At 48.9% G+C, this 141,634-nt stretch overlaps 9 protein-coding genes across 10 annotated transcripts; 6 read left to right on the plus strand and 3 right to left on the minus strand.

Moving 5' to 3' along the window:
* The first annotated feature begins 32,183 nt into the window (after positions 1 to 32,183).
* Positions 32,184 to 39,432, plus strand: LOC131212220 (uncharacterized). Its single transcript, XM_058206001.1, has 8 exons — positions 32,184 to 32,296; positions 32,419 to 32,897; positions 32,973 to 33,129; positions 33,203 to 36,127; positions 36,418 to 36,612; positions 36,699 to 36,716; positions 36,962 to 36,995; positions 37,065 to 39,432. Exons 1-8 carry the CDS (start codon positions 32,184 to 32,186, stop codon positions 37,071 to 37,073), a joined length of 3,930 nt encoding a protein of 1,309 aa, XP_058061984.1. The 3' UTR covers positions 37,074 to 39,432.
* A 322-nt stretch (positions 39,433 to 39,754) lies between these two features.
* On the plus strand, positions 39,755 to 41,756 carry LOC131209572 (transcription factor grauzone-like). Its single transcript, XM_058202668.1, has 2 exons — positions 39,755 to 39,875; positions 39,950 to 41,756. The coding sequence occupies exons 1-2, from the start codon at positions 39,777 to 39,779 to the stop codon at positions 41,369 to 41,371; spliced, it is 1,521 nt and encodes a 506-aa protein (XP_058058651.1). The 5' UTR covers positions 39,755 to 39,776; the 3' UTR covers positions 41,372 to 41,756.
* A 1,295-nt stretch (positions 41,757 to 43,051) lies between these two features.
* Positions 43,052 to 68,336, plus strand: LOC131211782 (E3 ubiquitin-protein ligase RNF19B-like). Of its 2 annotated transcripts, none has more exons than XM_058205396.1 (9): positions 43,052 to 43,917; positions 55,612 to 56,514; positions 57,167 to 57,860; positions 58,092 to 58,373; positions 58,474 to 58,571; positions 65,813 to 65,978; positions 66,057 to 66,216; positions 66,315 to 66,585; positions 66,658 to 68,336. In XM_058205396.1, exons 2-9 carry the CDS (start codon positions 56,314 to 56,316, stop codon positions 67,501 to 67,503), a joined length of 2,718 nt encoding a protein of 905 aa, XP_058061379.1. In that variant the 5' UTR covers positions 43,052 to 43,917; positions 55,612 to 56,313; the 3' UTR covers positions 67,504 to 68,336. The 2 variants fall into 2 exon arrangements, with proteins under 2 accessions (XP_058061379.1, XP_058061380.1); XM_058205397.1 differs by having other exon boundaries at positions 57,167 to 57,833.
* Positions 59,003 to 62,610, minus strand: LOC131211783 (uncharacterized). Its single transcript, XM_058205399.1, has 4 exons — positions 62,495 to 62,610; positions 60,469 to 60,919; positions 60,080 to 60,400; positions 59,003 to 60,008 (listed from the first exon to the last, which is right to left on the minus strand). The coding sequence occupies exons 2-4, from the start codon at positions 60,796 to 60,798 to the stop codon at positions 59,394 to 59,396; spliced, it is 1,266 nt and encodes a 421-aa protein (XP_058061382.1). The 5' UTR covers positions 60,799 to 60,919; positions 62,495 to 62,610; the 3' UTR covers positions 59,003 to 59,393.
* Positions 68,337 to 68,938: 602 nt separating the features above from the next.
* On the plus strand, positions 68,939 to 69,954 carry LOC131210597 (putative glutathione-specific gamma-glutamylcyclotransferase 2). Its single transcript, XM_058203868.1, has 2 exons — positions 68,939 to 69,261; positions 69,332 to 69,954. Exons 1-2 carry the CDS (start codon positions 69,100 to 69,102, stop codon positions 69,812 to 69,814), a joined length of 645 nt encoding a protein of 214 aa, XP_058059851.1. The 5' UTR covers positions 68,939 to 69,099; the 3' UTR covers positions 69,815 to 69,954.
* A 516-nt stretch (positions 69,955 to 70,470) lies between these two features.
* Positions 70,471 to 71,144, plus strand: LOC131207489 (putative glutathione-specific gamma-glutamylcyclotransferase 2). The gene is made up of 2 exons (XM_058200104.1): positions 70,471 to 70,644; positions 70,704 to 71,144. The coding sequence occupies exons 1-2, from the start codon at positions 70,471 to 70,473 to the stop codon at positions 71,142 to 71,144; spliced, it is 615 nt and encodes a 204-aa protein (XP_058056087.1).
* Positions 71,145 to 76,342: 5,198 nt separating this feature from the next.
* Positions 76,343 to 84,625, plus strand: LOC131208605 (HEAT repeat-containing protein 5B). The gene is given in 11 exon segments (XM_058201403.1): positions 76,343 to 78,303; positions 78,534 to 78,807; positions 79,099 to 79,131; positions 79,904 to 81,233; positions 81,300 to 82,040; positions 82,087 to 82,125; positions 82,128 to 82,434; positions 82,507 to 82,874; positions 82,953 to 83,830; positions 83,924 to 83,933; positions 84,043 to 84,625. Coding segments are annotated over 11 exon segments (6,309 nt in total). The 3' UTR covers positions 84,411 to 84,625.
* Positions 84,626 to 84,725: 100 nt separating this feature from the next.
* On the minus strand, positions 84,726 to 87,184 carry LOC131209450 (enolase-phosphatase E1). The gene is made up of 4 exons (XM_058202524.1): positions 86,798 to 87,184; positions 86,664 to 86,735; positions 86,509 to 86,556; positions 84,726 to 86,438 (listed from the first exon to the last, which is right to left on the minus strand). The coding sequence occupies exons 1-4, from the start codon at positions 87,135 to 87,137 to the stop codon at positions 84,847 to 84,849; spliced, it is 2,052 nt and encodes a 683-aa protein (XP_058058507.1). The 5' UTR covers positions 87,138 to 87,184; the 3' UTR covers positions 84,726 to 84,846.
* Positions 87,185 to 102,824: 15,640 nt separating this feature from the next.
* On the minus strand, positions 102,825 to 136,637 carry LOC131211213 (la-related protein Larp4B). The gene is made up of 2 exons (XM_058204610.1): positions 135,379 to 136,637; positions 102,825 to 103,047 (listed from the first exon to the last, which is right to left on the minus strand). Exons 1-2 carry the CDS (start codon positions 136,635 to 136,637, stop codon positions 102,825 to 102,827), a joined length of 1,482 nt encoding a protein of 493 aa, XP_058060593.1.
* Between the last annotated feature and the right edge of the window lie 4,997 nt (positions 136,638 to 141,634).

Below are 141,634 nucleotides of genomic sequence, written 5' to 3' on the forward strand. Positions count from 1 at the left end.
GTAATCCCATCAAATTGGATTTGTGCTGCTGCTGCCGGTCGATGTACGAAGGATAATCGCAACGAAAAACGAAACACAAATTATGCGAAACAGCAGCCCGATAGGTATCATTTAATTGCTGCAGCAACATATAATTCCCACCTTTGAACGCCGGTCGCATTAAAATGAAGAACGGACTTAATTTTTTGGCCCCGAAGAGACCAGTCAAACGCCAGCCCGGCCCCGGCCGAAGCTTTATGCTGGGCCGAGCGCAAAACAAAGTGACAGCACGAAAGCAACAGGAAGTCAGCGGAGTGATAGAAAGGGACAAAGAGAAAGAGAGAGAGAGAGACAGCGTCTGCGCCCCTTGGCGACCATGCGATACTCCAACGGCGGTGTATTTAGGTATCTTTCGTCCGCCACGGGACCGTCCCGGTAGTCGCGTGAGTAATCCCCTTAAGCACATTATACAATAAATTTAAATCTTTCACTCCAGCTGACAAACTGAGAAGACGTGCGATTTTATTCCCACTCCGCCTTTACGCGATACCATTCGTGACGCGCGGCAGCCGAGGGGACACAAACCTTCCACTTTCCGGGGCCCAGCGGAGCGAGACGTTTAAAATGTGATTATCGTCTTCATTTTATTTCCGTCACTCTTCGGTACGGTTGGAGGTGATGGCACCCGATAGCGCCACGCTGTCATTCGTGGTGCTGTTTGGTGCGGTCGAAGCAAAGCATTTCTTTCCCTAGTCTAGTTTCGATCCGCCCGAGCAGTCGCTTCCGGCCAGCCGTGTGCACAATGGCAGCCGTTTGACTGCCCGCTCCGGTGCTTCCTAGTTTCCCACTTTCCGGTGGCTGGGTCGGTGAAATGTCACGTCGCTCGGCACGTCAACTTTAATGATGTTTTCCGGCACATCCGCTGCGCAGCTCAATCGCAGTGCCGGCGATGGTCAGATTTTAACCACCGGTCCGCTATATTCGTGCATTTACTAGAGCCAATGTTTTGGGGCCACATTTTGCACTCTTTGAATTGGGTTTTTTTTCGGCCAACATTAACGTAGCGGGTAATTTGCGAGCGGTCACAGCGATGCGATGAATATTTCATGCCAAACCATGGCGGAATAAAAATCTAAAATTCGTAGCTGTTGAATTTAAATGTTTTTCTCCGGTGAAAAACGTGTGATGTTTACTGCATCGTTTGATGCAACAATGCTTTTTATCTGCTTTCTATGAAAATTGTATTCAAAGGGGTTTTCAATAAACCACAACCCATGATTTCAATCAGCCTGCGTTAAAATTGTGTTGGCGTTTCTGTTGGTATGGATTGGCTGAATGGTGCTTACTGATGAGGTTGTCACCTGAATGTTGAATGGTTTAAAATACTTTCTGGCTCATTATGATTACAAAGTGCCGAAAAAATTTCAAATATCAAACAGAATTTTTAGGTATATTGGTATCATTCACACCAGTGGACGTAAACTATGCAACCATTTGAATTGGTTCAGTAACCCTTCTTCTGGTATTCAGTCAACTGTATAAACTTATGACTACCTTTATCGAAGCAATGTTTGTTCCAGGAAAGTTCTCGGGAGACCCATTTGATATTAAAATGTTAAGCAAATGTTTGATAATGTAAAAGCAAAACTCAGAGGTCCAAATCGACAGGCAGAGCAATCTTTTTTAAAAGTCCGACTCTCAACGCATAGACCGGTAAATGCGGATGATGGAGGCGCATGGTGCTTTACAATAATTTCGATGGAAAGAAACGAAACTATTTTCAGCACCCTTATTATAAAGAAATGCAAAAACAAGAAATAATCATCAAAGACGACAGCCACTAGCAACCAATTCTCCCCGGGGCGGCGTAAGCTGATATTCATTAGTTTAAGTGGCGGCCAGTTTTACGCCGCACTTCATCACACTTTTTCTATCCTGGCCATAAACTGCTTACCAGCAAGGGATTCACGGATTCGAGCAATGAATAAGCAACCAAACACACAAACACTAAGCCCGTGGCGTGAAAAAAAGTTGCTCCTTCCGGCACGGCTCCGGAATTGAAGAGCACCAAAACTAGCGAAACAATTAGCTGGCACGCCGTTGATTAACATTACCCGCCATAGTCGTAAAAGCGAAAGCCGAGTGCCCTTCCGGTGCGGCCGAGTGCCAACAACTCAGCGGCGCCACGATGGAACTTCATTGCCGGCCACCCCGAGTATGCTTGAACTTTACCGCCCTTCACGCGCGCGGTGGAGCAGTGTAGAGTAATTCAGATGTGACCGAAAAACCGCCACTCGACACGCCACGGCACAATCTGTTCCGCGACACATGTTGTCGCGGACCGGTTCCGACCCGCCTGCGCACCGCACTCCCCGGGCCATTTTACACTTCCGGGCGCCCGTTTTCGCGGCCGATCGAAAATCCCCGCGACCTCTAAGCCATCACGGCGGTGACTCATCAGGAGCCGTTGCCAACCGACCGACGGTGATCATAAATATTTTATGCCACCCAACATAAATTTCTTCCTGCACTCGCTGCTGCACCGGGCGCTGATCGGCGACGCTGACAGCTAGACACAGGCCGGGCCGGGCTGGGCCGTGTCGGGCCGAACCTGTTTTACGGCTTCCCGACACACGGACACGGTTTCTGGGGTGCTCTTTGATTTCTTCGGTGGTGCCAATAAGACATTTAGTGTATATGCTTTTATGGTCCAAGTCGCAGTGCGCCGCCGCAAGTGGCGCTATTGTGGTTTGGCCGCGCGCGAACCGAAATTGAAATACCGGCGAATAGTAAAATCTGGTTTATGAAGACGTAAAATCACCGCACATCACACTTTGGTACTTTGGTAGCTGATTGCTGGTGGGGCTGGCATTGGCCATATGTTGGCCGTCGCCGAAATCAATCAAATCAGCCGTCGTAAAGCTAATAAATGTTCAATCGCGGTTGCCGTTGTTTTAACTGGGACCCAGCGCGCATTGATAATCCGGCACTGATTTTGTTAGTCCACTTAGATAGTGGACCGTACCGGTGGCAATGGTTCATTTGTGAGCCTTTTCTGGTGTGGAACGCTTTATGAGTTGTGTTTTGCTTCATTGTTGCAGGTTGGCTTGGAACCCACGGCTCTTCATCCCACGCACGACAATCTGCACTGGGCGTCCCGGGACCTCACGATTCAGGTACGTTAAGTTAATGTAATGCACGAGCAGGAACCATTACGCGAAGGGCTTATGTCTCTGATCCGATTTTGTAGCTTCTTCCGTCTCACTACGCCACCGGGCAGCTGATACTGCGGTGCTTGGCCGAGGTCGGTACCATCTATTCGGAGGTATCGCAGGCTCCGCTCGAGTCCAGCCGCAAGGAGCCCATCCCGGAGCGAGGTAAGTTGATGAACGACCAGACCCCCAGCCTGCCTCTAGCATCCCGGCTCAACAAACAGTAAGCCGGGTCCCCGCAATGTTGGTGTTGATAATTAAATTATTTGATTAATCATCGGTGGCTATCGATGTCCCACCGAACCGTGTGTGGAGCCAGTGGTCCCCAGCCACAACCCACGCATGAACGAGCTCATTTGCGCGAACATCAGGAAACACAAACACACCATTAGCGGCGGGCGTCAAAATGTCAACAATCGAATTGATAATCAACTGCGTAATAAATTATGCACCACACCAGTGCCCCGGGGCCGGGCCTGCCGAGTGCCGCCGTGCATCCTTTTCCGGCTCCGACCCAGACGATGAACCAATCAAGCAATTGGAATCGGATGAAGCCCTCGCTACGCCAGCGATTTCATTTTCAATTTCAAACGCGTTTTGGGTGCCGCGCGCGTTTGTGTGCATGGCAAAGAGTAGCAGCGCTCGTAGTGTAGCTAATCATCCATTAAGGTCCGTGTGGCAAGCGTACGAATTTGTTTTATTATGCGACAAGCGTTCTAGAAGCCGCCGGCAGAGTGCCACTTGAGTGGGCTCCTGAGCCCCGGTTCCGAACAGGGCACTTGAAACATTATTCGAACATGATCCCGCTAATTTTGTGTCAGTCCGAAAGCTGAAGCGAGCACGAAGTGTGCACGACACTGTACAAAATCTCCGCCAGTTTGTACGGGTACGAGTTTGGGTGTATAATTTCCAGAAATAAGTTACATGAGTTACTAAATTGCGGTTATGTTGTAATTGAAAAATTGATCAACTAATAAGCGATATTTGCTAATTTATTATTTAAATTTGCTGACCCAGATACAGTGAAAGTCGACGCACTTTGTGTCACGTTGATCACGTTGGGAATTGCGTTGATCGCAAAAATTCTACGAATATTGCTTCCATTTTACCGATTCTTAATTTTCTAAAAGGATCAATTTGGTTACACGATTTCCTGCACGAAGGGGAATAACTGAACAAACGCATCAAGCATTTTGATATTTTGATTTCTCATTTTTTTTTTATATGAAAAAATAAAGCACTGCTTAGGTGTTTCATTTTAGTTATGTTTTTGGTTTTAAAGCTATCCGGTCATCATATCGACCAAACCAAATCATTCTAACACACCTATAGTATTGCAGGGAACTTCTTGTCTCTGCAGGAATTGGAAAGGATCCTCAATAGTTGCGTGGCCTTTAACCGAAGAAGCACAGTTAGCGGACTGTTTTCCTATCATCCGCTTTCTTTCAAGTGTCCCTTTGGCCACCTCATTTCGGGTCGTGTACTTTTCCTTTATCTTTCTCAACCCATCCAGGTTTCAATCAATTTTCGATTGTCGGATAGCTGGATGGTTTTAGAACGGTTTTATGTCCCTACCGATCCTTTTTATTGGCGCGCGAATCGCAACGAGCATTGCCTTGCGTACTTTCCCTCGCTCCTTTGTTGATTATTCCCTTTTTTCATGTCCCTTTTGGTGATAGAAACATTTGTTAACTAATGCTAGCTTCTGTTTAATGGAACTAATGGTCTCAGCAGGTCTCTGCATTATGACTGACCGCGGGTTCTGGATTGATTCCATGGTTCGTGTTCTAACAATTTCGTTGCCAACATTCTACCGACCAACTAAACTTAAAAATAACTTATGAAGCTACCGAAATTATTCAAAGAAATGATAATCGTAATTACCAGAAGTGTTGGTGCAAATGAAAAAACTACTTTCAAAGTTATCAGTTAAACAACTTTTGAAACAATCGATTGGTTAAATAGTAATTGTTAAATAGGAAAGTGGGAAGGAAAGGAAGGAAAGGAAAGTTGCAGATACCCAGTTTTCGAAGCGTGAGCCTGACTAAAAATATATTTTTTTCTATTTTCAATGACTTTTTGAAGAAGGGATTTTGAAGGGATTACGACTATGGTTGATTATAAGCTATGAAACTATTTTAATGGGACTGAACAGTACAACTGAATAATATTATAGTACTGTATTATTACATTTTTTAGCTAGTTGATACTTTCGATTTCCAGAAATATTTTCTTTCAAACATTCTTTCATATTCATATTCTTTCAAACAGTTTGTTAACACTTCGAAACAATGTTACTGTGTTGCATGATTTGTTGACGACGAAGTTCTTCAAATAACTAATTGAAATCAAATTAATAAAATCTAACATCCAAAATCTAAGCTGAAACTACTTCCGGGATTGCTGTATCATGTATAGAGAATGTCACCACGTTATCCTTAAAGTGCCGGTAGATAAAGCGGATTAAAAATGTGCTATCCTTTACCGCATGAAGCAGTTTACGATAAGCCCCTTTATTCCGTCGGCTTAACCAGCGCTAAGCGGTTAAGCTTAAATCGATCCAATTTATTCATCAATTCTCGCCCTCGGCCGGCACAATGATGAATTATCTCATTACACACTCATCCTAAGCTTCGCTTAAGCTGGACGTGTAAACTGCAAACCATCGCCCAGCTCGCCGGGTTGAGTGAATCATTCTAACCGAGCCAACCGATCTCTCGCCCGAGATCCGGGGCTCGAGAAATGGAAATCATAAGAACTCCAACCACCAGCCACGGCGACGATGATGACGATGATGATCGGTCCTGTCACACTTTGTGGCCAAGCTGGACCCCTCCTGTTTGGGTGCCTCACGTGGGTTGCGGAAGCATTGCTCCAGCACCTCCATGCGCCCACTTCCGGTCTCAGAAGGTCCCTGCGCCACAACATTATAACCACACGCCGAAGCATTGGCACCAGCTCGGCTGAGGGCCGAGGGTTGGCGAAAAAGTTTATTTATTGCAAAACTTCCACTGGACCGTGTCGTTCGCTTGAAAATATGCTCACCGTTCGGTTAGGTTCTCTGACTCCCATTTAGGCCGTTGGCACCATGGGTCCCCGGTACTGCTCCGCATCGTAACACTCCATCGAAAGAGTACACTTCCGGGAGGCATCTTCGAAAACGGCGCCATGTCCGGTGGTGTCCTTTTCCCGGCAGCCTTTTTTAGATTTTTTCTCAATTTTTCCATTCAGTTGCCCGCTCTCAGTCGTTAGCTGGCTCTCTCTCTCTCTCTCGCTCTATCTCCCATTCTTCCTCTCTCGCTCGCCCGGAGGAAATGGTGGCCTGTGTTTTCACAGTTTGTCATGCTTTACAGCTTTCTACTGCTGATAAACTATCTGTATTTGCGAGTGGAGAGCTTTCCGGCACTCCGGAGTCGGGACTTTGCAGCAGTGCACGCTAACATGCCTTTCGGTGCCGGGGATGTAAAAGTTCACCTGCGCTAAGCCGTCTGTAATAACAACTTCACCGGTCAGGGCCCGGGTGTGCTGGACGTCCCGTCTCTCGCAGCGTGGACTTTTCTGTTCGCCCGCCAGAGGGCCAGACACTGAGTGTGGGATGCTTTTACACTACTTTTGCCTCCGGCACAGTCTCTCAGACCGGGTGAACCTTGCTCGACTGGCACACCCAAGCACTCCCCGGAGGCAGAGACATGAAATTTCCATCACCACACTGTCGAAACCCATCTCACCCGGACGGGATGGTCAAACAGAAATAATCATAAAAAACCGTTCCCTAGCAGCGGGGCCAAAGAAAGGATATAATGATGACATTAAATGGTGGCCCACCGAGGATCCCTAGTACGAAGGAAGATACCCTAAAATAAATAGACAAAACAACCGACCGTTCCGAACCGAAAGCGAGCCGCTTCCAGCAAATCGCGACCCAAAAGTCCAACCTACGCCGTCACCAAAACCCCTCTGCCTAAAATTGTAGAAACCCACAACAAGTTGAAGAATAAACCCGAAAAAAATCATGAGATCAAGCATTAGGACACTTTAAGCGGAAATAAAACATAGCGCAGGGACCAAACCGAAGAACGAGAAGGAAGAAAATCATTCTCCATACCGGTGTCTTTAGCATTTCGGTCCTCGTCTTTGGTCCTTCGGTTCCGCCGAAACTCGCCTGTGTCCGCGTCCGGTCGGTGGCTCATTTGAACGACGCCCTCCGGCCAAGGGTTCACCTCTCATTACGTCTATATCATCCCGGGCCGGGGTGTACTTTGGGGGTCGACTCTGTTGCCCTCAATCCCTCGAGACCACCGGCGCTGAGGCCTGTCCGAGGTGGGTTGGCTTTTAACAACTCGAACGCAACTGTACGCGCGACCGTTCCCAGGACTTATGCGTCTTTGGATTCCCCCGGGTTATTCCAACGATGCACAGACTATAAACCGTAGTCCCCGTAGGTTGCGGTAGCTGAAGCGATAAATTTCAACTGTTTAGAACAAATATAAATAAAGTGTACCAGTGATCTGCGATTATGCGCGGTTCATGATTCCGAAAAATTGAATTTAAATCTATAAAATCATACCATGTTCCTTTTTCTTGAAATTTATCATCATTGTCATTAAACACTGCTGCTTCACTGATCCAATTGTTTAAAAGTGTTTCTATACCGCGTTTAATTTGAACACTTTTTATGTTTTAAATTATACCTCAATTTATATGGTTTTTGGTTCCCACCCGGCCGGCCTCCGTCTCCGGCCCAACAACACTGCCAGTGTTCGCCCAGTCACTAATAGGTTTTTGCTTCTGTAACAATTAATTTTTTTTACATTCGTGTTTTTACGTTGAATGTCGTTGATAGATTCAAAGGTTCTTGGGAAGAATATTTACAAAATGCGGCACAGCCTTAAATTTCTTCTATAAAAAAAGGTTAAAAATACGGCCTAGTCTGTTCCTGTAATATTTGAAAAAAAAAATTAGAATGTTTTAAAATATTTGTTCAATTCAAACGCTACTATTGAAATTAGTTTACTTAAAAACCCTTACTGAAACGTCAAACTACGAATGCGTATGAATCTACCGAATTTATATGGAAGTTGTACATATTTGGGAGGAAACGGAGAGTTTAAATATAGATTGGTGGAAGGTCCCATTATCCTATACTGAAAACAAACAGTAAGCAAAACAATATCGCTATTCAGCAGAATAAACACAAATATTCGTTCATTTTGAGGTTTATACCACTTTCTCTAGGAAAATTAAATCCCTACATCGGCCAGATATGTTGGTGTTTTGCTATCTCAACCATCGATACGGTAGCTAAACTTGAGCTGAGAGAGACCGAAGTTGAACGACTGATAGGCTCTCTGTCCGGGGCGTAGTACGAAAGAGTGAAAATAACACATACAGCCAACCAGGTGCGCTACCGACGGGACAGGACCACGCCACGATAAACGGTTGTCAAAAGTTGGCAAGATCTGAATTAAGAATGAAGATTAGATGCAAATAAATGGTCCAAAGAGTGGCGCATTATTACCATGCTTACCCATTTGGCCGGCCGGATGCCCTCTTGTTGGACACGCTCGTAAACACGGTGTTGCTACCAGATTTGACTTCTGGAAACGGATCCCACAAATGAGAATGACTCTTAAACCGGGCTTCAAGCGACAGCAGGTTAAAAGGGGTCAGCATCGTGGATGTTGATCTCATAATGCGCTCTGCTTAAAGTGCCGTGGCAGCCGTCTTTCAAACGTCAAGACATTTGCATCCGAAGGAGCAACCAGAAGGAGCTGGTTGTTTATCGAGATAAGTTTCTTTTCTTCTGTCACATTAGCCCATTAAACAGCACGGCGTGGGGTTTGCCGCTGTGGATTTGAGCGTCCGGACGATTCGGGGTTCTTCCATCGCTGCTCTACCATCTGGCCCCATGACTTCTCAGCAGGTAGACGCCATACCGGGTGCTGTTCCATGCTAAGCCACGCGGTTCCATGGCATCCCACGGACGCCGGCCAGTCGGAAGCCTTTAATTAAAACCGGAAACGAAGCAAAATAAGGAACCACTCGAAACAAATTAAACTGGCCACCGGCCCATCAGACAGGCTCGGGACATTTGGGGTCACCGTCGGTTGACAGCTAATTTTAGCCTTCGGAACCGAGGAAAACCGAGCTCGGTTACAGGGAGCGACGCTGGGAGTGTTCAGTGCAGGCCGCGTTACGGTCACCGTTGGTTTCAACGAAGCACGCCCTGAAGGGTGGCGGTCAGTCGGTCAGATCGACGAAGGCGGACAGAAGCAAACAATGGATTCCGATCCAAACCGGAAACGGGCCCATTAGTGCGGGAACCACTTTTTGTTTATTTCTCTCCGATTTCCATCCGCCCCGAAGCACGGTCTTCACGGTTCTCTTAGCAGGTGGCAACCTCTAAGTGATGTCGAAAAGACCTTTCCACCGAACTTGCCACGCTGCCAGCAACAGTCCACCCCGGGTACAGAACGAATCACTGCGTGGCGTTGAACCGGAAACCAATCGAACGGATGGTGCGCCGCGGCCAGGAGTTCGGGTGTGCGAAAGACCCGTTTCAAAGGACTCGCTCCGGTCAAATCGAGCATGACACACTGGCGGCGATGGCGGCGGCGCCACTGGCGGTACTCAACCGAATGGACGGTCGGCGGGAGATTTGTTGCTGATTTGTTACACCCCAGGGGTTCAAAGAGCGTCAACCGAGGATAGAATGAAAAAAAGCATGTGGGCAGGGCCCATCCCAAGAACTGGCAGCACGGTGGGTGATTCGGTGTCAAGAAAAATTGATTGTATCGTGCTGGTTGGACAGAGAAGAGGAATAAAAAGTGTACAAATTGTGCTAGCGCAAACCGGACTCATCCAGGATGCAAAGGTCCACGTCAGAGTGTGTAGGAAGTCAATTGAGCTGAAAGCCATGGATACGGGGAACGTATTTGATGACTGATGGAAATGTCAGGAGCATAATGCACAACCCGCCGCGGGACAGGGTTAGTAGGTTAATGGGTTTCCACTCACGCATAACGGGCTTGAGCGTACAAACCAACTCCTAGGCCATTTTATCGTGATCGTCGACCACTCTTGTTACGATTCCAATTATTTCGAGAAGTTGTCAATAACATCAATATTTATATGGTTTAGTGTACATCGAGCACCCAACTCGCCACTCTTTAAATAATTTAAACTTTAAACGCACAGTACTCAGAAGTTGAAATTGAATTGTTTGGTGAAGACAAAATCAAACATCAGACAATAGGGCGACATTATCCATATTACAACTCCAGATTTGGTGACTTTGAAAACAAAACAAAATTGGTTTTTCACCATTGCAGTCAGAGCTTTACATTCACGTTGATTTAAATCTAAGGAAACTTTGCGGATTGGTCCATCGTATAACATTCTCCGGGCATTGAGGGCAGTGTTGACATTGAAGACTAAGAGGGCATCGACTTAATAATTTTAAAAAATAAATAGAAATGATATTGTTCAAGAAGAAGTTACTGCAAAAATAGATCTGGACATCTATTTTGGTTTCTAGTTTCATTGGTTAGTTGAATCCGACAAACTATCGCTAGATGCGAACGTTAGATCCTACTAGATGAAATTTCAGAACCATTAGTCCACAAATAAATTACTGTCCTTTTTGCAAACTCGACATTTTATTCATTCGAAGTTTGACATGATTTACGAACGTTTAATTATTAATTTTTGAGTTCTACAAAGCTGTTCTTCCACGCAGCTCTTTAAATGTGCAATTGACCAAACAGCACATCGTCTTTTTACATTTTATACACATACTGCAAATTTTATCGCACCAAATGCCCGACAAATATTTGGTAACCAGATAATACGAGGCGACACAATTCTGCTTGTGATTTATTGTAATTAATTGACTGGATAATTTCGTTTCGACCGAAACCACCACAACGCTTCCATTTGGTCAAGACACAAAGTGAACTCACCTTTACGCTGCGTGCCCTGCTGCACTTCATGATCTGCAAAGTTCGGCCATCAACACCGATCCGCTCGGTCACTTTCAGCCAGTGCCCCGGATCGAACCGATACCGGCGACACCGAATGCTCACCCAACGCCACACCCAAGTTCTTCATTAAAATCAACTACGGGCCACTTTGGGACACTTTATGCTGCTGTTCCGCTTTATGCGGTTACACTGCGCGCGAACAAGAAAAAGTTGTACCCTGCCGCACAAAGGGACGATCGCGTCGCAGAGTGTGGTCAAAAAAGTTTTTCTATTGTATTGTTTGTTTAGAGGGCGATCGCCACACTGTTGTACCTTTCATGGGCGGCGGCTATCGTGATGTTTGACTTCTTCGTGTGCTCCCGTTGGGTGTCCTAATGAAAACGAAGGGAAAAGTTAACTGTCCATTGGCCCAGGATCAACCCAACAAAAAAATCCCTGCATCCCTGTGTCACCACCTTTGCTTTGTCACTTCTTCGTGGCGCAATAGAGAGAGGGAAAAGAAAGCCGAAAAAAATGACACAAAGCCAACCCTAGCAACTCGAGAGAAAGCGACGCCGGGCCGGAAGTCCAAGAAGCAAAGTTCGCTAAAATTAATTTAAAGTTCAAATAGCTTACGTGCCGAAAGTTTGGATGCGCGATATAAATTTGATTAGGTCGCCCGGCGCTCGCCGTGCAACAGAGCCGAGAGTGCCGACTCAGCCACCCGGTCACACAGTCAGCCAGATAAGTGCCGAAGCCAGCGGCCGTGGCCTTGTGTTTGTTTGCTTTGTTTTGTTTTTTATTTGGCAGGGAGTGTATTTTTGGTGTGTGGTAGTTTTTCCACAATATTATTTTCGCTCGCCGGCCCACCTTCCGCCCAGCCGCGTGTGAAACTGAGACCTCGATTTGCGGGTGCGGGTAGATTGTTTTTTAGTCACTCAGCCCCCGAGTGGGACTCGAGTTTTCCTCCTTTTTTTTGCTAAAGAAGAAGCCACCGGCAGCGAACAAAAACAACCATCCGAACAAACATAAAAACATAAAAACCTGCTGTCGATTCCGGTAAAGAATTCCTGGCAAAGCACGACCTCGTTATGTGGGCTCTCGTCATACGAAAGTGCCTTCCGGCGGTGGTATGTGCTGTTGGCCCCGCACCTATCGCAGCACGTATGAGTGTCTGCCTTGCCTACGAAGGGACAAATTTTAGCCAAAAGTTTCAAAATGTGACCCATCCGCCGCCGATCGGGAAGTTTTCAAATGGCGTATTTGTTTTTCCGCCGGGGTGGGCCAAAAAGTTTGGTCGCTTCCAAACTGGGGACCACCGTCGGCCGAAAGTCAAACGGTTTGTTGACTTTTAATATTCCGAAAATGCGTCGAAAATGACCGTTTGTTCGTGTGGCCGATGTGGCCCGCTCCGCGTAGCGTGTAATCCGAAGCGAACGTGCCGCACTCGGTCGAATTGGACATTAATGGTGCCGGAATGATCTCGGTTCTTTGAGGAACGGAACTTTACGGCTGACGGTGCGACCGGGGATAAGTCGTGATTTTCACACCACGATTGGAAACTTGGTTGTTTGTGTTGCTGCTGGGTTTCACCGCTTAAATTAATATTCACACTTCCAGCTCTGCCGTGGTGCACCATGGGAAAGTTGTTTTCGACTTGTTGATTCTTCTTTCCAATTTGTAATTACCAATTTGTTAAATTTGATTCACCATTTGATTCGAAAACCAATGGAAAAATGGTACCAGCTGATGTCTCTTCAAGTATTGAACCATTCCATATTCGGTAACATTCGGCAACTGTTGCATTGATGTGATTGGTAATTTGTAGAACATTCAAAGCGCGGCTGCGTGCTAATCATGACGTGTGACATCACCAATAGCAATAACAGGACAGAGAGAAAACTCCTCCGGCGGTACAAATTAACCAAGAGGTAGCTGCAACTCGATGCCTCACGATACGACTCGCGTTTCCTCGGTTGCAGCGGATACAATCTGGCATGCTCAGCTAATTCTGCTTCGTAGATAGCATCCGCTTCCGCACCTTCCACCACCGTGTCTGCCATTTCCCATTTAACGCTCGATCGACTAACGAACTAACGTCGCATCGAACGGCCCGGTATCTTATGTCTCGCCGCTCTGTTCGCAAATGGATAAAATCGCCCGAAAGAATGGGTGAATGGGGAAGCAAAAAATCCTGGTCTGCACGCTGAGAATGGCCGGGGCAAACATAACAAACAAGCGGGACAAGCTGCTAAGAATACCACCACACGCTACACGCCTGGTCTTGGGAGTCCGTGCCGCAAGAGGCACAAACCGCGAGTAAGCCAAGAGCCTGGCAGGGCAAGAGCAAAACAACAACAGCAACCGTAGACCGGCTGCCACCAAGGCCAGACCTGCATTCCGTTCAAACAATCTCGACAAACCCACACCGAGCCGTGCCAGGCGCTCCACGACAGCCACGAGGTCCTTGTATGTTCAACCAATAATCGCCCTCTGCCTCCAGTCCTTCGACTCAGACTTCTTTCCTGCGGTTTGTCCTAGAAAACTTTTCTTCGGAGCTGAACTCTCACTCCCGGTCTTCTCGGTGTCTTCCGAGAGTTGCCCGCCGGTCGGCCAACCATTCCCTGCACCATTTGTTTGCACTCCTCCATGTGTATGTGGACACGTCCGTGTGCGTGTCGGGGGATCGCAAAAACTTAGATTGGATACGATTGCACCCCACACACACGCAAACACACCCCGATGCTCCAGGAGCCCGGGAACCGATCCGCAGGCCCGGTGGGTGTAAAACAATAGGGTAGGATTCATTTCGTCCTCGCGATTGTCGTGATCTGAATCACATACGACTTGCGAAGTGGAATAATGCGAGCACGTGATTGTCGGCGAGCAACAAAAAAAAGGCCACAACCACTCCAAAGGTCTCCAAAGAGGATAAAGGATCTGGCGCACGTCTCGCTCACTGGTATCTAAACAAAAACGAGCACAAATACACGCGTACGAACGTGTCTGTACATGGCCGGGGTAGGTCTTCGCCACCAACAATGATTCGCCCCTGAGCCAATGCGGGTGACCGAGCGAGATCCATTTGGGCCGGCCGTCTTGCCGAGCAGTTTTGTGGCATTGTTTTTAGTCCCTTCTTCTTCGATCAATTTTTCTATATTTTTTGAACCCCTTTTCCGAGACTACTTCATATGCATGAGCAGCACACGACGTACACACATAACCATGTTATGGATATTATTTGTAAAACTTATCCGATGGCTTGGAGAAAAAATCGACGTCCGACGACCGACTTTTGGACGGTGTGTGCGACCAGAGTGAGCAAAGAACAATCGTTTGCACACCAACGGGGGGGACCAAGTGTGTGACAACTGATTGGCTAAGGATGCGACAGAAACGACAAATTTATATACAAACATTCGGGTATACTTTATTTGCTATTACATTTGGCTTGGGTTGAGCTCTTGAAACGAAGTCGTGAACGAGGCTTGTATAAATGGAAGACAAAACAGTTCAAACATAAATCGCTAATGGGGAAGTTCTTAGGCACTAGAAAATGACTAAACTAACGGAACTCTATTCAAATATTCATTCAAATAGGTTGCGATAATAATTTCTTCAAATTAATGGTCAAACATAATTTCGGCCATATCCCGGACAAGCCTGGAATAAAAGAACGAACAACAGGAAATAGTTCATAGAAAAGAAATGTATTTAATATTTATCCAATAATATCTAATATCAAATATACTCATGGAAAAAGATGATTCATTGCACGCTAAAACAGTTTTCAGTGACACGAAGTCTGAGTGAGACTGAAGCACCATGCGTCTCCATCGAGTGTAATATTGATTTTCTTTTGCTCAAAAATCAATAACGTTCAATAGGCCCAGGGTTTTTTCACCTACAATGTCCCATGATTATTCTCTTTCTCACACATTGCTGCAATGCTCCGAGCTGCCATTTCATAACGCATTACCACAGAGACTTCCTTTCGATTGCATCACCCCGTGAATCTCCGCTCCTAATAACATAATGTGAGGCATACCTTAAAAATGAACACTCTGTAGAGGTTAAAGTGGTGAAATGATTCAAGCAGAAGGGCTACGAGCGCTGGCAAACTGTGATAATGATTGCTGGTAGAGAATCTCCCCAACAGAGCTATTCCGAAGATGGCGTCAGTGTTATTACGGCTTGCGGCGTGAGATGAACCCGAACATCGACGGTATTTCCATTATTCATAGTTTGCACATCACAAGTGTGTGGCCACTTTGCGAGCAATCAAAAAACCACAGTGCTTTCCCTACTCTTCTTTCGGGGCTTGGAGCTACTTGCCCTTGCCCCGTATCTTGGCGCTTTGGCCACAAATGCCTAGGTCAAAGGAAATCGTTATGTGTTGCTTCGTACGAAAGCTTCGTATATATTTCGAAGCTATTCACTAGTTTCTAGAAGTGAACAGTAAACTCAATTTCCGATTTTTTCCTATGGAAGATTTACGTGACATCGAGGTCGATGCTTCGATACATTTCCTACACCGAGAAAAGTGGTAAACTTTATAAAACAACCCCTCAAACGCCAGCGCTCAGGATAATAGTATCGATCTCGGAGCATTTAATTAATGCACCGGTAATGCTTCGATGTTGCTTCCGCTTTCCATGCTCGAGCTTTAACGCGAGTGCCCTTCACTCAGTTGCCGGAACGCTTGTTCACACCCAAAATCGTTCGGCTTCCTCAAAATCCTTCGCCGGATGCCAAGGTGTACCGGCCAAGGTGCACCAATGGTGGCACCTGCAGAGCAGGGCTGATCCGGCCGGACACGAAGGCTACTGAAGCGTGCCGAATTGGGCCGGTTGGGCTGGGCGGGTGGTCGTTGGCCGGAAATTGCAACGCCTCCAATAAATAACCCTGTTACATGCCGGCACATGCCGTTGCGGTGTACAATTGCACCGGGCACCGGGCGGTTCGAGCCATAATCACACACTTACAACCCGCTGCCCCAACACGCTGTGCCCGGAATCTCCTCTCTAATGAATCCACTGACCCCACCCCATCACCCAGTCCTCATCCTTGACAACCGGAAGTGCCGCCAGGCGATGGGCGAAATCGTGGGGCTAGATAGTTTTCATTCCAAACGACCTTCGATGGTTGCAATCCAGTGGATAGCCCTCATCACGGATCGCTGCGTCGCGGCATGTGCATGTATTAGACTCTCTCTTTTGCGCATTTCTATCTCGCTCGGATCCACATCCATGCAAAAGCCGATTTAGACATAATTAGAACCATTCCGATGATGAGCAATAAATTGTACTTGTAAACTTTAATTAAATGAAGCTATTATCCACCACGCCGTCACGCTGTCGGCCACGTGAGCTCTACGACCATGGCACGCGCTCGTTGGTGCATGTGCCGCCCGTCACGGCAACAACCAGCAGCAATGTACTGCGGCCAGACTGGCGGGGGTTGATAATTCTCCAACATCTGCCGCCCCGTGAATTATTGGACTTTGCGCTCTGGTTTCTGCACTACAGGGATTCCGCTTTCTAAGAGACCCAAAACGTAACCAACGTACGTTACTCCGTTACTAGCCACAGGATACAGACTACAGTACTTTAACGAGCCGGTGGAAAGCAAGATAGTTAAGATCTCCATCAGCTTTACCATATTTATCACTTTGCAGTTCAGATAAACATTGATTACTGTGAATAGTATTTTTCATATTGAGCCTTGTCCCAACAAATAGTTTAAATTCAACATCGTTAAAATCGCCTTTTCTTAATGTTATGTAGAGAAAGGACAGAAGTAATTAAAAGGAAAATTTGATTTAAAGGAAAATTTGATTAAAAGGAAAATTTCCTATTCTTTTAGGAAAATAAGAAAAAATTGATCCACGCTAAGTGCTAAATTACAAGTGCAATGAGCTCATGAAGAAATTTTTAAACGCGGAATCAACCATAAAACGTGATGAAAACTGGGAAACACTGTTCAATATTTTGTTTTGAATTTATAAACACTAAACAAGGGTAACTAACGTGTTGCTACAAGTCCTTAATTTTGAACCTCAGAAAGTCCCGCCACGGAGTTTGCTAACATCTATCTTTGAGGTAGCAAAACAGCTGCAAGAGCAAATGAGCCACACGTCGGAACTCCGTCGACAAGTTCCGAAGGTAGCTTCTACACCGTCGCTCGCCATCAGCAACTCTCCCGAGGCTCTCCGTAACATGGTGCGATATTATTTTGAATTAGCATATAAAATGTCACCGGAAGGAAACGTATAATGGCAACTTCACTTTCCCATTTGCGCAGATTATCTCACTTCCTCGCCAGTCGCATTTCATTAGTGCCCTTGCGCTCTGCTGAGATTGGCGAAGAAGTCGCAGTGCGCGCAGGTGAGTCCATCGACACCGGCGCACCGACATCGACCTCAGCGACGAATCGCGAGCGTGGTGTGAGTAATAGATTTAATTATCGTTAACACTTCTTCGCGCTCGGGCTCAGCGATCGGGGCCACTTCCGGCGAAGGTGACCATAGCACTCACTTATCGCTGCCCGGTCCTTTGGGGGACCCCCCGCGAGATTCCGATGGGAACCGTTACTTACACACCGGCACTCGAGTCTCGAACTTGAGAAACGCTCGCCGGTGTAGTTGGTGCACTTGTTGCACTCCATGCTGTATGTGCGTTCGTTGTTTGTCTTCCCAGACGCGAACCTCCGCCAGCACTAAGGACCGGCGATGCTCTTGTTAGTTATTGAAAATGAATTGGATTAACGCTCGGCTGAGCAGGATTATAAATCACTTCCGGTTTGTTGAACAGCGGAAAACACTCTACTTCACGCTCGAGTCCCACGACTGGCCCGTACCGGCCCACCCCGGCAGCCGGCCAATGAGGACGGAATGAGGTTGCTTTAGCCGAACCTGCCGGGAGCCAGAAATGCAAGCTGCAACAATCCGCTTGAAGGGGCTGGAATCAAGAAGCGCAGGATTTACAAGTTTTGTCTTACGGAGAGCATCAACTCACAGCAGCAACAACAACAACAGCGGTCGAAAACGGACTGCAGGCCACGGCACCAAACAACAACACTGGTACCAGCGCTAGTTGTAGTTTTAATTAAATTTCAGTAATCGTTCTGCGGGCACGGATAAAGGTACCATTTATAGAGCCCAATCCTTTGGACCCGCCTTCGTAGTACGCCGTTGGGGTGAGCGTTTTCCATTCTCTTAGCCACGCTGGCAAGATTCAACTGCACTCAGAAGCGTAGCGTAAATCAAGTACTGCCTCAAGAGTCCGCAATTGCATCGAGGAGCGTGCCGATCGAAAAAAGGGAGAATCTGCCAGCCGTTGCTCAAAGTATGCATCCAGGAAAAGGAACAAAAACCCCTGCCTGTAAAAAAACAAGAGAGGATCACAATTTGCACACAGTCCTAGTGCCTTTCAACTCTTGAATCGTAGTTGCTGAGTAGAGTGGATAAAAGTAAGGAAAATGTACCTTCAACACTGTTTTTTGCACTACAGTCCTTAGGTTAACTTGTTCAACACTGTAGGCTCAACACTTCATGTTTCAAAATGAATGAAATATTAAATATCTTTAGTTGCAGTTGGTGACATATGAACCTGTGTTCATGTACCAACACCGGCTACGAAGTTGCTGCCATTGATTTTCTTCACAGACCTAAAAATAAGGAAAGCACCCAGAAACAGATAATCAGTTCATCAATTTATTCATCTATTAAGGGTTAGCCTATCATCGAGACAGTTTTGTTGGCAGCACCATTCAGTGACCAAAAGATAACATTACAATAAAAAGACACAATTTTATTCGAATGCTTATTGGTCTTATCTTGCGCTTTCATTAAGCAAAGTCAATAAAGTGGTTCAATGACAATTCTCTTTTATACGGCAACTTAAAGACGCAAAGCAGTTTAAAAACAAACTAGAGGGTCAGATAGTTTATAAATTGAATAATGGCAAGTTTTTGTCACTCACTACAATTTCTATTGTGCACCGCTTAAAAGCATGGCCAATATCTGAGTCTACATTAATAGCAGGGTTGCATTTCATTGCAGATGATGTCTCATTTATGTTGAAGTAAGCTGTAGCTGATGCTCTCTATTATTGTCACATTGAAAGTATTTCTAAAAAATACCTGAAAATTTCCACATCTGCAAAGTTGTCCACTACTCCAACTACTTTTATTGTCTATCGTACCCGATCGACGGTGTCAATTTACGTGTCATGCTTGTGTTTAATGTTGGCATTAATTACTACCACCGAAAAATCGAAAAAACTTGTCGTTGAACCGAAGCTTTCACAATATTCTACTTTCAAATACCTATTGCTATTTTAATTACCAATTTCGCACAGTAGACACGTGAAACACAAGAGCGGACCGGCCCAGCATCAGCCGCCCAATCTTGCCCGCCCGGAACCACTCGAACCTTTTTGCCGAACAAGTATTCGTGTTGCTGATGGTGAAAAATGCTAACAAAACGAACAAAACAGATTTGTTTGTTGCATTGTATTGGAGCGCTGCATGGACGCAGCGCACGGATTTGGACGGAAAACAACCGAACCCAATAGCGATCGTCCTGTTAGAGGACGATGGAGGCGCCCGGTCGCTCGTAAGTGAATCGTGTGGCGCCAAAACCGGAACAAGACCTTTTCCTCTCCAAGAAGCCGAAACGTGACAGTTGGCAACGGTGAACCGTTTCGCCTGCGGCACTGGACGGGTCTCGCACAGCTGCCGTCTGTGTGCCGCTGTTGGCGTGAATATCTTCGATGGGTGGCAACATCGGCCGTTGATTGATAGTGATCATTATGCTTTTTAATAGCGGATAGACGGGAAGATTTCCGGACCCGATGCGGTGGCCCCTTTTTTGGGCTGGTTTGTTCGTTTATTTTGCACGCTTCGTAGCGTTCGAAAGTTTCCTATTTTTTCTCCCGTTCGAGCCACCATTGTTTCTCCGTCATTGCCCCACCCGTGTGGAAGACCTGAGCGGCCGTGTTTTCTTCTTTTTCGAGGCAGAATTTTCTTTTCCACAGTCTTCTTCGTGTGTTCGCCAAACGACCGCATAGGTTGGCTATCGTTCTTCCTTTCGTTTTATGCAACCGTGCAAACTTTTGCCCATTTTCAGTCCACTTTCGTGTGATGACGTTACCGCCACACGATGACGACAGTTGCCTCGCGAAAGTCGCACCATCGGCACCATCGGCGAAACCATGCTCTCCAGCGTCTTGGTGTGGCAGCATAAAATCGCAGGCGACAACCGCCCAGCTTTCCGAGGAATCGTGTGCCACCCCGGCGTAAAAAATAACGGTCAATTAAATTTAATTAAAGATGCTTTCGCCCCGGAAGATTAACTTGATTTTATGGGTTTAATATTAACTTAGGCACGGTGCGGGCAGGTTTTTCGGCAAGGATTTGCGCCATCGCATCGCATTTCGTCCGGGCGGCACTCTGGGAAGCATTTTCGCACACCATCGTAAGGCATTCCGTTCCGCGGTCAAGTATCCCTTCGCATTAATAAGGCTAAATATCGCGTAACCCTCGGCACGGCAATGGCGAACTCGAATCTTCCAAGCTGTAAATTCCCAATCGACGTCTCGCAGTATTTTCGCAGCCAAAGATGGAGAATTTATCGATCGTTGGTCGAGTGGCTTGCCTTTGAAGGCGAACGGTGTTGGGTCGGCAGTATCGAATGGCAACCCGTTACATGGTGCTATTGGTCTGTCATTAGGCGTAGTTTAATTATATCGTTTTCCTTGCGAGCCGGACGCCTCTTCGATGGAGAAAATGTTTTTGATATACCATGAATTGTTTGCCAAGCTCGAACGTATTTGAGCGCAGGTAGTTCACATTTCAATGCTTAGCAGAACTTGAGTGTAGAAGAAGAAACAATATCCATTACAGTTGTAGGAAAAATACAGTGCTCTTAACAACAAATTACAATTCATTCATTTAAAATTATACGTTGTTAATTCATTCTTTTAAAACTATACTACATTTGATTCTAGCCTACAGCACGGCGGTACATACGATATAATAATCAATATTGACGGTTGCAGAATTTAAAACAAAATCATCTTCAAAAGTATAATATTTTCATTCAATAATCAACTAGCGCTTACGCAAAATATGCCAATGATGACGAAAAGACAGATTCGAACCATTTGAGGAGACTTTTTTTAACCCTAGAAGAACGGACCGTATTTTGAGGACATGTTGCACTTTAAAATATATTGCAAACCCATTTATTGACAAATATTGTCAAAATTGCTGTTGGGTGGTTGGTGGTTGGAACTGTTGGGTGGTTGCCCTCGAGCTCAACTCGTAAGACAAATTAAACCAATAGCAGTCAAGTAGCAAACAGACACAAACTGACGAGAATCTTTTAAATGTATAATTCCGACTACTTTCTTAGTGAATACCGGATTAATGAGTATTTTCTTGCCGGCACTTAGTTGTACACCCTCAATTCAATGACAACGAAAAGCTTGTGAAACATAAACATTTTCATATTCCATTTATGTAGCAAATAACAATGTTTAATTTCCACTCTTACTTTATTTCAACCTAACGAATTAACGAACTTCCCAATTTCTAAACCCACAATTCCCAACATTGTGCAATGTTGCCGATGTGTTGATGCCTTCCCTATGTCTGTCGCATCCCTCAGGGATGTCAGCTGTCCACACGTGTCCAAAGAGCCTGAAAGAACTTACTCTGTGTATCCGTTCTATTTATGGGCCGTCTGATGGGTCGGGAACAAGCAACTAGCACGGATTACCAAGTTACCCCGGGTTACGCCATTACAGTGTGACGTCCCCGGGAAGATGTGTCAACTTTGGCAATAAAACCGCTGGAGCGCTGCCATGAAGTGTCAATTACGTGCATGTAAGCGGCATCTCAGCGTGAAGAATCGTCTCTGCGGCCAGACCGGAACCTCTCCTCCTGAGGTTGATTGTTACGATGATTGTGCCGTACACTCATTTAGTGGCCTGGTTTTGCCTGGCTCGAAGCGCAACGAATCAAACCTCCGTCCAAAAGTACACGATCGAATGGCGGAGTTACAGCACAGCCTCTTTAAGCTTCCTGCTGAGCGCACCTTTTCCCGGGCCGGAGTAGCCCGGGGCAAGGATTTGTGAAATCAGAAATCGTACCAGCTGCACGGCCCAGCACGGTTCAGCTCTAGATTCTCCCCGAGTTCCCCGAAGCGGGCGGATCATTAGACCCGGCGAGGGCCATTTCTGAGCAAATTGAACGATGATGATGGCTCGCACATATTATTCGACGCTCGTACGACCCGAACCGGCGGGAAAGCAACATACTCGGCGTTCCGAGCCCCGCCAGGCTGCCACCTTACCACAGATATCTATTCACAGCGGCTCTGCGGTACAATAATTTCCAAGAACTGTGCCAGACAACTGTAGCGCACACCGAGCTTTCGGTGCCGCTGGGGTGTGTTGTCGGAGTGGTGTAAATGGGCACCGAGAGCAAGTGCCCAAAGTTGGCATCGTTTAACAAGATTTGCCAAGTTTAGCATAAAATTATTGTACTAATCTGCCGGGATTTATGGCGATTTGTTGAGTAGCCACATCCGGGATGGCTCCGCTGGGAAGTGCCGGTTAGCCCGATGCGGTTCTTTGCGAGGCCACGCCGCAGCCGTCCCCTGGGCGAGCCTCCCAGCGGCTTCCGGTGGGGAAATTGTATCATTCGTTTGGTGGGTGGGGGGGGGGGCTGCGTGGTCGGGGCGGGTTCCTTTTTCTCGTTTCGTCCAGGAGCGGATAAAACTATTTGTAGGCGGCGGTGAACGCAAAATTTATTACCATCGGAATACGGTAAATGTGACCGAATGGGGGTCGGAATGGTAGCAAATTAGAGAGGCTGCCGAATTTAGGCCCTAGTCAGAGGGACTGAACCCTACCGTCGCACAAACCGCACTGAAACCTCTCGCCGCCGTCACGCAGGATCTTGATGGCGAAGTAATTGAGATAACAAAGAGGCTTTGTGGGAGTCCTGATTTCGTGATATTTATCGCAGGACTCCGCAGGTGGAGGGAACTGGAGCCAAGCCTTAATGCCTCCAAGCCGAAGGTCTGGTGGGGCATCATATTAAAACGGGGTTTCTCTTGAGTAAATATTGCTTGAAATGCGAAAAATAACCATTAATCGGTTGCTCTAGTAATGTTTATTAAGTTATTCGTTGAGTTTTCTAGAAATTCACTGTACCCACAAGCGATCACTTATCCAATTAGTAGCGTAACCTCGCATAATTCAAAGGTCCTTAAAATCCTCGCGATGTATTAAATACTACGATGGCAGTAGTAGTAGTGAAGCAAACTGTGTCTGCCTCTCCAGCACAGCTAGACTTAACCTGGTGAGGTGTGAACTGGCTTCTGAGAGGCCACCTTTTATTTCTGTTTTGTTATCTGTTGTATTATCTGGGGTATTATTTCTGTTGTTTTGTTAATCGAAATATTACAACAACATACATTTAAAAGAAATGAGAAACAAGAATATTTGGGCTTAATTAATAATTTTACTCAATGTAGTGTTCAATTATTTGCAAAACTTTTCCTTTTATTTGGATTTCTAATCATTTTGTTTCTACTCGTAACTATTAATCGATGGTACTTACTTCGACACAGATAGCACCAAATGTCACCTTGAAGCTTTGATTCAAGGGACCACGAACACATGAATGTATGTTTAATAAAATCGGGTCTTTCCTATTGAGAGTTCCACTGAATCGTACGGAGACTGGTTGTACCACAGGTGACCAGTGCATTCCTTACCGCGGTATTAATGTGAACCACTTGTCCCATTTCAGTTACATCGCCGAATGGAGCCACACGGACCGGACGCAGTGAGCACCACCACCGACTGTTGCTGCTTGCCCTGGCACTGCTGACAACACTGGCCGTAATAAACCCATTCCGAGTTGGTGCATTGCTGCGATAGCTCTCGCCGGTAGCCGCATCGCACCAGTAACTCACCCCGTAGAGCATTGCTCTGTGGGGCACGTCCACGTTCGGGCTGGTCCGGGCTCCGACTCGTTCATCCCTTAGCAATGCATGGTAAAACGGGTGGCAAATCTGACTGATCGTTCCTACACGGAGCCGCTACAATAAAGTGGTTAAGGAACATCGTGAGAGCGAGAAACGAGAATAACCACGGCAGGGACCGGCCCAATGTTTGAAAAGTAGCAAAAACCAACATGTAGGAGGAAATGGTTTAGAAAGTAAACAGATGAATAAAGTATGAAGCATAAAAAACATAAGTGTGGCATGTTCGGACCCTAGTGGCAGCAAAGGTTGGCAGGAAATTAAAGGAAATCATGAAAAACCGTGCCGTAGACCCACGGATGCGTTGCAGCCCGGGTCATTCATTCCACTACATCGGTTACGAATAGTAAGTAATTAAAAAAGATTGAGAGAATGTAACTGTAACAAAATCAGCCAACCTGTATGTGTGTCTGTGTGGGTGCGTGTATGTGCGCAAGTAAGCACAAGTAGTAATAGGCCAACGTAGCAGCAAAGAGTTGCCGAGGGTGCATGAACGGTGCTATGAATGAGTGCAAATAAATTATAAACCCAAACCCATAGTCGATAACGAAGCAGAATAGAAAGAAAACAGGAACAAACGCTAATGGTAAAAAGTAGAGGAAAATAATTAGAAAATTTATGATAACCGTTCATAACAGACAGGCAGCAGCATAGGCGAGCAATGGATTAAAAAGATTGTACCATACACAATGCAATGCTGCAGTTCCGGTGGCGAAACAGTTTTATAGGCGAAAGACAAAAGGGCCAACACGAGATCGGATAAAAACACAAAAGAAGCAGCGTGCTTGAAACGTGTGGCAAATAATTTGGGAAGTAATTTTTGGCAAACAATTCGTGTGAGTTATTGTGCCGTTGCGGCATACACAGTAATTAATTAAGATGAGTGAGATAGGCAAAAACCTTTAAAAAAGATGCAAAGTTGTACACGAAACCGTAGCTTACTACCAAAAACACAACCGAAACAGGAAGAACAGGATTCGCGCTGATCGTATGGAGGTAAACCCAGCACGGACGAAATCGCGAAAAAATAATCCAGCATAATTGTACAACATAATGACTTAATGGCTGCGGTTTTGTTACTGTTTTGTGTGAAGAATAGGGTGAATCCCCCGGAAAAACCTTGCTGTTTCCTACACACCGAAGGTTCTAATTAGTTTGCCTAGCACTGATCACGGTTGTTGAGCTAGGGTTCGGCAGAAAGCTGCATTTAAAGGCTTCATTAAGTCAACCCTTCAGCCATCGGTGTAAGCGTAAGTGTTGCCCTGAATTAAGACGTTATTCACTTCCCTCAGCCCGGCAGGATATTTCACGCTCTGGCACGCACACACTCACACGTCGGCAGAACACAAACACGCCCTGATGAACATTGATAAACAGTCTCACATTCGACACCGGGTGAGAAATAAAGTTATCTGGGGTGTTACCGGGAAGTGGTTTTACGGCGAAGATCGTACGGAAGATATCAGACGAGGGTCGAGCCAAGGCGGCAGCTTTCCCTCATTCGATATTCTGTGGTGGAAAAGATGTATACTTCTCTGCGGTTAAATTCAGTGTTTGAGCTGTTTTTCGATACTATCTGAACTTTCCATTCGAGCACTTTAAATGTGTATGCGCTTCAACTTCACAATTTGTGTTCTGGTGTCTGGCTTCAGGTCTTGGTATTTTATTTCCTTGAAGCCATTTTTTTTGAGTCAAACTCTGTGTAAGGAGCAAATAAAGCATTTTCGTATATTTACAATGCGCGAGAGAAGTAAATAAAGAAGATTTAGAAATAAATATCTCAAACCAGCTAGAGTAATTTTATGTTCTTCGCAAACCCTATAAATATCGTGCGCGTTTTTAAGCTTTGCTACAAATTTAATTAAACTGTCTTTGCTGTTTTCTGTGGTCAAAATGTTTCACACGAGTACAAACGAAAGTTCTTGAGGTCGGACTTTGCTAACTTATTTGGCAGCGCACAGTGCGTTTAGAATGTTAGTTCCCGTAAGTGTAATGGAGGAAACTGGAAAAAGGGTAACCGATGATCAACCACAATTCGTACGACGATCCGAATGCCGGCAAAATCAAACTGTCTACGATGTCGAATTCGGGGCAATGGAAGTGAACACTACAGCCGTGGCACACTCGGTTTGTTTTGGCTTGCGCTCCTCACCCGAAATGCAATCGCGATCCAGTAAACGTCGCATCAAACGTCGAAAATAAAACTAGCCAGAGAAGGGCGCACGCCACGGACCCCGTGGGGCCAGCAAGAAGGATGAAGAAACATTTTGTACGTTGGCTAGCAGGCAAGAAGGATAGGCGAAAAAAATCCGGAAGCACATGTACCCATTCCGAAATAAAAAGCTCGAAACCCCATACGAAGAATGGCGCGCAAACTTTGCACACATAAGCAAACAACAAGAAACAAGATGGCGGCTGCAAAATAAAAGTGTTTATGATTTTGACATGAACTGATTGCGTGAATAAAATGGGTGTGTATGGGTGTGGGAAAAGGGAAAAGCCCGGACGGCAGGTGAATGGCGGCACCACCGGAGCACCGCCCAGTCCAAACAATCCCCGAAGAAGAATTATGTTTTGCCCGCCTTTTTCGGTGAAAAATAGTATCCACACTCTGCGGAGTGCCACCGCACCAAGTTTTTGGAACGGTTTTATTTTATGTTTGTTCTGTTTGTTTAAGTTCGCTTTGTCTTCGCGGCGAAGCGATTGGAACACGCGGAAAGTTTTGCACAAAACCCCAGGCGACGAAAGGATTCACACGGGCGTAGCGGCGGGTACTTGGCGTACGCCGAGGGCCGGTTACATTGCCCTGCCCAAAACACACCGTAAATCATTCTCCGAAAACCCCGGTGGACACACCGTATCGAAAGGCGTCTCAAAAGCGGCTCAAAAGTTTCGGAAAAGTTTACGCTTTTGTTTTCTTTTGGTTTCTGGTTCTTCGTGTAGGCCGGGAAACACTGCGGGCCTACAACACTACGTTCCGAATTGGTCGGCCAGCTTAGGTCGAATGTCGATATCTTTTCCCCGCAACAGTCGCCCGAAGTCTCTGCACCGTGAAAACCATCAGGACAATCGGTTGTGACAGTCCCCGGAGAAGTTGGTCCGCCATCTGTTAGTTTGGTCTTAACGTTGCCACGGGTGCGATATCTTATTTCTAGCTTTTCTTAAACTGTGTGACCCCTGCCTTGAGTTCCATACGTTCAAAAGCTACAGCTGCAAATGATACACGGTCCCGGGAAAAAGAGCACTGAGCAACAAGTAAGTAACTTATTTTTAGGATTTTTCTGTAATTTATATTGCAATTGCACAGCAATCAGCTAATGTGTCATCCAGCCATTGGTTATCGTAATGTATCGGAAATCGGCATAAAAAACAGAGAAGGTTTTTCTTCTGTTGAGTTTGTAGAAACATACTGTGCCATACAGTTTTGTATTCAGTTTTAAAAAACGACAAATTAAAATTTGACATAATTAGTTCTTAAAGTGATTTCACCTAGGTTACTTTGTCGAAATAGGGGTCTGGCAAATTTTAAAGGAAACTACTTAATTGGGGTTGATTGGGTGATTTTTATTAGTGGTATAAATATGTTTTGTAAATCATCCATCTGCTCAACGTGCATCAATTTGAATGCCAAACTTTAATCGTACCTATACGCCTGTGTGCAAGTTAATCTTTCTCCAAGTTCCTGTTAATCCTATCGACGTACCAGTAAATGGAGAATTCAAAGAATACCTTTCAAATAATTGTCGGCTTTTGTGTAATGCTTCCTCCAGCGGCAATCGAACATCGAGCACAATAGAACTTGCACAGACGCCCGTAAACAGACGTTTTATCATTAGCTACGACCTAAACCGGATAAAGGCCAAAATTAGCACACTAATGTTTGCTCACCCGTAAAAGCCATCGGTACGTGCTCCCGGAGCTGGCGGGCGGAGGATGGAGTTGGACCGGAACCTAGACAGCCCTCAGCGGCATCTTCAAGGAAACTTTTCCGAAGAAACGCTCCTCCGGGCCAAAGTCGTTATGCTTAAGTTGGTGGATTTGTTTAGGATTTCCGTTTCCGCCAAAGCCTTCCAGGGCCTGCCGAGAGAGAGAGAAAGAGGAAGTGTACGTGATTACGGGCGGGTTCGACGGTTCGTATATTTCATCGGTTTACATTCGGCAAGGCGCAATAAATTTCTGAAACACCCCCAGAAAGGCTACCAGTCCGTGGTCCGGGAAAAGGTGAGTTTGGTGTTTTGATGCCTCTGAAATGCCCAGCGCCCAAAGCCTTTCGAAATGTTGACGCGAACAATCCCATGCCAACGGTTCAGGTTCGAGGGGACGATTTTTCAAATGGTAAACATCGGAATTTAATTGCAACAACAGCGTCTAATCGACTCGAAACCGAAGGTGGGAGGTGTCTGCTCGGAGTCACCCCTGTTCCTGGGCTGCTTCCTCCACTGAATCACGCTTTGGCCGACCAAACGATACATTGTAAAGGATTATAAATGTGTATAAGCTGCTTAGCGCGTACTTGTAGACACATGCCGTTTGTTTGCGCCGTACTTTCGGTAAGCGATGCCATGCCATGCCGGTATGATGGTCCTCGGTCCTCGAGGTGAACTTGTGGCCGGATGAGACCGCGTGTAGAATGACATCATGTGCAACTGTGTTCAAAAATGAGCCCACAGCTCGTCGCTTTCCTTGTTGGTCACGGCAACTACTGACTGTACCGTTAGAGCGTCCTACCATTTGCACAACGTTGGTCGCCATATGTAAACTGACCAACCTATTCTGGATGGCGGCACGCTGAAAGCAGGTCAAGTGCTCTGTTCAAGTGCTCATTCTAATTGCCATTGGATCCGCTAGTCTCAAATTTGGGTGCTCAACGAGAAGCGGCCCTGTGCCGGAAAACATGCTACAGCCGAGGTACACTTTACAATAAGCGTTCGTGACAGTAAGTGAACGAGAATTCGTTCGTTAAGAACGAATTTTGAAATTAAGAAATGATTCAACCAGAAACAATTCAACGTTTTCTGGCTGATTTGAAATTCGTGTTTGCAGCTAGCGACACCTATCCGTCAGCTAGAGGAACCTACGGCTGAACTGTCAACTTCTGTTAGAGCGAAAGAAAAATTACTTGCTCAGGAAAAGGAGCAAGTGTCAAAACTGTAGTGCTGCTTTCGCGATAAACAACAAATCGTTCGTTTGCAATCGCAGTGAGTCAGAGATTTGCTGCGGACTTTGCACTGCGCTGCAAACCGCAAAGTAAAAACAGATTCGATGTCGGTTGGTGGCAACGTGTGCATAGGAAATTTTACCCCTACGTCGGGGCTCCGTGCCGTACCTTAAGACGAAGATAACGAGAGATGAGCTGTTCGCTTGCATCGTGTACCCGAGCTGCATTAGTTACATAAGAAGTGCGTGGAATGTAAAGAAAGTGAAAAAACTGTACCCCTGGACGTGCGGGGTCATGTGAAAGTGTGCTGTAATGCAGCAGCAGAAAGCCTGCCAGTGCTCGAGATGGTGCACTTATGCTTTGCGTAGCTCAACCCTGTGCTCCGTTGGTCGCCATATTGATTTCTGGCCCGAAGGGAAAATGTTTCTCATTGTGCAGTGCAAATTAGTGGCCAAACGTCTCGTTTCGGTAGCCTAGGGAAACGGAAGTGCTCCGCTGCTGATGGACAGCAGGTAAATACCGCAAAACTCCGCAGCGGAACCAAATCTTGACGTGTCAAACGGAGTTTTGGTGATTTGCCTAACTATTTTTTTTTTGCACTACTTACTGTTGGGCGGAAGAGGAGCGAACGTGAAAGAGAGAAAGCGCGAGTGGGAAGCGATAGCAAGTGCGCGAGAGAGTGTGTGAAACAGGAGAGGCAAAAAATTGCTTCAGTCAATCCACTTTGCACCCCCCCCGAGAGCAATCGCGGTGGCCGCGGTGTATGCGCACGCACTGGGCGCATTCGGTGTGCGCGTGTGTGGGTGTGCTGTGGGGCTATCAAAATAGCGTATGCCCCGAGCATAGAGTGAAAAGAGACCGTTTTTACCCGCGGGAGTGCTGTGCACGAAAAGCGATGAAAATACCATCCTGAAACTCGCGATCGCGGCTTGGTGTGACAACTGAAGAACGTAGCGATTTACGCCGTGTTTGTTTATCTGTGCGGCACCGGGGCGGGTGTGGGGTTACCTCGCCCGTTTATCACGGCCATAGAACCGTGAGCCGTGAGTAGTGAAACGGGGACAAAGGGAAGCATTAAAACACGGAGAGAATGGAATGAGCAGCATCAAATTACGACACCAATCCGTTGTGTCGGGCAAACGAAGAACGGAAAGCGCCTTTCTGATTGCAGGTAAGACGCGATGAGAATGACCTCCAAGGCAATCAGCATGCCAAGGCATGGCACCCTTTTCCGATCTAAAAGTAGGTTTTTGGGGTGGCATTATGGTGCGACAGTTCGAAAGAGGAGCAAATTAATGGTGAACGCGCCGCGCGCACACGGATTGGTCGATTGCAACATCAATCGCATCGAGTAGAATTAGAAGTAGCACGGAAAGAACGTGGAGAAGGAACAATTGAGTCATCGTTGTCAGCAAATACACACCACCGATCAATGCGCATCAGCGTTGGTATGGGTGTATTGTGCCGTGCACACGCACACTCTCGGCCCACCGAACGCACTGGAGAAAGATTGCATTCGAACTTTGACAGATGATAAAACTCCGGTGGGAAGTTGTTTGTCGTTGTCGGGCGTTGTTTCGCCTCGTTCACGGACACTGATCACAAACCGCGAGTTATTCACCGTTCAATTCAGAGTTATTGTTTTGATAATCGTTGCTGTTTGTTGTGTCATGATACTGACACCGATTCGCAAAAGAGTGATAACTTGAGAGCAGCCAATGAGTCCTTGGTGCACCTCAGCATGAAATAGATACATTTTTGCGTCATATGAAAAGGATCGTTTTTTGTATGCACTGCATTGCTGTGCCGCGAGCAACGGATTGATTGAGGAATCAACGCGAATAAAGACTTGCAAGACTTCCAATTATGGTGACGCTGGCGCGACAGCAAGACCGTCACTTCCGCCGCTCACATCTGTTCTTGCATCGTGTGTCGCGGTTCGCTACAACTTGGCGTTGGTTGGCCCTCGAAAAGGAGTTCGCCAGTGGGACGATCGAACGAAAGACACACGTCCTCAAAGCTAACTGCGGATTTTAAGACATTGAATTTATAATGGGACGACCGTAAAAGAACGTCGTTGAGCTCGTGTTGTTGTGCAGTCGGCCCTGTCCGATTTGTTTGCTTCGTGGGGCTGCTTCGAGCGATAATTTATTTACTGTTATAATGTTGACTCTTATTAGTTGAACGTTTAACTGTGTTTCCAATTTATCTCCGTTTCGATAAATTGTATGTTGAATAATCATTTTTGGTAATCTATTCAACTATAAAGCATTATATAGAACTTTTCCAATAGAAACGAACAAAAACGTAGTTTATCAGTTTTATTAGTTGTTACATTTCCGATTCAATGTACTCCAGATACGTTTTGTGTTTTGCTTTCATACATTTCATTCAATTGATCAATTTCACTTCACTTGACAAAACCTTTCATTGGTGTTTTCGCATATTTTGCGTTTTATTCTAGCATGCATTCATACCCAAAGCTATGAAGCTATCGTTTTTAGCAATTGAAAGCTGTCGTTTTTGAATATTCTAAGCACAAAACGCGCAAAGTAAATTACTGCCAACACTGCAACCGTCATACCGTCAATCTGTATCAACAGCATTTTTATTATTCTGGCACGCGTCCCGCAATAATATCATGTCGCTTTCTTTTTATCACATTTCACAGATATTTTCTATCGTGTATGGCATCGATAGGTCTCAACGTCTTTGTGCAAAAACGCAGTATCGTGTTCTAGAAAGGGGCTCTGCGCGACGGGAATTTTGGATTGCCGATTGTAAAAGTACCTCAGTCACCCCTCACAGTCACAATGGCTGCCAGTCCCGGTTCAGACAACAACTGCAACATATACATGCCACCGTTGGGTTGCTCGGTGGCATCCTCGCATGACTTCAGTGATTACCAATGGTTTACGGACTTTGGGTAAGTTTCTACCGACCGGGTGGAAGTGAAGAGAGAGGGTTTTTTGCACCCGGGAAATATTCCCTCTGCAGTGGCGATTCTGCAATCCAAACATAACCCGAACTTTATTCGTTTTCCTGCAGAAGTTATCGCGACGGAGTGGCCACTCATCAAAGCATCCTTTCGGCCCTCTCCGCCTCGTACAATGGCATAGGTGAGCTGTCGTACTACGAGAAGATGGCAAAAGACATCGACGCCAACCTGGCGGAGATCGATATGGAGAGCTTCCGCACCGAGGACATTCATTCGCTGCTGACTGGTTTACCAGGTCATCTGCACGCGAATGACACGGAGCGGAAGTCGCGTAACAATAATCGCATTTTCTCGACGATCAGCGCATGTACGGGAGCAGGACTGATAACGGCAGATCTAATGGACAATTCGATTTGCAAGTCAGAGTTGCTCTTCTCTCCAGTCAAGGAATCACACATCAGTGTCGATTCGCTCGACATGGACGGATATCCGGACGAAGAAGACATAATACTCACGTGTCAGGCGAATAAGAACAACTACACGATCGCGTTCGAGCAAAGCGTACTCTACTCTGACGAAAGCTTTTACGGTAACGTGTTTTCCTACCCAAACTGGCCAAATTGCCATTTGTTAGTTGTTTGAAACATAATTTTTATTGCAGCAGATGGGCCGGAGAACTACGGCAAGTACAAACGAATGAATTTGCTGAACAACCTACAGAACCGCACCAAATTAGTGAAAGCACGAGAATCATCCATGTCTCACTCGGAAGTGGGTTACACCACTTGGAGCAAAGTAAAGCGAAATGGGCTACCGCAGAGGTAATTGAACATCTTCGTCACCTAATTCATAAACTGTGACAAATGACAAAAGGGAACTATTTTTCTTCCGTAGAGTGGCGATTCCGATCAATCCTCTGATAAGTCACATTTCGCGACACGCTCGGACATGCTTCGTGCGCAAGAGCCTCAGCATGCCAAATCTGCAAGCGAACAATACTCCCTCAAACCAAAGCCCGCAACATGCCCCTCCGAATGGCCAGCAACCATTGAACGTTTCCCAAGCCGCAGTTAGCAACCAGTCAGCGGAATCTTTCGATCGGCCATTGCGTACATTGCTTCCGATGTACACGCTGCCCACGGATTCGGAGAACGAGAGCAACAACGGCAATGGTGGTACGGATGCTTCCATGCAGCACGAAAGCGAGCAGAGCGTTACTTTAGACGACCAGCAGCATGATCAGCAGCAACAACAGTCGCACCAACAACAGCAACACCAGCCATCGTTTAATTTGGTCAAATTGTTCATTAAACAGAAAAGCAGTTCCACCGACACCTGCATGGATGTGTCATCTGGGTGCTGGCCTAGCGATAGTACGAACAGTGGCGGTTCGGCAGGTGAACATCAGCCGCAGGTGCTGCGTGGACGTAAAAAGAGTATGCACGACTCGGGCAAATGCTCTTCCACCATGGGTGCAGCCGCTCCTATTGCCAGAGGGGCACTCGACGACGACGATGACTTTCAGCTCGACAGTTTGGATGCACAAATTAACACTCTAAACAATAATGCGTGCCCCCATCGGGTGGTCGAAGAAGGTGGAGAGAATTTACACGCTGATGAAGGCGCGGATGGCGGTGGCCCGGTAGTTTCCCGCGGAGTGCATGGACAGTTGGGGCATGTCAAGTTGAACGATTTCAACCGCCAGGTTCCCTGTTCACCACGAAAGCAGTATAAAGGTTACAACATGAACATCGGTGGGGCAGGCGCAGGAAGGGCCGTTGTGAAGAATCCAGCCACCGTGCACGGTCGTCTACTTCAAAATGGCTCTAGTATCAGTAGCAGCGGTGGTGGTTGTATCGGCGGAAGCATCGCGGCCAGCCCACTGACCAGTATTAGCAACAATAATCATCACAACAATGTGAACAATAATAATAGTTACAAGGACACCAACAGCGACGCCAGCCGCACGTCGGAAAATCTGACGCAGATCTTTAACCACAGTGGCAACAACAACACCACGACGCCTCCACGGACGACGAAAACGATTCCGCTCGAAATGATAACGAAATCGATGCAAACATCGCTGACGGGCGCATCAGGAGCACGCGAAAAAGTTCGTGTAATTCCACCCTCGTTTCTTGATCGTTTGAACGAGCTGGGTGATCGGCAAAAGGCACCCGTCTTCGTCGTCTACCCGAATTACGTGCTTCCGGATTTGGGTTTCCTCAAACCGCAAAACGAGATAGTGCTATCGCCACTGTCCTTCCGTGAAACGATGGCCGGTGGAGGTCAGGCCGGACGGCCAATGAAAAAGGCTCGACCGCTTTCGCTGAACGACATCGAAACGATGAAGCAGCGAGAGTATCGGCACGTGGCCGACTGGAAGTCGTTAGTGTTTTTGCTTCCCAACCACTACCGTAAGCTGTTGCGCCACATTCCGGAGGTGAGCGAACTCGCACTGTCGACCGAAAGTCGTCCAATGTTCTGCCAAACGCCTCCTCTGCGTCGTGGCGGAGTCGGTACTGGAGAACGGGGTGTAACATGCGATTGCATGGCATTGCTACACCAGAACACCCAAACATACGCGAGTTCAAGCTCCGGCGGTAGTTCCAGTGCGGCACCTAGCTCGGGCTATCGTGGGTCGTCCACTATGCTCACGACGGGGGATTCAGAGATGGACATCCACGGCACGGTGGCACCGAATGCATTGTACGTCTACCAATACGACAGTCCTGCGGAGGTGTTGGCCTCGTGCGAGAGGCCACCATCTGGGCGGGTTGTGGGTGGTCCACCGAAAAGTATTCTTCGCCGGCCCGCCGGTCGTGGCAATACGGGTCCTGTAAAACCAAAACGGAGCAGCATGTTTGAGGAAGAGCCTCCGATAGCTGAACTGCATCAGCATCCCGCGTTAGGTGCGAGAGAGAAGAGGCGTTCACTGCAGGAGCATCATTCGTACAATTTTTACGAAGAAGAGTCCGAACAAGGTGAACACAAGCTGCACAACTCGCCCAACATGACACCCCATCCACGGTTGGCCAACACTCCGAAGCTTCCGTCAGCCGATCACTACCACAAGCTGAATAAATTGGTCGAGCTAAGCGAAAGGGAGCTACTGGCCGCAGGTGCTGGTGCTGGAGTTGGTTTCCACCCGACGGAAGAGGAATTGGAGGCACGGGCCCGCGCTGAGCACTTCCTTTCGCACGTCCCACGGGCGGAACTGAAGCATTACGCTGAAATTGCACACATTCTCGAGTCGACCGGCGAAGCGATCGAGGATGTGAACGATGAGACGTACGACCGAACGAGGCTACGAAACGAGGTGAGCCGGGCGTTGTCGCAGCGCCGGAATGTTACCTTTACCAAACCGGCGAAAGCAGCGGCGACAACTCCCACGGCCTGTACGACTCCAGTGCGGCAACCGTCTTCCTCTACTGCTGCGGCCGCCAATACCGTGTTGCTGCGACCGACTGAGATCAAGTTTTCCACGCCACCCAACTCACCCAACATGTCCGTCGTGGCAAACCATGGTGTTACGATTGCTGACCGGAAGCCTCCTCCGGCGCAGCGTACCACAGCCACTCCCGCAACGGTGGGTTCTCCATCTTGCACCGAAAAGGAAAAGCAGGACAAAATCCAAACCAATCGTTTCAAACGACTACAAATACAGTGGGAGCTGCTGAGTAAGGAAGCAAACGGTCGGGCGGCGGTGGCCGAAAGTCAGCGGAAAATGGAATTCCGGAGCGGAGGAAACACACCGACCAGTGGTAACAGTGCTACAAAATCTCGCATTCCGCGTCCCGTCAGTTATCCAACAACAAGGTAAATTGAAAACCACAATAGAAACTTTGCTCATAAACCATGTTTCCTTATGATTTGATGCCACTGGTTGATCACAAATTTATCAAATTATAATTAAATAGACCAAACAATGGTTTAAAAACTTTCAAACCGATCTGCCGAACCGACTAAGTAGCACAATGTAGTCAAAGGTTCTTCATTATCCATTAAAAGAAACTCACATTTACGAGATCGTTTGGTTGTTTTTTAAAACATTTCTTAAATGAATAAGTACAAGCGTCTGCTAACACTACTACTGTCAAATTTTCCAGGACAAACTCTGATCCCGTTGTCAGCAAAACGTTGAAATCGCCCAGTCGCATTATAGCTCCGAGAAAATATGGCGCAGCGCAATCACCGCAAACTCATACCGCAATGCCCACCACACCACCCACACCAGCCCCGCGAACCCCTAATAAAACATTTGCTAACTGCACGCCGAAGAAAGTGTCCTCAGTTCCTTCTCGGTAAGTTCCACGCTGGCTCTGTTCGAAAGCGACATGAAGGTTCAATTTTCTCTTACATCTCTTCTTCATTCCCTCAAAATGCTCAGCCCTGCGACACGCACACGGTGAAGAGAATAGCCCGAATTGGATAAATCGTTTAACACTAACCGGTTATCTGTTTCTATTTTTTCCTTTTTTCTTTCCGTCAATTATATGTTCACCGCCACGCCACCAATCCTCCTCAACAATCGCCCAAATTCTTGATTCCGATTTCCCACGACCCACGCTTCCTTCTACACTGAATCTTCTCAACTCTATCAACTTTGCCTATGATATGATTTGATAACCTACAATCCAAACTTCACAACAGCATACCACTCGTCAGCCGGGGCAAAAAAATGACTGTAAGTGTGCCGCGAGGGACTGTATGGGCGATACTAAGATAATCACCGATTTTTCTTCCGTTCCCTTAGGTGAACTAATAACAAAGCGAACTGTACAAGTGGATCGATCGAAGACGACAGAAACAGTTGACGACCAACTACTTATCACCAAGCTCATCGCAAAGATACTGTCTCAGAGTGCGGAGAAGAATGAAGTGTATAAATTCACGTAGAAAAAGCCTCATCCTTCACAAATTCTAGCAAAACGATTAGGAGACACCTGTTGCCGGAAGGAAAGGAATATATTGTTGGGGGCCGTTGTTGTGCAGAATACGTAGTGTGTAGTGACAAGAACACTATTTTTACCCTTCACTTCACACTGTAGGCGACCACAAAAACGTATTGATTTTCTATGGAACACTAGCAAAGCAGACGAGAATGCATAAAAATTGTCCAATCGATCGGCTTTAGCATTGGTACGCAGCAGCATGACTGTTACCTACTATCACCATCACTCACTGCATATCATGTACCCGTAACGTAACCGCAGCAATACGCCCAAGTGTCGTGCAAGAGATTTGCAAATGATTGTGTAGATATCGAATGGAGGATCTTTTTTCCAATGGAGAGGTAGCATTTCCAAAGAAGAGTTTCGTCGTATCGTTACGGGTGGCATCGATATAGTATAGAATGTAAGAGCGCTTAAAGTTTCGCTTGCATTTTGTTTGCGTTTTAGTCGCTACTTCAGTTGCTTTTTAGAGAATGTGCCGGTATCAATCAAAAGAGGGGGTCGCAGTAACAGAAGGATGACCCATTGGGAATGTAATATACACGGTCGTTATGTACCCGATACTCCATTGTCCAGTAGTGGGCAGATGGGACAGGAGAAGTTGTTCGAGTGCGGTCGCGTTTCTTTCGTTCGATTGTCGGTCGTGCTGCATACGTTCAATATGGATATGTACTACTGATAACAATACTCATCGCAAGATTAATCGATGCTTTCTAGTATAATCAGCGACGCAGTGATAAGGAGTCATTTATGTGATGGAATGTAACAGAGCAATGTTGAAAAGTGATTTGTTCACCATATAGGCATGTACAGGCAAAAATGCTTAGGAAAGATGTATATTTTTGGCCCTCTCCGTATTCTTTTGTTTTACTGTAACAAAATATTTTGATAGGCAGCAGAATATTTTTCTATATGTACTAAGCATATTCATGGACACTTCTCCTTCTTTATGCGGACAAACGCCTAAGTCATTAGATTAAAGTATCTAAAAGAATTACAAAAGTATCGATTTTATTTTCCTCTGTATTCGTTTTCGATCATTTACATTTCTCATTTTAAACCTTTCGGTTTAAAAATCAGTCACCAGTACTGCAAGGCGACGTACTACGCTCAAAGTTGATGCTTGCGTTTGTACTGAATTTATTTGTCATTGAGTTTAGCGGACTTTAATGCAAAATGAACACACCAAGCAGCAAATTTAATCGAATTCACGAACCCGCTCGAATGGATTATGCATGTATTGGATACTTAGCTTCTCCGATTCGTTTCCTTTCGAACCAAGAAGCAATGAAGAAGCATCAAAGTAGAAGTAGAATCGAACCAAGAAGCAGCAATGAAAAGTTTCGTGTAATATGCGTTTACTGTATAGTCGAGCTGATTTTATTATTAGGCTTTTATCGTCAATGTATTGTTACCAGACTGTGAAGGAGCAAGAAATGGGATTGACACGAAAATTCATGCCGTAAACAAACTTAAACCAAACCAGGGCTACAAACCCAACGAGACTCCAATGCTTGATGGACTTTGTTTACGTGTAATATGCAACGACTTTCTGAACTAGTCTCCATCGATAGGTTGTTTAGTTAAGTTAGCTGATCTTAACCAATGATCGATAACCATCCCTGACACAGCAACAACGGGAAGATTGAAAATGGCCCACATTGCTTCGATTACCTTTTTTGTTTGATATAGTAAAACCGCTATTTGCCAAATAATGATTGCTAATGAATTGCAGTTCGCTACATCGGTCACTCGCCACTCCAAGAATTCCTATCCTACACTCTTACCAGCTCACGATAGTGCGCCGTGCCATAAAGGTAACTGTAAGTTACTGAGAGAAGATGGCAGCTCCGTGTGTTTCTTTTATTGTTTGTACACCGCATCGGAAACGCAAATCAGAAACGAACCAACGTACGCCAGCGTAACGAAATATGTTTAAGCGACACGGTTATACATAATACTTTGTATGCCGTAAAACCACCATGCATGTAACGAAATCACTTCGCTTCACTGAAATTGTGGTAGTTCAACGTAAACAATCGTTTTGGCTTTTGCTTATTTATTATATTATTCCCAATCGTTATCCGCATTATTGCAGCAGCGTGCAAATCAGATTAAAGTATATATATATATACATAAATATATTTGATGAAAAGGACTAAACCATATTATACAAAAGGCGGGAACGCCTAATACAAAAATAAAGCATTTAATCGAACAATATCATATTCATATTTTTTATTGTTGTTTTGAGACAATTTTATCTGATCGTCTTTTCCTGAAAATTGTAAGAGTTATGTGTAATACGTTTGGTTGGTGTGTCGTGCAACGGTCGTTTTGAAGTGCATTTTGGAGTTAAACTGCGTCATATACTGTTGGTGCAATCGAGCAGTGTCTTTTCGAGCACTTTTTCCAATGACAGCAGGTAAAGTCGAATTTGTTTACAATTTATTGTTTTTGGTGTTTTGCTTGATACTAGGAGTAATAATAAATTGTGCACTCCTTTTTCGACCATGAACCGATGTCGATTGTGTCTAGCCCATCGCGAGGCTGTTGCTTCCATTAATCAAGAGAGCTTTCGCGAAAAACTAAAAGAGGTTTTTCACCTTCAGGTTGGTAGTGAACGCGAAGACTATTCGCAGACTATTCAAAGATTCTTGCAAACTTTTGCAATGTCTGATTTCAGTTCGATGTAAGTGACAAATTGCCAACGGCAGTGTGTACCGAATGCTGCGAAAAAGTTGACGATTTTTATGATTACACGCAACAAGTATGTAAAGCACAAGAGCAACTAACCAGTGAAGGAGAGGAAAAGATCTTTGACTTCGTAGAAATCAAGCCGGAACACAGATTGAAAGATGAGCATATCATTGGAGCTGATCAGTTGAGTCCGGAAATGATTGTTGGCACGATCGCTTCCATGGAAAGTGCACAGGAAGTTGACCACCTAGAGGAGCAAGAAATGATCGAAGCGTTGGATAGTGAGCCGGATGAAAACGATGATTTCCAGGAAAATGAAGGCGACGATGACGCTGCAGAGCGTCTTGAAATAGAAGTAGTTTTTTCCGAACGTAACGAAGGGAACACGGAAAAGGAAATGCCGAAGGAAACGTCCACCCAGCTGATGGAGGAAAACAAACGTATAAAGGAGTTTTTTTCGATGACCTGCGAACTTTGTTCAGCAGAGCTCGACACATTCTATCAGCTTCAAATGCACTTTCGCAAAGCACACAACGAACGGGGGTTTATCCGATGCTGTAATGAAAAGTTTTATCGACGTTTCAAGCTGCTCGACCACATATCGTTCCACGTAACTCCGGATGCTTATCGGTGTGAGCTTTGCCAGAGAAGTTACAAAACTCGCTACACTTTGCAGCAGCACCTACACCGACGCCATTCCGGGCCGAAACAGAGACCATTCAAGTGCGAAAAATGCCATCAATCTTATGAGAAAAGCTACCAACTCCGGGCCCATACCAAGCGGCACATTCTGGCGCCTTGCGATCTATGCGACAAGGTAATGTCGAGCAGTCAAGCTCTCCGTGCCCACATCAACAATATTCACCGTACCGACAAAAAACTGATCTGTGATACTTGCGGAGAGCAGTTTCGGACCAAGCCAGCACTCGAACGCCATGTCCGTAAACATCTTGGCCTGGAAATGGTAGAGAAACGGCAATGTCCCCAGTGCGGGGTGTGGGTCAATGGGGCAAGGGGCCTGAAAATTCACACTCGCAACGTACACCCGGACAAGGACGAGGTGTTTGAGTGCGACATTTGCCATCAGCGGTGCAAAAATGCGACCACACTGTATCAACACCGGAAGGGAGTGCACGCGTCGGACCAGTATGAGTGCGAATTTTGCGGCAAACGGTTTAAGCGCAAAATTTACCTCAAAGAACACCGTGCGTCTCACGTCGGACAATCGCTGTACTCGTGCGATGTGTGCGGGCTGAAGATGAACTCGAACGGGAATATGTACGCGCATAAGAAAAGTCAACACCCAGAGGAATGGCGAGAGGCACAGCGGAGAAAGCAAGAAGCAGCTGCCGAAGAGGTCCGGAAGTCGATTGCGGCGTTAGCCGCTCAGAAAGCACTTGAGCATTGAACCCAGACAAAAATTTAAAAAAATAAATTAAAAAATATCTTGGGTATTTTGGTAATACCGCATCTAGTGAGCATCAATAAAATGTAATGTGTCCGCTGCGCTCACGGAAATATTGAACTGACCGCAGAATAGATTCGGCTATAACCCCAAATACGCCTGTACAATTCAGAGAATTACCGCCGTCTTTCCGAGGTCGGTTAGAGTCCTTAGAATCTTTGTTGGAGGCCCAAGCAGGAGAGCCGGAACAAGAGCCCGAAGAGGCATTCCAAGTGTTCGAGGCCGAAGTAGGCTAAACTGCTGCATTGCGAAGGCCAACCATCGGCCTAAGGCACAAGGCTGTTCACGCTGCTCGCAATCACCGCCACCCGATTACAATTTTTACCGTATCCGGTGTTATCGTGATGATGCCAGATGGATGCCAGTACGAGTAAGTGAATGGATTAATGTGCAGGATCTTTCAATCGATTAAAATGATGTTTATTCATTTTAATCGATTGAAGCACATTGCCTTGTGCTTCACAGGATCGTTGTACGCCCTATTGATGGCCCTATTCATCGCAATTTCACTTTTGAAACAGGTGAATCATTCGATGATCTAAAACTTAGCAGAACTAGTCAGACTTATCTAAATGAAGTCTCTTTTTTCGCAGCTTTGTTTCATTTCTTGCGATGCTACTTACATCGGATGGCGTCCCGGTGAGCACATAAGTCGGCGGAGTTGTTTCTGGAACTGGAAAACGTTTTGCCTACCGCCCAAACATTTGTATGACGGAGCACGTGTCCTCAAAAGACTAACAACCGTTGAGGAATCGCTTCCGAGAGTTCCTTGAAGCCTGACTCAAAGCAAATAATTAAATGGACTCGGAAGGGAGATAGAGCTTATCTTGAGCGGATAACTGGTTTTTCACTATTCAATTGCTTTACTGGTGTCGTAGTCGTATCGTGTCTTTCCATGTTTTTAGCAGTATAAGCAGGTGACGACAAAAAGTCCACAGCGTTGGTAGGAAGGTAGAGGGCTAAATCATTTTCCCGGCCAACATTTCAAATCCTTCGCGCCGTTTCCTATAAAACTTTTTTTGAGTTTTTCTTCCGTTGCGTTCGCGAGCGTTAATTGTCAGGATTTGGTTAATTGGTTAATTGGAAAAAATGGCTAATTGGAAAACAAATTGTTGAAAATTGCGAACCATAAATGTAGTTGCTCCGGCAACACTGCCAGTCCGCAGCACTGCCTATATATGAGGCTCCACGAGCCGTAATTCGGACCGTAAAAACGTCAGATCCTTTAAGTTTCGTGTTTACATTTGTGTTTTTGGTCCGAGAAAATAGAAATAGAAGAGAAATAAATTGATTTCTGAATTTTTTTTTTCTATTTTTTAGATTTTGTTTAGATTTTTGGATAAAGGAAAAAACAGGGACCAATAAAACCAGAGAGAGCGCAGAAAAACGAGAGAGAATAGAGAAACACAGAGAGAAAAGAGACCGGGAACGCTTCAGGTTGGGTTTGGGAACCCAAAAGAGAAAAACAGAGACTGGGCACGGTCGGATCGAAACAAAAAACAAATGGTTGCAAATGATAGTGCCAACTCTCAACACGGTGACAGAATAAGCCCCTAGTTTCCTAGCACGCGCAACCCGTTTCATTCTACAACAAAATTAAAAACCCTCTACAACGATCTGAGGCGATGCTTTGTTGAGCAGTCCAGCAGCTTGCAGCTGCTGTAGCAACAGCAGCCGTGAACGGTGAGCTTGCAGTTGATAAACACACACACCACTGCACAGGTGATGGCAATCAGCACATCCTGAAGTGCAGCAGGGAACAGGGACACACAATTAGGCCCCCGGAAGACGTTACCATCTGCGGCCGAGATGTGGCAGTTCCGGTTGGGTTTGGACGGCTGTGTTTTGTGTTGATTTTTGACGTGATGGCAGCATTCCGAGGTGGTTGCTGATTGTGCATCCGCCTCCCCGAGAGAGCCGTGCGTGAGAAGGAAAGAGAAAACGTTCACCAGAAAGAAGCTGGCACATTTTGGTTCCACATTGTGCCAGCATTCGATCCGTTCGGGAGTGTTTGTGGAGTCCAACGGTGAGTGAAGAGTGCGGCCTTTCCGGTGGAAAATGCGCTCGTGAGAAAGAGAGCACCGCGCTCGGTAGTGGTGTGTGTCGTGCATGGTGTTGAATGTGCGTAGAATTTACCGTAATGCAAGCTGTCCGAGCTATCGCGGTGTGAACGTCACGCCATCATTAAACATCGTAGAAAGAATTGAGAAAACAAAAGAAAGAAATTATAACAACAGTGCAACATAACGATAAGCTCATCCAAGCAAGCCAGCAGTACCTGCCGCGTGCGTGTGGAACAAATCACATCTATAGTGCGGTTACGTTGTCCCAGCAACACAACCAGCATAAGTTTCATCTCGCTGCCTTGAGGAGGCCAAAGGTAACAGGGGCAGCGCCCTGCTCTGCGTGTTTGCTCAGTGTTGACATCGAATCACAGTATCGCACACTATCCAAGGCAGCAGGACAGCGAAAAAGAGAAATCTAATTTGGTAAGTATTTGTGGTGTAAAATTCCCAATGCAAACCAATGAGAAACTCTTGTTCGGCCAAAAGTCATGCGATGCTCCTACCACGCAAGAGATGGCAGGAGAGCACAAGAAGACGGGTGGCAACCAATAGCACGTATGGCGGAAGTCTATTTTTAGTGATTCATCCCTTGTTACCGGCGAATTCGCCACCTAATGCGTCTGGGGTGTGTTTTTATCTTCCCAGCAAAGTCGGTGGAAATGACTTTCAAATATTACTCACCGGCCTCGCACAAGTTTGCTAAGATTCCAGGATGTAAGAGAAAACTTGCAGACCAAACGGTGCATTCCCCAGATCGTTCGTTTGTGTAACGAGTAGCACGTAATTGAGTGTATCGGATATCCATCTCAGTTGGCGCTGCTCCAGCTTCCTGGCGATCTCTGACCATGAGCTCGAGTGTCCGCACAGCAGTCACCGCCGTCGCGCTGCTCTCTCTATGTGTCAAGGCGAACGCAACTCAAAACGGGGACGCGTGCAGGGCCGCAGGGCCCTCTACACACGCTGCCGGCGAGATAATTGCCGTCCACGTGGCATGTCCTCTTCGACCAGTCCGAGTGATTTTATGCTCCAAAATCGATTTATTGTCTGGCGGCGTAAAGGCAGAAAAGTTGAAACAAATTATAGCATGGTCCTACGCCAGGCTGTGTTTGACTGTCCGTTGTCACGGGGCACCGAAACCAGTGCAATAAATGTACAACCGTCCACGCAATCACGAAAGGTCACGCACGGATCGTTGCTCAGCCAATGGCTGTGAGGTAAAAATAAAACGGACATACCTTTTTAAAAGTGTAGGGGGAGGTGTTGCTGGCCTGGTGACTGGTAGATTGAACCTGTTGCTCCAGTAACACGGTATCAGCCCCGGCAGCAACAGGTCACCTTCGCGGTGCGAATGCAGTTATTGGCGCTGTTTAACAGAAAATAACGATAATGATTGCTTCGCCCGGAGATACGCAATTTTAAGGCCCACAGCGACACTAACCGGACGATGATTGCCTCGCCAACAGCGATAGGTTCGGCTACATCGGCAGAGAGATACTTAAAGAAAATACCAAAAAAAACCAGAAATTTTGATGATTTCAATCATCACACGACCTACGATAATCTACTGGATTTGTGCATTGAGTTATCTCACGATGCTCTCTCCGTCAACATTGAATGTCGTTCAATAGGCCGCATAAGATCGGGAAGCTTCAAGATCGTTAAACACGAGTCTGCTCTAAGATGATGCGCCACTGGTTTGTTTTGTTTAATATTTTTACTTACCTACAATGCAGTTCGTGTAAATGATTGTGATAAGGCAATCCTTGCTTATGTTGAAACTTTGAAGTAATTCTCACTCTTACTCTCTTTGCCATTCCCCGATGGCTATCGGATCACTATCGCTCAAGTGCAAGTGCCGAGGCAGGAGATCCATCGTCTGTTCGGACTCGAACGCTCTCGAGACGACAGTGATTAGAACACCTTTCCCCCCAGAAAGTAACGGCCGCCATCGTGGACGGTAGCTGCGTGGCATGTGACTGACACGAGCTAACCGTAAAGGGTAAATTATTTTGCAGTAAGCGACCCGGCACAGCCACCATTATTCGTCATCTGCTGTCACTGACAAACTCCTGTTGAGTCCCTTCGTCAAAAAGAGGGAGTTGCAGCTGGGCAGCATTCAGTTGTTACGCTGGCTTGCCCGCCTTTGCCGGTGCTGTTGCACTTCGAGTGTAACAATTAATTTATGGCACAAATCATCGAACTCGGACGAACACGGGGTTGTGGTCGCGCGGTGCTGTCGCGCTTGGGGCCTCACTGCCGGGTTTGTGCCGCACGGCACTTAAGTGCCCGATTGCATATTCAGTGCCGTTTTGTCGTGCGGACGACGCCCGCTTCATTTCTGGGCAGCGATCCAAAGTCGCCGATCAAGGTTGTTGTGCACCGCAGTGGTCTTCGTGGCGCACTTGCCGTTTGCGTGAAAACATTAATATATGAAGTACATAAAATATCAATTTTTTAGTTTCCTTGTTCTTGGAGTCGCTTGTAAAGAAGCTCCATTGTGAGGACGAGTTGTTAAGGTGAATATTTTGGTTTCGATACACTTCAGAACCACACTCAACTCAATAAATTAGGCTAATCGTCACGTCCACAAGGAAGATGGCGGAAGCTGCACTATCTGTGGTCCCCATCGTGAAGTTAGCCTGGGCGAACCGATCGTTTGTCGATTTTGCCAATGTTCAAATTCAAGCCAAAACAAGGAAACACGTCCAATGCCAATGCCCGTTCGAAGGTTAGGTGAAGGTTTCGGTTGTAAGATGCTTGAATCGATGCGATGCCACGCGAGTGTTGCAATCAGTCATGCAATCTGACTATGTGATAACCTATAGAAAGAGGCACTGCTTCGTTGAGATATAATCGACCATATTTACTACTGTGCTTGGGGGGCGTACTTTGCCTTCGTATCTTATCATTCCACTGGGCACATCGGTTCCTCTGCCAGAAATAACTCTCCGCAACCTGTTATTGAAACGCGAGGCACGCACCTTTTCGCGGTGCACCGCTACTGTGGAGCCCTCCGGAAGAAGTTTTGCCACCTGCCGAGGGAGGCTCAGAAAAGGCTATAATTTGCCGTTATTGAGTGGGCAGGTCATACGTATGAACATGGATCCTATTACACTGCGGCGCATAATCACCGTCAATCACGCGCCACCCTTCGGTCGGTTCAGTATGGCGATGATCCTAGGAGATAAAGCATCATTAGTTCCTGATAGTAAGTATAACGATTGTTCAAAGGTTGCAAACTAGAGGGAACATTGTTCACTTTTTTTTTCTGTGACCACGATATTTTTCCGACACTTTGGGAACGGACACTTTGTTTCGTAACATGCTTATTTTCATTCCAATAATAGAGATTCTTGGGTCATAGAAAGTTCGAACGACGTCGCATAACCTTCAGCGCTAAGGCTATTATAGGCAATCCTCCACCCCAAAACAAATACCGCGCACATAATCGAACATCGGTATGGGTTCATTAAAGCGAGTTCAAGCATATGCCTCCGAACGTCCTTCAACCCGTGTACGGCCAGCCATGCCATCGAACGTCGTGAGGCCATAGCTGCCGAAGGAAACGTCTTCGAGGAGGCGGACACCGGTCAATCTTAGCCGGGTGTGCTTCGATTATCATCTCAAGCTATATGGTGCGGATGGAATGATGATGGTCTGTGTGGAGAAAATGGTTTCAAATCTAGACCATCGTCGGTCAAGGACAACCCGGCTAGTTCGGCGACGCTTGTGTCCGCCTTCTATGCGCTTTTCGCGGTAGTTCAATAACATCGTCACCGAGGTCCTTGATCTCATGCCGATTGAAGTGTTTCTATTTTGAGCTGACGAAATTTTTGAATGCTGCGAAGAAGTCATGGCATGCAAAACGAGAAATCGTACATGAAAAAGAACACATTTATTTTAAAACAATTCTTTTCACATGCAATGTTCTCCCAACTCCTACAACATAAATGATCAATTTGCTTGGTTATTTTTTCAAAATATTTTACCACAAAAGCTGGAGACGCGAGCGCAGTACAGTAGAGTGCGTCAAGCGCGCCTCTGCGACGCTTAAAGTTTATGCTTAATTCATGGGAGCGCCCTTCGCCAGTAAATGAAAGTACTAATGAACCATTTGTTTCGCCGCCAGCAGGCCTAGCGTTGTTGTGCAATTGTATGGATTTAATGAAATTTCTTGCCCGACCACCGAATGCCCCATCCGTCGCCGGTCCGTGGATGTGCGCAATTCGAAACGTCGTGAAAATGAAGCGCGACACAATTGACGTGACGTGGGCCGCCGGCCACTGTTGCAATCGCTGTCGCTGGTTATGGTGGGTTTTCCATGGCGCGCTCCGGGAACCGACTTGGAGCCAGGGCCAAAAAATGCTTTGCTCAGTGCATTTTCTGTGCTCAGCCCAACACTCGTCAGCCGAACGCTTCCGCCTTTTCTCATGAATTCGAACCATTTCGCACACCATTTTAATCGTCAAATGTGCGCCGTCGACGTAAATAATCGCCCGACCGAGCCTAAGCCAGCTCCATCGACGTAATCAGTTTGCTGGGCTGTGTTATGCGCGAATTGGTTTCATGGTCGGTCGGGTTGGCTTCGACTGTTTTACCCGGCTGTGATCGATGACGTACGAATGTGGTTCACTGGGCTACGTACGTATCACCATGGCACACTTTGCTGCAGTTCGCTCCGTTTGCGATGAGATAATCAACCGTTATCGCCCAAACTACAAATCGGCTACTAGTTTGGTGTAAAAGGGAACCCCGGCATGGGGACGAGAGCTTACTTATGATTGGGTGGGATTTTTTTACGTTTCGAAGGATTTCATTTGGCACCGTCTTTCGATACAGCCTCTCAACACCATCATCTTCAGGTTCAAACATTAAACTGTTATGCTCACGCCCATCACCCATCGTCAATCAGCCGCACCGTTGATCGCAACGATAGCAATTACTTTACACGCGCGGCGTAACCGGGCTAGGAGTTCGATGCCTGCTAGATTGCAATGACCTAACGGAACGCCATTAATCGACCAAACGTCCGCAGTACATGGCGATAGTTGTCAACCAATTCTCGGCCCAAACTCCTTTTTGGCGCTAACCAAACCAAAAGCTGACTACGGACACGTTGAACCGTGGCACGAGCTTATCGTCCGCAATATAGCGAGTGACGATTTCGAACGGAGCCAATGTATGCAAAAGGATGATGTAATATGTTGTTTTCGAAGTTGGTGTGTTTTGCCATCGCCTGCAGCCCCAGTAAAGCTGCCGTGGCTTCTCTGAAGAAAGGCGGCCCCTTCGTGTCCCGCTTGATGATGGCGGTGACTGCTCCTAGGCTCTCGCGAGATCCACCCAGTACGTGTGTGTCTGTGTGTAGTGCCCGTTTGATCGAACCATCTGTTAGCAAGGGTCTATTCGAAAGACAATCGAAAAATCGAATCTGACCAGCGTAGTGTGGCTGGGCAAACTGGGCGAAGGCACGGGCCAATAGGGCAACAAAATAAAACACAAGAAAACACACTCACAAGTGACGCAGAATTATGTCAAGAGGAGGGAACCACACCGACCCCTCAGATGTTCCCAGCGATGGGACGGGCCCTTTATGCTCTCTTTCTCCATTGTGGTAGCATAAACATAAGACCCATCACGCACACACGTGGCTTATATGATAATGATGTTTATGTGTTGACGAAAGGCGCGTTGTGTCACAAAATCTCTTGCTGCCTAGCTTCTGATGGAAACATCCAGCGATGAACGCGTCGGTACTCCTATTGTTCCACGCCATACGCGTTCCATAAATAGATGGGTTATTCGCCCTGGCCGAGAATCTAAGCCAACGGCTTTAATTTCTAAGTCAACGCACCGCTGAAAAAACAAATATTGAAAACACATCATTTAATGACCAGTTACATTATGAAATAATGGTAGATGAAGGAAATTTTACGTCATCCTGTCTAGAGGTTTGCACAAAATTGTACAAATTGGGGGTGATTCGTCGAGTCAAGACAAATAATGAAGAAGAAACAATCGGAAAAGATCGCCAGTTGCGCACAGCCAGCAATCAAACGGTTGAGCGAGGGCCCATTTACCCATTGTTTGCACTGCAGGCAGTATGTTTTATGAGATTGGCTTTTTTATTATTTCACACCCATCACCTTTTTGTTACTAACCGCTGCCTCTTCAGTTTTCCTCGTAGTTTGACACGTTACGGTTCGAATCCTTCTGTATGCGCTTGTATTGGTCGGCTGTTGGCAAGTTTTAGTTGAGTTTGCTTTAACACACCTTAACAGGAGTACCACCGAACGATGGTAAACTTTCGTTCATTTTTTGCTGCCATCGTCAAATTGCAGCGTCTTAGCAAAACGACACTGTGTGACAATATGTCTTCAGTCTGATGACGCACGATGACTCGAGCCAGACAGCGTCGATGACGATAATGATGATGGTGATGATGCTGATGATGATGATGTGCCCGGACAGACAAACACGGCTGCTGCGGCCACGCTGGTGGCGTCGCTGATTACGTCGCGAGGGATGGTGAAAATGCGTCTCCTGCGCCCCAATTTCCTCAATTATCTGCACTCAATTAGGTTTGATTGTAAAGTGGTTGAATGTTGCCAGTTCCCATTCGGCGATTTCGGTTCAGGGACGAAACCGCACCGCAACACACAGGACCTTCGGAGAGAATTGGTGTGCTCCTCGCAATCGGGCATTCATTTTTTCATCCCTGATAAATGGCGTATGGGTGAAATCGAAATCAGCACCGAAGAGAGCAAAGTGTCGTGTTTTGCTCGACACTTTCACTACAGCAAACGGCCAAAGTCGGTGTCGGTCCGCTGGAAGGAAGAGATTAGTTAGGGAGCATTTAACGACGTCTGCTCGCATGGCCAACGTGGGCCGACCCAAGTCAAGGTGTATCGAACGTCTTTCACTTTTGATTTCTTTAGGATTTGCTGTAACTCGTCGGCGTTGGACACACACTGTCCACTGCCGACTGCAATCTGTGGAGGGCCCGCGCATCGTACGGCAAGAAACCGGTTCCTCGGTGGGACTCGTTGCAACCACTTCACGTACTTCACTTGCTACATCGATCACTGCACGGCAAACAGTACACATTGTGTGAATGCGCCTCGGAATCGCATAGTAATGGGATGTGAAGATGCGCCAGCACCAGCAGGGGCAGTGTGTATTCGAATCCAGTCACGGCCAGTGGAAATTCACCAAAGTGCCCAGCAAATGTCAACAAACAGCATGCCACAGGCAGTTGCAAACTGTAGATATTGGTTTGTAACGGGTTTTAGAAAGCGCAAGCGGATCGGCGGATCACTAGCGCCCTTCCAGTGCTTGGGATTATGTTTTATATTTGGTCGTTGCTAAATTAGCTTATTCAGTTCATGTACCTGTTCCAATATTATAGTTGATTTCGTTGGGGAGGTTTTCGATGGACACTGCCTGTTGAAATTGAAGTATTCACGAATAATTAATTTTCTAAATTTTGTATATTCAGGAGCCTGGACTAAACTTCAAGCATAAAAACCAAATTTGTCGTTTTTTCTTATTGTCAAACGGAACCGATGGAAAATCAAATAAACCAGACAATTTTATCTAAAGCTTTGCGGCCTTTTATTCATAAACTCCTGACCGCTTCAGATTTGTGATCTACCAGACTTATTGTGTGTAACTACAGATAGGGCTCTTGACAAGTTTAACTTAATTAATTTGAATTAAAGCACTGTTAGTATCGAAGGCTTTCTTGCAAATAGCGACACTGTTTTTTTTTCGCGTATTGCAACGATGTTTGGCACATTAAATCCGGGAATCGTGATACGCTACGGCTACTTCCAATTAGCATAAGGGAGTATCTGCTGAGGGTGCCGATCGTGTCGATCTCGTAACTAAATCCGATACATTCCCGGACCATGAACGACGCACGTGTAAATCAAAAGGTGCCTTTCGAGGTGCTGTGCCTGATGGGATCTCATCGCGTTTGTAACTTTGTTGATCTTCGAGATGTTGTTTTAAGGTTTCTCACCACGTCACATCTCCCGATCACGGGTCTGCCTGTGCTCCACCACAAAAACCGATACCGCGCGGAACAGGCCCACCAGCCAGCCGGCAGGCCAGCGGGTGCTATTTCTGTGCCCACCGGTGGCGTCCTCCTTGGCGTATCCGATGGGGTACCGGACCGGTTTGCGAAAAAGTTCGATTTGCACGCGCTAAAACCTGCCCTTGTCACCACCGATGGACGGATTTCTCTTTCTTTCTACCCCTGTCTCGCTCTCTCTCTCTCTCTCTTTCTCCCGGTGGGTCGGTGGGTAGTTTTACTAGAGCCACCTTCGAGCAAGCATCAACCGCGGGCAGCGCCACCGGTAGCTCAAAACTTGGCTCGCGACTCGGTCCACGGTCACGCACCGCTTCAACCGCGATGTCGCCGGTTTCGGCGTGCTGTGCGTGGCCCACAAGGTTGAGCTGCGTAGCCGAGTGTGGTGTTGGTGCTGAGGTGGGAACAATTGATCACCGCATGTAAACGGCAACGCACGATGGTCAATGGCTGACGGCGCGCGCAAGGTGAGTCCGTTTTGTGAAAATCTCCTACGTGTGCGGTGCACCCACGTAGCACGGATGCTTGTCCTATCGTGACACCACTGCCTGTCTGTGGTGGTTGTGTCGTCCGAGTGCATGTTTCACCGTCTCGGCCCGTGCTGCGGTGCCGTGATTGACCTTCGCGCTACGGATGAATGGTGCACGCAAATGATTGGCCATCTGAAGGGGTGGACGTCTCGAGAAGCAGCACAACAAAGGAATAACGCTGGAAAGGAGGAGCATCGTGGTGTGCGTGGATGATTAAGAATATGAGAGCAGCGGCCCGTGAATGCGTCATACCTGTTGCGATACGGTTTGCTACGCGGTAGCTAAAAGAAGGAAAATTGCGCAAAGTATCGGAATCGTCGATTCGTTTTCTTTGCTCGATACGTTATCTACCTCTTCTACACGGAGACAGGCCGGGAGACTGTCCTACATACGAGTAGTAGACTGACATTAGACGTACTACAATGTTCCGTTTGCGAGTGTAATCTGTTATCGTCCCGACTTCCGGCTTTGCTAACCAAGTTTTCCCATTTGTTTTGGGACTCTTGCCAAACCGCTTCAGCTGCTGGTCGTAGGTATTCTGAAGGCGGCAGCCGCGATATTATTTGAGCCAAGTCCAATCTCACCGTTTAAGGAATAGAAATCCTTAGCATTAAATCTGTCATGAAAAGGCTTTCATTCCCACAAATAATGCCCGCGTGATAGAGTTACTCTTCCAGTTCAAGGGCAATGACACATTGAATACTAAATTTTGGCTCAGAGCCCTCGTTGCCAATAGTGCTTTTTACCCGTCTTCGAAACGCCCCAATTTACACGACATTTTTAAAGTCCGTTATCGTGTTCGACCGTGCTTCGTGGGGTTGTAACGAAAACTAATCAATTATTTAACCGACATCAATCATCAACTCCTAATGCTACTCGCCCTACACGGAAAGTAACCCTTTCATATTTGTTTATGATTGCTACTCTTAATGTTGTCCGCGATAGGTTGGTAAGTTCTCAAAAAGGCGTCCGTTAATCAACATTCAAAGCAAATGCAAGTTCAAGTGCTGCCTAACCTCCGAACGGGCGGGCGCGCACGGTAAGCGCAGCCGGTTGATGCGCGGTCGTTGTCGTCGCAGGTTTTTGCCTACGATGCATGAAACATCAGCATCGTCGCACGCCGAAGGTCAACGAATTCATCGACCAATCGCGACCGCTTCGTTGTCCGTTGATTGATTGACCAATTGATTAAAACATGACCCATTAGGCCCCGGATCGGCCGGGACCCCATCCGCATTAAGTGCGGCGGGATTGTCCGTTCGCAAAAAAAAATCCCAACTGGTAAATCGTGCGGCATGCGTGCTTCTCATCGTCATGCTCACCTTCTCAGTGTATGCCCCGGTCGAAACAGCTGTTTCTCTGTGGCGGCCCTAACCCGTTCACGATTGACGTCAGCCCAATCGGTTTATCCCTATTGACGGGACCTCGCACAGGCGGATACAAAGTTGATGAACTCATCCAGGAGAGCACTGAACCGGGAAAATTGCTCTGAACTCGTCCAGTGAACCATCACAAGGACCATCACGAAACAAGGTGCTCCTCCGATTGGCGCTGCGGTCTCTGATTGCGGTTCGATTGCTCAACTAACCTCCAACATGCGGCACGAGTGTCGAGAGCACTGAAAAGTGTGTCTCAACATGTGAGCAGCAACCTTGTTCGAGTTGTTCGGCTCGACTAACGGCCACGAAACGGGTCATACGCAGCACCCGACTCCTTTTTCTTCACTTCATTCCGACACGCGCTTCGACAAGTAGTACGTCTTAGAATATATTGAAATAAATAAAGTACCCGCTAGTCGCAAGCGTTTCCAGTTATCGCAACGGGCTTTTATTGCCGCTGACGGATCAGCTGCCCCCGGTTGTGATGCAATTAGCATCGGCAGCCATCGCTGCTGAGGAGAGTGTTTCTGAAGTTGAAGGTAGCTCGTCGTTTTATCGATAATAGATGTGAGTTCCCTAGCAAACGGTACTGTACAGACTCTCGTCGTTAAGAAGACAGACGATGACTCACGCACCGGTCGAGGGGGTTGGGCTGTAACCAATGCCTGACATCCTCTAACTCAACGTGACTTTGATTGACCGCTACCCATTAGACGAAAGTGGTCCCGCTCTCGTCAATCGTGCTGCCCGGCTTTCTTGGTCCGGGCTCTGCCACCGATTTTTCGAACGATTTATTTTCCCGCCATCAATAATCGGTGCTATTTGTGTTCGCTGTTTATTAGTTCCGTCACCAATCGCGTGTGCTGAGCGTGTTGGTGCGCCTGTACCGTGTTCCTAGTTGTGAACCAGTAACAAACCAGTATGTTTTCTAACTTTTTTTTATACATTGGCGATCTTTTTTATTATGTGACGTTTCATTCTATTGCCGTGTGTGTTTGCAAGTACATGAAATGTTATCATGCTTAGCTGTAGCTATATGTTGGTGGTTATATGCTGCCTGATTTGACTTGACACCTTGACACTTGATAGTGCCACGATTTGAAAGTAAGCACCGGAACGAGAGAAAAACGTTCAAATGACGAGAATACTGAACTAGATTGCATTTACCTTCGTAGGGACGTAGTGAAGCTAATTATTACTCGCTTGCGTCGTGATGCGAAATTTTCGTCCAGCTTATGTGACGATGCGATGTATTATTTTTTCTGCCGCTCATCATATCTCGCACACTGCGATGAACGTGTGGGTTAGCGGTTTGCATAAGCCAGCAGGCAACATGCACCGTATCGACAACGAGACGACGGCGCAATCATCGTCGAGTCACATTGCTATGCACACTGACAGCCAACAGGGTGGTTCCATTTGATTCGTGCACTCCTCCGTTTCTGCAACTGTGGCGCCACAGTAACAACGGAACGCCTGCCTGCTCAGAACGGGCGCGGAACGAAACCGGGTAAACAACCCGGTGACTGTTCCACGGGAACGGGGCGAAGAACGTGCACCAGCAGGTGGTTTGCCGTTTTCAAGGATACTGTTATGATTGCCTGCTGCTGTTGCGTTGCGGCTGAGGTAACGGGCGATGCTTTGCATTTTCTGACGATATCGATGATTAATCTGCCAACAACTGCTACCTCCGAGAAGTCCTATATGCGCCACTTCACGTTTCTAGAAATGGGAAAAAGTTCAGCGCCATAGAAAAGGATTATGATAAACAAGCGATACAAAATGATGTGCTTGCTCTGTACTTGTTGCAACTACTTACGGAAAACAAATACACTGAAAAAGTAAACAGTGCAAGAAATGGTTGAAGTATATTGCCTTGCATCGTTCTAGGGTTCCTTTGATAAGTTTCACGTCACAATTGAATATATTAACAATATTGAATCCTCTCATATATTATCACAAGCACATCACAAAAATACGTACCTTATGAAATTGTTGAAAAATTAAAGAATTTATAATACATCATCTATCGTCCTGCCAACAATCTGTTGTTGAGTGTGTTTCAATATGTTTACTTAGATATGCCGTAAGTAATGTGTGTTTTGTGCTTTTTTTGCAGATACTTTGAACGATCCGATCACCGCGCGATGATTTACATTGGCACGCCCTGTACACCAGTTGGCCGTTTTGGAAACATTTGAAGTGCATTTACGGCGTTGGGCGGCATACATTGCACCGTGCTACTGCTGTGTCCGTTGTTGGATTGCCGTTTATTGGGAACCCCACTGAACCTGCGCGGTGTCTGGCAGTCCACGTAATCAAGGTCTTTCCAACGTTGCTGGTCGTCATGTAAATGAAATGAATGAATCGCAGCCAACTAGGAAGTAGCTACGTCCGCACAACTCACACCGACATTAAGAACGGGAACCGTAGGAATGTCGGTCCAGAGTGTTTCGTAAACGTCCGCGACAAAGATGTCCTCACCGTTTGAGACATCATCGATGATGGGTTTTGACGTGTAAAATGGCCCATCACAAATGATTTTTATCACCCGGTTTTTAATTACCCTAATTTTCGTCCGCCAATCAGTCGGTGTTTATAGTTAGCTAACAAAAGAAACGTCGGTTTTTAACAGAATAGTGAATCATCATCGCACGTCTGTGGTGGCAGCAGCTCATCGGCAATTAGTTAGTTAAAGAAACGAGGAAAAAATCGTCCCGCTCTGTCCGGCACGGCTCGATGTTATGTTGGTTTGAATGCAGCTACCAGCTTTCAGTTGTCTCCTGCCTGCCTATCCGTGGAAGACCGGAAGCCTGCCAAAATGCGACGCACTAGCCGCAACTCGTTCAACTTCGATTTCCCCCTAAGACGCTTGCTGCTGCAGGGAGCCCGGGCAGCCCGCGGAAGTCCACCGCTCGGACAGCGACTGTGCGATGCTGAGAAGGGCAGTGGGTCCGGCGGCGGAAGCGCCGCCAACGCGGGAGGAAAGCACGATAAGACTGGGTCGTCTGGCGGCAATAAGGTGAGTGCATTCGTTATCAACGGTTGCTTTACGGCGCGTTGTTTTGGAAGCAGATAAGATGGCGTCGGTAGTTTTTTCCGTCGCTTTGCAATCCATTGTTGCAGCATTACCGATACAATCGCGTAAATAACTCTTCTTGTACATTCGATTCAACTCGGGGAACTTGTTGTTGTATTTTTGAAGGCTAAAAATGGCACTGGTTGTTTGGCTTCCTTTTCGTCTGGACCATAACGGGGACGGTTCAGATGGAACCATCCGCCCCGGAGTAAATATGGCTCCTTTCATGGAACATCACAAAAACCTGCAGAACAATAGGAACCTTTTGTAACGATTTGGTACAAAAATGCACCACACGTTTTCCCCGGGCGACATGCCAACACACCTCGCACCGGGTTAAGGTGATCCGCTGAAGCAACGGCCTTTTTGTGGTTTTCGTTGAAAATAAAGGCGTTTCTGTCTGAGCCTCGAAATGGAACGTTTCCGTAAAACGTGGGCTTTGGTAGAGCGAAAATGGGCGAACCAAAAATAAATCGCCAAGAGTCCTAGAAACCCCCACAGCAACTAAAGCGTATTTGTCGTGCACGTACGACATCAGTAAGAAACGTCCCCAGGAATAGAAACTAATTCATTTCTTTCGACACTCTCGTTTTAGCACAATTCCGATGTATCCTCGCAACATTCGGCCAACTCGCCGGGCAACCTGGACCGTGGCACGTCCAGCGCGAAACTCACCCCCAGCAGCCACAAATCGTCGCACAGTCTCCACAGCAAGGGAGGTGGCTCCAGCGGGACCGGGTGTGGCTCGAACGCTTCGACCGCAGCTGGCTCGAGTGCAGGAGCGATCGGTGGCAAATGTCCCGACGAGTGTCCGCTATGCTACGACACCACCGTGCCGTCGGGCGAGGAGTTTTACTCGCTGCTAAACTGCAAACACTATGCGTGCCGGGCGTGCCTCGAAAACTATCTGATGATCGAGATATCGGAGTCGCGGACGGACATTTCGTGTCCACAGTGCACAGAGTCGATGCACCCGACCGACATCCAAGCCCTGCTGAAGGCGTTTCCGGCTGCCATCACCAAGTACGAGGACTTTATGGTGCGAAGGGTACTGCTGGCTGATCCGGACTCGCGCTGGTGCCCGGGACCGGACTGTAGCTACGCCGTCATCGCCAGCGGGTGCGCGTCCTGCCCGCGGATATGCTGCCAGCGGCCCGGGTGCGATGTGCAGTTCTGCTACCACTGCAAGGCCGAGTGGCACCCGGACCAGACCTGCGATGCGGCTCGCGCTTCCCGCCAAAGTCCGACGCGCGCCCCGTCCGGTAGTATTAGAAAAAGCTCACAGCATAGTAAGATTTCTCTCTTCTGGTCCCTACCTTTCGTATCTCCCCCAAGGTCCCCCTCTACGGGAGGCTCCTTCCCGTAACCAACTGTTCCATCTTGGCAATGCTTGTTTTACTCACCTCCTGTGTACTCCCTTCCGTAACCAGATGACTGAACCGACCCGATGGTAAAACCGTCTACTAATTGTATTGTTTTTTCTCTTCGACTCCTCCCTGATGAACTCGCCGTTCCGACAGAAGATGATATCAAACCATGCCCACGCTGTCAGGTGCTGATCGTGAAGATGGACGACGGTTCCTGCAACCACATGGTGTGCGCCATCTGTGGTTCCGAGTTTTGCTGGCTGTGCATGAAGGAGATCAGCGATCTGCACTATCTCAGCCCGTCCGGCTGCACGTTCTGGGGCAAGAAGCCGTGGTCGCGCAAAAAGAAACTGCTCTGGCAGCTCGGCACCCTCGTAGGTGCCCCGCTCGGTATCGCTCTGGTGGCCGGAATTGCCGTTCCCGCGATGATCATCGGTGAGTTTTCGGGATGTCTCAGATGCTGCCTCCAGTGGCCACCAGAGTGGCAATGTGTGAATGCGATTAAACTAATCTTGCTTGATTGTACATATTTTAGGTATCCCTGTTTGGGTTGGACGCAAAATACACACACGCTACAAGTCTGCCGGCAAGCATAAACGAAACTTTGCCGTTTTGGGAGGAGTGACGGCATCGGTAAGTGTTTGCGGCATATACTAATTTTTCATTAGTCTGTCCGATGGAAAGAAATGCTCCGTTCATTTTTTACGTGCAACGCAGGTGAACTTTGCGGTTTCAGAACTGCTATCTATCCCAGCGAAGCCAAACCGACATTTTGCTCTGTTGCATGATTTTGATATGCACCGGCCTAGGGACATAGAGTACCCATAGAATATCGGGGCACATAGAATATCGGACTCATAGAATATCGGGCACGTAGAATCCCGTGACACATAGAATATCGGGCATATAGAATCCCGCGACACGTAGAATACCGAGAGATTCGTCTTTCTTACTGCAACACCGTTCGATAAGCTTACTGTTTGTAGTCAACACTTTATTTAAACATTTCAATTGCTTTAGCGGACAATGATTTCACTTTTAAAGCACTCGAGTGCCTTGTGCCTCTCTCTGAAAGCAGTGCGCGGCATCCTGTAACCCTGCTGATCATCATAGTTTAATGTGCCCCAACAAAGACCTTACGGCATGACCTAGAGTTGGTTTCCGCTGATGCACCAAACGCGTCTTGTCTACCCGTAAGAGATACATCGTGTTCTGGCATGACAATCTAAAATCCGGAACTATCTATAGACGGAAGGCAAATCGTTTGCTTTGCTCGAGAAAACTGTGGCCAAAATTAACACTAACATTACACCTAGTGGCCTAGGGTAGCATTACCGGTGCACTTGCAGTTGCAGTGGTGAATAGCGTGCCTTGGCCGGTGTCACTTTCCGCGCTGACGGATGGATTGAGATTGGATGGATGCAAAAAGCGAGGTGATTTGTGCACGCCTCCCTTCTACGCGCAGCCCTCGAGCCCGAGGATGCCTTCGTCGTTGAAGTCACGCAACACGTCCAGCAACCGCTGTTCGGCCGCAGCATTTCCGATCGCTATGTCCACCGAACCGATGCACAGTAGCAGCGCCAGCAGCAACGACTGCCGGTACTCGCAGTCCATCTTGTTGCGGCTGTAGCCGAGCTCGGCCTCAATGTCGACGTCCATCTTAAGGCAGTAGGTTTTGAGCGCCCCGTAGTAGAGATCGAGCAGCCGGGCCGTATGCTGGCGCCGGGTACTGGACGGTAGGGAAGAGATCAGCAGCAGCGCCAGGTCGTTCGTTGGTCGACTGTACGTGACCATCTGCCAGTCGAGGATGGTGCAGCTATCGGTGCGGTCGCTCTCGCTGCGGAACAGCAAGTTGTTGCACCAGAAGTCGGTGTGTGTGATCAGTCCCATCGGTTCGATCGGCTGCAGGAGCGTTTCAATCAGTTGCTTCGTTTTGGGCCGGATTTTAGTTAGCGCTTTCAGCTCGTTGCCATAACCGGGCGTTCGCTCGAGGAACTTGGTCAGCTGAGGCATTCCCTGCTCCACCAGCTGTTGATAGCTTTCCGTTGCCCTCGTTGTTTGAAAGAGAAACTACAAATGGAGTAGAAGAAAAGACTCGTGAAAAGCAACCCACCAGGCGTCATCGTCGCACTCTCACTTACCGGATACTTTTCGTTCAGATCAACCTTCTTTTTGATCTTAAGCCCCAACGACAGGGCGTGAATCGTGACAATGGCACGTATGGCTGCCTCCGTTTGGCCGAGCGTAAGGCCCGTGGTGAAGTTTGCTCCCCTGAAACCGAGCGAACGCATATCCTCCAGCACCAGGATGCTCTCTGGTGGATCCGGACTCACCAAGGACATCCGTCCGGTGCTTGCACCGGGTGCATACTGTGTGTAGAAGCAGGTCGGTACCGAGATGACCATGTTGCCGTGCTCCTTCGGAAAGTGCTGCTCCTGGAAGGCCATCAAATCGGGCAGAATCTGTATGGATAGACACATGGATCAGTGCTGAGCACCATCGTAGCGGTGAATCGGTTGCTCCCACTTACGCTGGTGTAGAATTTGATTTCCCTCAGATCGAACTGTGCCTCGGTCACAAAGTACCGGCTGAACGGATCCTGTGGCAGTAGTTTTATCACAATGTCCAAGCTCTGTCGCGCACCCTGCTCGTCCTCGTTACCTTCGAACTCGTATACCACCGAGACGGCCAGTATGTCGCTGAGATTGTTGACGCCATCCTGGCAACCTTGTCGTACTTTGAACTCGGTAATACTGATACCGGAGCGTACCTCGTGGTGCTTCTTCAGCACCTCCATTAACCAGTCCTCGTTGATGGGCCAGCTGTCGGAACAGGTCGAATCTTCCTCCGTGTCGGACATGGTGATGAGTGTCGGGAGAGATTGTAGTCGATGAAGCAGAAGCTTCCGGGCCTGGCTTGCACTACAACCGGGCGTTGCTCAGCCGTTCCGGTTTAATGGGCTCCTCTCGGTTCACGATTGACTGCAAAAAATGAAGCGCATAACGGAGGGCGCCGATCTAATTATAAATCGTTATTTTTAAGCCCCGAGAGAGAAACACGCGACGAGACCCGTGCCGATGACAAACTCCTCTTCGTCGAACAAAGAGCGCGTCACGGTGGAAATTATTTCTGGAAAACTGTTTGAGGAATTCGTTGACCTTTTTCTGTTCCTTCATGTTCGTCCAGACGGGGCTAATACGCTGATGGCGGCTACAGTTTTCTCCATCTCATTATCGTTTGCAGACTCGTTTTCGACTCGGAGCCATTGATGATCAAACCATTAGCCTATTTCCACTGTTCACATAATTCAAATAATGCACACCGTTCCAATAAATGTACACTCACTAAGCGAAAGAAGATGCCACGCTATGGTGTGCTGGCAATCGTAAAGATTGAGCCAACATTTTTCTAAAGCTACAATCGCTCGCACCAAACGCAGAGTATCTAAACTTTAAAAGGTAAACGAAGTCAACTCCAGCTTCTCGCTCTCTTAGTATCCCGTGAAGGAGCAGGATCTTTTGACGCCCGCCGAATCCCGACGCTCCGCTCGGGAGAGACTCTCGGTGTAAGGGATGCTTCGGCAGCAGGATTCGTTTCCCAGGACTTTCTAGGTCAAGGACAGCACGTTGGAAAATCGGAGCAAGAGCGTGCCCAATCCGGTGTTTTCCATCACAAGCCGAGCCGCCGTGAGTCCCACACCGCCGTAGAGAGTGCGCCTTCGCCCGTGTGACGAAACGGGCGCGGAGCAACCGGGAGTGTAACATCGTACAAAATGCATCGTTTTATCACGCTCCGGCACGCATCCGATGCTGTGTGGTGTGTATGGGCCGTCCCTCGAAACGGGGCCGGACCATGAATGTTTCATGGTGCAGCTGCGATTTTCGTTGTTCGTACGTTCCGCCGTTCCGGAACGAGTCAATCAAACAAAATCTGTTTGTTGGTTTAGTGCATAAATGTGTGGTGAATGGATGAGTGTGTTCATGCTGCACCAGCTATGGCGCTCTCCCTTGTGTGCTGGCTATGTTTTCCAAAGCCCAAATATTCTGTTTTTACGGGCACTGACCGTGAACCGTGAACACTACGAAGTAAGTACGGCGTGCGTTTGGTTTGGTCGCGGTGTAGCTGTGGGGAGATGCAAACACACCTTTGGATCCCTTGTTCCAAAGTGACCCCATGAATGTGCCATGGTGTGTGATATAAGGACGGGAGAGAGTGGCAAAGAATTAGAGAGAGAGAAAGAGAGAGAAAACTAAACACAAGAAGGGTGTGTTGTGGAGCACTAGTAGTAATGTTAAAAACCACCAGCCACCGCATGAGATTGGCTGTTGGCGCACATCCGGCGGCACACCTTCCTTTGTTTAACTCCATCCAGAGCAGTGACCGACCCTCCAAAACAGGGTGAGGATACAGCCTGTAATCACACCAGTTGCTACTTTCGGCGCATTGATTGCGTCCGATTTGCGGCCTGATTCCGTATGCCATAGGTCGGCGTTAGATTTACAGTCCGTTTCCGTTCCAGCAATCCACAGCAACGAAGCACAACAACAGAATCTTACCAAATCCGGCACTCGGTTTCTCGTTGCGCCTGTGGGGTATTCCTTAGTTTGAGAGCGTATGATTTGCCCAACGCTCCACCTGCACCGCTACACCGAGTTACTAATCCTTCCCCAGCGAAACGTTTGGCTGTGGCCACCGAACACACCGTTCCGGAAGGATCCGAGACACACTTCCAAACGCCACGAGTCCTCCGCCACAACTGATCGTTTTGAGGAGACGAAGCACGCTCGCTCGCTCATAGAGCATAGTTACATTTCTGGGATAAATATGCTGCGCTCTCGAGGGGCTCGTCCACTACCAAAGCATAAGAGACCCCATGACGCTCAGTCTCTATAACCTCCACAACAACAGCATTGTAGAAGCAGAGAAAAGTGAATGAGAGCGATGGAGAGAGAGAGAACGCACGGTGGTGAACATATGATTTCGTTGCGTGCGGCGACGAACCATTCCGTTTGAAGCTGGAAGAGAAAACGCATCACGCGGGAGAGCATATATGGCGAAGCGCGCCGTGTATACTATTGGAGGTTGTCGCGGTTGTTCGACCACACCATGACCATGTCGTGTCGGCCAAAAGTAATGCAGTAACTGCCGAACAGTCTCTCTCTCACCCTCGCTCTCCCTCTCTCACAGGGTGCAATATTTGGCATCATTAAAACTCCAATCACATAGAGCCACCCACTCTGGTCGCCTGCTGCTACTACATCGTCAAGCGACACCTTTGACGGATTGGCGACGGCGACAGATTTACGGCAGATTGTTTCCGGTAGCCGTGCTCACCGTGATCCTCCGCACGGATTCGTCCTGTCGTCTAATTGGAGTTGAATTATCGCGCGTCAGATTTTAGACGCCACCGATCGATGATAAACCACTTTACAGTGGGCCCCAAATTAATTGCAAATCACTTTGCTCTTCACCCCTCGGGAGAGCCATACCCTGATTTCCTCTTTGGTCGCCGTGGGCCCGTTGCGGAAGCTTGTCTGCTTAGTGTCAACGGTGGGAACTGCTGGCTTATAGCTCGGTTAGAACCATTACAGGTCCTGGATCAATGTACCGCACTTTGGGGTTCGTAATGGAATTACACCGTACCGTAGCTGAGTGTATCGAGCGGGTCGGCGCGATCGTAAGACGGGGCGCGGTTAATGCGATTTAGTCCTATCGAACAAGAAAAAAGCCTCACGCCTCGGCTAAAAGCCACACGGCGTTCGTTACAGTGGCCCACTCGTCATGTCGCGCATCCAAACCGAACCGTGGTGTTTGATGCACTCCGAGACTGTAATTTAAATCAAATTTCACCTCCCTCGTACAGGTGTCAGGGCTGGGACATGTTCTCCGCACATCACCTCGCCGGCGCGCCCGTATGAAGGATCTATCGAAATCGATATGCAAAAATGTGTTGGTGCTCCGCTTTCTGATCTAGAACACCTATACGCTCTTTCTATTGCTATATACACATTTCTCTCTTTCTCCCTCTAAGTCTAAGTATTTGCATTGCGCCAAACATATGCGTTCTACTTCCATGCTAGATTATGGGTACGCATTTGGAAGCTCAGCACTCGAATAGACCCCATTGTACAACCACCATAAGTAATTCACTTTGTTGGAATAGTTTGGAAGCCAAATTTTTGACATGATTGATTGGTTCTCTCCGTCACCCTCTCTTACCCCGATGTGGCGTGTCTAAACATCGATAGCGGTGCAAAGTATTCATGGGGAACCGAACGACGGCACCTACTACCGTAGTCCTCATCGTTTTCCTAGGCGTCAACCGTGTCGCTTCATGTTCCGTGGTCTACCATTCTGTTTCGCACCACAGTAGCCCGAAGCGAAGTAGGCACAACGTTCTGCAATTGGTCCACGGTACGCCCTGAAAAGAATCTCATCTAGCAGGCGATGAATAATTAAGAACAGCATTAATTGAGCGATGCAGCGAAGAAAGCGACATCCCTCTGCTTTGCTCTTATCACTGTGGTAGAGGCTAGAGATTTGCCTCGATCCGCTGTTAGAGAATGTCCACTTTGCATTTTGATATGTGAAAGTTAAGTACCCAACCACACTGCCAACGGATGGAGTTCTGCAAATTGTCATTGAAACGCGGAAAAATCATATTTACGAGTGGTAAAGAGCTTCCTTAGTGTGGTACTCGAAGGCTAACGAACGTAGGGGCTGCCGGACTAACCACATGCAACACACACGAGTCTGTCCATCCACCGTTTCCATTCTAGTGGTATGGTGCCATGTCTGTCTTCAGAAGGAAGTGTTTCCGGAAGTTAATAAAACTTCATGTCGAAAACTTCACTTCCATTCACCGTTCACTCAGGATGAGGAACTGGGTGACGTTGGCCCGCTGTTGTTTACTGGTGCTCCCACTGGATTGCTGCTGTTGAATATTTTAAAAAGGAACTAGGACACAGCCAAGTAGCCGTGTGTTGTGTAATCCCTGAGGCGTTGCACGAACTGAGACGCTCCAGAACCGCCCTACCCAATCGCTGGCTAGAACTCGGTGGCCAGCGGCGAGATCTCGAGCAAAACGGCCCATTCCGATCAATGCCTTTGACCTTTGCCGGTTTGGCGACACTTCTTCGTTCACCGCCTAACCTAACCACACAACGTGTATTTGCGGTTAACCATAAATGTTTGGCCGCGGTTGCCATCGCTGAAAAGCTGGCCGCCCTGTTCTGAGTGTCCCAGTTTTGCTGCAAACCACCAACAACCATCAACAAACGCCTTCGCGCCCCCCTGCAACTGCTAGCCATCTCACCATCTTTGGGTTCTTCTAACATGCTCCCGGTGCCAACGCGCGCGCTATGACGTCAGAGCGGCGGGCAGTAAAACCGGGAGTGACCTAGATTTGGTACGTAGGCAAAGAAGGATACATTTGGGTTGCTCGTTTGGTGGGACTTTTGCCACATTTGACGGTGCGCGCGAATCTTTCATTCTGTAGCCAATGGGAGCCAACGGGAACATTCCAACGAATGGCTTTAAATACGTTGTTTGATGATGGCGAGCAGGTGCGAGAAACTTCTTTTTTCCTTTCCAATAAACTTCTAGAGCTCTCCATTTCACAGTTTTTGAACATACATTCTTGGGAACTTAGCAAAAGTCGTCTTTATCAAAAAAGCATAAAACAAGCTGTAACATAAACGTTACTTTATTTTGTTTAAAAATAGCTTAACATCAATATTGCGATACTTTTTGTAAAACTTGAGGTTTAGAATTAAGGTTGAAACTACACAGATTACGATTAATGTTATGTTATACGTAGGAAAAATGATACTTAAAAATTGATCCTCTTTCGAATGAATTCCTCTTCTTCGCAGGTTATCGTTTCGCCTGTTCTTGCGGGGTTGGCCGTTGCCATCGGTGTGCCAATATTGTTGTTTTATGTGTACGGCGTCGTTCCCGTGTCGCTGTGCCGTGCCGGTTGCGGCGAAGGTACGAAGTTTGAGTTTGACGAGGAAGAAGATAACGGTTCCAGAAACCACGGTAAGTTGTCGGTATTCCTAACAGCAGTTCGACGTGCGCAGTTTGCAATCTTTGATCCTTTCTTTTTTTTCAAAACAGATGCAGCCAGCGTGGATGCGGTGTCGCGCATCGGCGCTACCAGCATCGGTGAGGTGAGCTTAAGCGTGGCCAGTGGTAGTCATCTCGGTGTGTCCAGTCAGCATTCGACGTACGGTGTGGCGAACCCATCAACCACCGCAGTCGCCGGCAGCATCACTGGGTGAGTAGCGAAGTCGTACCCCCTTCGGAGATTCCTTCCATCCGGTTCTGGCTTTAAAACTCTTAATTGCCTTATCTTTCTTGCTCCCGTGTAAGTAGATACCGCCTGGAGGTGCAGGCCGATGTGAGCACTTCGGAAACAGCGTCGGCCGTAACGTGTGTTAGTGAAAAATCTGGCAACACGTTGAACGATGCGGCGTCGACGAAGGCTTTGGCCGGCTCAATACTGAGCTACAAGCAGCAAACCGAATCGAGCGCCTTCAGTGAAGATGGTGCATCGGAGCGGGTCCGCTTCGACAATACCGTGTGCTACGTTATCGATGGCAAGAAGGACTCCTGTGATATCTGGTACACTGTCTCGTTGGATCAGGTTGGTTGTCTTCGAAAGAGGATGGGTGCACACGGGTCCAGTAGTTACTCACTCGCACCTTTCTCCTTGCAGGAAACGGCCACCGATAAGGCGAGTTTGGGTAGTGGTCGTTCATTCCGCAGCTCCGAGCGATCGTTTAGGGACGATTTTGACTCAACCAGTGTATCGTCAGCTCACAAGCGCATCAACTTTGGCAAACTCATACCGAAACTTGGCTCTGGTCAGCACCGAAACCTCTCGGTGGACAGTGCAACCGGATCGTACAACATCCCCGAGAACGTTAGTCTAGAGCAAGAATTGGAACAGGAAGAAACAACTCCTGCCCCTGCACACTCGCAGCAGCTACAATCGCAGTCCCAACCGCAGCAGCTAGCAGCAGCGGTAGCGGCAACACAACAACCGCTACAGCCATCGTCCCTGAATCATCCGTTGCCGCACCAACGTTCGAACTCACTGAACCCATCGCCGCAGCTGTCCATGCGAAGCGGTACGGCTGCCGCCGTGGCAACACGTTCGATCGCCAGCAGACGTGAGCTAGCCAGATCTAGTGAAGCCATCAATCTGGCGATTCTAATTGAACGATCGGCACTGGCGACGTTGGTGGCCGCTAACGAAACGGCTCAAAATCGAACCAACGAATCTAAACCAACTCGTGCATCGATGTCGAGCACCAACTCATCGGCGTCATCCTCAGCGCTGGCCGGTGGAGAAGGAGAAGAGTCGTTACCTGAGCGACCACCTGCTTCAGCACCGAAATCACGGACAACCATTTTGCGAAATCTGTTCTTCTCCCTTCCTAACCCTAGTGACGCTTCAACGGCTGGTGTGGTCGAGTATGGTCCGAAAATGAAGGCAGCAGCGGAAGCGACGAGCATGGCTTCGTCCTCTCCGCAATCTTCCGCCTCCCAGATGCGATGAGTGACGGTGGTACCAGTTTGATACATAACAAAACAACATGATCCGTTTACCAGTCACTGGGGGGAAGAAATTTAACACAAATCTGCATTTGGGATATCCCGCCACCAGGAAATGGTAGTACAAGAGAAATGTGAAACCGAAGAACGAAGATTTTTCAGCGTTGCTCTTCGTTCTTTCGTTCTTGTTGCTTTTCGCCGTTATCCTTCGGTCAGGGTATATCATCCATCAAACGATATCACAAGACTGCGAACGCGCATAAGGTTCTAAAAAAGCATCTCTTTGCTGGTTATACAAAAAAAGTAGAAAATCATGTCCGTCGTGCGGAACTAGCGAAAAGAAGCACCGAAGACTAATCGGATTCAAAACCGAAGGGATCGGTTTTGTTACCTTCGAAAGAGCGCCGTAGGCAATAGTGGACTTGGCGTGATAACGGCAATTGCCCCTTTATTGTTTTTTGAGGCTGAAATCCCGTAGAGACAGAAACGAGAAGCGAGGCAAGGAGAGTATGGGACAATATGAGGGATAGTTGGCATAACCATGCTCGCGAACGATGGTACGATACTAAGAGGAAGCGACAGATGGAATTTGGGAAAGATTGCGTAGTGCGTTCCGAAACGCGTCGTATAAGAATAAGGTTGCAGAGCGAGGTTTCGTTCGAAAGCGGTGTTAAATCCTTAACAGCAAATTTCCTCTCTTGATTATGGGATATATTTTCCTTCGTTTTTTCTATTTAACACAACAGAGAGCGAGGGCCAGCAGTGTTTATGCAAGTAATTCGCATCGAGCAACAAGAAGTCGTCAGAGTGAGAGAATGTGATGAACGATGCATGAAATATAGACTTTAAAATTTACACTAACGATCGTTAACGTTACAATACTTGTAGTACTGAGTTTGGTGTCGCAGATTCGTTTCGAAACAATGGTTTGTCAAACAATTTTTGGTAAGTAACGTTGCGCTATGACAGGAGAGAAAAATCCACTTCGCTTTCCACTTTAATTTTGCTTCGAGATTGCTTGGACGTGTTTCTGAAACCATTGTTACAATACAAATATATATATTTTTCATTTTAGCTGCATTCGAGTAAAAGAGTTGATGAGGCCAATTCAAATAGCATAGGTCTCGTAGCGTTAAAATTTTGCTAGAAACGTTAATGTTCAAAAATTAACTATTTTCAAATTTAAGTCATGTGCCGTTTGGGTATAGTAAAGGCAACTGACTAGGATCGTATAAACGATCACAATTTGGGAAAAATATGAACATTATGTCGAAATCTAAGCAACACTCAACGAGAAAATTTCACATTTGGCGAATGTGTTGTGAATCGGCTGCAAATGATGGTTTTTTATAGCGTGATAGCGCTGTCAAATGCCGCGCTATAAATGTCAACAAATTGTTTTGCAGCTGTTCATTCCATTGTTCGCGTTCGCATTTCACAGAGCAGATCGATATGTACTGTGATTGTCTCCGAAGCAACGCACCATTTTACTTCCAAAGGCAACAAATTGTGTGAATTGACGCACGCAAAATTAGTTGCCTGTTAACCCTATAGTCGTATTGGATCGTCGAGGCTGAACGTATTATTGCGGCTGTATTCAATGGAGGAGAACAAAGACCAGAAAGACATCTGGATCTTCGGATATGGGTCATTGGTGTGGAAAGCAGATTTTCCCTTCGTGGAAAAACGAACAGGTTTCATAAAAGGATTCCTGCGGCGGTTCTTTCAAAATAGTACTGATCACCGGGGAACATCTGATAAAGTAGGTATAAATCTAAACCCTGTCCATTGAGTACCACCGACTAACAACTCAAACTTTTTGTTTGTCCTAGCCCGGGCGAGTTGTTACTTTGATCCATTCGGAAAACACGGAAGCAAAAGTGTGGGGTATGGGTTACCGGATCGCGGCGAAGGATAAGCAACACGTACTGAAACATCTTGATCACCGGGAAAAAAATGGATACGAACGCTATCAGGTTGACTTTTATCCGTACCCCTTGGATCAGAATCAGTTGAACGAGCCTCAATCCATTCTGCTGTACGTAGCGACACACGAAAACCCATCTTTTGCCGGTCAGCAGGATACACTGGAAACGATCGCCCAGCAAATCCTAGGAGCGGTTGGCCAGAGTGGCAGGAATCCTGAGTACGTTTACAAGCTGGCCGATGCGATGCGTCAGCTGTATCCAGGCGAACAGGACGATCATTTGTTTGATCTAGAACGTTTGCTTTTGGAGCGCGATCCGGTGATGTTGGAGAGCGAAAGGCTGAAGGAAATCGACGTAAACCGATCGGAGCTCAGCAAGGAAGGATAACAAAATCGAGAACACACAAAAGTATGCTGCAGGCAGCACATGGTTGGCCCGAATTAGGATCGATAAAAAAACATCGATTGAGAGCTCTTATTAAGATACTTTCTCATCATAACAGCGATGCATCCTGAAGTAATAATATGCTGTGAAGATAGAAATCAATAATAAAATTTTTAATGATAATTTTAACAGAACTATGCAAGAGTTGCATCATTAGCAAAGTTCACTGTAGAGTGCAACTGTGATCTGATGAGATTTCTTTTATGCTTGATCGACGATGTAACGCATATAAAAATACACGACACTGTGCTGAAACATTCACATAAATAATTAACTTTCAAGTATGATTGGACAATTGGTTGTGAAATATTGAGACTCGGTGCTAAATTGGGCATGCAACAAAAAACCGTCCAATTAAAAGGAACGTCATTTGCGTGGCAGGGTCTAATATCTTCGCTCCAAATATCAATCATGCGTTTCATTAGCTTTCAGAGATTAGCTTTCAGAGATTTTTTAGATTAGCAGCGTCAAATTCCTGCGAAGTGAATGTTTAGTGCTGAGTGGTGTGCAGGATCGAACCGAATGATTCATAGTGCACAACAAAAACCACAATCGAACAGAGCAAGTTAGTATACGAAAAGTTTCTCAACAATATTTGTATGGAACACGATTCTGGCCAGGAGCAGGAGGACATTTGGATATTTGCATTCGGTTCGTTGTTGTGGAAAGCCGATTCTTTGCTTCCGTACTTGGAAAAACAGAAAGGGTTTGTAAAAGGTTTTCAGCGAAGGTTCTTTCGGAGCAGCGTACTTCATCGTGGAACCCCGGAGAATGTAAGTGCACTGACGCGGATGTTCTTCAGAAACAACCGATAGCACTATTCTTCCAGCAGCCAGGACGCGTTGTTACTTTGATTTATTCCGGGAACCCAGAATGTAAAGTGTACGGTGTGGGTTATCGGATCGCGGTGCAAGATAAGCACCACGTACTGGAGATGTTGAGATGCCGTGAAACGGTCGGCTACGAACGCTACCGTGTGGAATTTTACACTTATCCTTCGGACTCGCAACAACCCAACGATCCGCTGCCCATTCAGCTGTTTGCGGTAGCGGCGGACCAACTTACTTTTGTCGGTAAGGACGATACACTGGAAACGATTGCTGAGCAGATTCTTGGAGCTGCCGGGGAGAGTGGAACGAATCCTGCCTATGTCTACAGGCTGGCCGATGCGATGCGTCAACTGTTTCCAGGCGAACAGGACGATCATTTGTTCGATCTGGAAAAACTGCTTTTGAGTCGTGATCCGCAGGGGGAGGAATATACCAAACAGTAAACGCGAATTGACGCGAAACGCACAAACGCAATGGATAAATTATAATCAATTTCTGCTGAATTGTGCAATAAAAACTTTATTATATTAAATTAAACCACACTTATAATAACGAACTTTTCAAACGTCAAAGCAACCTTCGACGGAGCCAACTACCGCAGGTTTCCGTTTCACCACCTGGGCACAACCGTCAGTGACGCATCATCGGCTGACAGCTGCGAATTTTCGTCTGCCTATGTTGTTTGGCCAAAAAGTGGAAGAAGTTTCCTGCGATCGTCTACGGAAAAGTGTTTGCCAAAATCAGCTGGGCTACGTGCAAATCATGTCGGAATAGTGAACAAAGTAAGTCGCTTCGATTTGCGTGCGGCCCTGGTGTTAGCAGTGAAGAAATTCGGCCACCATCGTTTACGGTGCTCGCCCAGCGGTGATTCTTTTCTCCGTTGCACTCTCCTATCGGCAGTGACCCATTTCCGATGATATCATTTCATGTGCGTGTTTTTTGTGCGTACACGCAGTGAATTTTTTTTTCGCCGAAAGGTCCATTCGATGGTCTCTCAACGCACGCACGCTCCGTGTTCCGGGTGCGCGAGGAAGTGATTTCGATTCTAGTCGGTCACGAGCAATAGGGAATGGTTGCTCATTCGCGGCTTCTTTTTCGATAGTAGTCTTTCGGATTCGGTTTCGTTATTGTTCCTGCACCGTTTTGCGGACACAGGGGAGCGCCGAGCGGAACGGCTGTGAATGAGCGGTAGAGCGAAAATTATCATCGCCACCATTCGTGGGTCGTTGAGCAACAATCGGAGGACGGCTGTTGTTGGACCGTGTGCGTGTCCGTTTGTGCAATAGTGTGTTTCACGGCCCCGAACAGCGCTGGCCGCCGGGTATGGTGTTGTGTAGGTGGTATGGCCAATCGGTCAAATCGTGATCCGTTTCATCGGTAGTGCCCGAAAAGGAAGCACAACCTGCACGATAGCAACGACAGAGCTATGTCCAATAAACCATTTTGTGCGGAACCAATACGGCCACCCATTTCCTTCAAAATGGAAAAGTGCATTGAATAGGCGCTACGTTACTAAAAATGCCCAATTAGTGTTGTTTGTATTCGTATACTGCCAATGTAACTGGATATAGAAATATGTACGGCATTAAAATTAGCAAAAGTTTTGCTATTCAAAGGAGCTTTGAAATGCGTTTTTTTCAGTTAAACACACCATAGTTCAAAGTTTTGGAATAACCAATGGCTACTAATGTTGACCATTCGTAAAGTTCTTCATTTAAATTTGATGGTCTACAATCAAAAGTTCGTAATGCATTGCAATTGATTCTTTAGAAGCCTTAAAATGAGTGTAGACTGAGATCGATTCTCTCGCCAGTCCTTTTTTGAGATGATCTTTTGGGAACTGCAATTTTGAGATTTATTATTACTTTTTTTTATTGGGTGTGAGTGAGCGGTTCCCTTTTGCACCCTCAACGATATCTCATAAATATTATGCTATGGAATTGATCTTTTCAAGCATGTGTTTTGAATTTCGCAAGATTTTGGGAAGATTTTTGTAGATTACGACGGTAGAAGACTCCGGTTCACTAGGTCTAGAGCTGGAACTATGATCGTGATATGAAACAAAAAGGATTCTTCAAAACGGCCCTTCCAGGTGCTAGAAAAATAACCATATCATCTTGAAAGCTGTTAAGTTTTCATATGCCGCATAGAATATGCAATCATAAGATGGATTGTTTAACAACATGGAGCGACTTGAACAGTGATTTGAAGATGTTATTAATCGATCGTCCACTTCAACCTTCAAATCTCAACCCACACGACATGGGTTATAGTGACTATAATATATATATTTTTAAATTTGACCAAATTATAGACGATCGTGTCCCGCATCTGGCATTGACAGCATTATTTATTTCATTCCTTAAAGAAAAAAAGAGATTTGTTGCGAAATATGGAAAGTCATACATAATTTGGTGAACAATATGAAAAGAAGCAATTTTCTTTGCAGCAAAACAGCTGAGCTTTTTAAAAATGTGGTTTGATAATTTGACATTCTTATCAACACGATTGAACTACTGCAGTATTAACATTTTATATTGAGCTTTTGTCTTAACTTCTTAACTTCAATCATCAAAGCAAACATATTGTATGACAGGCAAGGAAAATGAATATTGACATTTTTCTATTCTTTTTGCTTTATTCGATTCTTCCCTCGTGGAGGCATTGAACCGTTAAATGTTTCTACATCCATTCAAATCATCACCCATAACGCTTCGATAGATGCAGTTTAATTTTTAGTTTTCTTTTTGAAATATCCCCATTCCTTTTGTCAAAAGGTACAATTCCCGCCTGCGACAAATTTGCTGGTGGCCCTGTCGTATGCAAAAAATACAAAATTTCACTTTTCTACAAAGACGCCGGCCCTAAAACAGGACTGGACGGCGTCAGTCGTCCTTTATGGTTTGTTTGGCAGACAGACAAACGGCCGAAACGATGCCAAAGGATCGTTAAATTAGCAACATCGGCAATCGTCCGTCGTAGTATGGTCAGGGTATGCGGTACGGCTGGTGTCCTGGTGGTAGGAGACCCTTGTCGGTGGTCGGATGCTGCGAATCCCTAGAGCCAGTATGATAGCGTGCGCGAAGCACTAACCGAAGCAGGGAGCAATGGAATGGATTAAAGCTAACCATCTAGAAACGGTTGTACTTCCGTGATGGAGTGCCATTACCCGACAACGGGATTCTTAAAGAAAGGAAGAAAAACAAAGTGAAAATCGATGGCTTTCATCCTACAGTGTGTTTCGCATTTATGACTTTCGAAACGACTGAGTATATTTGTATAAAAAACACGGTAATTGGTCCTTATTAATACAAAAGATATTATGGGTAATGCTAAGTTTTGGGGTCAATTTTTCATGGGTGCTAAACGACTCGAATCCTAGGGTGGTATGCTAAGCGCTTGATATTTTCGTCATCTCTTAAAAAAACAGGTGTGAAACTGTTTCACTCCGTTCTGTGTTCGACAGTTGCTACACATAAATGGTAATTTGGTTAAATACCGAAGCAAACACAGCGGTCCAGCGGCGAGAAACGGTGGTCACAAACGAAATATAATTAATCACACTCCTCGCGGGGTGAAGCAATGGGCGACCGACCGGACCATGCTGTTACACAACCCCCAAAAGTGCTGATTACGATAACTTTCCTACGCACGCAGCAGGAAGAAAAGGTTCGCGGCGCGTTCGACACGACGTTCGGACGTTCGGTGTCTTCGGAAGGGACAGAGAGGAAGTAAACGCGGGCTGGATAAGAATAGTAAAAAAACCTGTAGAAGGAGGCAACCCGCCGAAAGCTTTATTGGGTCGATGGTTGGCTAGCGATGTGCCTTCTCTTGTCTCGACTCCCCGGCCGGCATCAGCATCAGCAGTAGACGTTCTCTTCGCCCGCGTTGCGGTGCAGGCCTTGTTGGCCGCAGCATTGGTCTTCAGCTCAGCTCCTCGTTTATGCTTTCGACGTCGTACGACGTCGGAGAGCGACGAACCGGTAATAATGCACCGTGGCCAGTTTTCCACAGTTGCCGGCCCAGAGCCGGTGTGTGCCAGGAGCGGACGAGTTTGCTTGCGTCAGTTTCTCCCGGACCGGTGTCGCGTGATGACCAACCGGTTCCGTCCGTTTTTCTTTAACCGCGTTACTGTATTTCCTTTTTTGCTATTTCGTTCAGAGCATTAAAGGCGCGTTCCTGACCCGCGAGGGTTTTTTAAAGGAACCTTTAATCCAGATCGGCTTCGTGAGGTGGTCTGCTATCTAAAGTGGTTGTTTCGGTTGTTTCGGAATCAACCCGAAGTCGATACTTTTGTTAGCTGGATCAGTCCTGGTGAATGGGAAGGGATAAAAAGAAAGTGATGAAACTTCACGTGATCCTTTATTTGATATTGATGGCCATTTCGTGAAGAAAATACGTTTGTTCTTCATTTGTTTTGCGATCGCATAGCAAAACTAGCAATGTTTTGGTCAACAACACGCGTTTAAAGTGGAAAACATTTCAAAACCCCAAATACGTCAGTGCCAATGGATTGGTAAACTCATCGACATTTAAACGGTTCTGCAAGGAGTGAGACCAACGTGCGCGCAAAAAATAACGGTTCGCGAGATTCCAGCCGGATTTCGACCGCTATTTTAAGTGATGGCACACATCGAAAATCTCTCACTGTTTCGGTAAATGTTCTCGAATGAATCCTATAATTGCTTTTTGTTTCTCGGTCAGCTCCGTGGGGCATCACACCACGCACAAATCCGTTGGTTAATTTTCGGTGTTGGTGCGTGGAGTAACAATTCATGGATGGCTGAATGTTCGGCCTGCCCTAACATCCATGGGAACCAAGCCGGAGGTGTCATATGTCGTAGGATATCTTTTTCTGTGTGTTTTTTTAAGGACGGTTCTAATGTCATTCTGGAGGCTTGCGAAGTGATACGGTAATCACTCTAACGGCCATGATGGTTGCAGGGAAGAATTGGATCATTCATTCTCACTCTCAACCCATTAACGAGAAATAAGGCCGGCCTATCAAATGCTTTGCCGGTCGGACTTGGTTTTTGGTTTTTCCGATATCTAACAACCTTGAAAATCACATCCCACGAATGTGAGACCGGCTTCTCGAGATGAGATCACATTTCATTGCGGTCCATAGTTGCTAGTGTGGCGGTATGGCTGCCGTTGGACCTCTGGGGGTCAATATATGGAAGGTTGCTGGCCATTAAACACCTTATAAGGCTTCCTTTGGCGCTGAGCGTCTAACCATCCCATTCCGTGGGCACCGAAACGGAATCACCATTTCTTGGAACATATTTTCATAACATTACACGAAAGATAAATTATTGGATACTTGAACTTAATATTTTTGATAAATAAATTTGACTAGTGCATGGACACACGCGGTGTGTCTCATTCATTCCGTATCAAACATTAATCGGTACAATTTCGTTGTGAATCCATTTCGTTTACTTGTTTTTCGGCGCAGTGCTGATGATAAAAATCAGATTAATTTATTTCTTGTTGTTTCTGCTTCAATTTTAGATACATTCGCGACGCGGCGTCATTATCGTTGAAACACTTTCCTCCACTGCAGCAGCGAACGCCCGGAGCAGAGTCGCCCGAAGACGAATACGACCCGGAGGAGGAAGCCGATCATCAAAACGCCACAATGGAACTATCGCACAGCTTAACGCTTAACGAGGATGCTCTCGCCCAGATACCGGAACAGAAACGTCCGGTGTTTATCTTCGAGTGGTTGCGCTTCCTCGATAAGGTGCTGGTGGCGGCCCAAAAGTCCGACATTAAGGGTTGCCAGAAGAAGCTGGTAGAGCAGCTGACGCAGCACATTCAGGGTTCGCCTGGGCCGCCAACACGTAAACTGATCGCCAGATGCCTGGCCACGCTCTTCTCTGTCGGTGACACGTTTCTGCTGTTCGAAACGGTTAACAAGTGCAACGACATCCTAAAGAACAAGGACGATTCGCCCAGCTACCTACCGACGCGACTGGCCGCGATCTGCGTCGTCGGTTGTATGTACGAGAAGCTGGGCCGCATGATGGGCCGTTCGTACGAGGAAACGGTCCAGATACTGCTCAAGTCGCTAAAGAATGCCGAATCTCAGTCCCGTATTGAGATTATGATCACGTTGGAGAAAGTTTGTGCCGGCATGGGTTCGGCCATCGTGAACGTGCATAAGGACATCTACAAAGCGGTGCGCTACTGCTTGACCGATCGAGTGATGGCCGTCAGAGTGGCCGCTTCAAACTGTTTGCTGGAGATGACGAAACATGCCCCATTCCTGTACACGAGCGAGTTGGAAAGTTTGGCGTCTCTGTGTTTCCGGGCGTTCGACAGTTGCAACTACGAGGTTCGGTGCGCCGTGGCGAAGCTACTGGGGACGTTGATTGCCTGCACACAGAACGGAAGTTTGCGCAATTTTAGCAGCATGACCGCTTCGGCGTCGAGTACGAAATCCTTGCGACCGGTCTCGCTGGATGAAGCGCTTGGTGTGCTAATGTCCGGCTTTTTGCGTGGCGGTGTATCGTTCCTAAAAGGAACGGGAGAGATTATTAAAGGCAGTTCGGGAGTAAACCGTGAGGTGCGCGTCGGCGTAACGCACGCGTATGTCGTGTTTGTGCAGACAATGGGAGGGTTGTGGTTGGAGCGCAATCTGCAACCGTTTCTGGTGCACGTGCTTGACCTGGTAGCGAACCCGAAGGCGGCCTCTTCGCACGTGGATGCGGTTTACTCGCGCAAATGTATCAACTTTATCCTGCGCTCGGTAATCGGCAAGATGCTGGGCGAGAAAGCACAATCGTCCGCCTGCAAAGAGCTGATCCATCTGATCGCGAAGCAGATGAACTCGATCGACTTCAACCCGGAGAACGCTAAAGATTCTAATCAGGAGACGCTCTTCAGTCAGCATCTGCTCGTGTGCGCGCTGCAAGAACTTGGCAGCTTGGTGCTACTGTTAGGCACCACAGCCCAGAATTTGCTTGCCGATCATTCGCTCAACTTTATTGACGCCATCTGTGCCGTCCTCATACACCCGTGTATGGCAGCACGATTGGCGGCTGCATGGTGTTTGCGGTGTGTTTGCGTGGCCGTCCCAAGTCAAATTACGCCACTAATCGATCGGTTCATCGAAGCGATAGAGAAGATGCGCACATCGCCGGATGCCATTTCCGGGTACAGCGGCGCTCTGGCGGCAGTACTTGGCGGAGTGCGCCATTCACCGCTGGGGATACCGCATACCCGGGGAAAGGTCATCTTCAACACGGCGGAGGAACTGCTGCGAACAGCGAGTCAAAATAGTCGGCTGTCGTTGAATCGGACACAGGCCGGATGGCTGCTAATTGGTGCAATAATGACGCTCGGAGTACCGGTGGTGAAGGGTTTACTGCCGAGGATGTTGCTACTGTGGCGCAACGCTTTTCCTCGCTCGACCAAGGAACTTGAATCGGAGAAGGCACGCGGTGATGCGTTTACGTGGCAGGTTACGCTGGAGGGTCGAGCCGGTGCCTTGTCTGTGATGCACAGTTTTTTGCTTCACTGCCCCGAACTGGTAACCGACGACATAACGCGGCGTCTGTTAACACCTATCGAAAGCGCTCTTGCGATGCTTATCAAGTGAGTATCAACTTTTCAATAGTCCATAGGGCATTGCAGTTCGGATTAACTTAGGCGAGATTGGCGGTCTTATGCTTATGCATTGTACAGGAACAATGCACTACGGTGGTAGTAGTCACACAAATATTCTACGAAATGCATTCGCATCAAATTAAAATCAAATAACGTCAAACGTAAAGTATTGATTGAATTGACAAAAGATTGAATGCATTCGTTTCGTTTTGTTACAGCATAACGTCGGTGTTAAAAAATTACGGCCAACATTTGAAGGCTCCGACGGCAATGGTACGCTTGCGGTTGTACGAAACTCTTGCCCTGCTGCCGGCAAACGCCCTCGAATCGTCCTATACCCATCTGTTGCGCATGTTGGTGTCAGAGTTTACCCTAACGGAGAATCCGGCCAATACTACCACTTCGTTCCTCCGCCAGATGTGCCACGGTAATGATTCGATCATTCTGGGAACCTGGCTGCAGGACACCGATCATCGCACGATCGAAGATCAGGTGAGTACAACGTATAGACTATAGATGGCTTTTCTGAGCTGGAAAGGACACTTTTCCGAGAGAATCACTTGCCGGTACTCTCGAATACGCCAACGTCCTTGGTGATGCAGATACCGGGAATGATCATCTCGCTCGAGCATGAGTGTACCGAAGCTCTTTCGAAATAATTCTTTTCCCTTCTCCTTCTCCAATAACCGCACGTCGCTCTTGCGGTTGCGGTGTAAATGTTTGCCTCCTTACAATCGCACCGATGATTATGCGAATATTGTATGTGAATGTTGTGCCCAATAGATGGAACCGAACCGTAAGGCGGACGGTGACTACGTAAGTGAGAAATTCCTGGTTTTTTTAGTGGCCTGTGAATGCTTGAAAATCCAACCGACCTCTGCCAATCAAAACAGCACTTTCTGGATATCTTTCTTTCATTTTAATCACTTGTCATTGATCACATTTTTTACTATCTTTCGTTTGCTGGTATCCGTGTTTTGTGTTGATGGATAGTTCATTTCTGATTTAAATGATTGATCACTTATTAGGAATCAGCAGACAATAATTATTACTTAATTTTGAGATTGAATTGGCGATTCTAACAGTGTTATCTTTTAACTAATTCTTCTCACGTTTCGTTAGTTGGTTTGATATTTGGTTCCAACTTTTGATTTTACATTAGTTCTAGTGAAGGATGATAGATTCCCTATCTAATTTGGCAAGGTCAATTTTATTATGGTTTATTAAAATCTTTTTCACTGAGCTGGTTCGCTGAAGTAATCTAATTATGATATTAAAATGACTAAATTTTTCTGATTATACTTGGTATTTCGTTTGCCAGTTTTTGTTTTGATTTTCATTAATCGTTTCAATTATTCTTTCGCACTAGCGATCGCAACCATTCATATTATCATATTACATTTGACACAATTTCATGATTATTTTTCTCAGATGCTTGCTTTAAGTGATTCATTGCCCTTAATCCTCCATAGCGTGTGGTATTGTTCCTAGTACGACGGCGCTTTTACCACAGTGCAACCCAGAGCAAAAATCAGTAAATGGATAGTCGCATGGATTATTAACATAGATACGTTTTTTATACTTTCAGTTGCAACCCAACAGTGCGGCCGGTTCCGGAGCACTTGAGCACGATGCTTGCTGCCTGTACCGTGCGATAGCGGCAACTGAACAGTGTCCGGGTCCACTACCGCTAGGGGTGGCCGTCATCGATATGTCTGTGACGTTGTTCGGGTTGATCTTCCCCAAGGTGGCCAACAAGCACCGACTGCAGATGCTGGAACACTTCGGGGAGTGCATTAAGCACGCGAAAAGCTCTCGGCAGGAGGCGGTACAAATGAACATCTTCACAGCGCTGCTGAGCGGTCTGAAGGGATTGACCGAAACGAAGGCAGCCATCGGGCAGGACGATGTTCGCAAGAGTGCCACGAACCTCATAATTGGTGCGCTGACGAGTTCGAATCCGATCTTGCGTTGTGCGGCGGGCGAAGCACTTGGTCGGATCGCGCAGGTGGTCGGCGATTCACGAATCACGGCCGAGCTGGCACAGACCAGTTTCGATCGGTTGAAATCAGCCCGCGATGTTGTTACACGAACCGGTCACTCGTTGGCGCTCGGCTGCTTGCATCGTTACGTTGGTGGCATGGGCTCGTCGCAGCATCTGAACACGAGCGTGTCTATTTTACTCGCACTGGCCCAGGATGGCAGTTCGCCCGTGGTGCAGGTGTGGTCACTGTACGCCCTTTCACTGATTGCCGACTCCGGTGGGCCAATGTTCCGCGGTTACGTAGAACCGTCCCTTTCGCTGGCGCTGAAGCTCCTGCTGACAGTTCCTCAGTCGTATGTGGACGTCCATCAGTGCATTGGGCGCGTGCTGAGTGCACTGATCACCACGATCGGTCCCGAACTGCAGGGCAACTCGACGTCCGTCTGTACTGCCCGTTCCTCGTTTCTCTGTGCTGCCGCAATCATGCAAGCGCACTCGGATCCGTTGGTGCAAGCGGAGGCTACGGGATGTCTCCAGCAATTGCATCTATTCGCACCGCGTCACGTCAACCTATCCACACTCGTTCCTAACCTGTGCCAGAATTTGAGCAGTAACTATCTGATGCTCCGGAAGGCGGCCGTTTCCTGTCTGCGCCAGTTAACGACGCGCGAAGCGAAGGAAGTTTGCGAGCATGCGGCCAATCTGGTGAGCGACGAGGACCGGTACGCCCTATCCGATTACGGCCTGCCGGGTGTACTGTTCGGCATGTTGGACACTGAGAGCGACAGTGAGATGATTCGTAACATTCACGACACGATCACCTCGATGCTGCAGATCCTGGCGGCCGACAATCTGTCCCAGTGGTTGAGTATGTGCAAGAACGTGCTAACTGTCGCGTCCGACTCGTCGGCACCAGGGGAAGCTGTGGTCGGTGGTGGTAATGCCGGAGGAGGCTCTGGAGCAAGCGGTGGAAAGGAAGGGAAAGTGGATGCGAGTGTAGCCGCGGCGGGTGCTTCTGGCGAAGGTGCCGATCACGATGACGACGACGATGATGACGATGACGATGATGACAATATTGAGTTTCACGCAGAAGATCATCAAGCGACTCATCCGGCCGTACAGCCACGCTGGCCGACCCGAGTGTTTGCGGCCGAGTGCGTGAGGAAGGTGATCGCCAGCTGTGAGAGTGCCGGCGCGAATCACTTCGATCTGGTGAGTGCCAAGGAGCAGCAGATGACGAAATCACGGGGCGATTTCCTCGTGCTGCACCTTTCCGATCTGATCCGAATGGCGTTTATGGCGGCGACCAGCGACTCCGACCAGTTGCGGTTGGAGGGTCTTAAGACGCTCCAGGAAGTGATCGATAAGTTCGCACACGTCCCGGAGCCCGAGTTTCCGGGCCACTTACTGTTGGAGCAGTTTCAAGCACAGGTTGGTGCAGCTCTGCGCCCTGCCTTCTCACAGGACACCCCTTCGCACGTGACGGCGGCCGCGTGTGAGGTGTGCAGCGCGTGGATTGGTTCCGGAGTGGCACGCGATCTGAACGATTTGCGGCGCGTTCACCAGCTGCTCGTGTCGAATCTGAGCAAATTGAACAGCCGCACCAACAGTACGCAATTGTACAACGAAAGCATGGCCACGCTCGAGAAGCTGAGCATCCTGAAGGCCTGGGGCCAGGTGTACATTATGGCAATGATCGGCCATGGCGAAGCGCCAGCTAGTCAGATGCTCAAGACGCTCTGCTCGGCGGCATCCACGGCCCTTCCGGCGGCGGCGGCGGTCACGAGCGAATTCAATCGGCTTACGTTCGACGACGAATTTGGAGACTTTGAAAGTCGGGGAGAAAGCTTGCTGTCGCTCGTGCAACCGGAGCTTGAAAATCTGTCCAAGCATTGGCTGGCCGCTTTGAAGGACTATGCGTTGCTGTCGCTGCCGGCTGAGTATGCTAGTCAGTTGCCGCACGACGGTGGAGCATTCTACACGAACGACACAATGAACTTGTCGAAGCCGCACTACCTGATTTCCTGGCCCGCGATTCTGTATGCGGCCGCCCTCTGGCTGAAGGCCGAAGGTTTTACGCAAGGCGAACAGAAACTGTCTGCGGAGCAGGCGGACGATAGGGCCAACGCCAACGATGTCCCGATGGTGCTGGGTGGCAGCGCGAAGGCGATGCTCGGTGGCACAAGCATGGGCACAACGGCATCCACGATATCGCACGGTAGCCTGAGTGCGGATCGGTTCCACCTGATCTTTGGCATTTGTATGGAGGCGCTGTGTAGTACCCGAACGAACGAGAAGCTCGACTGTGTGATCGCCTGTCTGCAGTCGCTGTACACGATCTTCGACTCGACCTGGTCGCGGTCCGTGCTGATGCGCAACGAGACGCTTCCCGTGGAACTGTGCAACGTGCTGCATCGCCTCATACTAACGCGCGACAGTGCCGAAGTGCAGTTTCTGTGCATAGCGATCCTCAAGCAGACGATCACGGCCGCCAACGAATGTTTGGACCGGGGAAAGCAGGAAGCCAGAACAACCGCCAATGGTGGCGCGGACGATGACACAGGAAGTGAAAATGGTAACCATAGGGGAGGTGAAGTGGAGGAAGAACAAGATCATGCCGCGACTGAAGCTGAGCTCGATCTTCTGGGCGAAGGAGGAGAAGAGGGCGAGATACTGCCAGGGAAATCGTTGGTCTATGCCGTGCTGGAAGTGGTGCTGTGCCTGTTGGCACGTCAAATTCCGGCCATGAATCCATCGCAAAGTACGCGTGTGGCAAACGAGCAGTTGCAGCTCAAAATGGCCCAAGCCCAGCACGGCCTGATCAAGCTGAGCGATGACAGTAGTCTGCTGGTAGCCAACGCTCTGCAAAGCTTGAACGAGCTCACGAAGCTCTGTTCACCGCTCGGTGCGCTCTCGATCCTGCCGACGGTCCTGTACCTAACGACTGGTGTCATCAAGGAAGTGGCCTCAAAGTCGGTCCACGATGAGTCAATTATTGCCGGCACGACGGTGGTGCAAGCGGCGCTACAGCTGCTGAAAACGATGGCCACTGATCGGTACGCGCAACACGCACAATCTGCTGACGAGTGGCGCAAGCTGCTACAGAGCGCACTCGGTCGTATCATCGATCTCACTAAGACAGGGTGCGAGGAGACGAAACTGGACGAAGTGACGGTGATGCTGGCGATCGCCGTCTTCCTGCTACACTCACCCGCAGCCGTCGTTTCGGTCCCGAATTTGCAGTATCCGTGCATCAACCACTTCCGCCAGTGCTTCCAAAGTGGCTTGCCGGCGGTGCGGCTAAAGTGCATTCAAACGATACGATCACTCTTTGCCAACTGCGAACTGAAGGTGTCCACACCGTACATTCATGCCCTGGCCCCACGCCTGATCGAGCAGCTTTACTCGGAGCAGAGCCGCAATCCGACCAACGAGCACGAACTGGCGCTGGTGCTGGAGGGCATCACAACTGTCGAAACGCTGATCGCGCTTGCTGAACCACAGAACCGTAAGTATGCCCATCGTCTCTCGGTTTGTAAGGGGACAGGAATCGATTTGAAAATGGGGCAGTTACAATTTCTCTCTCTCTCTGTCGTTAATGCTTACTTACCGGCCATAGAAGAGTTAATGCAAGGTAAACGTGATGCAAAAATTCCCGTTTTTGAAACAAATCTTCCTCGTTTGCTGTGTTGGTGGTGTTTTACTATAATAAATAATATTGTTTTTATCTTTTCGCTCACCAGGGATACAAATGCTGACGCTGTTGGTACCGATCCTCATCAACTATCTGGACGATTCGGACAAGCTGCAGAGCGTTCAGCAGCAACAGCGTACCAAATCGAAGTACGTGACCGCTTTGAACGATCACGCCATCCAGTGGCTGATGAAGATCGGCCCAAAGTATCCGCAAGAGTTCAAAACGCTCATGGCGCAGGCACCGGAACTACGTCGAAAACTCGAGGCCGCAATCAAGCGCAATCAGTTGAATGCGTCGCTACAAAAGAGCAAGAGTGAGGCAGCGAATGCGGCTGCCCGCAACAGTGCCGCCCAGCAGCAGAAGCCTACGATACAACTGAAAACGGATTTCAGTAACTTCAACCTTGCCTCCTAGGGCGTGTTCGTGCTCTCTTCCTCTCTTTCTCTCTCTTTCTTACCCTTCGAGTCCCTATATTCGCTGTGCATTAGGACATTGTATTATTTATGTAACCATACTCCACAACACGTTTCCGCACGGGTTTCACCCAAGCGGACAACCGCGCATTGATGTTAGAGATCATCCGACTCTCGGGTGCACTTCCTTCCTAAATGAATTTCCTTCCCCTCCAATGATAGACGAACAACTAGTTAAGAAAATAAAGTATTAAATAACCCAGAAACTGATATTTCGATCGAAGGTCATATTTTATAGTTTAGCGAAGTGGGACCGTCCCGCTACAACATCATCCACAAAAGTTTGGGTAGCAATCAGCTGATAGTACGTAAAACTCTGGCAGATCCTACTAGGAATATTTTCCTACGTTTATCTGTAGCATATACAACGAGCATTGTTAGTCTTTGCTTTCCTGTTGCGCCACCAGCTCCCGGTAATGCTCAACCGAGCCGACTTCAACATTAGACGGCTGCTCTGCAACGACGGGAACTGCCTCCGGTTGCTGCTTGGCTGCTTCGACTGCTTCCGTTGCCTGTTCCTGCTTTTGTTGCTGTTCCGCCTGCTGTATCTGCTTTTTCTTCTTCAACTTTTCTCGCACCTTGTTACCTAACCGGGAGGCAGCCATCACTTTCGCCACCCGATTGCTTCTCAACCAGCGCGAATTCCACGATTTCTCCTCCGGGTTTTCTTCGACCGGCTTATCGCCGAGCAGCAGGGTTTCATCGCCCGAATCGTGGATCTCCACAATGTCAGCGTCGTCCACGGCCGGATCTACTTTCGGTGGTTCGATGTTTTTATTTTCCTGCTCGCTTTCTTCGTTCGAGGAGGAACCGGACGAATCATCACTTTCTGAACCGGACTCTTCGGTGCCAGAGGAAAGCAATTGAATCTCGGTCTCGGTCGTCTCCGGGACGGCCGACTCCTTGTCGCCATTTGTGGTGCTGCCGGGTACAGCGTCTTCAGTTGGTTTATCATCTGTTGTTCCGGATTTGTCGTTTGGCTGCTGAAGCTCGGAACCTTCCTGTTCTTCGGTCGTCTTTTCTGGCATCCCTGCAGCTGCTTCCAGTTCGGCTGGTAGAACTTCTTCGTCCTCCTCGGAAATCTCACCCTCCTCCGGTTCGGTGTCTTCGGTCACGGGATTCTCCTCCGGTGGTTCATTCGCTTGGCGGTCGAGTTCTTCAATATTATCGACAAATATCGAGGCCCGCTTTTTGGCTAAACGTTCCTCTTCCGAATCGGATGAAATACAAAGCGTTTCCGGGCTCGGTTCCACCGGTATTACCTCCGGGGAACTTTCGCGTCCGTCGTTAGGGTCTGTCGGGCTGGTAGCATCGACTGCAACCGCCACGGCAGGGACAGAGGCGGAATCCGGCTCCCTTGAATTGCTTTCATCGACACGCTCATCAACTGCCTCCACCGTTTCCATAGTACATTTTTCTGTAGCATCTTCTCCGGTTTCGGCTTGCGGTCCTTCAGGTTGTTCCTCTTTGTCTTTAGGTGACTCTGCAGCATCCGCTGGCACTGGAGCAGTTTCCACCTTCTCCGGTGCTGTGTCCACATCCTTCACTTCTTCACACGGTTGGGGCTCGGGCTCGTGTTCGGGTTCGGCAGTTTTCTCCGGTGATTTTGCATCTACGATTTTCACCGATTCCTGGTCATCGTCGCTATCCTCGCCAACCTGACGAATGCGGAAGTTTCTTTTCAAGCGCACTCTACGAGGTTGTTCTCCTCCGGATGTATTTTCTGTTTTGAGTTGTTTTCCATTTTCCGCTGCTGGAGCTTCGACGGCAGCCATCTTCAGGGGCACCCTTTTGCGGGTGGTCTGCTGTACTTCATCGTCTGTGTCGACATCCCCATGGTGATCGTGCTCTTCCTCATGTTCGGAATCAATTTCTATCTTGGTTATTGGTTCGAGCGCCAGCTGAGAGCGAATCGCACGAGCGCGCGCTTGCAGTTCCAGCAACTCAAGCACCGTCATTTCCTTTTCACCTGTGACAAAAAACGCACAGCATTGGTCATTGAGTGAATGGTTTGTTTCGATCATACACACGATACTTACTCTTTGCTCCGCCACCATTTCTTGCATCCGTTTGTTTCGCATTTTCCGCTGCAACGTAAAATGTGAATTGATTTACAAAAAATAAATGAATATTACTAAGGGAAGTTTGTGTTGCGCAAAAGTGTTGCAAAGAATAATGAACCGATGCCACTTACCGATTTTGCTGCGTTTGGAACGTTTTGTGTCATCATCGGAGTCGGAAGAAATTTCATCCAACGATATGTGTTCTGAAATAAAAAATAGACACTTTAATATGATGCTATTGCCGATTTGGCTATTGCCGATGAACCTTCGATTTTCTCCACATCCGAGTTTTCCGAATCTGACTCTGTGTCCGTGGGACACTTGGTGTTGGTTATTATAGCGCGTAAGCGCTTTGTGGATATTCCGAGCAGCTCGTCCAGGCATCGTTCTTTGATAACATCATTCGATTTTCCCTCCAGAAAATCCGGCAAGAGGTACTTGATTTCCTTCGGTTTAACGCACGAAAACACTTGCCGGATAAGTTGCAAACGGTCTTCGATGTATTCAGCTAAGGGTTTCAGCTCCTCCGGTTCTTGCTTGATGTTGGCTGTCGGTTCGCTCTTGTTTTCTTTAGTTTTCTTTCCTTTTTTCTTCTGCGTCGGCATTTTGCACCAAATTTTTGCGCTATCAGTTTAATTGAGTTTAATAAATATATTTGCTATCGCTGGTCGCTGGTGTAGCAAAGCTTAGCAAAGGGTTCACAAGCAAAACGTAAACAAACCGATGTCAGATGAACTCTAAAATGAGGGCTCCTTTCACGCACAGCTGTCGAATAAACGTTCGAGTAAATTCGAGCAAAATTGATTGCTGCTCGATTGTTTTAAAGATTTGTTTTGATATAAACAGTTCTTTTTAGACCAAACCCAATTATAAACAGTTGTAGCTGATCATGTTAGATTCGTTACACGAAGGCGGCTACACGAAGCGTGAAAACTAGCGTAAAATTAATTTGCAATGTCAAATCGTTTACGCTTCGTGTGGCAGCAAAAATATAAAAACGAAACGTGAAACGTGTTTACGTGTTTTTGGTCCGAGAAAATAGAAATAGAAGAGAAATTAATTGATTTCTGAATATTATTTTCTGTTGTTTTTTTTTTATTTTGTTGCTATACCGGCAAATAAGAACATTAATTATCTTCTGTTTGTAAGCAAAGCGTATGCAAAAAGTATTTACGCTCGGGTTTACGCCTTAAAGTTTACACAATGTTATCGATACCAACTTATTTGTAGTTCGGCTCAATCGTTCTCTCGGTTTTATATGTTTTGGTTATCGTAGCCTTCCGCATATAACAACTAAGAGATCAAAAAGAATTGCGTACAAAGTATGGCGAAAAGATGACTATTGCCGCCCGTTACGCTGTATTATTAAAATGTCTGTCCAGATTTTAAGTCCGTAATTGGGATGGTTCTTGGGGCGATTTTCAATGTTCGTCACTCTGGTTTGCAGCCAACGAGATATGCCCAGCCCGTCCCGATATCATACCGCCAGGGAGCGTATATTCCAACACATTGTTACAACAGTCCGGGATTGGCGAATCAAAACCCGTGCGACCTTTCCTTGGGGATGGATGACCGCGTGCCAGAATCCGAACGAACGAACCGCCGGGCATCCTCTGCCGGTCAACACCGGAAGGTGTCAAAACGTTCACGGCTCCGAAGGAACGAAAGTTAAGCGTATAATGAGACGTACGGGTGTGCGGGTAAAAAATAAAACCGAATGCAAATTATAGTAATCATCTGCGCCACATTCTTCGGATGCATCTCCCGACAGGCGGGATTTTATGCTGCAGTTCTTCTGCTTGCTGCTTGCTGCTAATTAAATGATATCACCTTTCAGACTAAGCTTTATTTCAGCCATGCAGCCTTCCAGTTGGGTGACTTCTCCAGAAGACGGCCATCTCACCCGGGCGGGCCGTCGCTTCGGTCGGGCGTTCTCGGGCCCCGGGGTGGTTTGCCTCCCGAGGGCCGGCCCGAGACCCAGCCAAAGAGTTTGGCCGCCCTCCGCGCAAAGGTGAACGCACTCTCTGGGCGAGTGTTTTGACATCGAACGAAAGCTGACAGCTTTATTAAGGCGTCTTGTTTGGAGAATTTATTCCTCTGGATAAATTCCTATCGAAGTGCCCCGATCGAGTGCATCCGTTCTAGGCCGATGCCAGCGCCGTAAGCGATGGAGCTCCTATCGTGGTGAAAATTAGACGCATAATTAACCGTGACACGTTCTCGTACTCTTCACCGGACTCAGGCAGCACAAAACGTAGTTCCATAGTCCGTTTAACACCCTTGTGCAGTTTATCGTAAGCTTATCGTGCATTTCGTGCGCGGCGTTATGTAATGCACACCGCAGCCCCCCCGGTGACCCGAGAGGCCCGAGACATTCAATTACACCAACAATGAAACGTTTAATTCCAGCGGGAATGGCAGAAATTCCGATCGGCCAGCGCGTCCGGAAGATAAATCACCCGCCGGTGCCATCTCGCGGGCAATTACGTTTGTGGTCGTGGGGTTCCGGTGCCAAGAACCTACCGTGGAGCGTGGATGACATAATTGAAAGCTCTTCATCAATAAACCATCAGTACGGTCAGTTAATGGGGCGCGGAGCTTGGGCGGAGGACAGAACTGGTACGTGTGGAACCGAACGTTGGGGCCGACCACGGCGAGCCAGAAGCATACGGTGGCCAGCCAGCTATTCGAATAGTCATCGCGCCAGGATCGGCGCACGCAAAGCTGCGGAATCTATTTCAATCTCGGGCCGGGCCGGGGCGGGGCGCCGGGATGTGTCGCGCTGGATGCTGCGGACGGTGGGACAGTTCAAGGTGGGAGAGTAATTAATTTTTTTCGCTTTCGCTGGCCTCGCCACCGCCGGGGCCGGCCAATGCACTGGTGGACACCGGCGTGGCTGCCTCGTTTTTGCGTTCTCTCCCAGTTCGAGCACCTCCGGCAAGGTTCTAGAGTGTTCGCGCGATTCTCTATCGCCGTGGACAGTGGCGGTGGCCGTTAATTCAAAAATTAAAGCCCACCATTTGGGCCCACCACCGCCGGCCGGCCGGCCGGGCGCGCAGCTAATGGAGTCATTAGCAGGGCGCGCGGAAGCGGGCGGCGCGACCATTACCACGGGCGGGCTCTTATCGAAGGTGTAAGTGAAGGAGATTAAGCGCCGGCTGCGATCACGATCGCCGATCGCTTCCAGATCGATCGGCGGCGTCGGCTGATGATAGTGACAGACGGGATGCCCCCTTGGGGGGCCGATGTCTAATGACGCATTACGCTGATGGTGGCAGCAGCAGCACTGTGAGAACACTTTCGCCGCCGACGACCCGACGGCGGAAAGTAAAATCGACGGCGGTGAGTTTAATGCAACCCAGAACGCCCCACCGGTTCCATTCTGAAGGCTCGGCGCGCCGTCGCCTTCCATTAGTTGGCAGTAAAAAGTGGCGATTCCAAAAATTGCCCAGCGGAAGGCGCCTTTCTTGGATGTCACCGACTCCCGATATGTCACCGTGCACCGGCCGCACCACCACTATGGTGGGGCTTGCGAGCTGCGCGTGTAATTAACTTTTAATTAGCAAGCAATTTCAGCAAGTCTGCGTGCGCGCGTTCCACGCACGTCGTGAGCTCGGGTCCCGCTGCGAGGACCGCTTTGGAGCGAAGCGTTTTTGCAAGCGTTTCACGTGCAGAGTCATCGAAAGGTGCGGGTCCGTTAAATAATCGCCTCGCACGATCCCACCCGGAGTGGTGTCCCTTCTTGGGTCGGTGTGCACATTCCGAGCTGGCCGAAGCACTCCGCTTCGTGGCCCAGTACGCGCGCATAACATTTCCTCCGCTTTTCGGTCCTCCGCAGTCGGTCCTGGTCGGATCGGATTCAGCAGATTCTCTGTGTGCTCACCGAGTACGCTAATTAATTAATAAAAAGGAAACGCGCTGGCCCGACCCTGGCACTAGGCCGGCCGGTAAGTGAAGCAAGTGATCGCGAACGCACTTGATTTGAGGGCATTAGAGTGGAAAAAGAGTATCACATAGTTTTGAAACAAAAACAACATATAGCCATGGCTCGGGGTGAAGTAATAGCTCATCTGAAAATAGCGAGAAGCAAAACGAAAAAGAGCAACAGAAGCCCCGGCCAACAGAGTGTAGAGTGTCTGGAGAGGAGCCAGCTGCGTGTAGAGGCTGATGGATGTGGATGTTTTGTAACGAGACGGCTCCCGCAGCCAACGCATTTGAGGAGATGAGGTTTGATGAACTGAATTGCCTGCCAAATTAGATTTGCAGCTCGCCCGTTGGGCGAAATTCAGCTCACGTCCGATTCGGACGCAGCCCGTCACGACGCTAATGGTTCATGGTGCGCTCGCGTGCCTCATGCATAACAGCAGCCCGCCACCAGCGCCACCGTCTGACGGCGTGTGAGACGGTGGCCTGGCCCGGCCTGGCGTAATGAGACTCGTGGGCCCGCTACGGTGCGAGCTGGCGGTTTGGAAATTCTGCGCCCAAACTGAATCAATAGAAGCGCACACATGCACTGCCGATGACGGACATCTTCGGTTTGGGGCTCGTTTTTATGCTGTTTTGGTTCAAGGAAACCCCGACAAGGAACAGGATATGTGGCGCGATCGTGGCGTTGTAGTGCCGGTCGGTCTTCCGCGCGATCGATTGGCGTTCCACTCGAATGGCGGGCGACTAACATGGTTCCGCAGTACCGTTTGTGGGGCAGGAAATGATTGAGCTGTTCAGGAGGAACCCAAGCCAGGCACCGGGACACCTTGTGTTCCCTGGTGCGTGGAGCGCTATTTGTGCTCCATTTCGGTTGGCTTCCGATATGCAAACGGCTTTCCTAAAAGTGCCACATAATCATTTTTTTAATTTTCTTTATTACCAATAACGGCGCATCAAAGTCGTATAGGGTGTTTTGAATACAACCTCAACCTCAACCAAAACAGGACAGCCAGTTTGATGCAATAAGACACGATATTTAGCAAAATCCTAGAGGAGACTTCTGAATTACCGATGCTCTATAATTATAGAGTGTTATCTGAAGGTTTCATTTGAGAATACTGCTATTCTTAGTAGCCTCTGGATGCCCTCAGCTTGTATGACGTTTTCTTCCGACGTTTCAATCATGTTCGGATGCTCAGTTAATGTTTGGCTTAGTAAGCTACCGTTCGATAAGTGTTCAGTTCGGAACATCCAATCATGGAACAGAAGCATCACTTTTGAAGTGCATGAGCCCCTAAGTTTGGGCTTCTGGCCCTTAACATACACCAACTGTGCATTCAAAAATGGAATAGTGGCAATTTTTTTGAACATTGTTTGTGAAAAATAGCATCCAAAGCGATGTAAGTTATGTGAAGATATTTTTAACTTGTATGAGTTGTTTAGTTGTATGTTTTTAATTTCAATCTGGCAGAATCTAGCAGGGCCATAACATTCGCTATTCGCACGACTAAGAAAGGCCATAATGCCGTTGTCCTTTGATTCGCAATGTTCATCTAAACCCCCTATAGCAGAAAAGTTCATCTTCTCATAATGATAGTTGGGTCATAATGGGTTTTTGCCTTCTTATAAGCTGAGAAACAGCATAATGTCTTGTGAATTCTTTACCTTGCGTTCCTCAGACCTTATTTTGCATTTTGAATATGAAAACATGTAAAAAGTAAAGTTATTACTGCTCATAAATAACAAAATCTACTCTAGTTGCTTTATTACCAAGCAAAACGAAGAAAATCGGTGTGAAAAAACCGAAAACTTCAAGCTTCCATTTTGAGCTAAACTAGTTTCTGCGTTCGTCAAATTCTAGTTATTTATTGTTGGTTGGTTATTTAATCGTCATAATTTTGCTCATAGAACGTCTGTAAAGGGTGACTCAAAAAGAAGACATACCTATTTCTTTCACATATTATTCCAATGTTCACATAGCAAAATTTCCGGTTTCTTTCCACTGTATGTTGTAATGACGATTACCACTCCAGATTAATCCTAACACTTGTTCCATTAACTAGGCTTGTTTTGTAACGGCTCAAAGTTTGTCGAAAAGTGGTGTACTTTTAGAATACATTCCTTTCATTCATTCGAGTGTAATCATTTGCACGCACGGGGCGAGAACGAAATTCCCTACGTGCCCTGGGCTGCTTTGGAGTGGACGCGAAAAAAACCCTATCGGCAACAAATGGCCACAAAATGCATGGGCGGCGTTTCCGTTGCGTTTAGCGGGTCGAACATGGGGGAATTTCCGGGTTGCATTCGATCGAAGCCTCCCCCGCGGGAAACGGTGAAGATATGATTCGGGGGGGGATGGGGGCAAAAAAGGGCCACCCACAGGAGGTGGGTGCCAGCGAACGGGGCACAACGAATGCGGGCCACCGCCGCACCGTTTTCAGCCACCATCCATTCCATTGTAGCCGAACGGGAAATCGTCGGCAGACACTCCCCGGTCTGGAATCCGCCTGCGTGTGTGTTTTGCAGTCCTGCCGATCGCACCCAACGCATGTCACCTACAATCGCGACGGCCACCGTGGTTGAGATTTAGTTTTTTGCTCTCCCGTTTCGTTTCGCGGCCCGCTCACTGGGCCCGATAGCAGTAGGACACCTTTCTCCGAGCCCGGGCGAAGCCGCGGGGTTCAAGGCTCCCGACGCTCCTTCGCTGCTGCCGCCAGCCGGTTCCGTTCGCTTTCGGGGCGCGCCACTGTGGACCGAGACAGGCTGGCAGCCTTCTTTTCCTTCCTTCCGGTCAGCCAACCAGCCGGCCAACGGGACGCTCGGCCACGAGGGCCTTGCGACGCAGTTCAATGACTTTCTAATTCGTTGCCCGACGATCTGTGGCGGTCCCTTTCCTGCCACTTGGGCCAAAGCAAGACGGGGGATGGAGATGCACACGGCACGGCTTGGACCGGCCCGGCGAATCGGAAGATTAGTCTCATGGTGCGCGCGCGGGAGAAAGGGCCCGGGCCAAGGATTATGCACTCACGTAATGTGACACTCGGCCGGCTTGTTGGCGCTTCCCGAACCTGAAACTGGTTCGGCCGGCCGGTCGGCCGTGCAGATCTGCGGCCACATTAGCGGGCCTCGGCATTTATCGGGCTCGGCCCGCGAAAGGCCACCGGCCCGCCGTGCGGAGAAATCGAAGATGATAAATATTAGACAAAACCGCGACCGCGTCCGTGTGAATGGGAGTTGGACGGTGCGATGTGTGTCGGGGGCCAACTTTATGTTTCACCTCGCGCGGCCGCGCGCTGGGAACGGGGCTGCGCGGGTGAATTATGCGACGTGCTCACGTCATGGGAGTGCGCGGTATGTGTGAAAGGCCTGATAGCGCTATCAGTCTGATCTTCGCGTTGCGAATTAGCCACCGATCAGATGTGGCCCGGGCCCACGGGAGACGACGCTGGCCCGAACCGAAGCGCTTGATTGGATTGACCCTTGACTTTCTCCTTTCTGGGTCCTCTGCGCTCCAGGTCGCGGCGGGCGGATACTCATTCGTATTCCGTGTTTTAGTGCCGCCGACGGGTGGTTGGATTTATTTGTGATTGCTAATTTTATTGCGTGTTTCGGCTGAGTCGGAGAAAAACCAAACGATGGGATTCAACCAGGACGAGTTTACCGGTCGGCGCGAAAGTCTTGTTGAAACATGCAAATACTAGATTGGGGTTTTTCGGTGTTTAGCCTTTGATTCATCGACTCGCCATGATTTATACTAAATACGATCGCAAAACACTCGCCTTCATGCTAACCATGGGTATGCTGCTTCTTTCCCTGCGCTGCTCCATCGGAACGCCACCGGAACGACCGAAGTGGATGACTTGCAGAAGGGTACAAAAGTAAAAGTGTGCAACGGGCCGCGGGAGCATTTCACAACGAACGAACGCCACCGTGCCGTTTCTGCGAGCCAAACATTGTAACTTAATTAGCAAAAGTTTACTGCAACCGCACGGAGGTTCAGAAATCTGAAGTTCAAATAACATGCGTCTAGTATGTTAATTAACTCCACTTTCGACCACATTGTTGCCATCGCCCGGGCTGCTGCTTTCGATGAACCGAACGCGCTAATGGCTTCTAGGCACCCGGCATCCGGTGCGGTTTGGTGTTTTCGCCGCATCTCGGGCGGCTTAAAACGAAAGACCCTGTAAGCGACGAACCCGGTTTCCGTTTTCTTCAAACGCATGTTTTCCGGCGCACGGTGCAACTGACCAACGGTTGGGCGTTGCATAAGCAGCACGATCGGAAGTAAAAGTCGCCGTGCGATCATGAGTCATTTGGGGTCCATATACACAACACATGCCAGTCGGTTGGGAAGAATAAATTAAGTTCAAACCCACCGGGAATTTCAAAATTAAAAATCGAAGTTAAATTGATCACGTAAATCAATTCCATCGCCTATCGGTGTAAGCTCCCTTCAGGGGCAAGTAAGCATGTTCCTTTTTGGGTCAATTTTAACTTTGGAAATAGAACAACGGAGCGATCACAAGAGACCTTATTCCGAATGATAATTTGATCTACAAAAAGAGACTGCAAAGATTAATCTCTAAAAATAAAAAAAATCAATTCTAAAAATTGAATGCATGCATCAGGCTTCACTCTATAGCAGGAAACAAATAATGAAATATTGACAATTAATTTAAAAAATGTTTTCTAAAACGATAGTTCCGACAGGACTTTTCACAAGCTGTACATCGAAACACGGTTTTTCCCCTGTCGAGTGACCCCCTGTCGTAAGATGAAAGAAAGTCACTCGCTGCTCATGTAACGCACTTCCTGTGGCGGACTTCCATTGATAAGAGCCTGCATCTGGAGAAGGCGATGTAACACACGCCTTGAGAAATTATGCAACCGCGTCGATTGCCGCGAAATGAGTATTGGCCCCGATTCCGGTCAATGCAGAGCGCCCGCTGGCAACGAGGAAAACTCGGCTGCGATAACACGTTTAGAAACAAAAAGAGAGGAAAAAACCAGCAACGATACAAGACCCGCTTTTTAATCGGCTTTCGGCCCCCCGGCCGTGTGGCCAAACCGTACATCGATTGCGTGGCGAGATGACGATTCGAAAGCATCGCATGCGCTGCGGGCCCATTTTCGCTGCGCCAACGGAAATACTGTACCGGTATCGATGTGTGTGCGATACTTTTTGCATACGATTTCCCAATTCACCGGGGGTCTCAGGCGCTCCGCTGTCCAGGGTTGGGTGCTCGAGAAGGTGCGAACACTTTATATGATCCTTCCTGGGCGCGGAAAAGAAGAAACGATCATTACCGGGCAACTAACGGTGCTTGGGGATGCGGTGCGCAAGTTGCCCTTGGGTTGAAGGCCCTTTTATGCTCCCGTCCCAGGAGCCGTCGGGGGTTTTAGATCCCATGTGCGAATCGCAATCTTCTTCCTGCCGGGTGGTCCTGTGCGAGCGCTAATCGCGGGCCGCTCGCTGCCTTTGGCCATTTTGACGTTATGCAATGGTGTCGCCCATTCATTGCACGGTTATTTATGGCCGTTGCCGAAGCGATTGACGTACGATGACGCGAATTAACGCAACGTTTGCTAGGCGGAGCCCGTAGCAATTATAAGGTCCATGCGGAACTGCTGGTTATTGAGGATGGTATTTTCGGAAACTTGTCTCTTGTGCAAGTGACCAACGCTAGAAAAAGTTTGCTACGAAAACTCGTTCATTTCTTTCAATATTCATTTGAGATACTACTTTAAGGAATAAGGAAAATATACTTTGGAGAAGGAATACAGGGTGTTCAAACAAGCGTTCTTTTTTTATTTGGTTGTAACAAAAAACGGTTGAATATTTTTCAATGCTTAAACATTTATTTGAAAGGTAGATTCTTAAAATTTATGTTTAAAATACAATTTCGGTTGCAGAAAATTGAGAAATATGGAAAATTTATTTCCAAAGAGGTCGTCAACTCATTCGTCAAAAGCACATTTCATAAAAGCTCATTCGGTTGAAGGTTGAAGGTTGAAGCTGGTTTGGTTGAAGGTTTGGTTATGGCATTTGGTTTCAACAGGACGGCGCTACGTGCCATACAGCGACAGCCACAATCGATATTTATGTTATGCGAACAAACCAGCCAATTTTGACCTCCTCAAAACTAAAATTCAAGTTGCTATTGCCGAAATAGGACCAGATACAATCGAAAATGTACTCAGAAATAGGTCGACCCAATGAGCTACTGCCAAGCCAATCATGGTGAACATTTGACCAAAATTGTGTTACATTAAAAACAATAAGAACCAACTTTTCAAATAAAAATTCAAGCATCGAAAAATATTCAGTCGTATCTGTTCTGTAACGAAATGAAAAAAAAGAACGCTTGTTTGGACGCCCTGTACTATCGCAACAAAAGTGCAAACTACTATTAATTGTCGGTGAGCTCTTTCAACCTTTTCTTTAACTTTCTTAACTTTATGCAACTCATGGGCAATGGATGGGCAGTTGGTCGCAAAATTAATAACCGATCAAGAGCAAACACCAGTACAACATACCGAATGGTCGCTAGTAGAGACTAAAAGCAAAACTGCCAGACCTTTCTTTGTTCAAAAAGCAAAGCATCATAGAAAACAAATAAGATCCATTTATAAAGCCCATGAATGACACATACCTTTCCCAAATAAGCTTGGTGCTCTCTGAGCAAACATTGTTCATCTTGGGAACTATGCTCGCATAGCACTAAGCGATGTTAATGACGTAATAAACAATAATTTGAAGTACACCTAATAGTCAGTGGATTCATCTCACAACTCCCTCGCTCCGTTCAGTTGGCCGCACCAAGACTGGCCGCTACGAACAATGCAGTGGCTGAAGTCACTTGGCTTCACATGCTTCACCCCCCACAAGTGAGATTCGCTTCGATCACACCCGTACCTATTTCGGTAGCGATCCTGCCACTGGCTGCCTGAAAAAACCCCGACACACGCAACGCACCGTGATCGTGATCGGGCCGTTCGTTCGGTTTCGACGCTAATTGTACGAAAATCGATCCTCGGTACGTTAAAGTCAGGGAAATTATATGCATTTCGCCACCTGACAGCACACGTTCGGTGCCGGTTGACAGTTGCTGAGTCGAGAGCTGAGAAAATGTGCTAAATATGCAAAACGATCGCGCATTCTGCAGCATACACACGGGGCATACAGAGCTTTACATAACGATCGCAGCCACGATCGAATAATTGAAAAGCGAGTAATTGAAGAAAATGGTCGCAACTTCGTCTGACTGACTTTTGGGGAATGAGAACGTGGCGATTCGATGCGCACTTGGACTCAAATTATTTTCTTCACTTTGCTGACATCACAGCACACACCAAGATTCCCGGCACTCGGGCTCACGAAATTCCGCGAACTGACTGGTGGTTCCTGGATACGCCGCAAACCGCAGGATCGCGCGGTTGGGGCCCCCAAAAAGCAACACACGATAAATGGGGCCTCATTAGAAGTGGAAGAGACCATCAATCTTCGGCTTCGGCTCCGCGGGACCCCACTCGGGACCGCTTCGGGAGTTCCTAGAACAGCCGGCAGCCGGCTACGGTGCGATCGTGTGACTTTTTCGGGGGATCTCCAAGAAAAAGGCGACGCTTCCACCGGTTTTTGACAAATTACTCCCGTGAGGCAATCATGGGCACATTTGTTGCGGCAATATTTTTGAGGCACATCCTTCCGCGCTAGTCCTGCGGATTCTGATCTACTTCTAAACATCGACCGGTGACGGGGAATTCTTGCCAACTGTGGCACACAATCGTAATGGAGATGAACAGGCGTAGCGTGTGTTGGCAAAGGGCAGCGTGATTAATTAGCAACTGGATGGACCTCAGAGTCGGATCGAGTCCCCCAAGACCTTCGCTCCTCCAGAAGACTGCGTGTCACAGTACGCCGTCGTCGTGTGAAGTCGTGTGCTGGTAACCTTGCGATCGAACCACTTACCCGGCCCGAACTGGCGCAGAAATTCATCAGAAATCGATCAACCGTTCGATGACCCTGGAACCGGAGCCGGAATCCCTGGGCGTGATGGACAAGCGGACCTTTGCTTAACCTACATTCCGAAAGCAGAAGTGATAGTAGATCTCTACGAAATTGGCGATCGAGCTCTCTCTCTCTTTGCCAGTCTCTCGCACTCTCTCTCTCTTTCCGTGTCATTCTTGATGACACCTGCAGCTGGCGAGATAGCGTGAAGGTGGGACCTTCGAATTGTTGGAACAATGAACTGCATTTTGGGGAGACTCAACATCAGGTCCGATAATGCACCGCTCGGTCCACAGCTCCCCCCAGTGTTGGACCAGTGTGGCCAGGTGACCAAAGTAGGAGTGCGGTGCATCGTTTCGAGATCCGGACTCCCGGCCGGACCACACGGGGATGGGTACGTCCGGTTCGTGGACCTGGCCGCAGAGTGGATCTACGCCGAAAAGCGCCGAACGAAAGCGAAAATCGCCCATCAATACCAGACGACCGGTTCCGAGCAGTCGTGAGCAGCTACTTAGCGGGGACCTCCAGAGGTGCTCTGGTGCGCAGTTGGGCACCGCTCCGTAGCAGCGTGCTGGTCGCGCCTATTCCAAACGCAGCCCAAGGAAAAAAAACGACGGTTCTTCACGGCAGTCCGGTTCGTCCAGTCCGGTCCGATCCCTGGCCAACCGTGTTTGGGGGCAAGAAGAAAGTGAAGTCCGCGCGCGCTGAGTGACAAGTTGTTTTTAGCGCACGCGAGGTCCGGCGCGCCAACCAGGGCACGTACCAAACGGACCCGCACACTGTACCCGGTACCGTTGCTAGTGTCCCGCGTTCTGCACGCCACCTGTTTGTTTACTGTTCCTCGGTCCACTCGTTCCGGTTTTCCAAATAACGCCCCACTCTCTGGACGGGACCGAGGGGATGAATGGCGCAGACCATATGTCACCTCGGCACAGGGGTCGTGTTGGACGAGTTGGACCTGACCAAAACATACTACACCAAGCCCACCAACAATCTCGGGAGCTGTTGCTAGTTGTTGCGTAAAGTACACCTGGACCCCAGCAGCTTGGGGACTCTTAAGCCCCCATATGTAGGGTGGTCCATCTCGGGGCTTTGGATTCCGAAGAACATCGATTGTGGTTGTCGCCGTTTCGGATGATGCGGTCAGACCAAAATCCGCTCCGCAACAGTCACTCGTTGGCGGGTGTATTGGCTTCTCTTGCACGACGCAAGGGTTTTGCGAGCCTCAAATTCATTTTCAAATTTCCCACAGTTTGAGTTGAAGGCTCACCACTTCGGAAAATGTTCATAATGAAGTTTAACGTTTAAAAAAGTCAAGCAATTGGCAGTTCCAAACACTCGACCTGTACCACCCTACACAGGGGAAGCCGTTGCAATGACACATTTTAAGTGCAGACACGGCGCGTGCGCGTGGATCATCACGCAAAACAATGGCCATTCCGCAAACCGGAACGCCGGGCGCGGGTTATCGAGTGCTTTAGCGATTCATTACATGGACCCCGTGCGGTCCAGGTTTGACCTCGTGCCGGTAATGATGAAGCCATTACGTCGTGTTGCCTCGGTTCTAGACCTAATGTCGACCGAGCCACGCTCCTCGGATTCACCTCGGCTGGACCTGAAACGAGGCGAAAGCACGTGACGCCGAGGTAGGGGCCGCAAGAAGGGGCACAAAAACTGGATCACTGGTGAAAAGATCACTGGAACAAGTGTAATGATACGCTCGCGGGCTTGCGCATACCACGTGCGCTAGTTCACTCCAGCCACCGGTTCCCGGGCAGGCGGCTCTCGTGGCCGTGGCTTTCTCTCCGTCCGTTTCGATTTGGATGCCCACTTCGCTAATGGCCGCGCGCGGTAATGGCGGACTCCGGCTACCGAGAGCCCTCCCTCCCCCTGGAGTCTGCTGCCGTTCCCAAACATTGTTCAAATGTTACCGCAAATGTCATTGCATCGCAGTGCGACGCCGAGAGCCTTACCTAAACGCACGGCTTACGCAAAAAGGTGTACGCGCTACGCGGATTATGAATATTAATGTGCGCGAGTATGGCGCGAGACTAAGCGATTCGATTCCGCGTGATGACATCCAATGGGGCCGATGGCGCTGGAGCTGTTGGTGAACCTGGGAACGTTGCGGGAAAAGGTCGCCCCAGCTATACGACCCGAGAGTCGGTCATCAGTTCGTCTCAGAAACTCTCAGAAACTACGACTCATCGTTTATCAGTTGCACGTTGCGCGCTAATTTTCCTTTATTCAAGTACGTTCGAATTTCTCATTCACTCGGCCACTATCGCAGCCAACCGATGCAACGGAAGCTACTACTAATAGTGTGTAAACGGATCGGATCGCACTGCCCGTGGCCGGTGCTTCCGCAGGTTTTCTTCCTTCGCGCACAGGCGCGGTTACGCCACGCGGCCGGTGCCGTGGGCAAGCATTCGGATTCGCGATCACACCCCGGCTGGCTATCTTCACCTAGAGTAGATTACTATTTACATAAACAAAAAAAGAAACAGAAACGAGCCGTGGGAGATGATATGCTTTTAATCGCGCTCGCGCTGCCATCTTCCTTCGCTCGGTTTTGGTTACTTTCCTACGTTTTGTGTGCTTCGCTTCTTGGGTCGCTGTTGTCGCTTTTTTGCCTTTTCGTTTCGTTTTGTTTCTTTTATTCCCAGCAGCTGCATAAAAGTCTCCGTTAAAGCTAATTATTTCGTAACAGATTTGATATTTCTTCTTGTCTTCGTTTGTTTTTGTTTTAGCCAATATTGAACGTGGGTATCATTTCTACGTGGCGTTGCGTCACGCGAGGAACCGAGGCAAGGCTATGGGGCGCTGGCAACTGATTGATGTAGCAGAGCTCCTGGGTGAAGTTATTGGGAAGCTTTCTGCGTGCGCGGTGTGTTGGCCAATGTTCGATAGGCCGGCCAAGCGTCTGGAAGAGGCTGGGTTGGGTCTAGATATTTTGTTTGCTTCCTCCCGGTCGTTGCCACAATTCGGATCGTCAATGTAACAAAGTGTAAGCTACACTGGTTTTGATGGAAGAAGGAAAAACAATGATCGTTGACCACAAAACGTTGAGCTTCTTGCGCCAAACCACACCGTCACTGGACTGGATTCAACATAATGTTTCAAATTGATCGTGTTGATGCTAACACATTTTGGTTACGAAGCTAAATACTTTTAAAGCTCGTACCTCGCGCAATTCAGCAATTTCACGGCGGAAGTTTCTGGCCGATTCTCCACCAATCGCTGGGCGTACGCGATAATGATCGTGCGGTAATGCGCTTCCGTTGAGAGCCGTTTGATCGACGCAACCGAAATTGTATAATTCTCGATCGTCGCGAACGATCGGTCGGCGGTTGGAAGAGCTCTCCCCATCCCGAACAGAAAGAATCAGGCCTCGCGAACCGTGGCCTGCATTAGGGGTAGTGGATCACCCTGTTCGGCCAGATCGCTGCTGAATGTTTCTTTGATTGGGCTATTGATTGATTTAAAAGCGCCAAAGTGGTCGACCACTGGGTTGGGGCGCATTTTCTCGCACCCATTAGGGTGTGGGCCATTTTGGGTTCTCACTTTTCACTTCGCACCTAACGGTGCGCCTCGCCTCAGCCGAAGGCACCCTGCTGCGGCATCATCCAGCGTGCCAGCGCTTGCGTTCCAGTTATCTAATTGATCTCATTGTCTGGCGCTCGGGAAGTCCTCATTTTTCCCCTACTTTATGCCTGCTTGCCGGGTCGGGAAAGTTTTCTGATGTTTCTGTTACTTTTCTGCGTTACAATACGGCGACGGCGCAGTTTGGTTCGCCGAAACCTCCAAAGGTGTACCGTGACGGATCCGAGTCCTTGGCTGCCTATCGGAGTAATGATCTTGCAAAGACGCCTCGTTCTTACGCTAGTACACTTTGTTCGCAACTTAAACTCTTACAGCTTTTTACAAAGATACATTGGGGTTCCCGTTTGACTCCCGGAAAATGGACGGGAAAACGGAGGAAGAAAATCACACACAGAGTTCCGTACAAGCTATCAGTCGGGAGCAGCAAACCGTGAGCGGGGGAGATTTGGCCGGCAGAGAAGGTGTTCTCTGGAAGACGCCTGGTTGACGAAGGAAAATCGAAACTTCCACGGGCACGGGCCCAACTATTGGTCTCGGTTGGCTATTTGGTTGCAGGGAATAACGACCTGTTTCCGTTCCCGGTCGGTGTCGGGAAATAGGTGATATTCCGGTGAGTCCTGGATGGCGCACACCCTCCGAGAGAGAGCGCCCCTTTGTTGCTGACGTTGGTTGGGTGGGGGTGGTGATGTGGTGGGTGGACGGCATGCGGTGGGCGTTGGTCCGGGAGTCGTTTGCTGCCTGTATCGCTGTATCCTCAAACAACCTGCACGGTTGCAAAAGCACTGAATGTGACTTTTTTCGGGAACTCGGTACTGTTGGAGCCGCGTGTCTTGATGACCGGTTTGAGCGGGGGCCGCGGTTTGGCTGTCAGCAAGCCGGCCGAGGTCGCCAGGTCGCGCAGCTTCTGCGAGATGCCGGTGCCGGTGGACTTGCTCGATGGTGCAATCACCTGCGGAAGCGTCGTCGGGGTGATGTATCTGCGAAGACAGAAGGCCACGGGCCGGTGCGAAAGGTTAATAATGTTCGCTCGCATCCGCCGGAGGATCGCCACGCGGTGCGATTCGGGTGGGATTAGTGCCGGTTCACGGTTGCAGGGAATGGTTTGGGGCCGTTTTGGTCCGCTGATTGTGGATAGTGGTGCATTAGTGTCAAGGAGCAAGACATGGCGGCACGGCGGTTTGAAACATGTTTTATAATAAGGAACACTGGACCACAAAAAGAGGCACCGCTCTAAATGGTCAAGGATTTGCTGCTTATTAGAGGCATCGCCGGAATGGCTTGAACGCACTGCACTGTTAACGGTTACCTCGGGTTCGCAACCAAATGATGTGTGATGTTAAAGGCAGACCAACCGCTGAGGCAGTTGACGTAAGATGGCCAACATCATAACTAAAGTCAAGGTTTTGCCTCGTGTCTGGGTAAGGGTTTGTGTTCTACGAATAATATACTGAATTTAGTGAGAAAAGACTAATTTGCTTTTCTGTTCTTATGAAGAAATGAACCAACAGTTATTGGACATCTTTCGTTTAAAAGAATCTCTGCCAAATTTGACGAATGCAATGGGATTTGAGATACTTATTTTATCATTCTTGTTTAAGAGTGCTGATCCTCTGGGATCTTCAAAACAAACGGCTCGACAACAAATCGACTGATGCACAAAATGTCGTTAAACGAGCTTAGAAACAATCCGAAATGGACGAACATGGACTAGTTCTGAGTTGACCAATGTCTGTAGGGCAACATTTCTATGCTTTGACTGGCTTTTGTCTGGTTTTGCGGTGAAGCAATAGATGGGAACATTATGTAATTGCGAGATACTACAAGTTGAGTAGACCTTATTTTTTGCGGATTAGACCAGTCTTGCATAAATTTGGCTGCAGACCTAACAGATAGGAAACATGTGTGTCTAGGTCTAGTAGCTTAATGTTTTATTCTGGGACAATTGCAAGTTAGTTTCAACTATTTTTTGTGACTATCAGATTGCAATATTCGAGGATAAGCAAGGTCAAAGCTGGTTTAGAGTTCCGAAATGTAAACACACAGCTCAACGTATACCATTTGTGAAGATGATCGATACGGTAGGCACCATTCAATTGATTGAAAATCCCATAGAGTGATGGCTATGTCAACGAGCTGCTAGACGATTATTGCATGCATTCAGATAAACCCTAACTTATAAGACACTCATAAAAAATGGATGTGAAGACGAAATACAGATAACACTTAATTGAAGTCAAAGTAATCGCACTCTTGATTAAATCTACTGCAGATACAATTTAACGGAAAGAAGTGGTCAAGTCTAGTAGTGTAGTCAAGAGTGTAAAATGTCTATACTGACGAGAAGGCACCGATCCATGTAACAATGGACAGTAAGGTTTAAGAGTCAATATTGCTGTATTGCTGGAGCCAAGAGGTTCGAGTTTAAGCAGCAGACATCGGATGCGATCAGGAGGAGGCTCCGATTGAATGACAAGAGCATACCCCCCCTTGAGGAATTTGCTGCATAAAAAGCAGCGCTGGCCCTTTGAAGTACTACGAGTTCCTGGATTGTTCTCCAGTTCACTTCACATCTCTCCAACTGTTTCACTGGAGTTCTATTTGTTCGATTGCTCAAGAGCTCACTTCAAAATGGATTTTTTTATGGGTTCAGCTAGCAACTCAATAGGGATCGACAAGTTAATCGACAACACGATAAGGCCCGCCCGATTCTCGTAGACCGCAGACCGCGCACCATACGACTGGTCTGCGCGTGTCGTTTCGATCATCGCCAGAGCGCTTGCTGCCGCCGACCGACCACGAAAGGTTACGGTGCCTCCCCGGCGTGTTGGGGAACCGAATTTCAAGGAAATCATTTCCGAGACGCTGACCCCCCGGACCGGACCGAACGGAGGGTCCGAACCCAAGGCGGTTTCCCACTGTGTCGGGGCCACCGGGCCCCAGGTCGTACGCTAATCGAACGCCGTCACGCCGGCCACAAATCTCACGGAAGCCGGCCGCGTGCGTGGCCACGCTGGGAAGTGGACGGGGGTTGTGGATGAGCGTCTAAATATTTGATCATCCCCGGGCAAGCGTGTAAATGTTAGGTCCGTTGTCCCACGGCGCATGCATGACGATGTGGATGATGATGATGATGATCATGTTGGATGTGTAATCGGTCCTCGCTCGATGCGCCAACCTATCGAAAATCGCGCTCACCGGGACGGCCTGCCATTCAATAAGGGCGATCTGGCCGCCTCCGAGACCTTGGCTCGCGTCTCAAATAGGATCGGGCGGGGAGGCCTCGCAAGGGTTTGCATTTGGCCGCCGCCATCTGCACATTGTTGTTTTAATTAAGAAATTACCCATCGCATGACAGATTTCGATCGGCAGGACGGCCGCTCGGTCGGCCTCGCTTGGCGATTGGGCAACGGTGAATGTCAATGGGGCAGATGTGTGCGGTGTAACGGGCCCGAAAGGTTGATTGGTATATTGAATTGACAAATTGCGCGCCGAAGGATGTTGTTTGTTGTTTGCTGGTGGTTTGGGTTTGCGGTTGGCCATTTGTTTGATTCGCACGGCATCTGGCGAATGACTCATCGGCACGAAATGTGACTCTCCTTCAGGTTCGAAAATTGTGCAAAATGTTGATGCAATCGCTGCAAAAAGTTGAAACTTGACACGGACACTGTGTCCACGCCATTTTTAACGCTCCGCTTTGGGTGCGTTCTTGAGCCACATTTATACAAAGGACCACCGAAACTAAATAAACGAGTTGATCGTTCCTCATGTTAAAGGGTCCTTGTTGAGGCACTTTCCGAATGAAAAGTGTGTAAAATGAGTACTGTTTTTGATTACGATCAGACCGGAGATTAATGCACCGCTTGGACAGGGCCGTTGTGCTAAGTGAAAGTGGACGCTTTATGAAACCGTGATTGCTACATTCGGGTCAACCTGTTACGCCGCGCTGTGCTGCTGTGGTCCTAATTCTTCTTCTTCTCCCCGCGACCAAGATGGCGGACCTTTCACGATCGACAAACGCTTGATCGACGCTCTTTGGCAATAATCTCACGGCACCGGTGCGTTGCGTGAATAACGAGCAGCTTGCATGCGGTGCCGAGCTCACCGGTAATGGTCAATTTCCGCTTTACTCAAAACCGAAGGCCATCGATTGACAACCGCCACGGCAGGGGCCAGACATCATAATCACATGGCGACCCCCCCCGGCGACCGACCGATAGACCGCCTAGATCGGCCTGTCGATGCCATTTGCGAAAGGCTAATGAAAATAATTTTAATAAAACTCGAAACGAGCACGCGCGGACTAAACGCGGTCCGGCAACTGGAGCAGCGCACCGTGGACCGGGGAGTCGTTAAAACCCGCCGAAAGGTTGTCGACATCGCTGAGAGTGGCCAAAGGATCAGCATTATGAGTGACGAGTGGCTACGGCCTAGACGTAGCTTATGGACTCGACGGCTTAGACTAGGTTATGGGGCTGGGGCGGGAGATCCTCCCGGTGCGGAGCGTAACTAATCATCGCAACCGACCACCGTCGGGGTGGACAGGTGTAGGTTTTCGCGACGTCACGCTCCTGGCGCGAGGTGTCGCGTAACCGTGTCCCGTCGGCGAACCAGTTGGCGTCTGTCGGTCCGTCCGTTTGCTCAAATTTACGCCAACTATGCAAATTACCGATCACTCAGCCGTCGAGTGCGTCACGAGCCGAGCTCCGCTCGCGAACCCATCGACAGCCCCGTGGCCTCGGCTGCTGCAGCATCGATTGCGCTACAACACGTCTGGCGGCACGAGAGCCCAGGAGCAGTTGGCGCAGTTTGCATAATCACTGCACTGCGAAAGTGCCAAGTGGCGACGTACGTGGCACGCTGACAGGAGCGCGATCGCGTGGTCGGTTCCCTATCGGAAGTCCGAGGCGCACAAATCTAGTGTCAATTAGCCACCGGATCGTGGCGGATCTGGGATCTGGAAAATGGAATCCCATTATGGGGCCGAATCCGAGGCCAGAAAACGAAACCAATTCGCACCAACCCGATGGCTCCAGTTCGGTCCGCTGGTCTGACCCACTCTGAGCGCTAACCCAATTTTGGTCCTCGCCACGGTACACCATTTCTTTACACTTTCTCACCGTGCAAATCGGCTTGCGGCCGAGTGTGTCACCGAAAACGCTTGGCTTTTCGCCCTCGGCCCCACCGGAGCGTAACGCCGCCAATCTTCGATCTCCAAAGAAGCGTCACCAGGTCCGGCTCGGTCGTATCGAATGCAAATTAGGAGCATTGAACCTGCCGGCCATGGCGTGCCCGGTGAGCCATCGGGGGGTGTCTTCCAGCTTCGATTTCACCCCACCATCGTCACTGTGGACCGGGTGGAAGAAAAGTAAAAATGGCGGGGCCCGGGCTACCGTCGTAATTGAATTTGAATGCCATTAGCTGGCGGGACGGTGTCAGGGTGCGATTAGTGACATTAAATCACGTTTTTGGGGGTATAAGATGGTGAACGAATGGGCCGTTTAAGATGCGTAACGACACGGTGGGGCTGGTGTGATAATTCGGTCAACCGACCGCAGTCTTGGGCATTAGGCTGAAAACGAACCCACCTTAAGTAGTTTTTGAAGCAAAACTAATGAAAACGAAGTTTGATCCTTCCAGTCCAATCCAATAAACACATCACAGCATAAGATATGATAATTTTGCCGGAATTCTGCTTCGGTCTTTGGCGGTAACATCACTAATCAATTAGCGTGCCAATTTGTTTGACCAACATTTGTGTATGGTCAACTGATTGTTTTTGTGTGCATCGTGACTTCTTTAAGAAAACAATTGAAGGTTAGGCTACCAAAAAGTCGCTTTCGGACAAAAATGGCAGAGATGCCTCAATACATTTGCCAACACCAGACACAACACAGGAAATCGTAGAAAAAATTCCGGATATCGTATTGGACAATCGTCGAATGACTGAAAGAGATTTAGTACAAGGCCTAGGCATTAATGCTCAGGCATGAACATCATAACCAATATTTTGACTGATGTTTTGGGTTGCAAAAAGCAGTGTGCAAAATGGATGCCTATTCGCTAAAAATGAAGCAATGCACCAGGTCACAAGAGCATTTTGGAAATGGCAAAAATCCATGAATTAAAGTTCGAATTGTTAGAGTATCCACCGTATTCACCAGATTTAGCCCCTAGCGACTTCCATCTGTTCCATCAGACCCAACGAAAAAACATGCGTGCAAAGAGTTTTCCATCAAATGATGACGTCATAGCAGCTGCGGAAGCGCATTTTGAAGATCTTCAGGTTTCTCACTTCAGGGGTGAAATTTATAAATTGGAATTTATAATATATAGTAACATAGTTTTCCTTATTGAGGCTTCGAACTTGTTAAACAGCCTAGTAGCTCTCGGAACCGAATGAAAATTTGTTTTTTTAATTTTAACACTAGGTCCAGCAGTCATACTGAGAGATCATGGCGCCAAACGATACCAGTAATTGCAAAGGTACAGAGCCTAGCCGAGGAATTATTAGTTATCTAATCTCCAAACATAGAACCAATGCGATTAGTTCAATCCTTGAGTATTTAATTAATTTAATTCGTTCCTTGTGTCAAGAAGTGTTGGTTCTCACTTCTGTCGCTAGGAATTCCATTGTCATTACGTTGCCATTACCTACTCTACTAAGTCAATTTTGGAAGAGTTTATCCTTTCTCTATAAAACCGGGTAGCTTTGTGTTCCGATACAGATCTTCGCGAAGCTGAAAAGAACATTTGTGTGAATAATCAGACTTCTTTTATTTTCCTCGGACGCTGAATAACCAATTTCGTTTATGTGTTTCGGGATCTAATGAAGTAAGATTAGATCGAATAACGAAATGGCAACCAATCACTGGTACTAAACAAATGATTGGGCCACTTTCCGGAAGCTTTTTGCCCGAGTTGCGTAACTCGCTGAAAGCGGAACGAAGTGGCCGTGTGCATCCACTGCCCGGCGCCGTCGAAGAGATGCCTAAACGCTGCGTTTGAAGCGTTTTCTTTAATTACTGTGTTTTAAAGCGGACCGGGTGCGCGTAACGCGCTCCTTCCCCGGGGTTAAGCGACGCTAACCAACCGATCAGCAAGTGATCAGCCTCGGTTCCGTCGGGGACTCGGACTGGCCCGGCTACCAATTTTCATCCCGCCACTCTGCCACCGAACCTGCACTTACCAGGCTACACGCTTATCAAGCGATCAATGCGCCGCGATCAACCCGCTTCAATGGTTCCGACCCACCGGCGGACGGCTTGCGGGGAGCCTAGGGGAAGGCGGTGGAAAATCGTGCACCGTGCGAGGGAAACGGCGAGAGATTTTCTTCTCCGGCCAGTCCCGTGGTCCAGTGGAATGTCCCTCGCGCGATGGAACGTGATGGAACCACTTTCCACGGGCCGGCCAAGGTGCGATCGATTCATTCAAAATTGCTTCTAATTATCAGCCCAGCGCCCGGGGTGTACTCAGTGGTCTTCCCTGATGTCTGCCGGGTCGGTCGGCTTCATGATTTATTGCCCGCCGGAGCTAATGATCCTGGCCGTGCAGTTTGGCGAAGATGCGTTCCGTCACCAGACCGGGCCCCCGGCTAACGTAACGCATCTCTCCGGTCGGGTCAGTGGCTCCGGTCGGTGAGGTAACTCTGGTCGCCCGAGGAGCGAGAGCTGCCACCCTTTGACAGGCTGACAGGCTGTGTCGAATGTCGGGTCTGCAGACCTGCCGCGAAAGTAAAAGTCTTTTGCGCATCACCAGTGTCCGGCACCGCCACTATCGGCCACTCTTCGCATGCTCGGTGAGGTGTCATGCCAAGAGCATAATGGCCACTGTTGCTTCGTTCGATGAAATCATAACCGCCACGACGACGAGCCTACAGTGTACGGTGGGCCTCAAACAATGGTCCAGCATGGCCAGATGGCCAGCAAAAAGCATCGTCTCCATCACGGCACTTGGCGATGCGCAATGGCGGCAGTAAATGATGATGAATTAGTGCTTGAACGGGTGCTAGGGTGCTAAAACCGGTGTTTGTTTTGTTGTCTCGCATTTAGTATTTAGTTTGCGTCAAGGTGTATTTACCATAAGCGCTCTGGCGTTTGGTTCGGCGAATTATGTCATAGCTCTAGTCATCGTTCCGAGAGCTTATCCTTGCATGAAAGGTGGACCGCCAGAGGTCCGGCTTTGGGTTTCACAGTTTGCTGCCGGGCGCAAACCACGGCTTCCTCCATATACAGGCATATCACGTCACTTCTATTCTAATGCAAATATTCGTAGAGTCGAAAGCAAACATAGTTACATCATAACAACTCACAATGTTCAAGGCAAACATGCAAATGTGACTAATGCTGTGCAAATGTACTACGATGTACTAGGAAAGTTTTGACAAAAGTCAACTCAAGAAACTATAAAATTCCTATATTCCTCAAGTTAAACAGAAAATACATGTAATACACATGTAATGAACAATGGAACACTCCGATAGCGGTATGTCCATAAGTTATCAGACTTCTTTTAGCTAGTTACGTCCAATTTCGGAATTGTCGATTAAGTTCACCCATTTTCAATGCTTAAGCTCGTCGAAAATGTCATTAAATTTACAGAAATATTCAAAGCTGGTCGGCATATTAATTAATCGTAACATCGCCCAGGAGTTAAAGATTGACCATCAAACAGCCTTAAACCATTTGTGCAAAGCTAAATTTTGAAAGAAGTTCGAGTTCGAAAGAAGGTGGCACGCGAATTAACAAAACAAAATGTGATGGATCGAATTTCCATCTTGGACTTTTTGGGGAAAATCACTGAAATGAGTTGAAAGGAATGAAAGGAATAATGTATTGTGAGTTACTTCCAAGTGGCCAAACACTAAAATAAGATCTCTAGTGCCATAAACTGCACCGTTAGAAGCTAGCGATTGACCAAAAATGACACAGAATTGGCCATCAGAACAATGCAATGCCCCAAACGATTATCATCTTTTTCGCGCATTGAAAAACTTTGTAAGTGATAAGAAATTGAAATTAAGAGATCAGATTGTAGAAAATGGAAAATTTTCGCCAATAACCACCAAAACTTCTAAAGGAGACGGATTATGAAGCTACGCAAATCGGACCATCGGAAACATTTTAAAAAAAGTTTTGAATTTCATGCAAAAAACATCGATTACTTTTTCCCCAGCCTTATATTAAATGGTTATATTTGCATGATAAACAATGATCTCCGTCGAAACGAAACTGTATTCGAAACAAAATCGATAATAGGATGATTCAATATTAGCATACACAGGCAAGTGGGAAAGCCTGTGACAGATATGCAAAAGCTAGCTAAAAGCAATACCTAAACATAACGGTATGTCGATCAAGAGTTTCCAGCCAATTATATAGAGTTATGGCCCACAGTTTACAGACCGGATTTTTATTATTTAATGTTGCAAAAAGCCGAGGCCTTAGCCCCCTCGCGCTCTGGTGATAAATGATACAGTTTTGCATACTGCTACACGCCTCCTAGCGCCGAACCCAATGTGTGTCCATTGGTTTCGCATCAATTTGTCCTCTGCGGGCCACAAATTGGCAGGTATTTACGAGAGCGCCGAAAAGTAGACAAGGCCAACCGCCCAAGATTGCTATTCGCTTTGGCGTCTCCCTGTGCGATCTAACTGTAAACTGTGGTCCTGCCAGTGATTCATTAAGTGCCCCGGCGTGTATCCGTTTATTGGCGTAACTGTATTGACAGCCGGAATTCGGTTCTACATTGTCGTCAGCATAGCATATTATCATAAATCTGGTTGTGGAATGTGTCCGATATCGATACCACGGGATTCTTGGGCCAGGAATTTTATGGCTTTCCTAGAGGCGACCATTTCGAACCCATTCTAGGGAAGGCCATTCTACTGGGCGTGTTCTGGGGCGTAGTGTGGTCTACAGAACGGAATATCGAACGGTTTGCTGTCTCCATATGTCACTAGGAGATTTTTTCCCATAATTTGGTCCGCGGGACTGCAAATGAACCTTCTTTGTCGTCCGTTCGTCCGACTACAGAGCGGCGCGGCACCCAACAGCGGCCCAGTGTTGCCCAGAACCAGCGATTCGATTTCCTTTCAATCGTAATCATAGTGGTTCCGCCTGTGCCTTCGGAAACTTGATCCTCTTCAGGGCCGCGGTACCGCAAATTCTCGCTTAATCAATTTAGCATGTTTACAACCCAGCCTTCCCACCCAGCGAGGTGTTGGCAGACCAGCAGACCTGACCTGCTCCGGCCTGCTCCGGGACGGCCTTTATGCACCCTCGCCGGCACGCTCGGATCAAAACAGGAACAACCGTAATTTGCTTACGGTAAGTGCAGCGCGCACCTTACCTACTTTCCGGCCAACGTAATCGCTGATCGAGGGCAGGCCAGGCCAGGCCGTGCACCCCCAGCAGTAGACTGTGGCATCTGTCGCCGACGCCGGGGACCGATTTGGGGCGTGTCCAATGCGCTGGCGGCCCAGTTTAGCCACTATTCGCAGATCGCAACCGCAGATCGATCGATGAGCATTAAAGGAACTGGATGCGGGCACAGAGACACATTGGTGGCCACACCATCGGGTCTTCGGTGCACTTGAAAGTCGAATTCACCCATCCGAACGGGGATCACACGGGGAAGAGAATGCGTGTAGAGAGGTGGTGATCTCGTGATCTAATTAATCGTCACATTTTCATCACTCGCTGAGCGGCGCGCGGAAGACACTCGGGACTAACAGTAACTAAGCGGGACCTAATTTCGAAACTCAATCTCTCTGCTGCCGAGATCCTATCGGACACCGGTACAGCACCCGCCGAGGTGTTGTCAAACGGGATCGGTGAAAATTCCCTCAACTGGTCAGGGTGGACCATTTTCTTCACGTCCAAAAATCGAGGCAATTGGGTTACAGGCAAGCTGCACCCCGATGTGTGTGCTTATTTGGTTTTAATTGACCGCTTCTGTCACAATGTATTGAAATGTCCCTACCAGTGGCCCACTTCTCTACACTCACTTTCCCAGACGTGTTTTTGATTGTCTCGGGTGTTTTACATGCCGGCGATTTTAATGAATCAGGCCATAAACGTTGTCAGTTGGTCCACGACACTATGGACCGCAGAAAGTAGTAGTTCGACCTACTGCCAAGATCAGCTCGGGCCTCGTGGTCGGCGAAACAATCAGCACTGGCAGCTGCTGATAAATCATATCGCTCCAATGCTGTGGTCCCGGGCCCCAGGTTTCGATATCGACCACTGTCTTCGCATCATCGGATTCGATCGTTATCGCCACGTGTCAGGTCTTTCATCTCGAGATGAATGGACGCCGGTCGCTGCGAACGCCACGTGTCGATACTGCAAGACTTGCACCGTCGGCTCGATCAACAATGCCCCTTTCATAGGGCAAACATTGAAGGTGATTGCTTTATTTGCTGACCGCGAACCGGGACCGACTACTTAAGGAGGTGTTTACCGTCTGGCAGTCGGACGACTCAAGGGTTCAATTTCGGCGTTCGGATTATGCCTTCTTCCGCCCATCGAGGCCATTACGCTTTTATGCGATCACAATGTCCTTCTCACTGTTCGTTCTTCAAATAGACAACCCACGATACCGGCGAAAGAAAGAAAGCACCCGCGGGTGGATGCCTCCCAGTCAATAAACACCTTTTGACCATTGTGGTCCGGACCACGAGCCGTGTTTTGGGGTGGCAACCATACACACGCGCGGGCACGGTACGTGGAACATGCTTTCACTTTCACGGGCCCGGCCCTACGCCCTACACGTTACCGGCGTTCGGATTTCACAGCCAACCGTCCCCGTTGCAGGAGTCTCTCATGTTGCACCGATGCGCCTGGAAGCGATCGGATTGCAGTACACTTTCGTGCACGGTTGGATGGGCACCGCCGGGCTCAGAAAGAAGTCATCCACCGACACACCACGACTCACGGCGTTGAAAGTGTTTCCATCGGAGCCCGGGAAAGCTCGGTAGCTTTTGGCGTACCTTTCGGCGCCCTTTGGATTTGCGTTTTACGGTGAGCCGATCGATAAATCCGACCGACCCGTCTGACAGGCCGGCGGTTATCAACGCAGCAGTTACCACGATCATCACCGCGTATTATCGATCGCTCAGCAGCGGTTGGAAGGATAATTGAAGATTCGTATCGCAAGCACCTCACCGTCGACGGTGTTCCGGATGGAGCGGGCACGACGTAACTTCGTCGTCCGCCGAGGCTTCGGCCATCTCTGGCGATCGATGCGCGCCTAATTACAGAGCCCGCGCCAGCGTCAATTGCAGCGCACGTGGCGAGCGGCCCTCCAGGAGGTGGTCTCCAGGAAATTGACTACGGCTACGCATGCCGCCGGGTCTTCCGCAACTCCACGCAGTCGCAGGTAGCGTCGTAATCGCTCACTTTGTGCGGAAGGCCCGGGCTCGATTATGAAAGTGACAGTTGGCTTTTCTTTTCGTCTATGACGTTTTTTTTTTCCAGAGACCCCTCGACTCCATTGCGGGGCACGCACTTCAAATCGAAGTGCCTTATCCCGGCCAGGTGTGACAGGCGTTGCGTAAGGCCCGTGGTCGGGCCTTCCGTCACGTCACACGCATTTCAATCATCTTTTATCGACACCTGGGAACGGCTAGCGGGCTGCGGGCTACCTAGAGAGCTCTCGGTGCCCCGCAACTTTGACACTTTCTTCTCGGCACCGTATTCCGGTTCTCTTTATCGCCTACGACACCCTTGTTTCCGACGGATTCCGAAACAAAACGGCCAAACCGGAGAGATCAAAGTCGTGAAAAAAAACCGGGCCGTCGGCCATTCACTTTCTCACGACCTCGGCGAGTTGCTGAGGGTTTTAGTTGTCGCCACGTTGTCGCCATCGGTCGGAGTCACTAAGCCGGGTCTGAGTCGGGCGTCCGAAGAAGTGCTGCGCGGTAGTGATCGACAGCAAGTGAAACCATTAGTCAAGCAAAGTATGTAGGCTATGTATGGCACACGTAGCGCCGTCCTGTCCAAATGTCGGCCAAGTATTCCAATCAGCCAACACTGCTCCCGGTTTTCCCAATTTTCTGCAAGCGTATGGCGTCCCATTTCGTAAAAGTCAAAGTTAGTATTAATTCTACAGGGTGGCCCATTTGGCGCTCTGTTTTTGAACTTCCAACTACTTGACGCTTAAGACGCCAAACTTCATTCTGAAAATTGTAAACATTTAGTATACACTTTGAAGTTGACGAAAGGGGACGTTTTACGCTTGAAGAAAGCTGGGAAAAAAATTATTTCCAAAGAGGTAGGTCGTCAACTCATTCGTCAACAGCACATTTAATTGAAGCTCATTTCCACCTCAAATTTAAGTTGCTATTGCCGAAATAGGACCAGATGTATTCGAAAATGTACTCAAAAATAGGTCAACCGAATGAGCTTCTGCCAAGCCAATTGTGGTAAACATTTGAACGAAATTGTTTTACATTAAAAAAAGATTAAGAATCAACCTTTCAAATAAAAGTTCAAGCATCGAAAAATATTCACCCTGTATTTCCAGAACGAAGTCAAGCAATCGGTAATTTAAAGTCCAAACACACGCTGGATCACCCTGTAGCTAGGCAAGGTAGTCAAATGACGTGCGTGCGGCATCATTTTTCACCCATTAATTGGAAGCTTTCGGGAGCTCGGGACGTGCGGTAACGGCCGCCCGGTAGTTAGTCTCGACGGGCAGATCGGACCAGATAGCGCAAATTACCGACCGGCAGCGAGCTGACCACGCTAGATACCGGGCCTATTGCGTCGCTCTCCGTTGGGTAACACTGCGTTTGACGATGCGACTCCTGCGATTACTGGGCCTCGTTTTGGGACTCCAAATCCGTACCAACTGCCGTGCCGGACACTTCCTCCAGCAAAGGAACATTCGGGATTTGCCGCTCCGAAAGGTTCCAGCGGGGGTCGTTTAACGTTGTCGCGGTCATTTATTTCCGAGTGTACCGCTCAATAACGCCTTAATAGGGCCGTTCCCGGGCGGGGTCGGGAGCCGTTGTAGGGCAGGCCGAATCGATTCTGTGTTCTGTCTTATCGGCCCACGTGATCGTGCGCCGGTCGGTTCAATCGGTCGGAACCCATCCACACCTCCGTTGGGAGGGTCGGGGGTTCGATGCACCGAGGCTACGAACCGTTACGAACCGGGCCGCGCACCTGACACAGTTTCGGCCGAGCCCGAGAAGGATTCTGGGACTCTCGGACAACGCTCCGACTCTGAGGTCCGGAGAGAACCCGTTTTTGGGCTCGAGGCGACGACGAAAATCTACGCCACCTGCGTCCCTGCCACCATCCACCGGCGGGGCTTGCGCGTGATGCAGCCGGCCGGCGCAGCGAAGAAGTAGGTTACGTAACGTCTGTCGGTCCGGACCGGCTAGAACGCGACCGTGACGCGGTTGGTCACGGACCCAGCGGCGGGCCCCGACGTGGCATAAATATTCAAACCGACCAACACTCCTGGGTCCTGCGGTCAGGGAATGAATTCTCGAAACGCGCGCGAGGCGACAACCCGGCGTGTTCGGTGCGATTGACAGGGAGACCGTTACCGAATCGTCCACCGGCGTTCGGGGGGGTTCGGGACGGTGATTTTCAGTAACCAGCGAGACAAACCCAGAAGCAGAACCGACGTCCGACTGACATAACGATTGCCGCGGAATAAATCATTGCCGGGCCGAGCAGATGCGGTGGCGGCGATAGACCGGCGGCGTGAAACCGGTGCGCAGAAGGAGTCGTCGGGCCGGGTCCCGGGGAGTGCGGCTAGGAAAGACTTTTAATGATGGCTATAAATCGTCCCTATCGACAGCTCCCCGGCCTGGGCCGGGGCTTATCCGTGGGGCCGATCGTCGGCAGTGCCCTTGTTCGATCGGAGCGTCGGAGCGTAGCAGAAGCGCTCCAGTTCGCGAAACACCGATCGAATCCCAGGACTTGTGTGCGGTCTTCGAGTGTCGCTCCTTGGGCCAGGGAAGACAACGCGCCAGCCTAGGAAAGGCTGGCCGACGGCGCGGCAGCAATGCTTGAGTTACGCCACTTTTACAACTTCCCTATTGCTTGCCCGGGTTGTATTGCCGCCGCGGATTGTCCGAGGCTCCCAGGTGATGGCGATGGCGCCCCCGGAACGGGCTGCAGCGTGATTGCAAGGCCGACTGCACGAGACTCGAGTGCCCGGGGAAACCACTCAGGAGGTGCCATTTCGTTTAACGCTTAGATAAAACTCATTAACGAACGATAGCGGCCGGTTTGACCTGGGAACCGGCGCGCGAGGTGTCGCTGCCGGCCATTTTTCGGTCGATTAAACCGTTTCGGTGCGCTGCAGAGCGGAGCCCAGTTTGGGCTCCCCGTGCCGTGCCGTGTGGTTGATGGGAAAGAAAATCGAGAGTCGAGCATCAAAAGTCAGGGACACGCTGCTGCTGCTGCTTATTTATTGGATGTAAATGAGCGACACCCGCCGGAGATGAAATTCTGGCGCGGACCAAGATGGGGCTACTCGGCGCCGTCAGCGACGGCGGCAGTGAAAGTTTTTTGCTGCTATTTTTAGATTCGACAAAAATGCGGAACCACAATCAGGGGGGCCGGTGTGCATCTGGGGGTTTTGGGGCAGGATCTGTCGCCGACCGACCGTTTCCGGCGGCGGTTTGATCAAAGAGTGTGTGGAATCCGAAGTTTCAGGTCCGATCGGTTGTTGGTTTGCCGATGCCACCCGTGGCAGGTGTTTGCCAATCCGGTGGGAAAAGATCTTGGTTGGTTGAACAGGTTGGACGTTCTTTTGGGTTGGCATTTTTTGGAGACGTAGCTGGGATTTACATAATCCTCAGTTTCTATCTGGTAGCAAAATCGGGTATTTGTAGAGCAAACCAAAGGCCCAGCAGAACTAACAGGACTTGCACCACACCAAAGCAAAGTCTGCTGCTAGTTTGACGCATATATTAACAAGTCGGAGAACAAGTCCGATGGAGCATTCTTTTACCAAATCCACATGAGTTTATTTGAAAGTGGCCACCATCAAACGATGCCTATCCGAATCCTTATCCTCAACATTTTAATTTCAAAAATATTAAACGCTGTCGTATGATGATTTCTGCAACTTTTTCCACCAATTTTGAATGATTTTCAATTTGTCCAGACCACCTCCAGACCTTTCATCGTCTTCAAAATCCCCAAGGTTCACTTCAAAAATGCTTGCTCTGCTCATAAACTGAACACCACAAACTTGTTGTATCTTCTTCTTATAGGTCACGGTACATGTTTTACAAAGCATAAAATAAAATTTAATATTGGCTCTTTGTTCTATCCGAACCCTTGTGTCATCCTATTTGCATGAATCTGGATCCATTTGAAAGAGCAAATACGAACCCTTTAAACTTTGTTACAAATAGATAAATATGGCTTCATTTAATATTTAAAAAAATCGTTTAGACATTTAGTTTAGACACATATGTTAAGTACAACTTCTTTTCGAAATTTAATTCTACCTGTTTTAGATTTGCTTCCAAAGATAGAACATATGTTTGAGTTACGAGACAAGAGTGAGTACCGTGTCACTTCTGACTTCTAATTTGGCCTAAGTAATCTGTTAAGCTCCTTCAATCTGTCTCTCTTCTGTCTCCAATATTTCTGTTTTTATTGAACTGTGTACCGAGCGGATATAAGACGAAGCTAGAACAACTAAATGAGGCAATTAATTTAAATTATATCAATCGACAGAACGATAAAGAAGCCATTTCAAGGAAATACATGTAGTTTTCGCATCGTTATAGACATCAGTTTTCTGATTGAGAACATCAGCTCAGACCAAGTTGTCTCTAAAACGGGGCCAGATGGCCTAATAGTCTTGATATTCTCTACCGACTGTTCGCTGGACCATCGGAAATGGTTTGAATAAAATTCTTCAAAAGGCTGGTACCTTTTATTTATCTTCAACTTTCACGATGCTTGTGAACGCATTTAGTTACGACTATGTTTCGTTTGCGCCACTTGACGTAAGTTTCATCGGCTCAGCAGCCGTTCGGTCCACAGACTTGTGAACGCAATCGGACCACAAAAGTAGTGGTGTAGTGAAAACCCCTTTTCCATCCCCGACCGCCGAAGCATTGACAAATAATCGACCGTGCCTATTTTGGGCCACGAAAAACATCGCGCGGCACATAAAATATCTTTTATCTTCCAAAAACACCGATCCGATTTTGGGCCACTCTCGCCGTAAACGGAAACGGCTCCGTCGGTGGGTGGATCGGTGACTGTGTTCGATTCAAATAATCGGGACGACCTTCGCCGAGGCTCCGGCTCAACCGGACCGGACTGAACTGTTTGGCCGAAGGTCACCACGGAACGGAACTGTCTCCTGACGGACATCGAGCAAAGTTATGGCACGCCGGCCCATAAAACGATTTGTTGTGTGCCGCCGCAATCGTGACACAGTCGGCAGCGCGCGTTTATTATGTTGCAACCGGCACCGGATTTGGGGCCGGTGCAGTTTTGGACTTGCTGGGACCGGAAACCGTTTAGTGCGCTTCGTGCACGTCCGGTGACTCGAGTTTCTAATGAGACGTGTTACGCAACGCGTGAAGCGACCATCGTGACATCAATCAAAAATCACAGCTGGGGTTGGGACTTGCCCTATCGAACGGTGGCCCAATTGTGATCGTCCACCAGGGCTTCCGGTTCCGATCGTACGAAGCTATGCTAATTGTCCAATGCAGCGCGTGGGTCACAGCCAAAGTTCACTCAGGTCCGCTGAACTTTCGGTGCGCCAAATTGGAGAAAACCGAATCAGCATCCCGGACGCTGCTCGTCTCGGGGTCGTCGTCAAAGGGTGGCAGGCAATGGCACGCCCGCCGATGCTGGGTGAAACTGTATCAGAATCGTGGGAAACCGCACTCCACCGGGAATGCATTAATGGCAGTGCGCGCCTTCGCTGCGCCACACAATTCCTCGTAACGCCGGACGCCACCGAGGTTTCTTTTCTTTATCATTATCGTCACAGGGAGGTCTCACTTTTCACCACCCACCAATGGGTGGGACTTCACCGGGCCAGCTCCCTCGGTAGGACGTGTGCAGGAGCTGGTACCGCTGGGTGATGCATCGTGCGGGTGGCACGGTCCCCCCACCCACCAGGTGACACAATTATGAGAGTTTTATGACAGAGGCCAGGGCCACAATGCCCTGCGCAGAACGCCCTTCGGCCGGCTGTGCGTGAGGAGGTCCCAGCGCCGTTTTCCACTGGTGTCTTTCCCTTCGCCGTCGCGTCGTGTCGTGTGGTGCCAATTTTCCAGCCCACCGCGGCATTAGACGTGGCAATAGCCCCGAGAGAGAAATACAAATTTTATGCATTCGCCTAGTCGCGGAGGTTTCTGGGTTTTATTTTCGTGTCCGCGCGGTGATTAGTGAGCTGGGAATGGCGCTCTGCGGGGTGCTTTGTGGAAAACTTTCACTTAGACCCCACCCGGGGGGAGACCGAGGGCGTAGTGTTGGAATTGAAAATTACACGCCGACCGACGCCGGTCGGTAGGTCTTTATGGGCGCGGCCGAGAATTTTAGTTGGGCGCGCATGTCCATAAACAATTAGGCCGGCGCTAAACGGAGACGAACCGCGGGCAGTAAAAGTGGTCGTTTGGTGGAATGGCCCCTTGGTGGGGCCCGCTACGTTCTTAAACCCGGCCGGGAAGCGATTTTAGGCCACGAGTCCGACCAAGATGGCCGTGTGAAAAGTGACCTTCAGTTGGCCACCTGGCACCTTCTGGCTGCTGCGTGATGCGGTTCATCGTGAGCGTCGTTTGAACTTGAGCTGATCAGAGCCACCGGGTCGATCAATCATCGTCACCTGGCTCAGCGGGACCGAGTTCGACACCTCTTTGGCAGGCTCGTCCGTAACCGTAAACCTGTTTTGGTGGGTCTGACCAGGCGATTAGCGGTGCGTTTGGTGGTCGCCGAATTTCGGCACAACGGGTGCAACGCACGCGTTAATTAAATGAGGCTCCGAGGGGTCGAGAAAAGCGTGTAACACGTGGGCTGAAAAGTACCGGGCCCGATACATGGATGGCGCTAGTTTTGTTGCATGCTTCACTTTTTCAGTTAGTACCGAGTTCAAAGCTGTTAAAATTTCATGATATTTTACTTATAAGTTTGCGAGTTCAGGCCAAGTTATAGCTTGAAAAGTGTTATAAGGACTCCCTTTCATAAGAAACAAAAAACAAACGTTAGTTTGCTGATTCGATACGTAGCCGTAGAGAGACCGATGGACGTCGTTCGTTTTTCGTTTTGAATGACCTAAAAGTGAAGTTGCGTGAGTTAAACTGACGTTGTAAAGATATCAAAAGATCGTGTTGGCTTCAGATTGCATGGAAATTTGACCCTGAGAAAGGTCCGTTTAAAGTGGGACTAGAAACAAGAACGTGTTGATGATCCTGAGCACTGTTTGGCCATGTTTAAACCCTACAAATCGACATTTTTGCGTCAATATGTGACAATGGACGAAACGTGAATCTCCTACTTCACTCCCGAATAGAAACGATCGAATATCTTGAGAATGGAATCATCATCAACAGTAAATATTATACAGAGTTATTGGAGCGCATTTCAAGGCCGAAATTTCAAAAAAACAGCAGTTAGCCCTGGATAAGGCAATCCTCAAGTGGCCACATGTTGCTTAAGATAATCTTGTTAATTTAGATTAAGTTAAGTATTAAAAAATTTAATAAATTAATAAATGAAGACTTCCTTAAAGTACCCAGCGATAAGAATTTCGCTCGAATGAAGAGATTATCGCTGAATCTGAATCTGAATGCAAAAGATATAGATCGTTCTACAAAAGTGTTATTGAAATGTAAGAGCGTCGCTGAAATAATCTTGTAGCTCTTGATCAAAATTACGTCGGTGAAGAGGGCCAATTTTGAGAAAAGAAAAAATCTGCTTTCTTTCTCGGGCCTTAGGCCCTTTCCAGCCCATGTGCTAATTAGTGACCCGTTCGGCGGCCGAAAGGTCGATCGCGAACAGGTCAGCTCCGGTAGCCGGATTTCGGCCCACTAACAAGGCCCTGCATTCGTTATTCAATTTGCGGGCCCATTTGGCGGACGAAAGCTTCAGCTCTCAGCAGAGGGACACTTTGCGCAACTCGCAGGCTCGGCGTCCGACGAGACCGGCGGCGAAGGTCGAAGGTGCGATCGGTACGGATGCGCGCGCGCCCTGCGAGAGCACGTGGGAAAATCCGCCGTTGGCCGATGGGCTCCGGATTGTCCTCGCACGGTTCGCGGCAGGCCAGAGTGTGGCGCAACACACCTCATACAGCAGCAACATATCTAATTACATTTACAAAGTGGCCGGTGGTGCTCGTTGCGGTCCACATCTTGCGCCCTCGAGCGAGCGACGTTGGGCAATCGGTGTTGGGCTTGGGCCGGACCGGGGACAAGATAATTTCTCCCGAAAAGCTCGACCGAGCTCGATCGGTGTGGCGCATCCTCCGCAATGGTTTGAGACCTTGAGTGGAACTTGGCCACTTTCAGTTTTGCGGGTTGCAATCGGCTTGAAAAGTAAGACCCACGGCCCACGACCGACTGTCCGCCCGATCCGGATATTGAACTATTGAGGCGCCGAGAATGAGGAAGTCCGCCATTGCGCGCCAAGCGCGTTGCCAATTGAAAGTGTTTTTTTCTTTTTCTTTTCGTTGGCCAGACTTCTCTTGGGACTGCGCCCCGCACCCGGTTATTGTTTCGTCGTGGGCTAACCGACCGGAACAACGATCGAAATTGCGCTGGCGCCTGGCCTCACTCTGCGATCCGGCGGGCGATGGGAAATTCCTCCCGAACCACCGCCGGGACACCACGATGGGTGTCCGTCATGGTGGATTGATTTTGAAGAGCGCTCTCTCGCGGATGGCCCCGAACCACTCGGGCCCGTATCAGAACCATGTCCCGCAGCAGCATCCACTCGGGGAGCTCGGTTCAATGATCGGGCAGAACTTCGGTCGAAGGAAAATGTGACGGCCGTGGCGCGACAGAGTGGCGCAAAAAATAAACAACTGGCCAAGGTGACCACCGGAGACCAGCGAAACACGACCCAAGAAAGACGCGACGGAGGAAGCGATGTGTGGATGGAAATCAGCACGAGATATTTTGATGAACCCGGCGCTGAAGCCGCTCTCCGGACCGAAAGGTGCCCTTGAACGCCGTGGGGTCGTGCGTCGTGGCCGGGCCGAGAGATGGCCGAAAATCAGATTAATTTCACAGTGGATTATATCTTCCCGCTCCCCGGGTTCTTCCCGGGGGCTCTGTTCTGTTCTGCTGCCGGGGGTTCTAGAGGGGTCGCGCTTAATCGACCTGGAGCTGGACCTCGAGCTGGACCAGGAATGAGGGCTTAATGAGTGTGATACTGCGACGCAATTCACTGTCCGGTGGACGGTCGCTGCGTACAGCTTAATGACACGCAGGCCATGCTTGACTTATACGTGGCCCCCCTGAGTACATTAGGGCTGTTAATGACCTTCCTGCTGTCTTCCGAGTCTGCCAGTTAAATTCCACCCGCACGAAAGAGTCCAGAGCCAGAAGTTTAACTTATTTCGTAATAGTCGGACTCAGGCGTCCCAAAATGGCGTCTTCACCGTCGTTCTGACGCAAACTCCACAAACAGGCTACAGGATTCCGGGGGGAGGGATAGTGAGCGGCAGGGTCACCAGAAAAGCCAGAGGCCCCTCATAAAACGCTGGACAGCGGTGGGAGCTATAAACTTCGGCCCATTAATGCCCATATTGGCTTATGCTTATTAACTAATTTGCAGCCGACGCGGGCCACGATTCTGGCTTCGGGGCTTCGATTTGCTTATTTATGCGCCGTTCGATGCTGGCTCCGTTAGGAAGCCGGGGATTAGGATCGGTGATGATTGGCTCGTAAAAAGGCAGATCGGCCGTGTGCTCACCACAGCCACCGGGACTTTTGTTGACATAATTTCTGCCACCCCAGAAGAACCCGACGGAGCAGGACTGCAGGCGGTGAGGTGCCGTGGGCGAGGAGGAAAGATGTGTCGCCATAAGAAGCGACAGTGTGACACCACCCAACAGGAACGGGTTGGTGTTGTAGCGCCGCGCAGAAGTCACCGAGTCAGATAATTATCCAAGCATCCGTACATTGTACGGTCCTGGGCACCGGCGAACGGTACCGGCACTTGGCAGACCTCCGGAACCTGTCCCGCTCTCTCTCTCTCTCGCCCTCTCTCTCTCTCGCAGTGGAGAGAGGGAGAATGATAAAATTATTGAATTATTTTAATGAACGGTGATTTATTTTGCTAACTGAGGTCTTCGGTCTTGGGTCGAACCCGACTGCCGAACTGCGGGGTTTCCCTTTTTCGCCTAATGAGTGGGGTCTACGGGACCTCCCCCGGGTTGCCGGGTGGGCGGGTGGGCGGTGGGTTGTTTTTCCTGCCTCGAACCTAATCGCAATAGGTTTCGATTATCAAAAGCTATTAATCAAATTAGCGAGGCTAAAAGAATACGATTTCCGAGTTACGAGATTCCGAGTCGCCAACCATTTCTCAAGGCTTTCTTCCCAAAAAGGGGGCGCCCAAGCCAATTCTACGACTGCGCAGCGATGAACTAGAACACCCTAATTGGGAAGATTTATAGCTGGGGCCCCGGTCCGGGTTCTGGGCGGTAGACCACCGGGGCCGGGTCGATCGATCGAGCGCCGGATAGGATCATTTCTAGCTCGGAACGACCTTGCGATCAGGGACCTCTCGGAAGAATATAATATCTGCGCGGGGAGGACCTCGGCATAATTAATTTTGTTTGGACCGCTTCGGTGACATCGGGGATGAGGCCTAACGGTATCCGGCCGGAGGCAGCGAACGCGATGACTCATACCCAGGCTCCAGGGATCGGCCATCCGTTCTGGATGAAGGATCGCGTGACCGCTAATTAAACTCCAGCACCGCCGGTGACTCCCATGGCAAACATGACAGGCCGTCGACGTAGCGAAGGAGTTTTTCTTCCATTTTCTATTACCGATACCGTCTCGGGTTGCGGTGTCATCGCTCCGGCGTTGCAGTTTTCCGATTCGAGCCGTGATTCGATTCGCTTCCGGATATCGCTGCTACCGTCGGCGAGAACCGCCGGTGTGTCACCGAGGCCGCCTCGGGGGCCGGATTGTGGGCCTGATGATGCTCTCCTGAAGTGCATCATGCTCTCTCCCGGGGTTCCGTTAGGGGGCGCTAAACGGTTTTTTGGTGAGCGTCTTGAGTCCCGCACGGAGTCTGGAACCCATCGGCCCGTTTTTCTCTGGACGTGAAGTTCGTGGAGTTCAGTGACTTCTTCCCAACGACGCTCCGACGAGCGGACTGGGGGACTGGGTCAATTGAAAACCGTTCGTCGGATAATTGCTCATTTGGACATCTCACTTAACTCGCGCACAACATTGTAGCGCCCCGGACCGGCCCCGGCTCGCGGCCGGGGCCGGGGCCGGTTTCGGCAAGGCACTGGCCAAGCTCCTAGGTAGAGCTTCCCACTCTACGCCGTGCCGAGGATCGGTTCCCTTTTTCGATCGTCGAGGGCCCATCGGTCGGCTGCGATCTTTCTCACGCCTCGCGCGCGCGCGCACGGGTCCTCGGAGCGTAGTTGAATCCTAGCGGTGTTTTAACGAGCGGCCCGCGCGTCGTGAAATGGGCAGGCGGAGAGATTTGGGCGAGCAGCATCTCGCGAGGTAATTGGGCTCGAGCAAGTCGTGGACGGGGCCCGTTGGTCGCCACGTTGATTGCCATGACGCACGCGGCGCTGGGCCACACGCCGACCACGCCGGGGCCATCCAGACTCTGACTCGGGATGCGCTTCCGTTGATGAAATGGACGCCGCGCGCTTATGTAACCGGTAGTGGAGGTTTTTGTGGGACATTTCGGGCACCGGAAGACACCGAGTGCGACATCATCCGAGATTGCGTAATTGGCGTACTTGGCCGGTGTGCTGGACACCTTGTTCAATGATTCGTACGGTAACCGAGCGGACTCGCAGGTTAATGTCCCCGAGCTTGGCTCAATCCGGTCCACTAATCAGCCTCTTAAGAGTGTCCCAGACCGTTAGACCGTTAGAAAGACCTTTGCCAATTGTGAGAGCTACAGTGTCCGGTGCAGAACGTTTGTTTCACGTACAAAATGGCATAATTTTCGTGTTTGAATTTATATTTAAGTGACTCAAACGGCAAGAGTTGATTAAAACGAAGTCTACCACGTAATGACTTCAACTGATTTGAATTGTCAGGAAGAAGCATTTTCGATAAATTTCGACAGTAACGTTATCAGAACGCAACACTCAACTATTGAAGACGAATACACATTCGGAATATTTGCCTATCGATCGTAGTAAATCAATTTCTCAGGAATTTTTATGATAAAAAGTTGATTTGGTTTGTTACTGTCGTCAACCTCAGACATTTGATCGAGTCGTTTGGAGAGCATTTGGAGGGCTAATCAAACTTTTTCGAGTGACTTTCGTGCTTTCTGAGCTCTGACAAGTCGAAGTTATCTTTAAAAGCACTACATTGGAGTATAAAATCGAATAAATTTTACTTCAGCAAACCTCGGCTGCTTCTGGCCGCGTCTAGTCGGTGCTATGAACGGCCATCCAAACACTAACTGGTGTTGATGGTTTGAGAGATATAAAGTTATGGGACAGCCAATCTGCTTTACTAATCAACCTACTCAGATTACAATAGAGCCGTGATGCGTCAGAGAGACGGTTGCGTGATGTTAGAACTAGATGACGCACCAGCCTCGGCCACAATAACAACAGCAACGCACGGATTACTAAATCCACCGACCGACCGGTCCGGTTAGCGGCGGGTGTTTTCTTTCAACCGCTTCGATAAGACCGCGGCTGGGCTGCGAAATTTTACGTCAACGTGCCGAGACCGTCCGGTCACGTTTCGGAGCACACGCCTCTAGAACGGCAACGGTCGGCAATGGTCGGCATTACTAGACCACCTTTCACAACGCATCCCATTCCATCGGGGGCCGGAGTGTGAAAACGTTTTAACCAGAATTGGCCGGCGACTGGGTTACTATCATTTAAATACGCGATACGCGAAGTGATGCATAATCGGGGCTGCGAGGCGATAATGCCATTCAAAGCGGCGTGTTTAATATGTACATAATGTAAAAAGTGGGCTAAAGCCCGATAAACGGCACGGAGTCCTGTGGCTTAAGCTGCCATCCGATTTTCTATCCGAGCAAAAGACAACTTTCTTTTATTTCGTAACATTTGGCACGCCTTGTTTTAGGTGTTGTCTCCATCGGGACCACCATCGGGCAAGGATCACGCAGGGCTCTATCAGCGTTCGGCCGGTCCGACGACATTTTAAAATATAACCGGCGGAAAAAAAACCGTTGCGTTTTTCAACCATATTTTCGTCTCCGCCAGCAGTCTGGCGGAATGGCGGAACCTTTCTCTTCGGCTTACATCACGAAAACATCGCGGCGCTGATCGTCGTTAAAGTGCAAAATAAGCATCTTCCCGAACCCGCGGCTCATCCGCATTCGCATGTCGGGGGCCGCAGCATGGCCGGATCGTGTTATGTTGCGGTGTGAACTGGTGGGGGATTATACGCGCGAGGCCACGGGAAGGTCCCCGGTTCCCATGCCCACACGGTTCAGATTCGGTGTGGGCCTCCCATTAATCGCACGCCGGATAAGCCGGAAAAGTCATCCGAAAATTGGATCATCACGGAACCGCAGTGCACCGGGGTCACCGGGAGGGAGAGAGAGAACTCTGGTGTAGGTCGGACCATACAGTGCACAGCACCAACCTTCGCCAGTGAAACGGGGGCTCGTGAATTTGGGACTTGCGGGTTGGCTCACTTTGCATGTGCCCCCGGAATTCGCATAACGATGCCGGCCTATCCAGCCGGCCTAGGAAGATGATATCGATGCCGCTGGGTGTTGAACTAATTATCATTTAGAGAAAGGCCACAGGGAAACCGGCAGCGCAAGTGAGCAAAAGCAAAAGTTGGCCCCGGAAGACGAACGACACGAAGCTGCGCGCCACACAAAAACGGGAAGTAAAGCCCCCCACAGACCCCGTGGGGAGAGTGCGGTGGGTGGCATACAGGCCGCGCGTAGGGTTCCCAATAAAAACGAGGAAAATTTGCACGCAGATCGCAGATCGCAGATTGGGCCACAGGGTCTGACAAGTGGCGCGGCGAAGGCGCACACCGGCGGCAATTGGCGCGTTTACATAATCGGCCGCAGCCAGAGTGCATCGCAAAGTGCATTTGTGAATGTTTCCTTTCTTCTCTTTCTGTCTCGAGATTGCTGATAATGAGCATTGTAGCGATAAAAAGGCCCAGTTGACGGAGGGCACACTTCGCGCGGGACGGCTAGAAACGCGTGCCTAGGTATTCTGTATCCTGGATGCACTTCGCTTTCCTTTTGGAACTATCGGGGATAGTTGTTTCCCTTACGGAAACTACAAGTTAATTTTACGGAGATGGAAAATATGTTCCATTCACATTAAAAAGTAACTATTGGACTAGGTTTCCCGGCCAATGTTTCATATGCTTGAAGAGTGTTTCCATCGTCTCGTGATGGAGAATAGTTCTTGAAAAGCGAATCAAAATGTACATTAGAAATTCGCAGCAATTTTTGTCCAGATATTTTACCACATTTTCCTGAAAATCGAATTCAGGTGCAAGTATCTGTACTAGGGATGACTTAGAAGGTAGTTGGATAGCGTTGAGCCTGATGAACTAGCCGAACGCGTTTATTGATCACATTAATTGAAAAGCTGCACCGATCACTTGGCTGGTGTTTCGTAAGATTGACAGCCCATTAAATGCTGGATAAAAATAAATTCTTTCCAATTATGATTTTTGACGTAGAATAACACTCAAAGCTTGGCGTAGACTATCCGTCTACCGATTAATTGGTTTCTAGTCGAAAGACGTCAGTTCGAACCCTGACCCTGACAGTGCTTTAAGTTTAAGTTAGTGCTTGGTACGGCAACGTGACGGATGATCTACGGACGAGGCCCTGCTAAGGATTTCCTTAAAATGGATTTTTCCCAGCGAATGACGATCTTGGATATGATTTTGGAGGAATTTAGTTTCGATTGATCACATTCTTTTTGTAAGACTGTCTCTAGGTCTAGGCATAAAGTTTTCATCTTTGCTCTAGATGCTTCGTGAAGCTTCCAGTATAGTCTAAAGTAAAGCAGGTCAGCTTTTAAAGTTTAATAAAATTGCACAATTTGCTTCACTCCTTCTTGGAGCTCAAAAAAATCTGAATGTTGTGCTGACAGTTTGTCCAATCTACAGGCGTTTCTGTCCTTCAGATTGCCAAAACGAAACCAACAGTCACACCAAGAAGCAGTGCTCTGTTACAGAACGGTGCTCCACGAGGCCATTTCCTTCTGGCACAAACACAGACCGATACGGACAAACACATAATGATTAAACGAGTGGCCTACATTCTTTCTCACGGGTCGCTATCGGGGACGCTGAAGGATACACGGGGCACAGTACCGCCGCGCACGAAGGGCGGCCGGGCCAAGGGCTCCGGACAATTTGGAGAGCGGGCAAGGGCGATCGAGAGCGATCAATAAATGGTTTCCACCAGAGTGGGGGTGCATTGGCGGACTGCCCGCCCGCTGATTAGTGAACGGAATGCTAATTAAAATAGCTGCGATCGCGTGTGTCGACGGGTGGATGGTAAAATTTGCAGACCCTAGCCCCACGAGTCCCTCGTCCCTTAGCTGGCTCGCGCATCTCCGGACGATCGCAAAAAGGCACACAGACACACACGCAGAAAGCAGGCAGTCTTCGTCCCGGTCCCGGTCCCGGGTTCCGGGACTCCGGTTCGATCCGCGCGAAAAGCTGGAAGCGAAATAATTAATTAGCCCCGTCCGATATCACTTTATCTGCCCTGGACGGCCCTTCGGCGGTAATGATGTGTAATTTTCGTATGGGTTTTACTAGTTGGACGCTAAACCCTAAACCCTCGGGGGTTGCGGCAGGGCAAAACAAGGAACGAAAAAAAAACGCTAAAAGATTGTAATTAAACGCTGCAAGCCCAGAGCCCGGGCGCTCCGTGTGAACGTTACCTCCCGGCTTAATTACGTGAAATGACGATGCAACGGTTTTTACTGCGGCTCGATAGCCTGCCGCGGCCCCCGTTGCAGCTGTACTCGTCGTCGCCGGCGATGGGCTTGGCGTGGCTCTCATCGGGGGTATTAAAATTAGCCGCGATAACCATCAGAGGCCCAGCCAGGTAGGGTACCCTTCCTGATGGGCAGGAGATTAGAACAAATCACAAATGATAATTTTTAATGAACGCCACACGGGGCCCCCATTGTTCCGCGGTGCAACCTGTAACGCCAACTCCCGGCTAATGGCCACTTCGATACTCATTTGAGTTTAAGCTTAAAGCCCGGTCCGTGTTTACCATAACTCATCGCGCCGGGCAGCATAAAAACATATCGCGAGCTGCGCTGCGAGTCAAGGAAATCCAGAAAATGTTACATTTCCGAATCGCCAGGAGCGTGGAGGGGACCGTAATCGAACAACCGTTACCGGAGACGTCGTCGGTGACGGCGACGGCGACGAACCGGTTCCGGTGGGTTTTATTCATGTTTCGTTTTTGTTGTTGTTGCTGTTTTGCTCCCTTCGCTTGCAATCGATTCCACACTTTCGCTGCTGCGGAAACCTGCTGCGGATCGTCCGAAAATTCCTGTTCCCGGCCGACGGGGCCTCCGAAAAACTGGCAACAGCAATCCGCCCGACTCGCGTATCCACCCAGGGGCCGAACGTCACAGGTTCGTCGAGGTTAGTCGAACCGAATTCTTATGCAATTTTCGCAGTTTTTTCTCTCTTTTTTCTGGTTCGGTCACCAAAAAAACATCGAAAGGTTAAAATCTTACAAAAACACGAAAAAAAACATCGAAATCATCGAAAATCATTTCGATCGCCTCGCTTCGACGGTGGCACTTTTCTTGGCACTCCCGATGACAGTAAGGAACCGGCAAAGCAAATCAAAGAGGTCCGGTCCGGTCGGGCCACCGCGAAACCCGCAGGAACCTGCCCCACCCCCCACCCTGCGCAGTGTCCACGGCGACGTCTTCGGGGCGAAACAGCATAAAACAAAATCCTCACGCAAGCCGCACACCAAGCGCGGGCACCGTCGTTCCCCCCAAAGCGAAACTTTTACTTTCAGGTTTACCACGGCCCTGGCCGGGGTGGCCCGACATTTTTTAGTTCGTTTAGTGTTTTCCTCATTTTTTTTGTTGTAGCTGCTGGCCCTCCGCTCGGCACAAGAAACCCGTCTTCGTCTGCGCGTTGCTTTCGGATTGTGCGAAAAATGAAATGCGCGAAGCGAACGGCGCAAAGCAACCTGTTTTTTGGCGCAGCATCGCCATCGCTGGGGCCGGACGAACTAATCGCTAAACACGTTGCAATTATTTCGTGAAGTTGCGTCGTATCCCGGTCCCGGCCGCCTGCAGATACCGGGAGTCTCAGGATGTCGTCGCAGTGCAGCACGACACGCGCGAGCGGACGGTACCCCGGTGGATGAGTGTCGATTCCGTGATCCGGTTCCGAGCGTCTCGGTCAGTGGAGAGCCCACCCCATAAGAGGGCCGGCAGTTGGAGCCACGAATTTTGTTCAGCATATGTACACTCGTGACTGGCGCACCGACCGTGGCACCAATCGCGCATTAAAACGGGTGAATCGCGGAACGAGGAAGCTCCCGACACATGTCAATCCGCGACGGGGTCCGTGCCCAGCAGGAAATAGTAGGTATCGCGGAATGCCTTTAACACCCGATCATCGACCAATACCGTTTCCTCGTCGGCGGTCATCGGACTCTGGGATGTTTTGATCGTTTTTTTTCGTTACAGGAGTCTCAAGATCTGGGATGTGTAGTGGGCAGTCAAAATCGTCACCTTTTGATATCAGTCGTCCAGGGAGCGAATGGTCGCCATAAATTGATGATGATGGTTGAGCTGTTTGACACAGTAATTGTCGATATCATTTTCACGGTATCATCGCCCGATAACGCACACCATTGACGGTCACCGTAGCTCCATGGTTGTCTTCACAAAAATTCATCCCGATGGTCATACACTCGCAAATACCGCTCCGATTGATAACTTTTTGATCGTAAAGATCGTTTGCTGTTGCTTTAATTAAGGGTTTCTTTTGTAGCTTAATACAAACAGTTTTGTTTATATACGCCTCAATTTAACGGAAAATATGCCTCGTTAGACATGATAACGATTGATGAAGTTATTTTGAATGTAAAGCTGAACAACTTCAGGTCGACTTCAGGCCGATCTAATGCCAAGGACATACGAACTGTGGCCAAAACATATCGGGAATTCGCTTATAATGCGAAAAATCTTTCTTTGCTCATCTATGCATCTAATGCATAACTAATCTAATACATCTAAGCCCGAAAAGTTCGTTTTCGGAATAGCCATCAACACATTCTTAGTGATGCAAAAAGCTCACGAGAAAGTTGAACCAAGAATTGTTTCTCCCCAAATGTGGTCTCTTGCGGGAAACCACGATAAACGGACTGGTTCCCATCATTTTTGGGCCGATGATTCCATTTCACTTGGCTCACACTGTATTTCAGTAGCGGCAGTGTGTTTAGTTTCAGAAAGACTGCTCTCCGGCAGCATAGCATAAGCGACGAACCCGTAAAATGAAGCCAAATCATTTCTATATAACTACACTCCCTAATTGACGCCGCACGAGAAGATCGAGACCACGATCTTCGGTGTCGATCTTTTCTCGCCATCTCCTCGGACCGAAAACGAAAGTGATCGGAAAATCAGGTAGCCCAAACGGTTTCACTTTTTCCCATTACTCCACACCAAACGGAGAGGAAAACGTCTATAACGCGCCGGAAAGGCCTTATTTTTGGTCGTTTCGCACAATCAACAACCCGCAGGGGGTGCGCTCGGAACTGGCCGGGTAATGCTTTTCCGCTCCGGGTCGGGGATTTCGGGTGCGCGTCAGTTCGAGCATCGCGTCGAGGAACCCATCCTCGCACCGGTTCACGGCCGATTATCGCGCGAACGATCGATTTCGTCGTTCTGCGCCATCCTGCGCGTGCGCCATTTTGGAAGCACGCGCCCCGGGCCGGCCACATCGGAACAGCGGGCCAAATCGCATAATTCATTCACTTGATCGAGTTTTCGAGTCGAGCTTTTCTGTACGTACTTTTTTTACGTACTTTGATTTCTTTTTTCGCGCCTGCCAGTACGGTCCGCGGTCCGATTGCTAATGCTCGCGCTCGGCCACTCAGGCTGCCGCCGGTGATTTAGCTCTTTTAGTCGCTTCGCTTCGCAACGTTCCTTCTACGCGTGCGCCCGGTGAAATCCAGGTTATTGTTGTAAATTGAACAATTGGAAGGGAAACCAGTAGCCCCAGTCCGCTGATCGGACGTGGTGGGGAACGAAAAAACGGCCAACGCGCACGCATTAGAAGATGGATCGGCGCGTATCTCTTCGATTGATTGAGCTTTTCGTTTTTTGTTTCAACGTCTTTCGCGCCGTCGGGGAACACACGGGCCCGGTGCGGACCCATTAACATGCCCGCGATGCCTGGCTGACCAGTGAGGCTGATCGCCGCGATCCGTATGAGTGACTGATGCGTTGTTTGAATTATTGTACAATTTTCACTCCATCTGCCGTGGCCGCGGATGGGTCCTGGGCTGGCTGCCTACCGCAACATGGGCGGCCGCGGGCGCTTTGGGCCGTGAAAGTAAAAGTTGTTTGCGCTTTCGGCCATTTCTCTTCTCTCCCTGCTCGGTCGCTTGGGCTCGCCGATCTTGGCGGATGACGCTGGCCTGGGCAAATTGTTTTGCCGTTTGCCAGCGGCAGGGAGGGGGCCATGGCGGCCAGGCAATTACAGGCCGTTTGCTGGGAAGGTGCCCTTGAGGGAAGAACGTTTGGGGCCAGCGACAGGAACACACCGATTACGGGATGGCCACGAGGGGCCGAATAAGCATATCGTTTAGGGGCTCTGATTTTCACACAAATCGCCCGATCGAAAGCACGACCAGCACCTGAATCGTGGGAAGCCTGGCCACACAGGAAATCACCTTACGCCGAACTGAACCGCTCCGATCGGCGGCGATCGAGTGCAAATCGAGCGGTTGGCCAATTATGCTGGTACACCGATTTAAAAAGTCGAAAAAGCGGAAATGGATGTTTAGCTGGAGCAGCTTCGCAGGATTCGAGTGTGTCATACAACGGCCAATGATCGCGTTAGCTAAGCGGATCGGCACGGATGTGCCCTAATCCACCGCGGCTTAACCTTTCGCGGGCTTTAAAACGTCGCGCATTGCCTTCTGAAGATGACGGAGGCACTGCGACCCGCCGGTCCAGGTGACGGAGTACCGCTCTTAAAATGCCACCGCCACGCACCGGACCGAAAGTGGCCAACCCCGAGGTTCGTCGCTTGCTCAAGTCTTTCGTATGGTGATTCGCGCGTATTGACGCAGCTTCGCGGTGTGACGATTTTGGGAAGATTAGAGACGCCACACGCACACATACACAGACACACAAGGCGGGGGGTTTTATTGACCAGCCGCGAAGACGGAAAAGAAGACGGTTAGACACAAACAAGAGGATTGCCCAAGCAGCGAGCCGCCTCGAGTGCCATCCATCGATAGAATGGAAAGGCATTTTTCTTGGCCATAAATTAGGAGCTGGCTCGTAAATCGCCACTCTGCGTCAGCTTCACGGGTTCGCTTCACTGTTCAACGGCAGAGCGATCGTGATTGCTGAATTTGGCCACACTTGGCACACTAAACGCTGCCTTGCGACAACAATATTGACAGCGAGGATTCGCGGCGAGTGCGTCAACAAGATCGGAGGGCGTTCTGGAAGCGCTAAGTGAATTATCAATATTTAGCTGTTTTCCGTGAACCGTCTCTCTTTCGGGCGCGCTCGGCAACAGAGGCGCACTCGTCCCGAACCGTCACTCCGCCAGTCGCCATTGTGTAACGTATTTACACTCCCGGGTCCCGGGAGCCCACGTCCCCCCGGGGGGTGTTAATCGTCGGACCACGACGAGCGGCCAGTGTAAACGGTGTGATCCGGTTACTAGCAGTCCGGTCCACGGCACGTACGACCTCGCACCGTCGAGGCCGCACACGAAATTTAGGTTAGCACCCGCGTCCACATCGGCATCAGATCCGCCCGCCCGCACTTGGTATGCAACCCGCGTGGCGCGGGCGGCTCGTGACGGTATGCGCCGGGCCGGGCAGTGTCAAGTGCAAGGCAGTCCGGCGCCGGCACTCCACTAGGATGCCCCCTTGGATGCTTACCGTCTCGTTTGTCTGGGTATCGATTGGGTCCAGCAAACTGGAACATGATTGAAATGTTGATAATTCCTGCCGGCTGCCTCGGCCCCTGGCGCCGACGGGGACGACCCGGACGTGGCCGGGCCATGCTGCTGCTGCTGCTGGGGATGCTGTGAGGGCTGGTGCTGCGTCTGCTGCTGCTGCTGCTGCTGCTGGTGGAGGGCACTGGCCGCATGGGCCGCCGCTAATCCGTACTGCGGTGGTAATGAGTATAAATTGTTGCGATTGCTGCCGGTGCCGTTGCTGCCGTTGGTGCCGGCTGCCAGGCTGCCGCTCGACGCAACCGGCGTCGGTATGTAGCTGAGATGGTGGCCATGCCCGTGGAGCATAGAATGCGCCGGTTGCCCCTGTTGGCCACCGGAACCACCGCCGAGCTGCGTTTGGTGATGATGGTGGTGCAGCGGATAGTGGTGGTGCTGGACGGGAAGGTGCTGATGCTGCTGCTGCTGCTGCTGCTGTTGTTGCTGCTGCTGCTGCTGATGGTGGTGGTGGTAGTGGCCGGTCATTGGCAGCGTCGGTCCGTGGCAGTACTTGTAGATGTTGTTCGTCGAGAGCGACGCCAGCCGGTACTGGTTCAGCGAGGCAGGCTGGTGCTGCAGGTGGTGGTGGGGATGGGTCCGGGGATCGACCGTCACGCGGACAAACCGCCCGGCCAGGACATCGCCCGGTGGCGCCACCGCCGCCGTCGCCAGATCGAGCGGAAGGTTCATCGAGCTTGCGCCATGCGCGTCCGGATGGTTGGCCATCCCGTACGGTCCCGTGGACCGGTTCACACTGTCCACCGAGGCGGACCGCTTCTGGTAGTAGTACGAGCCGATTGGCGGTGGCGGGGCTCGTGTTTTGATCCTTCGGTAGCGCATCTGCTGAGTGCCGCCGGTTCCACTGGCCGCTCCGAGCTTCGGCAGTCCGGACGGTGGTCGCCCTAGGCTGGTCTTTTCCAGCTTCGTCCGCAGTTCCTTCTCGATTTCACCCTCCAGACAGATGATGCTTTCCGGCCCGCTGTCCTTCGGGGTGGCCACCTCGGACGGTGCGCTGCGGCGCGCAATCTGCGTGTGCTGCACCCCATCACGGTCCGTCCGCTGCAGGACGTCGAACGCCGGCGTCGGCTGGGCCGTGGCCAGCTCCGAGTCGGTCGAGATGCGGTCCGGGTCGCTCTCGAAGCCCTCGTCCAGCGAGCGCGTCGGGCTCAGGATCGGCTTCGAGCGGATCTCCTGTTTCTCCATGATGTGTGGCCACACTGCGGGCTCTAACTGCACAATCCAAACAAACACCTCACGCACTCGATCGCTCGATCGCTCGCTCGCTCACTCGATTCCCTTATTTTCACCGGCCAGAGCGAAGTTTTTGTTCACCATCGCTCAATCAAATCACTCGGGGCACCGCAAGAGGCAGTTGTTTCACCGTCAAAACCACGACCACACTTTCGGGCAATCGGACACGGACACACGCGCACACACGCCACGCCGTCGCCAACGCACGCACGGTGCGGATCCCGATTTGCACTTGACGCGAGCGGTCACTTTCCTAAAACATCACTTTCACGCCGCCGCCGATCCTTCGCGTTTCTCTGCGCGCGATGCACTCCTTCGAACCGCCAAATGAGAACTGAGCCGGTGCCGTCGCGGATCGCGGATGGCCGCCGTCCGGAGAGCGAATGGCGATCGTGTGAATCCACTTGACGCGCCGCGCCGGAGCGAGATGCCGCGAGGCCAGGCGACGGGCGTGCGAGTGGGAGCGCGCCCGGTGAAAGGAGATAGCTGAAGATGGGGGCTCACAAGACTGTGGAGAAAGAGGGAGAGAGAGAGTGAGAGAGAGATCGCGCGGAATGCTTGTACCGTGGTGATGAGTTGTGAGCCACGCACCGCCACGCACACTGGGGAAAAGACCGACCAACTTTGAAAAGTGATTTTAGCTACGTTTTCCGAAAATGGATAAGTTTTAGCCTTCCATGTTCCGTAGATTCTGAGTATTCACCTGCCAAATTCGAAGGAGTGATAAAAATTACTCTTTAAAACCAACTTTTATCAGCTACATTCAGGCGATCGTTAGCACAGTTCTGCAACGACAATGTAGCTATATTATTCATCACTGGAAAGGTAATGGATCCTTTCTTGGTACGACAAAATCAAATACACACGTTTGGTTTGTACATTTTTATTGGGAATCAGTGCGGAACGCCACGAAAGATACAGTTTATCAACTTTGGTATCAACAAAATGCTTCGCGTTGTTTCGCTCAAGCTAAGCATTACAATAAAAATATTGGTAAAATATTTCCAATAAGTTTTGTATCGGTCTCAATCCGTCTTTATCCATTAGGCTAAGACCTTATGTTCTTATTAGTTAAAATTAAGACAAAAATAGTTCTGGCATCGATGGCATGTTACAGGCATAAAAAAAAACAGAAACAGAAACCGGCGTGTTACACATACAATGTTGAATTCAATCAAAAGACTAGCAATGATAACAAACAAGTTGAAAAAAGTCCTTAGATTCTTCCAACTATGTTCGCCTGTCCGATACAAATTTCCCATAGTGCGGCGCTGAGCAGGAGATCTGATTTCGCGCGAGAGCCGCGTGACTGAAAGAGTGAGCCGCGCGATGCGATAGAAAGCGATCGACGAAAACTGGAAATCTCCATCAGCCGGACGCGTATGAATGGTGGTCGCGCTGGCCGGCCGTATGATTCGATCGATCGCGTTTCGGTTCCTTTTTCTGCCGGAGTCGAGTCGAATGAATGGTCCAAAGAGGCAGGATTGGATTAGCTGCAACCGAATGCCTGCGCAGCCCATTCTGCTGCATATCGTCACTATTAACGGGTTCAGTGTGAGAAGACACAAACGACACACCCTTCGCATCGTTCGTGTTCGTTTCTGATTTCTCTTCAGCCGAGAGGCACGGGTAATGATGGCACATTATGGAAGTTGCCGGTAGGATAATTGTTTGCTAATGTGCTGACGCGACGCGTGTTGATACTTTCTTCCCAAAGCAAACAACGAACCGTCGAGTGATGGGAGGCAATCTCACCGAATCGAAAGAAGGCAGCGCGTGAGAATAGGCCGCGCGCCGCACCGTGTTTCGGGGAGTAAGTGATCGAGCAAACACAAACAAACAGTTTTCTTTTCCGTAGTGCATAGGCCCCTTTTCGGGGGGTTTCAAATTCTTGGCATCACCCGACATCGAACGAACAAAGCCACCGCCGAGCCACCGACCGATGTCCCAAAGTTGATGATGGAGCTCGAAAAAGCACGAACCCGAATCGCACGCAACCGGATCCGAATCAGCATTTTGAATATTCATCGGCCTGATCGGATGTGTTCTGTCCGGTGTGACATTCGGTGACACTTTAGCAGCGCTCATCTGCATGAAAATGCGGGCCCAAGACCTTGAGGTGCAAAAATAAAGCGAACCGGTGCCCGCCACCACCGGCACCAGGAAGCACCACCGGCGACTAACTAGTTGGCCGGCCGGGAAAGTGATGGATTAAATTTAAATACTTCCACCGAGCAGGCGCCCGGTGCGACGCATCAAATCGGAACGAAACCGTCGCCAATGCTCGCGGCTCACGGTGCCATCTTGTCGGCGCACCAGGCGTGTGCTCAAAGTCACCGAAGCGATCACGGCGATCGACGAGCAAATTGGCTGTTTCGCTGGCGGGCTTGATGGAAAAAATGATTCCCTATCAAAACTGGCGGAAGGAAATCTGCGATAGGCCCAACCCGGCAACCCAGCAAGATCGTGATGCGCGATGCGGTTGTTCCCCCCGAAACGTTTGTCCAGCAATCGAACGGAACGGAAGAATTGTGTGCCCAATTGTGATTCCAAAAACACCCGAAACAATTGCGCAGCCCTAGTTTATGATGTCGCGCTCCGCCCGCGTACTTATTAGAGACCCCGTCGGGCGTTGATTTTCCTTTTATCACCCACTTTCTTCGGTTCTAATTAGAGGGGCCGATCCCACCGGTTCGAAAGTGACGCCTGGTTTCGCTTTTGGCGAGCCCGGCGGAAAACGGTGTCCACCGGCGGCAGAATAAAGTCGCACCGTGTCGCGACAATGACACCGAATCGAAAGTCAACAATGATCCCGGAGACGCCGACGAGATTTCACCGAGTAAAATATGCTACCCCGGGCCGCCGGGCTCGCTGTTGTCACTTTTACCGGAGCGGGCGTTTGTTTGATTTCTAGCCAATTTTCCCACCACAGTTTTCCACTGCGGGGGACCATTTTCTCTCCGGTGACACCCCGGGCGCTCCGTTGGCACAATCAATTAGTTAGGCTGTTTAGGGGGTTTCGTTAATAAATCATGTACACCGTATGAAATAGCTACCGGCGCGCCGTCTGGCGGCTTTTCCCGGCCACTGTTTTCCCTTCGGTGCCGTGCCGTCGGAAGCTGGCCCTTGAACCCGGTGCTCAAGACCACCCTCTGGACGGCGTCGTTATTGAATTTTGGGCTGTGGAAGTCCTGTCCGAACGCGCCCGAAGGGTGATCAGGATCGCCTCGGCATCGGACGTGGTCGGGATGATACATGCTATCAGCGTCGGCATTTTCCGCCGATGAGTAATGAGGGAAAAGCCGTTTAATGGCATTTAAACTCCCGGAGTCGCCGGAGTCGTCGTCGTCGTCGTGTTGCTGTTGCGCACCGAAAAATGTACAACTTTCTTTCGCCGCGCGAATCACGAATCCACGCGGCGACTCCCGAGGCCCTGCGGCTCTGTCTGGCAGGAAGTGACATTTAGCAACATTCCATCGGCCAACGGAACACAGTCCTAGGGGTCACCGAGCGCGGCGGCCTGGGAAGAGCCACGCGCGGATCATCTCGGCGTGTTGGCTGTTGTTTCCCCCTGGCTCGGTTTTTTGTTTTCGGTTCCATTGACGTTGATGCTGCGCAGTGGCCCACCTGGCGAGCCCTCCGCCCGGCCATCTTTAGCCGGCCACTATTAGCGGCTAGATGATGCACTTTCACCTAAATCAAAGCAGCGGCACAGCTTCATCATCGGGCATCATCGGGTGGGCCGTAGCCAAATGTAGGCAAATTTATGCTGCTCCCCGGTCGGGGGTCGTAAGTCGGTAGTTTATGCATCGGAGGTTGCAAATGCCAAAACGGCATCGGCACGAGCGGATTCCCGCCGGTTGACTTGATGAGCCCGAACCGGATCCGCAGTTTGGCGCAGCAGGCGAAACATCGGCGAAAGTGAAGAGTGAGGTGCGTTTCGAGAACTCGTACGGCCCTCACTGAACTTGATCTTGCACGGGGCAGGCATTCCCAGGATTCTTCGGGTTCTGGTACTCGGTTTTTATCACCCGACCCAGACGCTCATTATGCTCCCGAGTGGCAACGTTGAGATCAACATAATAACACACACCCCGCAGGAAGCCCGTAAAAGGGTACCCACTTCGGTTCACTTTCAACTGTTGGCCCCCCTTGACAGAGTCCTTCAAGATCTGGACCGGAGTACGTAGCGCGTACCGCCTGGCGCGTGTCCTTGGAAGCCCCCCATGTGCTCAACCTTCCCCAACTAGTTGAACTTGTCCTGCAAAACCTCGCCGGTGCCACTGAACTGGCCACTGGTGGCAACTGGTTAGCCGCCGGCAAAAAGTGGCTCCGGCCGCCTTGTCCCAAGAAGGACTTCAAGTGGCCCCGCCGAAACGAAAGCACTGGCCGACGCCACCGCTGGCAAGCTCGCTGATGGCTGAAAATTGTAGCCTCCACGGAATCCGCACTGAATCCGAAAGTGGACAGATGCTTATCGAGTACCATTACTCATAGCGTCGGGTTGACTATCAGCGTTGCCAATCACGGCTTCTCAGGTTTTTTGAACTCAATTGGAAATCCGATATTTGTCGGCAATTACATTTGGAGTCAGTCTAGACAGGTCGGTAGGGTAGCTTCCATCGTGTGGGGTAATTTATGGCCACTTGTCATTGCATGGTAGACAATTAGCTGGCTTTCGGGCTTTATCTTCACCAGTCAGAATATTTCATCCATCGAGTTTTTCGTCACTTCGAGTCCTTTGGTTGCTCCGACCAATGAGTTCATATTGGTTATTCATATTATTTCCCATTTATAGTTGGGTTGAATTTATTTCTGCTGTGAACTACATTTCTCCGTCTATGCTGTGGCGATTTTTCGATCCCTGAGGCTTTGATATACTGTACGGCAAAGGGGTTTTCTAATTTTAATCATTTGCTTCATAAGGTTCTGAAATAAAACGTTACCTG

The sequence above is a fragment of the Anopheles bellator genome, chromosome 2, assembly GCF_943735745.2.
Source record: "Anopheles bellator chromosome 2, idAnoBellAS_SP24_06.2, whole genome shotgun sequence".
Lineage (NCBI taxonomy): Eukaryota > Metazoa > Arthropoda > Insecta > Diptera > Culicidae > Anopheles > Anopheles bellator.

What these genes read in the sequence shown, in the direction of transcription:
- LOC131209450 (XM_058202524.1), bottom strand. Translation starts at nt 87,137, where the DNA reads ATGCCGACGCAGAAGAAAAAAGGAAAGAAAACTAAAGAAAACAAGAGC. An exon ending in GGATGTGGAGAAAATCGAAG is followed by an intron (nt 86,736 to 86,797) that starts GTTCATCGGCAA and finishes TTTTTATTTCAG; the next exon opens with AACACATATCGTTGGATGAA. An exon ending in TTCCAAACGCAGCAAAATCG is followed by an intron (nt 86,557 to 86,663) that starts GTAAGTGGCATC and finishes TTTACGTTGCAG; the next exon opens with CGGAAAATGCGAAACAAACG.
- LOC131211783 (XM_058205399.1), bottom strand. Translation starts at nt 60,798, where the DNA reads ATGTCCGACACGGAGGAAGATTCGACCTGTTCCGACAGCTGGCCCATC. An exon ending in AAATCAAATTCTACACCAGC is followed by an intron (nt 60,401 to 60,468) that starts GTAAGTGGGAGC and finishes CTATCCATACAG; the next exon opens with ATTCTGCCCGATTTGATGGC. An exon ending in ATCTGAACGAAAAGTATCCG is followed by an intron (nt 60,009 to 60,079) that starts GTAAGTGAGAGT and finishes CTCCATTTGTAG; the next exon opens with TTTCTCTTTCAAACAACGAG.
- LOC131211213 (XM_058204610.1), bottom strand. Translation starts at nt 136,637, where the DNA reads ATGGAGAAACAGGAGATCCGCTCGAAGCCGATCCTGAGCCCGACGCGC. An exon ending in ATACCCAGACAAACGAGACG is followed by an intron (nt 103,048 to 135,378) that starts GTAAGCATCCAA and finishes CTGTCTTCGCAG; the next exon opens with ATACATCACCCCGACGACGC.
- LOC131211782 (XM_058205396.1), top strand. Translation starts at nt 56,314, where the DNA reads ATGCGACGCACTAGCCGCAACTCGTTCAACTTCGATTTCCCCCTAAGA. An exon ending in TAGAAAAAGCTCACAGCATA is followed by an intron (nt 57,861 to 58,091) that starts GTAAGATTTCTC and finishes CCGTTCCGACAG; the next exon opens with AAGATGATATCAAACCATGC. An exon ending in TGGGAGGAGTGACGGCATCG is followed by an intron (nt 58,572 to 65,812) that starts GTAAGTGTTTGC and finishes TCTTCTTCGCAG; the next exon opens with GTTATCGTTTCGCCTGTTCT.
- LOC131212220 (XM_058206001.1), top strand. Translation starts at nt 32,184, where the DNA reads ATGGCTGCCAGTCCCGGTTCAGACAACAACTGCAACATATACATGCCA. An exon ending in CAATGGTTTACGGACTTTGG is followed by an intron (nt 32,297 to 32,418) that starts GTAAGTTTCTAC and finishes GTTTTCCTGCAG; the next exon opens with AAGTTATCGCGACGGAGTGG. An exon ending in CGAAATGGGCTACCGCAGAG is followed by an intron (nt 33,130 to 33,202) that starts GTAATTGAACAT and finishes TTTCTTCCGTAG; the next exon opens with AGTGGCGATTCCGATCAATC.
- LOC131210597 (XM_058203868.1), top strand. Translation starts at nt 69,100, where the DNA reads ATGGAGGAGAACAAAGACCAGAAAGACATCTGGATCTTCGGATATGGG. An exon ending in ACCGGGGAACATCTGATAAA is followed by an intron (nt 69,262 to 69,331) that starts GTAGGTATAAAT and finishes TGTTTGTCCTAG; the next exon opens with CCCGGGCGAGTTGTTACTTT.
- LOC131207489 (XM_058200104.1), top strand. Translation starts at nt 70,471, where the DNA reads ATGGAACACGATTCTGGCCAGGAGCAGGAGGACATTTGGATATTTGCA. An exon ending in ATCGTGGAACCCCGGAGAAT is followed by an intron (nt 70,645 to 70,703) that starts GTAAGTGCACTG and finishes TTCTTCCAGCAG; the next exon opens with CCAGGACGCGTTGTTACTTT.
- LOC131209572 (XM_058202668.1), top strand. Translation starts at nt 39,777, where the DNA reads ATGAACCGATGTCGATTGTGTCTAGCCCATCGCGAGGCTGTTGCTTCC. An exon ending in AAGAGGTTTTTCACCTTCAG is followed by an intron (nt 39,876 to 39,949) that starts GTTGGTAGTGAA and finishes GTCTGATTTCAG; the next exon opens with TTCGATGTAAGTGACAAATT.